The sequence below is a fragment of the Sitophilus oryzae genome, unplaced genomic scaffold (genome assembly GCF_002938485.1).
Source record: "Sitophilus oryzae breed Bouriz unplaced genomic scaffold, Soryzae_2.0 scaffold_1172_pilon_pilon, whole genome shotgun sequence".
Classification (NCBI taxonomy): Eukaryota; Metazoa; Arthropoda; class Insecta; order Coleoptera; family Curculionidae; genus Sitophilus; species Sitophilus oryzae.
Window position 1 is genome coordinate 94,451 of NW_022145807.1, and position 144,179 is coordinate 238,629.

General features: G+C 33.4%; 1 protein-coding gene and 1 long non-coding RNA gene across 4 annotated transcripts; both read left to right on the top strand.

The window, feature by feature from the left end:
* The first annotated feature begins 14,461 nt into the window (after positions 1 to 14,461).
* On the top strand, positions 14,462 to 14,859 carry LOC115889105. The gene is made up of 3 exons (XR_004051368.1): positions 14,462 to 14,549; positions 14,601 to 14,708; positions 14,761 to 14,859. It is a non-coding gene; the product is annotated as an uncharacterized LOC115889105 (long non-coding RNA).
* A 23,253-nt stretch (positions 14,860 to 38,112) lies between these two features.
* Positions 38,113 to 96,239, top strand: LOC115889110 (fatty acyl-CoA reductase 1-like). 3 transcript variants are annotated; one of them, XM_030909059.1, is made up of 9 exons: positions 38,113 to 38,182; positions 39,751 to 39,911; positions 43,742 to 43,826; positions 43,892 to 44,103; positions 46,506 to 46,719; positions 52,357 to 52,549; positions 53,818 to 54,060; positions 63,382 to 63,570; positions 72,715 to 72,910. In XM_030909059.1, exons 1-9 carry the CDS (start codon positions 38,146 to 38,148, stop codon positions 72,848 to 72,850), a joined length of 1,470 nt encoding a protein of 489 aa, XP_030764919.1. In that variant the 5' UTR covers positions 38,113 to 38,145; the 3' UTR covers positions 72,851 to 72,910. The 3 variants fall into 3 exon arrangements, with proteins under 3 accessions (XP_030764919.1, XP_030764911.1, XP_030764903.1); XM_030909051.1 differs by lacking the exons at positions 39,751 to 39,911; positions 43,742 to 43,826; positions 43,892 to 44,103; ... (3 more) ...; positions 63,382 to 63,570; positions 72,715 to 72,910 and adding exons at positions 81,192 to 81,352; positions 82,728 to 82,812; positions 83,281 to 83,492; ... (3 more) ...; positions 93,502 to 93,759; positions 96,058 to 96,239 and having other exon boundaries at positions 38,131 to 38,182; XM_030909043.1 differs by lacking the exons at positions 38,113 to 38,182; positions 39,751 to 39,911; positions 43,742 to 43,826; ... (4 more) ...; positions 63,382 to 63,570; positions 72,715 to 72,910 and adding exons at positions 79,688 to 79,892; positions 81,192 to 81,352; positions 82,728 to 82,812; ... (4 more) ...; positions 93,502 to 93,759; positions 96,058 to 96,239.
* Positions 96,240 to 144,179: the final 47,940 nt, after the last annotated feature.

Genomic DNA, 144,179 nt, shown 5'->3' on the forward strand with positions numbered 1-144,179 from the left:
TTTCTAAACAAACTAAACTATCCAAATTAATTTGCATGTGTTTGATAAGATTTTTCTTTAAATTTCGTTAACATGAATGATAAGGGTAGTTTATTTCAACCCCTTCCACTCATTTTAAAAAAGTAAAAAAATTACCTGAAAGTTTGTTTTCATAACAGTAATGCTTCCATAAAATTTCATTAGTCTATCTCTTTTCGTTTTCAAGATAAAAAATAAAAACATTATTTTTCCGCCATCTTTGTACCGCGATAACTCCCTAATGGTTGACTTTTGACCCAACGTTTATAAAGCAAACTACCCTTTATTTTGAACAAGGAATCACCCCCTGAAGTTTTTCGCATTTGTTTTGAAACACCCTGTATAATTTATATGGTTTTGTAACAAATTGCTCGCTATTTTATGGCAAATGCTGAAGCTCTGCAAACCTTAATCAAGCCTTCATGAAGAACACGACAGGACAAGGCTAAGCCTTAGGCAGATTTCTGAAATATAATATATATTTTCTTCGGCCACACACCCGCTTTACCTGACCCTGAGAGTGACCCGAACAGTACAGCGTAATATACTCTTAATTTACCTTTTTAAAACGCAAATACTAGTTCTTTTTTGATAAATTGCCAAGAAAGAAAACACAAATTCAATTTAATCATCTTAATTTTCTTATCAACCTTCCCTCCCATCCATTTTTTATTAAAAGTTACCTAGCCAAGTTCCACCTTAATCTCCCACTGCTAATAAAGAACAACTTTTCCTCCAGCGGCAGATTCCTCCTTCTAACCGGAAATAACGGTTACTTTTGCCTTGGAGCCCCGCGAGCGAATTCCATTTTGATATTGGCTTTATGCGGCGACTTTAAAGGCGATTAAGAAATTCATTTGCAAAGTGATTAATTTCAAGTGGAACGTGGAGCGGCCGCGAGAAAAGAGCCAGATGTTTGACTTTGCTCCGGAGCCGCCAAATTGAGATATACTTGGAAATTATTCTTGTTCTATTCTATGTTAGTCAGAGGCTAAAGGCTAATTGAAGTAAGCGGGTCTTACTCGATAATAAGGGCTGGCAAAGGTTAGTCTTGGGTGGAGATTTCCGTATGTAAGAAGAGTACAATGCGTTTATAATGTACTGAACAAAGAGAGGACAGTAACCACGTTGCCAAACGTATGAAATAAACCGAGAAACTGTGCACATCGCTAAAAGACGTGGAAGAGGATATAGCAGATTTGTCGCAGTTGACCGGTCGACCCAATCAGTACCTCTGTCAGTACTTAAAGTTCTAGGAAAAGGTGTACGTCATGCGTTCAGCTTGACGATTTAATTACGTCTCGTGATACTTCATTTGTTCATTTATTAACGAATCGTTGTAATTTTCCCTATAGCTTGAATTTTTTTAAGTGCAAGCTAGAAACACTTGCATTTTTGGTAAAAATAAGTGGAATTGAATGGGTGTTCGATAGTGGTCGCGCTATTAGAACTCTGAATTCAAAAATCGATATCCCCAAATTTATTAGAAATAATAGATTGTAGTTTTTTCAAGAACTTTGTTAATATTTCTGATGTATTTCCTTTGTAGACAGTATGTGAAAATCTTTATCAATAAAAAATTACACTACATGAAAATTGTTATGCTCTAAAAGTAAACGGATGGATTGTTTACAATTTTTTAATAGAAAAACAACCTTATCGAATAAAGTGGTTCTTGAGTTATGGCCTGTTATGTGTTAAAAAGTTGAGTTTTTAAATTATCGCGATTACTGACGTTTTCTCGTTATAAAAAAAATGACACCTTAACTATATCCTTATAATTCCATTTCAAATGCTCAGATACATGTCTAATGATTTTATCTAGTTATCTCTTGAAAAAAAAAGTCTTTTAAAAATAAGCGGTTTGCGGTCGTGATTTTACTTTACTTGATAGGGAAAGGCGTATCGGCAACGCCGCAACAGCACACCGTCGCGCGTCGCGTCTGTTGGTCGCATTTTTCTCACTCCGACTTAATAAGATCCCTATGCGATTTACTTCCACACATGTAAATGCCGACCCAAAAGTAACCGTTGCCAGCACGGTATAATCGGAAATAATTAGAAACAACCACTAGCCATAGCCTTTATAGACTTTGAGAAAGCTTTCGACTTGATATATCCTAAGGCAATAATAGAAGCCCTAGCGAAACAAGGTATTGACAAGCCTTATATAGAATCTTTTGCCAATACAGGGTGCTACAAATTCGAGGTTAAAAATTTCAAGGATTGCTGAGTTTTTTCGAAAAACCGGATTCTTTTGAAAATCAATTTTATTTTTTCCTGTCGTTACTTTTTAGAAAATCAAAAAACTAATTGCATATTCTCATAGCCACTTTATTAGGGCTATCTGATAGTATTTTTAGATTTTCAAATTAGCTGATAATTTGTGAGATACAGAGGCCAACTTAATTTTTTTAAATACGGACCTGTATTTTTTATTTCTGTTTTTGAAAGAACTCGGTCTCCTGAGTACAATGATATGCCACACTTGATACTTTTTTTGTTTTGGACGTTTGAACACAATTTATTTAAACTAATTTCAAGTCCGGCTCTGTTTTTTTAATATTTAATCTATTCATCGTTACAATATTGATAAGCCTTCATGGGGGGTAAAACATTGAGTACGGAAAATCAAATGCAATAAAAAATAATATAAAATAAATAATATAAACATAATATAATATAAACAATTAAATCATTTCCCCGGAAGATGGATTGGAAATGGTAGAGCGGTAGAGCAGTATAATGACCATCGAGGTTTCTGGACCTGTCGCCAAGGGGCGGGGGGTGTTGCATTACTTCAAGTCATTTGTAAAAGTGAAATCATTATTTTTCAACATATACAATAAAGAGTACAAAATTCATTTGGAAGTATAAGGAGAAGATATATTCAAAGAGCTATAAATAAAATTGAACGAATAATAAATACGTGCAATAGGCAGGATGGTAACCCTTTCAAACATGTAGAGCATTACAAACTAGTTTGTAGAAGTTGATTTGTTTATATTAACAACGATTAATATTATGCATATTATTAGATATCGTACAGAGATTTCAAATTCATAATAAAAAAGTTGAAAATAATATCTTTAAATTGCTGACCTCGTTATTATTTATTTGAATCTTTCAATTGGCTCGATTTTCCTTATTCATTGTTAATTAGCGTTGATCAATATTGTTGCGATGAATATAATCAGATTAAATAATTTAAAAAAACGAGACTCGGGCTTAAAATTATTTTATATAATAATTAAATAGTTTTGTTGTTGTTAAGGCACCAAAAACAAAAAAAAGTATAAAGTGTGGCATATCATTGTACTTAGGAGTCCGAGTTCTTTTAAAAACTGAAATAAAAAATGCAGGTCCGTAATTAAAAAAATTAAGTTGGCCTCTGTATCTCACAAATAATCAGCTAATTTGAAAATCTAAAAATACTATCAAATAGCCCTAATAAAGTGGCTATGAGAATGTGCAATTAGTTTTTTGATTTTATAAAAAGTAACGACAGGAAAAAATAAAATTAATATATATAATATAAATAAAAATAATAATAATAGCTCCCATATATAGCGTTCAACGCCTTGGGAGTAGCAAGGTACAGCTTGCCATACTAGAGCCGTTCGGTATGCAAAGAAGGATGTGGCTAGCACTACGCTTCAACCGCCTATTATTACCTCAGGATTTTGAATCCCAAGTACTCATTTAAGGCTGAGTCGACCTAGGTACCCAAACTATTTTTATTTTAATAAAAAATAGTCGGCTGATACAATGCCGGGTGTGGGATTCGAACCCACTACCTTGAGATTGGTAGACGAGAGCCTGTACCTCTAGACCACCGGGCACCTAAAAAATAAAATTGATTTTCAAAAAATCCGTTTTATCCAAAAAACTTCCAAAAAATTTTTAACTTTTTTGATGGCATCTTGGTAAACATTTCAAAGCGCAACTTTGCCCCAATTTAACCATCTTCGTATCTATTACGGTTTCCGAGATACCAATGCTCGTACCTCGAATTTATAGCAACCTGTATATACAAAGAAGCCAAAGCAAGAATAATGATATATAAAACAACCCCAGAGTTTCCAACTGACAGAGGAGCACGACAAGGAGACGCGATATCCCCAAAGCTGTTACGTCAACTGGACTGGACCAACAAAGGATTAAAAATAGATGAAAAATAACTTAACCATCTAATATTCTCTGATAACATAATCCTAATAGCCAATAGTCCTGAAGAACTACAAAGACAAATTTACGAACTAGATACAGCCAACAATAAAGTAGGGCTAAAAAAATAAAATAATGTACAGGGTGGGTCAAATTCGACGCTTTTAAATGGAAACAACCTTTCCTATAGGAGATAGACAAAAACTAATATCGGTGTCTGGAGCTCAGTTTATGTCAAAAACATGATGGTGAAAACCGCATATCGATATCTGTTACCGTTTCGGAGTTACGGGGTGTTTTTCAAAAATATGCGTTTTTAACAAATCGCTGTAACTTTTTTGCTATGGAAAATTTTCTATTTTTATGAAGACATTTCCAAATCATCTTTTTACGCAGAATTTAATGGTTTAAGTATAATTTTTTTAAAATTAATAATTTAAGAATTATCAACAGAAAATTTGATTTTTTATATGGGACACCCTGTATATTTTTAGTTTATTGAAAAGAATTTAAAATTACCTTTCCAAAAATATAACACACTTGATATTTTGCTCGATTCCTCTTCGAGATATAGAGTATATAAAAATTCGCCCACTTTAAATAAGTAAGCTTTGAACGGCACCGGCTGTAATGCAAAAAAATTCTAGCTGTGAGCATCAATTAAAACGAAAATAATATTTGCTATGAGAGATGCAGAATTTTATTACAATTTAAAATATATTTAACCAACATCAACACATTTAAACTATATTTAATAACAATAAAAATAAATAGCAAACCAAGACATGAGATTTTGCTACAGGTGTTCGACATATCGACCGTCTTGTGTTATGGACAGACGTGGCAGTTTTTGAACATTTCTCGCGGATTTCATTAACTCAGTGAGGGTGAAATATACCCTCTCATTACTGCTAAGTATTTCTAACTCTTGTCTAGATTATACCGAAGAATAAGGAACCTTTATTCTTCCTCAAATATATCCATAGGATTAGATCCATGGCCACTAAGTCAGGCGGCCTCGACGGCCAACGGCTGGGATCTTGGTTAGCTATTCAATTATTCTTGAAATTGGCTGCAAAAATTTGCTGATAACTTCAGCGTTCAGAGGCTGCGCGTCATCTTGCTGGAAAATATGTTTTCGAGTTCCATTAAGGGCATATCATCAATAAGGGGTCCAAAGCCTACTAGTTAAAAACGGCGAATTTTTAAAAATTCTGTATTTCGAAGGGGATTATAACAAAATACCAAGTGTGCTATATTTTTGGAAAGGTAATTTTAAATTCTTTTCAGTTAATTAAAAATATAGAGGGTGTCCCAAATAAAAAATCAATTTTTCCGTTGATAACTCTTAAATTATTAATTTTAAAAAAATTATACTTAAACTATTAAATTCTACGTAAAAAGGTGCTTTGGAAATGTTTTCATAGAAATACAAAATTTTAAATAGTAAAAAAGTTACAGTGATTTGTTAAAAATGCACATTTTTGAAACACACCCCGTAACTCCGAAACGGTAACAGATATTGATGTGCGGTTTTCACCATCATATTTTTAATGAAAATTGAGCTCCAGGCACCGATATTAGTTTTCGTCTATCTCCTATAGAAAAGGGTGTTTCCATTTAAAAGCGTCGAATTTGACCCACCCTGTACATCGAACTGATGGTGGACAAAAAAAACATTCTAATAAATAACACAAACCTAGAAAAAGTAGAAGAATACATATATTTGGGACAACTAATAACAGAGCTCAGGGATCTCTCTCTACTACCAGAAATCAACCGAAGAATTAAGTTAGCATGGAGTACTTACGGAAGACACTCAGTTTTAAGCTTGATTTTCATGCATCCGTTGTCCGACGATACGTTAATATGATATTAATTTCATTGGTTGTATTCAAAGGCTTCGATTGGTTAACCGTTTCTAACCAACCGAAGTCTTTAAATTCAACCAAAAAAATTAATATCGTATCATCGTATCGTCGGACAACGGATGCATGAAAATCAAGCTTTATTCAAATCTAGAATGCCACTTTATCTAAAGAAGAAAACATTCGACAAATGTGTACTACCTATGCATGCGAAACCTGAACTCACAAAACAGACAATATAGGGAAACTGCAGGTCGCACAACGCTCAATAGAGCGAAATATGCTGGGAATAACCAAGAAAGACCGTAAAAGAATAGAGTGGATATACGACGTCATCCGCAGAATCGAATCCCTCAAGTTGCAATGAGCAGGACACCTGGCAAGAAGGACGGACAACAGATGAACCACAAAAAATACAGCATGATACCCACGAGGAATTAAGAGACCTAGAGGAAGACCAATCCTGAGATGGGACCCTGATATTAGGAAATTATCAGGGATGATGATGAAACGTGTCCTTTTACTAAGTGATGATGAGCCATTGTTAAAGAGCTAAAGGTTCAATCTAGAAGTTATTAGACTTTGTGAAAAGGATACAAATAGAAAATGTAATCTAGAGATCAGAGAAATACAATAGATCAATAGGCCAAAACCACCTCATAAAAATTAATTTAATCTAACTTTAGTTAAAAAGATAATATCTCATGTTTACCTGCAGCTTCGAAATAGCAGCTGATTCAGATTAGGCAGCAAGATTTAAATAATTACCATTTCTCTAAGCCGGGTTGCTGGTGAGGTTATATCGCCGAGAGAGAAACCTTGAAACGATGTTGACAGCGCCTCCACAGAGCAGTGAAACGATAACAGGGTTGTCGACTAGAGAACGTTAGAACTACGCCAAGCGTGTCCAATAAATTATCAGGCCTGAACGATACGGAATCCGGTGACAATACGCCAGATATCATATATCATTTATAAAAGACATGTCTTCTTCAGATGCCTATCCATTCACTGGATGTTAGCGACCACATGTTCAAACCTGTCTCTATCTCTTGCGGTGTTTATGAGCTCTCCTATAGTCTTCAGACCGGTCCACTGTCTGATGTTTCTCGCCCATGACAGCTGTTTTCTACCTATTCCCCTCTTGCCTTCTATTTTTCCTTCAAGTATGAGCTGCAGAATGTTGTATTTTTCATCTCGAACTATGTGTCCTAAGTAGGAGGTTTTCCGTTTTTTAATTATATTTAATAGTTCTCTCTCCTTCTGCATCATATTCAGTACTTCTTCATCAGTTATCCTATCGGTCCACGATATTTTCAAGAGACGCCTGTATGTCCACATCTCAAAGGCTTCTAATTTATTTATAGTATTAGTTTTCATGGTCCACGCTTCCACCCCATAGAGCAGGACGGACCATACGTAGCACTTTGCATATCGTAGCCGTAGCTGCAGTTGGATGTCTCTGCAGTTCAGTACTATTCTTTTTCTAATTTCTCGCTCAGGGTTCCAGTCCGCATGCAGCCAACAGCCAAGATACTGATATTTTTCCACCCGTTCAAAAAAAAAAGTACTAAAAAGACATATAACGAACTAAAAACGTTACAAGAAGACCAAACCTGAGATGGGACCATGATATTAGGAAATTGACAGGGATGATGATGAAACGTGTCCTTTTACTAAGTGATGATGAGTCATTGTTAAAGAGGTAAAGGTTCAATCTAGAAGTTATTAGACTTTGTGAAAAGGACACAAATAGAAAATGTAATCTAGAGACCAGAGAACTATAATAGATCAATAGGCCAAAACCACCTCATAAAAATTAATTTAATCTAACTTTAGTTACAACATTTTTTACAATTTAATTGACTATTCTATCTTTACTGACTGGCTCATTGTTATCATATATGCGCCTGTACTATTTGCCAATTAAGATATTCGGAAAAACGATTCCTCTCGAGCGCTAACGGGGCAGGATTTCCAGAGATATAAATTTTAATTTTCTTTTTCTTAAAGCCAATTATGACGTGACGCTATCCTGCTATCTGGTTAGACTTTTAAATATATAATTAGACGGGACATCTGATGGCGATGGCTGGCTGGCTGGCTCTCTGTGCGAAAAAAAGTATTAAACTTTTAAATTATTCGAGTTTTACTTTGTGCTTAAAATGAAAAGTCCCAGGGATTTTGTCGATTTTATTTTTCGACAGCTAGCGTTAGGAGAAGAAGTGTAAATGGGGAGTACTTAAAATTTTATTAATTCTTTGAGCAGGCGTTTTTGAAAGTTGCCGAGCAAAAAAACGAATTTTCTATACGTCTGTTCTCTCAATTTATTTATATTTTATTGTACAGTATGTCCCCGGATTGTCTTTATAAGAAGAAAAACTTTTTATCATTGGCATTTTGAGAAAAATGTATTCTTCATAAAAATTTTGGATTGTTCTAAAATGGTTAATCCCGTTTATAATTTTCCACATTTCCATACCGTTTTAAAGAAAATTAAAAAAAAAAACATGAAAATATGGTTGAGTTTTTTTAAGTCCTAAAAATCAAAACGCGTTTCTATGGTAATATAATTTCTTTTTCATTCTTTAATAGATTACTAGCTTTTTCGTTCGCGTTACACCTCGAATCGTTCATGCCTTGATTTAAATAATTGTTTACCTATAGCTACCCAAGTAGCATCTATCTGACTTCGAACTAAATCTGACCTGAAGCGACGTCAGACTTTGTGTAAATTTAGGTCGGGTGCTCGTGATACGACCTGTGACGTCGCTTTCCTATTAAAAGCGACGTCTTTGGATCCGAGTCGGTAAATCCAACGATGTCGACGTACAAAATAACAACGTACCATTTTTATTAATTTCCCAACGTCATTCCCACGTTGGCTTGCACGACGTACATATTTGAACTAGCCCGACGTCTACCCGTTGTCCGAATAGGATACGTCTCACTGATAATCCCTAAACTAACGTCCAATTATATTTTGTTGTATTTTATGTTCATATTTATAACCTAATTTACGTGTCTCTATTTATGTCAGTAAATACAACCCATGAAGTAGCATTTGCGACCTAATGAACATCATGAACATAACCTAATAAAACGTTTTTGTAAACAAACTTAAATTTTTTATTATGCCTAAAAAACACTAAAAAGGCATTTAGACATTCATCTACATTTTACAGAAAAAGGTCGAGGCTTTTGCAAAATAATAATAGTAGTAGTGATGTCTTGCCACCACCCGTAAATGCTTTTTATCCGGAAGAGATGCTGCATTACACTGGTGCATCTTAATTTCACTTTTTAGCTTAGGATTCCAGCAGACCCCATCCTCCTCCGACATGTAAGGTTAGGCTTAAAAAAGTGGCTGCCCATTTTTTTTAACGAGAAAACAAAAACTAAAATATAGTTGCACAAATCCACAAATCACTGATACGCAAAACGCAAAGTGAGGTTACGTGGCGTACGTTGGAATTATATACGTCATAATACGATTGCCGGTCGTCCGGTTTGATGATTTCGGTCGTGTGAGACGACTAATGTTGGAGACCCGGTCGGAATTGGTATATTGGTTGTTCATATTAAGTCGGACACAGAAATCCGCCATTCTTAACACGTATCCGATTGTCAGCCATTTTAAAATCGTTTTTTGTTTTTAAAATCTATATTCACATTTCGATTTCTAGTAGAATAATATTGATAAGGTTGAGTTTGGGGGGAACCACAGTACAGTTTTATGATTAAACCAGCTAGAAAATTAAAAATATTTTGCGAGTTACTTTTTATAGATATTTTTATTTCATAAATCTACCTAATTTTGAAGGCGCTCGTTGTTTTCCGGAGTATTTTAATCAGATATATCAAGAAAGTGACTTCCGTTGACAAAACTGATGTCTGGATTAATGATTCAGAATTATTATAATATGAAATTAAATAAGCACTTATAGTTATATTCGAGGAGTGATTATGAATCCATTTGTAATTAGGTAGTTTGGTTAGGTTTTTATGTATTCTTGGTAGCGAATATGAAACCAAACGTAACGTAAGTGCTTAGCGATGAATTTTAAGTAACTAAAATCCAACGTAATATGACGTTGGTAATTGGTAGAATTACATTCCCTATTAGGTCAGATACCGACATCGAGGCGACCCGAATCTGTATTCCCCATTTAGGTGCAAATAAGGGTCGTCAAGCGGTCGAACCGACGTTAGTACCCGACGTCGGGTTTATTGAAAGCGACGTATACCCGACGTTAGATAACGTCCAAATGCTACCTGGGTAGAGCTAGTGAGCCTTACAAAAATCCACTATTTAAACTATGATTTTAACAGTTTTCGAGCTATTCGTATTTCGAATGAAAGTTTGCAATTGTCGATTTTCTGGGTATTATACAGGGCGAGTCTTGAATAAAGCAAATATTTTCAGGGCTGGTAGATCTCCATAAAAAAACATATTTTCTTTTTACCATTTGTCAAATAACTCCAAAGTAATCGAGTTATTTTGCTTTAAAACTTTCCAAAAAAATATTTTCTGCATAAAGTTTGAGAACCACTGGATCTTTTTGGGTTTTTCTGTCTGATAAATCTTATCTACTACCTATGTTGCCATATTATCAAGAAATTATGGATTTTAACTAAAAACTAAAAAAAAATCTAAGAAATCTTCCAAAAAATTCCAATTTTTCAAAAAAAAAAATTGGAGAAAAAATCATGTTGCTGGGGTGATTTACTATTTAAGACTCGCCCTGTATATCCTTTAAAAAAAATCGATTTTGTTATTTTTGATTTAATACACATTTTTTACTTAAAATTTCGAAAAAATCTGGATGTTTTAGAACTCAAACCAAAGTCGAATTTTTCCAAAATCTGAAAAAAAATCTCTCGAAAATAATAAATAGTGAAATGACTATTTACCCTCTATGGATAGAACCCTTATGGTCCCATATAAACTGTATTACTAAAATAAATAGCTTTGACATATAAAGTTTTCAATTGAATATTTGAGGTTTTCAATTGTCACTTTTCTTGATATACTCCCATGATTTATTTTTATTTTTCAAGAGCATTTATATTCTCTTTATACTTTATTTTTTATTCCTAGAGGGATGGTTTTAAAAAAAAAATATTTCGTTCATATTATTGATGTCACTAATTAAACCCTTGTATAAAATTTTATACTTCTAGATTTTATAGTAATGCATATTCATACAGCAAACATTCATTCCCTATTCAATTCCTTACCCCCGGTGTTTTCAGGTACGGATAGCGTGTTATAATCTGCCAGATATATTTTATTTGACGGATAGCAGAAAAACGCGTATCTTCACCTATATATAGATAACAGTATCTATTAGATAAATTAAACTTATCTCCCAGATATCCTATGTGGCGCCCGAACTGCCAAATAGTGCTTTATTTGTCGGATAAAAATTTGACGCATGAGCAAAGGCATGAGGAGATATTGATTTTATTTGATATTTGACAAAATTGCTTAACATAACCAAGACATTGTTGTCATTTAAACGAACATTTGTGCTAATATTTATGTATCTAAAGCTGACGGTATTAACTGACTCCTAAAATATCCAAAAACTTAATATATAATTTAACTGACACACCACTGACAATGACAAATAATTTATTTCTGGAGTTATTGTGCGTAGGTACTTTTTAGGTATGTTTTAGTATTTAGTCGTTTTACACAAAGAAATAGCAATTAAGCAATATAAAATACTTCATAACAAATCTAGACCTTTCATTTAAAAAAAGAATTATCAAGATTATCAAGACAAAAAAACCCTTTGAGCTTTTGTATAAAAAACTACTGAGTAAAAAATATACATTTCCGTATTTTTTATGTAAAAAACTAACGGCCCTTTTTACATAAAAAACGTCGTAAATGTATATTTATTTACTCAGTAGTTTTATACAAGTATAGACGAAAAGTTATTACTCTTCAAACCAGTTGAAAAATATGTAGGTGGCGCCCTCTGCAAGTAGGAGACATATTGACATCAAAATCAAATCTCATGTTAAAAAAATCCCAGACCCCAATTTTCATCTAAATATTGACGTTATATACTTCATAAATTATTTGGAAAAAAATCATAATAAAAATGAAACTTCTACACCCTGTATCTCCGAAACTAAGCATTTTAGGACATACATTTATACGAACTTTTTTTCTTATTTTTATCTGCAGAATATGCGGCCGAAGTTACCGGAATACAGTTCGGACCATCCTGTATATCATTGACCAAAAATTGGACATATCTAAATAGCTAATTGATAGAAATGATAAATGTGGAAACTTAATGTATATTACTTATTTACTAAAATACTTGTTCAATTTTGATTTTGATATTTTAATCAAACTATTATGACAAATTATCAAAAACAAAGAAAAGTTAATTAATTAAAAAACTTCTAAACTCTTCAAAAATTCAGAAATATCTCGGTGTAAAAATTCCCGCAAAACGTAATCGTGTTTAATATGGAAATTTAAAAACTTTGGAATTACAAACGACCCGACAATTCTCATTGCTTTTCAAAGGTAGCAGTGTGACCGGCTTGTAAATGAACTCAGTTATTAGGACGTTTTTACAAAACCACTTTGAAGTTATCAGACAGGTTAATTTTCGATATTTTATGAATTTTCTGTGATATCTAAAAAGGTGGTTAACCAAAATTGCATAGACAAAAAAGCGACTAACTGAAATAAAAATACAGGGTGATCCACTTAAAATAGTGAAAAAAATACACACAACATTCAATTTTGACCCACCCTGAATATACATATCAAACAAGATTGCAAATATTGGTAAGCTGAATTTTAAAGAAGATTATACAGTACAGTACGTCTGTCCGTTCTGTAGCTACGGGGTATCAGTGAGAGAGGAAACGATATTCCCTCAATGTTTTTCGTAAAAAATTAGACTACGCGTCCCAGCAATAAAAATTCGACAAATTTGCAAGTAGCCAATAAAATGAGTGGGCGGAGCGATTTGCGGTGACGTACTCGTCAAGTCGACGTATAAAATATATTGTTGTTAATTTAAATGTTTTTTGTCCGCATTCCTTTCGTAGACACAGATCCAGCAGACGTACTGTACCTCCTGCTAAAAAAATATATATATTTTTTAATTTTGAGAGGGTTCCAAGTACAGGGTGTCCCACTAAGAATAGCTCTCGGCTGTATCTCGGAAAGTATTAGCCGTAGGGCATACGGAAAAAAATATTTGTAGCTAAAGGGGCTATGAGAAATTGCTGGAAATTATTTTCAAGTTTGTAAAACGGTCGCTAGAGGGCGCAACTGCTATGGAAAATAAGAAAATAGAATTTTTACAGAATTTTGCCTAGATAATGGGTACTACAAATAATAGCTTCATAATCTTCAGTAAATTTTGGATTTTTTTTGTTAGAACCATTTTCCTCTATCTGCTAAAATAAAGTGGTGGGGGAAGGTTAGATCTATCTTTATTTAAATGTTAATAACTCCGGACTGGATGATCAGAATCCAACAAACGAGAGCTCGTTTAAAAGAGCGTTTCTTACTCTATATTATACCATAAAAATAATAATAAGGTTTTGTACGAAGACGCTAGGGGACGCTTTCTTACAATTTAACAAACAGCGCGTTTTTTCAAAAAAAATTACCAATTATTCTAGTATTTCGTCGATTTTAAAATAAACTAACTATTTCTATCTTATTTTTTGTTAGAATGAGCATAATCAAGAGGACTACTAATACCGTGTTGTAAAAATAATGTAATTAAGGTACAAAATAATGTAATTAAGGTATTTTGGTATTTATTATTTATTTAGCTAATACCTTCTGTTTGAAAGAAGATATCAAGATGCGGTTTTCGCTGACTTTTTAAGCTTTTACTACTATTTACTATCAGCTAAAATTACGTATACTATCGTATTTTTTTTTTTTTTTGAAAAAAACGCGCTATGTTTGTTAAATTGTAAGAAAGCGTCCCCTAGCGTCTACGTTCAAAACCTTATTATTATTTTTATGGTATAATATAGAGTAAGAAACGCTCTTTTAAACGAGCCCTCGTTTGTTGGATTCTGATCATCCAGTCCAGAGTTATTATCATTTAAATAAATATAGATCTAACCTTACCCCAGCACTTTATTTTAGCAGATAGAGGAAAATGGTTCTAACCAAAAAAAATCTAAAATTTACTAAAGATTATGAAGCTATTATTTATAGTACCCATTATCTAGGCAAAATTCTGTAAAAATTCTATTTTCTTATTTTCCTAAAGTCCCTAGATATATAAAGTACCGCAATTACCGCCATATTGGCGCCAAAACTAGCGGCAAATTTAAAAAGGAGGCCAACATTTCGCTGTTTCGACTTTTTAAGCAGCTGGTCGGTCCGGCGCCAATATGGCCGACCAACATTGACAGGCAAGCCGTAAAATAAAATATGTATTAATTGTAATAGAATTACGTTTATTATCTACAGTTTACCTTCATTTTAACGTAATATCAGGTGGTATATTAATATTCAATTTCATAAATTTAATTTTTTAGGCCTATATATGTTAAGAGGTTATAAACGAATGGTTTCCGTACAAGTGTTTTTCATTTGTATTAGCATTTATTTTATGTTACCTTTTAGCGCAAAGTACGCCAACAGAAGTAAGTTAATAGGTAAGAAGAAATAAAGTTAGAATAACATTTAGCATTTTAGTACTTAATTCAGTCGAAACAACTGGAAAAACTTTGTTTGTTGATGAGAACGGGCTACCTATACCATAAGTAAACTTTCCCTATTATACCAGTTATGCTGTAGTTAATTTTGACAAATAAGCATGATTTAACAAAAGTCTTTGGAACAATGAATCTAGGAATAAGCTACAAACTTAAATTTGAAGGCCGGCTTTTATACGAGAAAATTTTGAACCATGGTTGAAACAAATAAATGTATTAATTAAATTGATATGATACATACCTGCTATTTTTGAAATATATTAATATATTGATAGAAAGATTGTTTCAATTAGTATTACTTCAGGTAGTTTCGGCATTTTAGGTATGTAATTGTGCACTTAATTTAAAAATAACTTAGAAAGAAGCTTGAAACGCATAGGGGCTCTTTATGTGTGCTGTATAATTAAGGTTTGTATGTTATGGAGTCATTTTTATACAACAAATTTATTATTAATTGAATAAGCAAGTTAAAGGAATATTATTTCATAAAAAAATCACTCACTGCACAAGAATTTCGGCAAAAATATTGATAAAAAGATCGAAAATACTTTTGGTAGGTCTCCGGCCCAGCTGACAGTTCGCAACTGGCAAAATTATTGTTATTTTTTAGTGTGCTGCGACCGAACTTAGAACACACATATGTCATTGATGATTTTTACTTATGTAACAAAAAATTTAATAAAAAATAATGTTTTATCATGAAGATATGGTTTTATTTGGTAAATAAAAATTTTTTCATTGGTAATAAAAGTGTTTATGGTATTTTTTGGATTATTTGACTCAAATAACGTTATTTTTATAAATCTATAATAATATATAAAATCCTTAAGTGACTGACTAATCAAGTATACTGATTAATCACGATCCTGCTGAAACCACTCAACGTAAGAAGCTCAATTTTGGCACACAGGTTGATTCTAGGGTGTAGAGGTTCGATAAGAAGGGATTTTTCGAAATTCCAGTTCCAAGAGGGTGAAACCACCCCTCAAATATTACAATATTTTTTATTTTAAAAACGGTCAAGTTTCCGAAAAAACGCTTGAACACGTATATTTTATTTTGTTTTTTTACATATTTTCAGATTTTTTAAAAAATGTATACAGGGTGTTTCAAAAAATCCGGTCATTGATTAATTACGATCCTGCTTAAAGCACTTGACGTAAAAAGCTGATTTTTGGAAAACAGATTGACTTTAGGGTGTAGAGGTTCGATAAGAAGGGATTTTTCGAAACTCGAATTCTAAGGGGGTGAAACTATCCCTCATATATTAAAATATTTTTTATTTAAAAACCGGTGAGTTTTTCGGAAAAACTCTTAAACACGTATATTTTATTTTGTTGTTTTACATATTTTAAGATTTTTTATAAATTTATACAGGGTGTTTCATAAAATATGACCATTGAATAATCACGATTCTGCTTAAACTGCTTGACGTTTAAAGCTGATTTTTTGGCAAACGGATTGACTGTGGGATCTAGAGGTTCGATAAGGAGGGGTTTCTAGAATCTCAAATTCTAAGAGGGTGAAAACTCCCCTCAAATATTACAATATTTGTTATTTTAAAAACGGTTAGTCTTTCGGGAAAACGCTTGGACAAGCATAATTATTTATTTGTTTTTTTTACATATTTTAAAATTTTTTAAAAAATCATACAGGGTGTTCTAAAAAGTTGGGTACTAATTTCTTAACCACGATTCTGCTTAAACTGTTTGACGTAAAGAGCTTATTTTTGGCAAACGGATTTTTCGAAAGTCAAATTCCAACGAGATGAAACTACCCCTCAAATATTACCAACTTATATAATAATATCGCCATATTGTTTTTTCTCATGCTGACATAAATGTGAGAAAATTTTATCCAGTTTGTATGTTAAGGGAAATTCTTGCTTTGCTTTATCATCACCATCACAAATAATTAATTTGACGCGTACGAAGTCGCGGGTACACGCTAGTATTATAGAAAATCATGGAGATATTATAACAAAAGATAACAAAATATGTTTATTGGAGTTACAGAGTGGCGCCTCTCATATGCCGCGGAGGCTCCAAGGAGAACGACAGTTTGTAGTGAAATGAAATTCTGTAAGCATATGTAGGTTAATTCAGAGCACTGTTTAAAAATATAGAGAGGTTTACAGGGGGTCCCCAAAAAAAGTTACATATCAAAGTTGTGTTTTTTGTAATGGAACACCCTATATATTAATCGATTTTCGGATTCTGGGAGAAAAATAAAGGTGAGCTTTAGAAACAAAGTATATGACTAAAATGTAAGGATTTTGACATATTTAACATTTTCTAGAAATAAGGAACAATTTTTAAATTACAGTAAAAGCTACCTAAACTGGAATTTACCCGGTATAGCCTAATATGTAGTTAAATTAACTATTGTACTTTAAATCAAATTAAAACTTGATCCAAAAAGTTATACAGGGTGAGACAAAATTAATATTGAACATTGGTCACCTTTAAAAACTTGTTACTCTCTTATTTTACATGGAACACCCAGTATATTATTCCGATATTCAATGAAGAATTCATGTTTCCTTAAAAGTACTATTAAGGTTGCGTACCCCTCAAACAAAGATTTTCATAGATATTTTCATATACATGAATTGATCTGAGTAGATCTTTATTATTTGTTAAAATCTAGGTGGCTGTGATATGTCTGACGTTACTTCAACATATTTGTCTAACTAGTCCAACTTTAATAACTAGTTATCATTTTGTGTCAGTTAAAACACAAAAAAATTCTCAGAAATTTGCCGAAAATGAAAACTTATCCTACATCAGAGAGAATTAATAGAATACTTAAATGCTCCTGATTTTATCTATTAGTCTGATTTTTTTTATGAGGATTTGTTAAAGACAGTGTTTACAAAACTCGGCCAACTAGTATCGACAACATGGGAGAAATTATTGTAGCTGCTTTTCGAGGTAGAACTCCACATAATTCATCATTTTATGCAGTTAACAGGAAGGAAGCATTTTGAGCATTGGTTTTCATCTAGCTAATTTTTGTCGCATAATTATAGGTTTATATCTAGTTTTAATTCTGTAATAATTAAAATATGTTTTGGTTGTATCTTTTTACTACCCTTGAATATTTTACTCTACAATCTTTAATTTTTGTTAAATTAACAAAAGGTACATCACACAGCCACCTAGATTTTTTCAAATAATAAAGATTTACTGACGCAGAATTATAAAAAATCAAATATCTCCGAAAATCTTTGTCGAGGGGTAGGCATGCAACCTTAATAATATTTTAAAGATATATAAATTCCCCATTGAACACCGGAAAAATATACTGGGTGTTCCATTTGAAATAAAGGAGTAACTTGCTTTTAAAAGTGACTAATATTCCATATTAATTTTGTCTCACCCTCTATAACTTTTCGGGTCAAATTTCAATTTGGTTTACCATACAATGGTTACTGTAATTAAATATCAGGCTATACAAGGTTAACTAAAATTTAGGTAGCTGTTATCGAAATTTAAAATTTACTCTTCATTTTCACAAAACGTGAAATATGTCAAAATCCTTAGATTTTAGGTATATGCTTCTTTATTAAAACTCACCTTTATTTTTTTCCTAGAATCCGAAAATCAATTAATATATAGGGTGTTAAAAAAGTTACATATCAAAAACAGAACTTTAATATGTAACTTTTTTGGGACACCCTGTATGATTCTATATATTTTTATAAAATGCTTTCAGTTAACCTACATAAGCAGCCAAAATTTCGTTTCGGTATAAACTACCGTTCTCCTTGGAGATTCCGCGGCGTATGAGAGGCGCCACACTGTATATTTGATTACTTTAGCTGTATTTAATATAATTCATGATAACATGTGTTCATATTTTTTAATGGAAAAATAGAGGTATTTTTAATTGTAGCTGTTTATGGATTCTATGTTTTGTCAAATGATCCCTTTGCCATATTGCACTATCACAAGCACTATCCTGTTATATTCGAAAACGAAACATTACTGCTGCAGATATCCCATTAGCACATTACAGTCCATAATAGCAAATATTCAGTTTCAAAACAATACTTTAAGAATATCTACACATGTTCTGTTCATTTGGACTATAACAGCAAGCTTTTATAATGATTTTTGTTTGTAGGATTTAATATTTTGTTATAATTACATGTTATGTACCGGTTTGGTTTGGTTTGGTTTTTACAAAAATCCTTATAGTACTTACAGGTTTGAGAAAAAGATTCTAATGAGTAAATCGGCCAAAATAAATCGGTGGAAACTATGTGGATACGCTAGGAGCCGCATCTGTTATGGCCAATTAGAAAACGGATTTTATCAAATATATGTAAGTTAAAAGGTATTTTTATAAGTGTTGTTGTGATCAACAAAAATCTGTAATTTTTGGGGTACAACGTCGCACGTCTCATAAAATAAAGTGATGAGGGAAGGTTAAACTTGCTTTAAATAAAATAAGAATAACTCGGGCTTGAGTTAACGGAATTAAACTAACTAGAGCTCTCTCTTTTAAAAGAGATTTTCTTCCATAATTTGCAGTATAAACTTTGTTTCCACAGATTTTACGGTTGCACCTAGAGGGCGCTGTTTGACACTATAACAAATTTTAGGCGTTTGTATAAAAAAATTATAGAGCAGGCTATATTTGTTTTGCATAGTTAAAGAGAGCACAGCGTAAACCAAATTTTTTAGAGAAACCAAGAAAAATTAAGTGAAAAAATTATGTTAGACTGCTGCCTATGCCTATAATAGCCTAAAGATTATAGTAATTATTTAATGTTAAAACAACTATCATATCACTCCTAACAAAGGAGTAATTTCAACTTAAGTAATAATTTCAACAATTTCCAATACTACAGAGGGAATATGTGAAGGTGTAGCCTCCTTATATTTGTGACTTGGAAATAAATTAAATAATAATGGATTTTGAAGACCAAGGTAAGGTACTTTTTAAGAGAATTTTATTAACTTAAATATTTTTTTATGAAGCGAGTAGTTACCACAAACATAGTAGAGCGTTTTTTTGAAAAAAAATAAACTTTGAAATTATGTATCTTTAGAACTGTGCTTCTGTATTTTATAATTTTTAAAATGTATTTACCAAGTTTAATTTATCTTTATCTTACCCCAAGAGACCCCGAAGTAGATGATATATAAATTAGAATTTTAAATTGACCAGTAGTCTGATTTTTATTCCATGGATAACTTCTTAAATTATTATACTAATATTTTTGGAGTAACTCTGGAGTGGTAAAAGTGTAACTATAGAGACTCACATTTTCCTCCCGTACCCTATTCCTTTTATTTTTAGGAACAATAAGCCGCAGGTCAATATGTGAGAAGTTTTTGAAAATGGGTTTTAATAATAGGTCAGAAGCGGATATTATTGATGAAATTATTTCATTTTTGTGCGATAATAATATTCCTAACATATTATGGAAAAAAAAGCAAATTGAAAATTTTGTTTATAGGAAAGTTTGTTTGTCAGAAAAGTGGAGAAAATGTAATTATACTTGGAGCAGTTTTATTTCCAACAATTGTCTCTGGCTGAATAAAAATTTACTTCAAATGGAAGAGAATCAATCTTTTGATGACCCTGGCCCTACAAGAAGAATTTTTTTTCAGAACTGTCCAAGTGTCAAAAAAAGAAAGACACCAAAGTTATATATTGCCATGGAATTAATTTATAATACCTTACAGAAAAAAACATGTTTTTTTTATTTACATAATGCTCTAAATATTTCATTATTGCTTTTAATTAATGATAAAGATATCTTACACCTCTGAAGTTCTGGCATATGCTACAGTTTCTAATTTAAAGAAGAAATATAGAAATGAGACGGCAAAAGCAGTCCAACTAGGATTTGAATTTCCAGAGAAAGTAGTCGCCACTTTTCATCAGGAAATGTTATCTGAAACATTTACCCCTGAAGAAGCTGTGGCTTTCTTTCTTAGTAATGGGGAGCAGACGAAAGAGCACAGTATCAGAACATACGCTTATCGGCTCAGTGGAAAGGTAAATATATTTTTCCGGATATTCTTATTACTATTAAAATAAAATTTTTGAATTTTAGTGGCAAATATATATCCTTCCTATCATGAGGTTTTAAAGGCTAAGAAATAATTAATGTTTGAATAAAATTCATAGACAATCCTCCTTTTTTAAAATTTTTATACTAAACAAACATAGTCTGATATATATTTTGTTTATTCATTGGACTATCTTTGTAATGTTAATAAATTCGCCATTAAACCTAATAAGTCTAGAATTTATAATAAAATTCAAAATATCCTATGCGCCACTTTTTGGCAATCTGAACGACTGTGCGCCGCAGTTGCATTTGCCGTCATTTATGTCCAGCAAACACCATTTGATCAAATTAGATTTTACTGGGACCACCCCAGTTCTGATAAGGTTGAGCATTCTCCAGGTTTTCCAGTCGCTAGAAACACCATTTGGTGGGTCCTCTGTAAGTGGGTAGTGGGAGGGAGGTTCATCCAGGGGGTGGCTTAGGAAACGGCATCTGGATTTAAATCTACCTGGGCCGCACTCTTTGTCAAAAATTGAATGACGAACATCAAAGGTTTGTTTTAGCTTCTCAGTATGTTCATAAGCTTTTCTGAGTAAATCGGGGCTTGTAAAACCTGCAGCCTTGTAAAGATTTTCTAAGGGGGTGGGTTTCATACAACCTATCACTATCCTGCATGTTCCATTCAGGCTAACCCCTTTTTTGCCTGGGTAGATCTACACCATACTGAGCAGACATATTCAGCAGTTGAGAAACATAGAGCTTGAGCAGAAATTCTGACCACGATAGGTTTGGCTCCCCATTTACTACTGGTCAGCTTCCTTATTAGGGAATTTCGTGCTTCTACTTTTTTGGGTGTTTTTTCGCAGTAATATTTGTAAGTCAATGTTCTGTCCAGCCCGACGCACTATAGTTTCTAGAAGCTAATTTTTTGGCCAAAATACATATTTTAGACTCACTGTATATGGACTTTTTTTTTAAATGGAATGCAAGCAGATATACAAATGAAGAAGACCACATGCATATATTTTTGTTTAGTTTTCATTTTTAATCCTTATCAGCATTTATATTTAGACGTTCTAGTGAAGAATTTGTGCCTATTCAGTTGTTGTTTATTTTTGGAAGAGTTTTGGTTAATATTAAGTGATATATTTCAGTGGGATATAAAAACAGTTTACTGTTATTTTTATACTTATATATATATATATATATATATATATATATATATATATATATATATATATATATATATATATATATATATATATATACTAATAATTGCACATAAGAATCAGCGTTCATTATTTTTTAATTAATTAAAAATAATGAGTTTAAGACAGGACATAAATAAAAAGTTAAAAGTTCAGTTTAACTTATAAAAAATTCTCCATATTTCTCCATGCTAGATGTTATTGTAAAATTTGAAACAATCCTTTCTGAACATATCAAAGAAAAAATTGGCTACTACTAGCTGCAACTTTTTTTTTAAAAGATTTTTTTTTCAGCTATGTATCGATTGAAAAAAATTGATCTTTTGGAAAAATGGCTACAAGCGGCCGATAAAATTGAGAAAAACGAATACGTTTCAAATTTTGTAAGACAGAAATTTCAGAATAATGAACAAGAACTATCGGACACCACGAAAAAAAGATAAATCGCCTTTGTATAAATTTTGAAAGAAGATGGCAGGCGGCTTCGCGGCTTAAAGATTTGTTTTTAAAACAAAATGATGACGGTTAAAGGAGCATTTTATCCTTGAGTTAAATGAATCCCTTCCATCCACATCATCTGCCGGCCGCCCACGATTACCTTGTTCGGAGCAATCTTCCATAACCCAGAGAAGAACGCCCTCAAAAGTTTCCGAGGAACATAAGCAGGATTGGGCTTTACTTGTGCAGGCTGCAAAATACTTTACTTGTGCAGGCTGCTTTGTAAATTTAGTTATCCTGCCGATGTACTTAACCTACTTCGTGTAAATGACTTTATCAAAAAGAAGTTAAATGAAGAACAATTTGAAGAGAAACATGGAAAAGAAGAGGAATACGAGGAGGAAGAGCAAGAAGAAGAAGAAATGCAAAAAGAAGAAGAGCAAGAAGATTGTTTCTTTGGACAGCAGTAATTCGATGATTGATCAACTTTCTTTTTTGGAACTAGATACAGAAGATGCTTCATAGGTAAAAGTTAATCACACGTTGAATGAGAAGATTAAAAATAACTTCATTTTATTAGTCTTTTATTATTTTATTAAAAACACAAATTTACAGTCAGTATTTTCCATTAAAAGTTGTTTAATTTTGGCCAAAAAAGTAGATTTTAGAAACCATAGTGCGACGCCAAGATAGGTAGGCATATCTGTGTGTTCTAGTGGTGTCCCGTCCCATGTGATATTAAGTTTGCGACTCGCCTGTCTCGAATTCAGGTGGAATGCACCCACTTTAGTTTTGGTGGGGTTGGATTTTAAATAATTATTTTTATAGTAAGTTGACATTATTTTTAGGGCGGTTTCTAGTTTCTCCTCGATATCTTCAAACCCTTTGCCTTTAACTGTTATTGCTAGGTCATCTATATATGGAAAGGTTCTAGTGTTATCTTGTATAGGTTGGTAATTTGTGTAAAACAGTGGAACAGACCAGATTTGCTCGGGTATTAGTCCTTGGTTTACGGTCTACCAACAAAAAATACAGCCCATAAATTTAGCTTTAAAGAGATATTTAAATACATTTTTTTATGATTAAAATATATCCAACCAAAATTTTATTCCAATAAAGTCTGCAAATATTAAATACTCAATCCGCATGTGATCCGAATATGAATATTTTTGTCGATATTGAAATCCGCCTTGTAATTAATCCGCTTCTTTTTTTGCCCGTCCAAATGTGCGGCTACGTCAAACCGGGATGAAAATCCCACCTATCAAAATTGACGGTTATCTGTTTTGTTTTAAAACGCGCAAATCGAATAAACGTGTTTTCTTTTTGAGGTTTTGGCTCGTTCGTACAATGGAATGTTGATTTTGATTTGAATGATCGAGTATAGCTGGGCGCGAATGTTCCCCGCAATTGACAGCGCATTAGCCGTTACCGAAAATAGCTTTTTATATACGTACACAAGGGATACATACGTATAAATAAAAATAATATAATATAGCTATTTATGTAACAAGTTGCGAAATGAATGTGTTTTAAGTACGGGACGCAAAATTGTCCAACGAAGCGAAAGCCGATTTGAACAATGCGTTCTGTCAGGTTCAAACATCGCCCGTATTTCCTACAAAGTTTTGTGAAAAAAATGAATGATACTGACGATTCTGGATATTCAACAAGCTATTGAAACTGCGCTATCCACGTTAGTGCCCGAGAAGTCGAAAAACGTATACGAGACCACCTACAACAACTTTGAAACCTGTGCCAAAGAAAAACATGTTGAGAATTTCACAGAAAACGTATTGCTAGCCTTTTTAAAAACTGTTCAAGAAGATCCACCGCTTGATTATCCTCTTAGAGAAGAAGATTCTGCAGGCCAACATCTTGATTGGGTCACGTGGAAGTCCCTAAACCGCATCAGAACAGGAGTAGCGCCTGTTAAAACCAACAAAGCGAAATGGGGACTTATCACGGATGAAGACACAAAATGTGAATGCGGCGAAATCCAAAATATGGAGCATCTGCTGTCATGCATAAGATGCCCTCATACATGTACCCTTGAAAATTTATGGAACGCCGATGAAAATGCTTTAGACGTCGCCCGGTACTGGGCTAAAGAATTTTAAATTATAATTGTACATTATGTACCTATATGGTCCGGATACGAAAAAGAAAAGAAAAAGAAGCTAGCCTATTTCCTCAAGTTATCCACTATCTTAAAGCCGTCAACTCTGTGGAGTAAATATTCGATGCTCCGCACCATGATTTTCCTGAACAGAAACGTAGATATTAGCAAATTCACAAACCTTATTGAATTTTTAATAAAAAATCGGTAAAAAAACTTTTAAGTTAAACGGTTTTATCTTATGTGCACTGAAAACTAGAAAATAATAATAACAATTAGGTATTTTGAACTTCTAGTTCAGGAATATTTTAATACTAGGCAGAATCGCTTTTAGGCATATTAGACTAAAATAAAAACGTGGGGCCCATTAACTATTGCTGTAATACTTTCTTCTATACTAAGTGTGGATTGCATCCACTTACTATAATGGTAACTGGAGATTTTGACAATCAATAACCAGCCGTGGCGGCTTCACCAGCGAACGCCGAGTTCATGATCTACCAAAGTATAAAGATATGCTTTGCAATAGGTAGGATTTCAGAGGTACCCCGTGTTTTTATTTTAGTCTAATATGCCTAAAAGCTATTCTGCCTAGTACTAAAATATTTCTGAACTAGAAGTTCAAAATACCTAATTGTTATTATTATTTTCTAGTTTTCAGTGCACATAAGATAAAACCGTTTAACTTAAAAGTTTTTTTATCGATTTTTTATTTTCTAGTTTTTAGTATTTAACGGAAATGCCTACCGAATATTCCTCATTCTATTTAATTTATTTAGTGCATCATTATTACATGGTTTTTTACCTGATAATTTATTACAATCTAATTCCTCAATACATAGCCCTTCCAGAGACTTGACTCGACTTAGAGCCACGTATGCTTGCCCTTCCTCAAACAATTTGAGCCCGAATACACTACTGCATGGTCGACTGTGCTGCCCTGCATTTTATGGACGGTGGATGCCCATGACAAAATTAAGGGCAACATCCTTCTTTCAGCCGTATCATAATTGAATTTTGCTGGAAACTGTATGGCTTTCGGGTGTATAACGTGTATGCCGTCTCTGCCAAAGTCAATCCAAACTGATGGTACATCTGTTTCGTACATTTGGATTCGACGGAACTGAGGCCAAACAATTTCTGTATTGTGGCCTATAGCACCATTTACCAATCCTTTTGTAACGTCAATGTTGGACCGCAACATTACTTTTGCTCCTACAAATATTTCAAGTACTGATGGTAAGCCTCCAGTCTTATTTTTATCTGTTGGTATTATATTTGCTAAATTTAAATTATCTGTATTTCGTGTGGCGTCAGTTAGTTGGTCCTGTGCTTTAATGGTATAAATTCGAGATCCCTTATTCCGGAACAGATTTAAAACAGCAGCGTTGTGATTGTTTACTTGCTGATTAGTGGGGTATACCCTTAACGCTTTGTCTGTTGCAAACTCATCACTTGGGTTTTGAAGTTCCCACGAGTAATGAACATTTTAACGGTCGACCCCCCCAGAGGTCCAGTAGAGGGGCAAGGCTATAATATACAACAAGAGGTGCCCAATCTTGATGGGAAAACGCTTGCGACATTATATTTTTAGCCACCCTAATGCCATACAGTCCTCAGCACGTTTTAACCTATTACCTTAACTTGGGTGGTAAAGCTACCGCTAACTACGTAGGTACATCTAATCACCTACTTTTTTTTTATCTGTCCTTCTAACATCACACAATCTTGGACACAACTGTTCTGGACACGACTACTCATGCCCTCACCTAATACGCCATTTTGTAACGACGTCCATCTTGGATTTTAAATTTTGTCATAATCACAGTATTCTACTAGTGTAGCCCTTTCATTTGATACCCATATTGAGGGGGTTGTGGAAAAATATGAAATCCGCCATTTTGTACCGGCGGCCATCTTAGATTTACAATGTGATTGATATTACTATATTGTATTGTCATCGGAACTAAAGGTGTGTACCAAATTTCAGGTCAATCTGACAACAGGAAGGTACTTAAATTTCAATTTATAATTTTGACCGAAACAAATAAATAAATACCGTACGGATCGAGCTAAATAAAACCGTTTAAAAAGAAAAGCTTCCGGATATCAGGCAAATAATTCAAAAGTATTTACAAATCTGGAAATAGAACGCTTTATGAAAGAAGCCGATAACAAAGAATTCTTGTTAGCTAAAGTTGTCTTAATCGTTGGAGTATTTGGAGCATGTAGGAGGGAAGAAATCACGTTTTTAACCGTAGATGCCATTAAAGATTGTCAGTCATTTATTAGTGTGAAGATTCCGAATACAAAAACTCATTTTCCAAGAGTGGTTACGATTACTGACAGACCAACAGATGGTATCGATTTCTTACATGTATTTCAGCGATCACATCAGCAATTTTTCTTGACGTATCGAAAAAATCGTGCTGTACCCTGCCAGTTGAAATCAATACAATTGGAGGTATGCCAAAAAAGATAGCGGAATTTCTTGGGACTCTCCAACGCCATTGAAAACACTAGTCATTGTTTCCAGCGGCGCAGCTCTGCAACAATGCTGGCAGGTTCAGGAGCGGACATAACAGTTTTAAAGCGACATGGAAGTTGGCGATCAAGGTCGGCTGAAGGTTACATTGAAAATTCAATTGAACAGAAAGCCGAAATAGCAAAAAGAATCATGGGAGAGAAAGATACACCAAATAAGAAATTAAAAGCAGTTCACTGTGTTCAATTAGAAGCAGCAGCTACCAGCATTGCCATTACAAGAAATTTACCTATTTCGACTTCTACAACTTGCATTTCTCTTAGAGACGAAAAGTTGGATGCCTCTTGTATTCACTTTAATAATTTAAATAATTGTACCTTTAAGATTTATAACAAATAAATATTTTCATTGCTTCTAACGTTTTATTTTTTACTTTTAGGACTAGTGCCTAAACAAGTGTCACTTTTAGATACTAGTGCCTAAAAGAATTTTTGTGGAAGCGTTTTGTTTTATTTTTATCTGTAGAATCACACACCAACGTTAGATACTCTATTTTTTGACATAGTGATAATAACGATAATAATAATCATCTAGATAATAACGTATTGCAGTAGAGTAATGTCAAATAAAATAATATTAGGAACATCCTAAAAAGTAACAGCGGCCGACTAGATTTTTTCCTAAAAAAATTACAGCAGCCCACTAGATTCTTTATCAGAAAATGTTTTTTGTCATGACATGTAATGCTTTACATTTTATTTTTTAATTTCAAATCGGTGAGTTTTATAAAAAAAATACAAGAGATAAAAAAGTTTCTAAACAAACTAAGCTATCCAAATTAATTTTTTTGCATGTATTTGATAAGATTTTTCTTTAAATTTCGTTAACAAGAATGATAGGGGTAGTTTATTTCAACCCCTTCCACTCATTTTAAAAAAGTGAAAAAATTACCACAAAGTGTGTTTTCATAACAGTAATGCTTCCATAAAATTTTATTAGTCTATCTCTTTTCGTTTTCAAGATAAAAAATAAAAACATTATTTTTCCGCCATCTTTGTACAGCAATATCTCCCTAATGGTTGACTTTTGACCCAACGTTTATGAAGCAAACTACCCTTTATTTTGAACAAGGAATCACCCCCTGAAGTTTTTCGCATATGTTTTGAAACACCCTGTATATGATGTATAGACTTCTCTTAGATCAAAATAAATTTTAGTTGAGTCAATGGTATTCGCTATTGGTTTAAGAAAAGTGTCTCTTTAATCAAGAAATGTCCCTTTTCAATCAAGAATTTTTGCATGATTCAAAGAGACTATTGTTCTTGTAGCAAGAACTTCTTTGCATATTAATTTTGGGTCAAGAGTGAAATACTTTGGACAGATAGATTCTTCTATTCTCTAAAGTAATTTTTTAAAGCTTATGAAAAGATAGTTAATGCTTTGGGTAAAGAAACGTCGGTCTTGGCCCTATTGAAAAGCGCCAATCTTTTGGGTCAAAGTCATATTCATTTCGACTGAGAGATCCTTTTTTTTCAGTGTTGTCATTCCCCAGCCGTCTTTGACGCCGTTTATTTTTCGATAGTATGGTACTAGTATCCTAGTATGGCAGATGGCAGCCGGGACCCCATTCAACTACAAAAGTAGATAGCTGCGGTACTAGGGAGGCAAGCGGAGAACAACACGCCGTAACACACGTCGCGTCGCCGTCGGCGTCGGTGATATCTGGGACCGACGAATCGACCATCACACGTGTCATACAGTGTTATAGCGTCGGATGGCGTAGCTTGTTGTCTAGTGTGTACGCAATACATGTAATTAAATGGAAAAACATACGCACAGATCTTCATGGCGTGGGGTAGCATGGCATCGCGTAGCGTAGCGTGTTGGCTAATGGGGTCCGGGCATAAATAGGTGATTAATTTGACTGAGACATCTTAAATGCAAATTAGAAAAACAACCCCGGCTTAATCAAACTCATTGATTTCTCTTCAATTCCGATTCAGCCCAGTCTGTTTCCTCGCTGACTCTCATCCCCATCCCCAAGTTCAAGTTGTGGACTTCTCGGGAAAACTCTTCTGCAAGTCAAATTTTCATTAGCGCGCCACTTGGCAAAGTGAAAAACTTTCCTTTTGATTTTGCCGATAAGGACGACGATGACTGAGGATTTCCAGCAAAAGAAACGAGGTCGTTTCCATTAGGTTATATTCAAATCGAGAAGAAGGAATAATTTAAGGGGGTGTCATGTTAGAGGATGATTTGGATAATCTACAATTTTAAATTCGACAAGGCGAGGAGGAACTTTCCGATCGGAATTAAAGTTTAAAAGTGTCTTGAATGAAAACGCTTTGCTCAAATTTTCCTTTAAATATTTTAATGGTATATTTTAGGTTTGGACCTAGAAACGTGGATACAAGTTTAAAAATAACCAAGCACAAAATATCCGTTGGAAATAAATGTTTTACGCCATTTTCTTAGCAGTGTCATTTTTCAGTATGTCTTTGCAAATTAGTAGATAGATTCTACAGGCAGCATATTCTGCAGATAAAAATAAGTGAAAAAGTTTGTATAAATGTATGTCCTAAAATGCTTACTTTCGGAGATACAAGGTGTACAAGTTTCATTTTTATTTTTATTTTTTCCAAATAATTTCTAAAGTAACGTCAATAGATGATAACGATTTAGATGAAAATAAGTGTCTGGGAGTTTTTTGACATGATAAATTTGATTTTGATGTCAATACGACTCCTACTTGAAGTGGGCGCCACCTACATATTTATTAACTGGTTTAAAGAGTAATAACTTTTTGTCCGTACCTGTATAAAACTACTGAGTAAAAAAAATATACATTTACGGCGTTTTTTACGTAAAAAAGATCTCTTGGTAAAAATCGCTACGAGTAGCTATACCTGTAAAGAGAAATTAAAACAACTTTCGGTGCACGTCATCAATGACACCATGCGTCGTCTTATGGAGTTTGCTGGTGGTCGTATTATGATGTGCAACCAAAGTTATTTTAATTTCCCTATAGCTACGAGATACACCTGTCATCATTGACATAAATTAAACGTGTTGACTGTTTATGTTACTGTTATGAGACTGTTCAGTGTTCAGTTATGAGACTGAAATCATAAATTTGAAATATTTTTGTGCCAAAAGTTTAACGGGCCCGTATTCTGTAACTTTGAAAACGCTAAGCGCTTTTATACGCTCATCGTATATAACGTTAATTCTCGGTAACCGCGCACTTAATTAACGATTTCGGTATTCTCGTCTGACGCGCTTAGCGTCTTTACTGATTGCGTTGAGCGCTTTGTAAACGGTTGCCTTAAAGGATCGTTTTGCTTGTCGAACTGTCAGTGAAAATCGTAAAAATTGTGATTTTCTACGTTATCTTGCTCTTTAGTGAAAATTACTACTTCTTCTATAAATTTCTCAATAAATAATTGATAATTTACAACTTGGCAGCTATAAATATTGTTCAAAACATCGAAAATGCTGAGAAGCGTCTTCAACACTTCCCTCGTATAATAAGAATAATGACATCCATAGAAAAATAGCTTAACATAACTCAACAATAGGTTATGAAATTCACGTAACATTGACATTTTTCATTGTTACATCCGTCAGTTTTCAACTTTTGACTATTAGCTATATGTGCTCAACGCGTATCCAGAACACGATTCGCATGGCAACGAGAATACCAAAATCGACTGCCTTGCGTTTCGCTGATCGAATACTTGCGCTCACCGCTTTGAAAGCGTAACGTTTTTATGTCAAAGTTACAGAATTCGGGCCCAGGAACTGTTTTATCATTATTTATTACTCTTTGTTTAGACGGGTTCCACGTTCATATGAACATTATTTGTATTTTTTTTTACTGGAATGAATAAACTATTATCTATCTATCTATCTATTCAAGGAAAAAATTATGATTAATTTAAAAAAAAATAAAAAGTTTCCAAATTTATCATTTCAGTAGAGGTCGAATAGATAATTATCTATTCGACATTTTTTATTTTTTGTCAATCTGTCAATCACATGTATTGACTATTTCTATTCTAAATATCTATATAAGCTTGTAGTGATTTTTATCAAGAGATATTTTTTACGTAAACAATCAGGGAAATGTATATTTTTTCATCCAGTACCTAGTTTTATACAGGTACGGACGAAAAATTATTTCTCTTAAAATCAGTTAAAACACACGGTACCTATAAATATGTCATATAGGTACCGTGTATAGGTAGGATACAAAATCAAACTTCTCACGTGATAAAACTCCCAGACACCAATTTTCATTTAAATATTGACGTTACTTCAGAAATGATTTGGATAAAATCGAAAAAAAATGAAACTTCTACACCCTGTATTTCCGAAACTGAGCATTTTAAGACATACATTTATACGAACTTTTTTACTTATTTTTATCTGCAGAATAAATATGTTGGCGAAGTTTCCGGAATACAGTTCGGACCATCCTGTATATTAGATTCTTTGCGCGGATATGGCATCAAAACTACTTGACTTGACAAAGGAGGTTCGAACTGCAGGTCTTAAGATCAACATTAAAAAAACTAAATCGATGAGAGCTTGTACCAACAACGCCGCTCCCTTTTTCATTGGAACAACACCTATAGAGGAGGTAAATCATTTTATTTACTTAGGTAGTATAATCTCAACCAACGGAAGCACAGAGTGTTGTCTATATCAGAAATAGAATAACAAGGCCAGAATAACATTTGGAAAGATCAACAATATTTGGAGGCCTAGACAGTACTCTCAACTTACTAAGCTTAAGATTTTCAACTCTAATGTCAAGTCAGTATTGCTTTATGGTGCAGGGACCTGGAAAATTACATCGCCATTAATTAACAAACTCCAAGTTCTTATAAACCGCTGTCTGCGAAAAATTAAAGGAATATTCTGGCCAAATACTATCAGAAACGAGGATTTATAGAGCTTGACCAACCAGAGGCAGGTGTATAACGAGATCAAACTTATAGTACGAGAGCTAGCAACGTCGGAAAAACAAGTATTTTAAGACGTCTGGCTCTTTGATACATCTTTTACTATGCTCTCTAGAAAAGCATGCGGCCCGTCTGGCTGCCGGTAAACGTTGCGTTCCCTACTGCGCATTGAAAGAAGATCCTATATTTTTATTAGTCCTTTAAATTCGTGTATTAAATATAAATCGAACATGTCTCCATAGCGCAGTGCGTAGAGTTTCCGACCACGAACCGAAGATTCAGAGTTCAAATCCGGGTCAGGTCAAAGACTTTTTTATTTTTAATTTCGTTTATATTCTGATAAAGTATTAAATATTTGTTTTTTTTTTTAATTACCAGAATTATAGTAATTACCAGAACTCTACGCACTGCGCTCTGGAGACATGTTCGATTTATATTCAATACTAGAATTTATAGGACTAAATTAATAAAAAATATAGGATACTCTTCCGATGCGCAGTAGTAAAGCAAACGGGTATCGGCAGCCAGACGGGCCGCATGCTGTTCCAGAGAGCATAATAAAAGATATGTCAAAGAGCCAGACGTCTTAAAATACTTTCTCGAAAACGTTGCTAGCTCTTAGACTATTAGGAAATGGAGGTAAAAGTAAAGTTAAGATTTGAAGTTAACGTCTCCTTTTTGCTGCCAGGGCTAATCTGGACGAGGCCTACTTTGTTTACGCGGAATCCGAACCGCGGTCCTCGGCCATATCATGGTCAATGGCCTACCGACTTGGCAAATGTCTAAATCGACTCTTACTCACGAGATATCCGATCTCATCCGGCCTCGAACCGGCGTGAATGAGCAGTGTTTGTCAATAGATTTTACACTTTTGCCTTTTTTTGGACAACAGCACGATACAAAGTTTCGAACCGATCACCCGTCCATCCACTAGTATCGCCATACGTCGCTTAACTTCGGGGTTCTAATGGGAACCGGTGTTTCGACGTAGCTGGGCCCTCGCCCTAGGAATTGGAGGTGGAATACAAAGACCACAAATGGTAGTTGCCGTTTGGAGACATCGACTCTAAACTAAAAATGTTGTCAAAAAAATCTAAATAAAAAATAAAATATCTACACTCTGTATCTCCGAAACGAAGCATTTTAGGACATAAATTTATACCAACTTTTTTACTTATTTTTATCTGCATCATACAATTAGGACTACCCTATATATCTGGTACTAATCCACAAAATTGAGCAAGACAAACCTTTTGAGAACATTTACCTCACATGTCTCTCAAAAGTGGGTCTTGTCATGCACGCCCGAAGGGATCCAATCATTTATACCTGAGACAAGCAAAGGGCAGTCCAGAGCAGCTTTTCCGGATCTTATTTACACACACACATCGGAAAATGTTTTATCGCTTTTAGACCTTTATAACTTTTCCCATAAAAAATCCGACAAGCGCTGAAAAAAACCTGGGCAGCGCTATATTTGTTCTTGGACCGAAAAGTTTTGTCGCTGTCCTTTTTAATGCGGAACAGCGGAAACAATCGGGCTTTTTCGGTGCTAAATAACGGAAACTTTTAGATGCTGACAAAGTAAACAAAAGGTTTGTTCCAACCCGCTGCACAACCGTCACTTAACGATCACGCTCGTGCTCAGTAATTCAAATGTGTTCCTACCGAGATTTGACGATTATCGGACGATCCTATTTGCGTACCACCTACCTTGGGATCGTTTAGTTACGATTTCAGAACGGTAATTTCGGTACATGGTCCAAATTGAAAACTGTTTGGGTTGACTTGCGCATTAAAGCATATTGGCAGGGATTATAGATAACAGCTGATTCTGGTCCGGCGTCCGGCTTATGCTTCTGTCTTTGTTATTTTTTTCCGAATTCGAATACGTGTGCGTTATACTTTTGCTTGTGAGTTTGTGTGAAGTAAATCGTTCGGAAATTTTAATTAATTTTTTATATATCAAATAACGTTCAAAGATTCTACCACTGCAATGAAATAACAGGAAGCAGGATCATAAAAGAGAGGATAGGTAAGTGAGTTAGTGAGTATACAGTTGAAACAACACTTACCAACAATTACTGGATTCTGATTCTCCATTTCAAGAATAATAATTATTATTATTGCAAATTGCAAACATAAATAATAGGGTTATGTTATGAAATTCTAAACAAAAACAAAAAAACGATCGATACACGCAAGCTTGACACTTTTGACAGTCCCGAAAACAATCCACAAAGCGTTCCAAGGTTGATACTTTTTGCACCGTCAAGTCCGTTCCGTCCGATCCGTCCGATCCGTCCGATCCGTCCGTTCTGTCCGTTCCGTCCGTTCCGTTCGTTCCGTCCGATCCGTCCGTTCTGTCCGATCCGTCCGTTTTGACCTTTCCGTCTCTTCCGTCCGATCGGTCCGTTCTGTCCGTTCCGTCCGATCCGGTCTGTCCGATCCGGTCCATCCGATCCGGTCCGTCCGATCCGGTCCGTCCGATCCGTCCGTTCCGATCCGATTCGCCCGTTCTGTCCGTTCCGTCCGTTCTGTCCGATCCGTCCGATCTGTCCGTTCCGATCCGACCGGTCCGATCCGACCGGTCCGATCCGACATATTTGTTTATTTCAAATTCAAATTCAAATAGTTTATTTACCCTTTTTTTAATATCACAAATTAAACGAGCAAAAATTTAGATAATAGGGACTGTGTCGCGATTATAAAAAAACGGAAAAAAAAACGGAAAACATTAAATGTTTTTGTGTCGCACAGCCCCGTAGATATTCAAAAATTTATAAATACATAAATTACATAAAAATTGATGGAAAAAATATGAAATAAAATACAAAAAATGCAATCAAATATAAGAAAAAAAAGAGAAGAAAGGGGATGCAATCAACGGGCATGACCAGGGGGAAGGCTAGGGCACGAGGGAAAAGCAAAATTAAATTAAAAAACAGGTTATTACTAGTATAAAATTAAAATTGATAGGCGACGAAAGCAGGCAGGCAGGCTATTTTTTTTCTGTTTATATATTTGATAAGATGCCATCAAAAAAAAATTAAGGATAGCTGAGTTTTTTGGAAAAAACGGACTTTTTTGAAAATCAATTTAATTTTTTCCTGCCATTGCTTTTTGGAAAATCAAAAAACTAATTGCACATTCTCATAGCTACTTTATTAGGGCTATCTGATAGTATTTTTAGATTTTCAAATTAGCTGATAATTTGTGAGATACAGAAGCCAACTTTTTTTTTTAAATACGGACTTGTATTTTTATTACATGTTTTGAAAGAACTTGGTCTCCTCAGTACAATGATATGCCACACTTGATACTTTTATTTTGTTTTGGGCACCTTAACAACAACAAAACTATTTAAATTTTATTTAAATTAATTTCAAGTCCGAATTTCAAGTCTGGTTTTTTAAATTATTTAATCTGATTATATTCATCACAACAATATTGATCAGCGCTAATTAAACATGAATAAAAAAATCGAGCCAATTGGAAGATTCAAATAAATAATATCCAGGTCAGCAATTTAAAGATATTATTTTTAACTTTTTTTATTGTGAATTTGAAATCTCAGTGTACCATCTAATAATATACTTAATATTAATCGTAGTTATTATAAATAAATCAATTTCTTCAACCTAGTTTCTAATGATCTACGTGTTCGAAAGGGTTACCACCCTCCCTAATGCACAAATTTATTTTGCGTTCAATTTTATTTATAGCTTTTTGAACTTTCTTCTTATCGAATGCATTTTGCACTCTTTATTGTAAATGTTGAGATGTTGTAAATGTATTGATTTCACTTTTGCAAATGACGTCAAGTAATATCCCCCCACCCGCCCCTTTGTCACAGGTCCATGAGCCACGCTGGCCATTATACAGCTCTACCATTTCCAATCCATCTTCCGGGGAAATGATTTTCATTGTTTATATTATATTTATATTATTTTTTATTATTTTATTGCATGTGATTTTCCGTATTCGATGTTTTACCCCACGGGATTGTTAAGTTTGAAAGCTTATCAATATAGTAACGATGAATAGATCAAATTTTTAAAAAAACAGTGTCGGACTTGAAATTAGTTTAAATAAATTGTGTGGAAATCTCCGAAACAAAAAAAGTCTTAAGTGTTACATATCATTGAACTCAGGAGTTCTTTCGATGCCTGAAATAAAAAATGCAGGTCCGTATTTAAAAAAAAAAAAGTTGGCCTCTGTATCTCAAAAATTATCCGCTAATTTGAAAATCTAAAAATACTATCAGATAGCCCTAATAAAGTAGCTATGAGAATGTGTAATTAGTTTTTTGATTTTCTAAAAAGTAACGACAGGAAAAAATAAAAATAATTTTCAAAAAAATCCGTTTTTTCCCAAAAACTCAGCAATCCTTGAAATTTTTAAAACTTTTTTGATGGCATCTTTGTTAACTTCCAAAGGTGCAACTTTGCCCCAATTTAACCATCTTCGTATCTATTACGGTTTCCGAGATACCAATTGTATTTTTTTTACTAAGAGTGTACCACTGCGTACTCCACTGCGGCCGCGAGGGCCTATTTTGCTCAGAGATACCAATGCTCGTACCTCGAATTTGTAGCATCCTGTAGTTTATGTAAAAAACTGATAGTAGTTATGTGCATATATAAAATATCAACGTCAAAAAATTCTCTGGAACAAATTAAATACGTTTTTATTCTCTTTTAGTTTCAAAACTTTTCTATCGAGTTTACGCTCCCAAAGCACAATGCACTATGTAAAATACCAAAACATCTTTTTCCATATTTTTATTTTTCCTTGTTTTTCTCCGCTATAAAAGTTCTCAAACTCCGACCATTTATAACTATCCTGTCAATAACAAGGTTTTAAATATCGGCATTAGTGCAACGCTTAAAATGATTGTTTTTTTATACCGGGTGCGTCTCAAAAGTGGCTCATCCCTATAACTTTTTTATTTTTTCAGATAAAAAAACGAGATTTGGTATGTTTATATATGACATAAATTAGGATTGATTGACGTATTCAATTTTTTTTGGTCACTTCCTGTTTCACCGGAAATGACTACAACTTTTGACTTTTAAATGGCACCCTCGGTATTTTTTTACTATATTCGATAGAACATGACATTCTGAATAGAATGACATATAACATGTCTACTTTTGACAGTCTCGCTTAATATAAAATTGAATTTAAAATGGCAATCTAGAGTGCGCTGGCTATGTTAAAAACGATAATTTTTAATCAAGGAGCCCTGGAAAAATAGATTTAATCGTCTAATGTTTTTTGGTTTCGTGATGCCTAAAAAGATGCCTAAATCGAATTTTTAATAATTATATCTCAGTTATTTCAAATGGAACGAGGGTGACTCATTAGCATATTTAGAAAAAGCATTTTTTTACGAAAAATCTGATTCCACACACTTGGTATTTCGAGTCAAATTTTCGTTATGAACCGCATGTTTGGTTTTGACAAATTCAAATTAACCATATGCGAAAATGTCAAAAATTGACATATGATATGTCATTTTATTCAGACTGTCATTTTCTATCCAATAAAGTAAAAAAATACCGAGGTTGCCATTTAAAAATCAAAAGTTGTAGTCATTTCCGGTGAAACAGGAAGTGACCGAAAACAATTGAATGCGTCAATCAATCCTAATTTATGTCATATACTAACATATCAAATCTCGTTTTTTTAACTGAAAAAATAAAAAAGTTATAGAGGTGAGCCACTTTGGAGACGCACCCGGTATAGCAAGGTCCCGTCTATAGACGTGGCTAAAACTGTATGTGTGTGATTACCTTAAATATCAAAATTCGTGTCTCTGTGTGTGTGCTACTAAAAAAATGGTAGGTAACCAAAAAAATATAAGGAATATATTAGAATTTTAATAATGATATTCAAAAATCGATGTAAAAATGCATTTCTGTTAATTAATATTAATATTACTTCAAGCTACATACATATATTTCAGTAAGAATGGGGCATAAAGGTCACATGCTGTAGACGAAATTATAAATATAATTTTTTAGTGTTTTTTTTGGTACTTATATTTAAAAGACCCAAATGAATTAAATTTAATTGTTAATATATTGAACTGTCTTATAGCTTATAGTTAAGATGGAAAGCAGCAAGAGTGTACGAGAATTTTACAAAGGTTGGTTTAAAGTATTTTTAATGAAATTTCAATTAATTTTTAATCTTTTAACATCTTTTAATCTAACATGATTTTAACTTGCTCTAAACTAAGATACGATATTCAAAAGCAAAAGAATATGACCAGCTGGTCGAGAATAATAAGCTGTAGACATACAAGGTAGTTAAAGTTGTTAAATACTATTTATAGAGGGTGTTTCAAAAAACATGTGCCATCTTTCGTGGGGAGAAAAAAAAAGATTTATTTTTCATATCAACATAGGTCCGATTCTGCTTTGTTTCGTAGCTACAGGGTGTTAAGATCTTAATCATTTATCGATTTATTATAATTTTCTTCCATGTACTTTTAGCGATTCCAATGAAATTTTGAGAGTAAAAGTTACTATAAGTGCTACATATTTTAATGCTAAAAAAGTGTCGATAAATTCATCAGGGACGTGCACATAGGTTATCACTGGAATATATTTAAAAAAAACATGTGCGCCACTGACTTTTTCTCTTTTGATATCAAAATTGTGTGGGCCGTTTAATGCCAATTAAAATATGTCTCTTGATATGTTATCGAACTCGGCCTCCTTGATAAGATAAATGCAATTTTATTAATCACAATTAATAAAATTAAAATTAAAATAAAATTAATAAATTATATATTTTGCCTAATTTATTATTAAATATTATTACTATTAGTACAACCTACAGCAATTTCAAGTAAAAATAATGGTAATTAAGATAATTACAAAAAACCTAATTTTAAAAAGTTTTAACATCTTAAACGTGACTCTAAAACTATGCATTTCCATACCCAGTTTATAGGAACTTTTTTTCATATTTTTCGATGAGGAATCAATGAGTACTTATTTAAAACTTTCGCAAGTGAATGATATTACTTAAAGGTTGCTATTAGACTTGGATCAAGGCAAATTAATATAATTGCGTTTATCTCATCAAGGAAGCCGAATCGACAAAATATCAAAAAATAACTTTAAATCGGCATTAAACTGCTTACACTATTTCGCTAACAAAAAGAAAGTCAGTGGCGTACATGTTTTTTTTACGAAAATATTCCAGTGAAAACCCATCTGCACGTCCCTGGTGAATATGTCGACACTTTTTATCTTTAAAATATGTCGCATTTATAGTAAATTTTGCCTTCAAAATTTTATTCGAAACGCTAAAAGTACTTGGAAGAAAATTATAATAATTCAAAAAAATATTAAAACTTTAACACCCTGTAGCTACGAAACAAAGCAGAATCGGTCCTATGTTGATATGAAAAATAAATCTTATTTTTACGTAAGGAATCTCCCCACCAGAGATGGCACATGTTTTTTGAAACACCCTATAGTAATTAACCATTTGTTAGTATTATATTATTTCGTCGGTCTAGTGACCCCAAAAGAGATTTTTTGCTGGATCTGGGTAAAATAAAGCTCAGATTCATTGTTTAATAACTAGCCCACGTTTCGGCAAATATATTGTCTTCCTCAGATTAGTATAAGGTTAATCAGTATTATGTTCTGGTTTCTAATAAGTGTTCTGGAATAATAGGAAAGTAAATTTGTTTTTTAGGCAAGACTATCTTCATAACGGGTGCTACGGGATTCTTTGGGAAAGCTCTCATCGAAAAATTGTTGCGCAGTTGCCCAGATATTCATCGTATTCATGGGTTAGTAAGGACCAAAAAAGGAAAAACTTTAAAGGAGAGGAGCGAGAACATGTTTTCTAACCCGGTAAAGTTTATTTTATTAAGTCTAACATAATCTACCCAACAAGAGGATTCAGCCATTTTAATTTGCTAGTAAATTCTACAGGGTTGTTCACCAAATTCAACCAAATTCTAGTTTCTCAAATAAGCAAAAATATTATAGTTCTTTTTTTTTAAATGGAACACCCTGTATATAATTCTAAGAATTCCATAACTATATTAATTTTCGAAATGTTAAAAAGTTTATATTAAATAATGACTAGCTATAAACGGCAATAACTTGTTTAATTTAAATGGAACACCCTATATATTTTATGAGTATCAGATGCACATTTTAATTGTCTATCAAAATGTGTTATACCGTTTTTTACCTATCCCTTCAGAAAATGCTTTTTCTTATAATTTAGACCTCATTTATCACTATACCTACGGAATATTGACATTTTCGATTTTTTAAAGCAACATAATATGTACAAAATGTGCAGGTGTAACAATAATAATATTGCAAGCCCATTTGTTTACAAAAAGAAAACTATTTAAATATTTCTAAAGGAGTATACCAATTGAATATACCACCATTATTTCAGCCCAAAAATTAGTTAATTACATACTTAATTTATTTTTTAATTAATAAATTATTCTAAATAAATGTGGATTTGACTCAGAAATCAATATAATAATAAGTTATGAAAAGGAACGTCTCTGTTATAAATAAGCATTTGTCAAAAAATTAAATAAAATTTATAAGGTGTTACTTTTTATCACATTGTCTAATACACATACAAAATTCAGTTCTTTAGTATTTGGAGCAATTATTATTAATCAACGTAAACAGTCAATTAACGTGGTCTGAATACTGGGATCATATTAATTGGTCCTCTCTAACAAAAAATATTTAAACAGTTTTTTTTTATTTTTTAATGAAATAAGCGAACTATATCGACAATATTAGTTTCTGTACTCTTTGAAAATTTGTTATATCTTTAAAAATAATCTAAAATGTCAATATTCCATGGGTATAGTGATAAATAAGGTCTAAATAATTATAAGAAAAATAATTTTCTACGAAAACTTGAAGGGATAGGTAAAGAATCGTATAATACAATTTGATAGACAATTAAGTTGTGCATCTGATTCTCTTAAAATATACAAGATGGTCCTTTTAAATTAAACAAGATATTGCCGTTTAAAGCTAGTAATTATTTAATATAAATTTTTGGACACTCTGTATAAGATTACAATTTTTATTATTGCAATACAATATCAGATCAATAAATAATCTTCAGTAAATATTTAGTATTAAAATGTGCAATTTCACAAAATTGAAAATATTTCAAAAGCGGTAAGGTTTAAGTGTGATAAACCTTAATCAAATTTACATTTATTTTAGAGGTAGAATCTAAAAATAGAATAATATACAGGGTGTTCCATTTAAAAAAATACAACTATAATATTTTTTACTTATGTGGGACACTCTGTATCATGTAAAATTATTTTTAAATTGTAGCTCTAATAGGCCTTCAACAAACCCAAAACTTACAATTTGTAAAAATCTCATCATTTAGCTACAATATTCCGTGTCGTATGTGGTGAACAACCCTGTATTTTCTGTCATTTTTTGGATGTTGTGATCTGTTAAAATTTTTCCTAGTGCGTGGGACAAACTAATACAATGGCTGAAAGACTGTTTATAATTTTGTTTTAATATTTTAATATTTATGGGCGTTATAACCTATCATACTTATATGGTAGGTGCCTTATTACTGTAACAGTACCATAGATATCGTGGACTGTAAGAAACCTCTTACAGCATATAGTGGCGGATCCACGAGGGAGGCTTCTGGGCTCAAGCCCCCCGCCCCCTTGGGTTCGATCAAGTAATACGATATTATTAATTTATTCTGTCACAAACGAACTCTGGATTATCTACAGGGTGTCCCACTAAGAATAGCTCTCGGCTGTATCTCGGAAAGTATTAGCCGGAGCGGCTGCGGAAAAAAATATAACTAAAGAGGCTATAGGAAACTGCTGAAAATTATTTTCAAGTTTGTAGAACGACCGCTAGGGGGCGCAACTGCAACAAGAAATAAGAAAATGGAGTTTTTACACAATTTTGCCTAGATAAGGTGTACCATAAGTAACAGCTTCATAATCTTCAGTAAATTTTGAATATTTTTTGTTAAAGCCATTTTCCTCTATCTACCAAAATAAAGTGGTGGGGGAAGGTTAGATCTGTTTTTATTTGAATATTAATAACTCTGGACTGGATGATCGGAATCCAACAAGCGAGGGCTCGTTTAAAAGAGCGTTTCTTACTATATATTGTAGCATATAAACAATAATAATAAGCTTTTGAATGTAGACGCTAGGAGGCGTTGCCTTACAATATAACGAACATTGCGCGTTTTTTCAAAAAAGTTAAACGCAGTAGTATATGTAATTTTAGCTGATAGTAAAGAGTAATAAAAGCTTAAAAAGTCAGCGAAAACCGCATCTTGATATCTTCTTTCAAACCGAAGATATTAGCAAAATTATAATATATACCAAAAAATAAGTCCTTAATTACCTTATTTTTACAACACGGTATCAGTAGCCCTCTTGATTATGCCCATTCTTACCTAAAAATAAGATAGAAACAGTTAGTTTATTTTAAAGTTTATTTTAAAATCGACGATATACCAGAATATCATAATATCAGATGTATTAATATCTAATAATTAAGATATTAATAATAGTGAACAAGAAACGATGATTCAGTGAAGTCATGGTAGGCTTTGGAAAAAAGTTGCTTTTGACGTAATAGTATAAACGTCAAATTGTTATTAGATCAACATTTTGATAGTCTTAGCAGCGTTTTATATCTTTTGGCTGCTTTTTCAAAATGCCAACAACTTCAACTACTTCAAATAATAAAGGCATTTTGAAAAAGCATTTAAAACTTTTACTACTCTTTTTAATCCTTTTAGGATCAGGATATCAGGAAAATAACTCTTTTACTTACTTTTTAATCTTTTACTACTCTTTACTATCCGCTAAAATAACACATAGTATCGTATTTAATTTTTTTGAAAAAAAACGCGCTGTTTGTTAAATTGTAAGAAAACGCCCCCTAGCCTCTACGTTCGTAAACTTATTATTATTATTTTTATGGTACAATATAGAGTAAGAAACGCTCTTTTAAACAAGCCCTCCCTTGTTGGATTCTGATCATCCAGTCCGGAGTTATTAACATTTAAATAAAGATAGATCTAACCTTCCCCCACCACTTTATTTTAACAGATAGGGGAAAGTGGTTCTTACAAAAAAAAATCCAAAATTTACAGAAAATTTTGAAGCTATTATTTATAGTACCTATTATCTAGGCAAAATTCTGTAAAAAATCTATTTTCTTATTTTCCATAGCAGTTGCGCCACATAGCGGCCGTTTTACAAACTTGAAAATAATTTCCAGCAATTTCTCATAGCCTCTTTAGTTATAAATATTTTTCTCCGTAAGCCCTACGGCTAATACTTTTCGAGATACAGCCGAGAGCTATTCTTAGTAGGACACCCGGTACTTTGACTAAAGTTTTGAGTCTAGCCCCCCTTTTCCAGAATCCTGGATCCGCTCCTGATACCATAGATACTTTTTTAGCACTTTCGATTTAATTTATTTTATATAAAGGACCTTAATAATTTTTTATACACATTTAAATATATTTCTTTTGCTTTGGTAGTTAAAATTATATGCTTCTTTTGTAAATTTTCTTTTTGAAGTGAAACTTATTTACAAGCGATGGAAGTAAAAATTCAAGGCCGTGACACATTACGGCCTTGACGCACCATCTGAACTTTTGCTTTACTTAATGGTTCCAGATATTTGATGTGTTGAGAGATACCAAACCTGAGTCATTCAATAAAGTCACATTCATTAATGGCGATGCCTATGAAGAAAATCTAGGTGATTTAAATCTATACAAATTTACTATGAATATATTATTTGTTGTTACTGATTTTGACTTACAGGCTTATCCAGCAGTGATATGAAAATGTTAATTGAAAATATAAACATCATATTTCATGCTGCTGCATCGGTTAGATTTGATGATTATTTGAGAGATGCAATACAAGTAAATTTAAGAAGTTCGCGAGATTTGGCAGTGATGGCACTAAACATGGATAAATTGGATGTGTTTGTCCATGTCTCAACAGCTTATTCTAGTGTAACTGAAAGAAAAGTAAGGTTATACTTATAGTCACAAACTTTGAATAAAAAGATTAAAAAAGGAGTATAGTGTTATCCATGCATTCGTTCAGTGATAGAATATAGGTATGGCAATGGTTCAGATTTGTTTAAAATAGCCCCTAGACGAGCACTAGCTGGGACGAATTTATTTTTAGGTTAAATTTATAATACTACTAAATAATTCGAATTATTAATTCGATTGTGAAAATATGAATTATTACTAATTATTCGATGGTGAAAATAATTCGATTATTCCCATCACTAGCTGAGTTTGACGTAAACCGCGGTTGCGCGGTTCAGCTTCCGAGTATTTTGTCCTTAGAGAAGGAAAGAGAGACTCTCTTTCCTTGTCTAGAGTACTGTGAGTTTTAGTGTCGTCAATTTTGAATTATGTCTTTATTTTCGAGAAAATTTAGACCAAATATAAGGAATATTTTGATGATGTTTGACCATCAGAATCTTAAAGATAAAGAAGTTGTCTAAAAATGTGCTACAATACGGATATAGTATAATCCTTTATCTTTAATTTCCTTCTTCATTTGTGTAAAAATGCTTAGCCAGTTTTACATAAAACGCTAAATGCCGAACTCTTATTTTGCTACTTTTTCGGACTAATGAAATGGACTCTTAAAGCTCCGCGCGCACTGCATCGGATCGGGCCGGCGAGAAACGGCGAAGGCGATGACTCGACTATCGTAGATAGGTAGAGGTAGGAATCTGGCCTCTACAGGCCGAAATGTTTTAGTGGACGCCGGCGCCGTCTATATGTACGATGGTCGCAGTCGCTTTTGCTGGTCGGTCCGATCCGATGCAGTGCGCGCGGAGCCTAAGTCGGCAATTTTAAAGTGCCTTGCGGTCGATGTAAGATTTTTAATGCTCCTTGCTCCTTCCTTAATCTTTTTATTCAAAGGTCACAAATTATCTATATAAAACACAAGATATTAAGCTCGTAAAAGCTGTGGATTATACTGAACAGTAATATAAATATATACAGGGTGGCCCATCGAAAACGTTCCGCAAGGCATAACGGCCAGGGTATCTTTTTTTCAAAAAATCCAAAAACACGTCAATTTTGTTTGTGAGGGGGATAACTTTTGCCCCAAAAATTATTGCAAAATCTTCAACCCTCTAAGCGGGGGTGTCATCGCCCAACTTTTTTCAAATGGGAAGGGGGGTCAAGTGGCGTCGCAATGAAAAGGGCTTTCTATTCTCTATATTTCCCCGCTTCGTTTTTAAAAATCATTCATTTTGAAAATATGCAGGATTGAAATTTGAAAAGTACTTTTCGCAAAAAAACGCATAAATTGAATTAATTAAAAAAAACTTACCTTATTAATGAAGCATATGCTGAAAATGTTGCCCGTCAACCTCCATACATAGGCGGGTGGAGTGCTATACACTTTACTTTTTATGTGTCCCCATAGAAAAAAGTCTAAAGGAGACAAGTCGGGTGACCGGGGAGGCTACTCAATTGCACCCCTTCGTCCTATCCACCGACCGGGAAAGTTATTGATTAAATAATTACGCACATTTTGAGAGTAATGTGGAGGTGCACTGTCTTGTTGAAATATTAGTTTCGCTTCAATGTATTAGGATTGTTCTCTATGATGTCAGTTAGGGCTGGGTCGATGGTATTTTCCAGTAAATCCAAGTACATATCACCTGTTAGATTTCCAGGAAGAAAAAAAGGACCCACAATAGAATTTCTAAAAATACCAGCCCACACGTTCAATTTCTGAGGGTTTTGTGTGTGCACCTCCTGAAAAACCCTGGGATTGTCCTCAGCCCAGTACCGACAGTTGTGCCGATTAACTACACCGTTCAAAAAGAAAGTACACTCTACCTAACCCGATCGTTCAACCTTGTGGCAAGTGAAAAAAATGCGTAAACATCTAGAAATAATAAGAAAAAACAGCAAATTGGTCGAAGGAATTTATCCTTATCATTTACTCTGATAAATGTTTAAACTTTTCAAATTTCAATCCTTCATATTTTCTCAATGACTCGACTGATTTTCAAAAACGAAGCGGGAAAGTATAGAGAATAGAAAGCCCTTTCCATTGCGGTACCACTTGACCCCCCTTCCCATTTGAAAAAAATTGGGGGATTACACCCCCGCTTAGAGGGTTGAAGATTTTGCAATCATTTTTGGGGCAAAAATTGTCCCCCTCACAAACAAAATTGACGTGTTTTTGAATTTTCTGAAAAAAAATTACCCTGGCCGTTACGCCTTGCGGAACGTTTTCGATGGGCCACCCTGTATGTTAAACTGTACTGTCAGTTAGCCTAATTGTAAATTATCCTTCAAGGCTACAAATACAAAATAAGTATAGATAATTCATGTTAGAAAATAGTATACACTAAAAATTATTTACTGAGATATACTTCTTTTAGATAGTTCCAGAAGATCTGCTTCCAGTAAAAGATGACTGGAAAGAAATGATCTGCCTTGCCGAAAAAAGCGATAGAAACATATTAAACTATTTAAGTCACAAAATTGTTGGGAACTATCCTAATACTTATACTTACACCAAACACTTGGCAGAGCATTGTATCAACGATTTGTTGGGAGCTAAAGTTCCTACAGTTATTGTGAAACCTACTATAGGTATGATCACAAAACATCCCCCTTTAGACCTTCGTCTGTCATGTTAAGAAACGAAAATAAATAATAAAGCGCCTCTCGTGTTTGTTCGCACTCAAAAAATTTCAATTAATGCCTGTATATATTTTTAATATATTTTTTAAATTTACATTTTTTTAATTTTAAAGTAATATATTACATTTAAATGGAATATATTACATAACAATTATGTCAATAACAGGATTACAAGCTTGTTTTCTATATATATATATATATATATATATATATATATATATATATATATATATATATATATATATATATATATATATATATATATATATATATATATATATATATATATATATATATATATATATATATATATATATATATATATATATATATATATATATATATATATATATATATATATATATATATAAACAGGATTTGGTTTAAGTATTTAATACTCATTTCCAACTACAGCCTATTGCTGCCTTCCCGTTACCCTACGCCACACATCTCGATTTAGAGCGTCATCAGCTTCTAGGTTACGAGTTTCCATTGCTTCCGTAACCGTTCCATTCCAGGATTTTCTAGGTCTACCTCTCTTTCTTCTGCCCTGGAGAGCTCATTGAAAAACTCTTTTTGGCCACCTGTTCTCCGGCATACGCAGAACATGTCCAAACCATTTTAAGCTGGATATTTCGATTCGATCCAGTACTGTCTCCTCCGATGCATTCATGATCCGCCTGACCTCGATGTTCGTCTTTTTTTCCATCCTAGATATACCTGCACTTCTTCTAAGGTAGTCCATTTCAACAACTTGGATTTTGCGCTTCGCGTCTGCACTCAGAGTCCACAGCTCTGAACCATAGCAAAGAACTGACTCACACCAATGTTCTTCCAAGTCTCTTTTTAGTTGTTGCAGATAAGTTTCGGTCCCACCAGAGGCTGTTAAGACATCCAATAACTTGTTTGCTTTCTCTGAATTCGGGTTTGTATTTCTTCTTTGCCCAAACCCTCGTTGTTGATAGTAGCACCCAGGTATTTAAATTTGTCTACTTGTTGAATCTGGACGTTATCATTAATGAAGACTTCAAAACAAGCGTTGGAATTGACAGCTAAGTATTCGGTCTTCTTTAGACTAACCTGAAGTCCCCATTGTTTTCTAACATTTTTTAAATAAAACGAATTATAAAATATCAATATATGTATATTTGTCGTAGGTATGAAAAAAGTAAAATATAAAATGGACAAACGCTTACTTACATTGCAATAAAACTTCCACTTACAGTTTTGCAATCCAAACGCAATATTTCTATTTCACAAATAAAAATATCCGACAACACTATAATCAAAGAATATACCTAGCTAGAAAAAGAATGGACTCTGCCATACTGAAAAATGGTCCTACAGAAGTGGCGCCATCTATTGAGTAGGGCTTGTTTTAAATGGATCGAAGCGCGGGCTTTTTAAATGAGCGTATTTATTGAATTTTACTGTAAAATAATTAAATTTGATTATTAAATTTTATTTTTTACACAAATTCAACAATAATACTAATGACAAGTATCATTGTATTGTGTAAAAAATAAGATTTAACAGTATAATTTATACAATTATTAAATAAAATTAAAGCCAAACATGTGAAATATTATTTATTATTTAAAGTTTTTATTTATAAGTCAAATATTTAAACATCATTTATTATAATAAAACAAGACCAACGTAATACGCCCAAAGTTTTGTAAATGGAGTAAATATAAATAGGTACTTAAATGATGGCAAAAATAAAAGACTTCCATTATATTTTTAGGGCCACAAACAAAAGGAATTGTCTAATTAAAACACATATAACAAATTATAGTTTGAAAAACGTTTTGATAATCATTTGATAATATTATGATTGGCGCTATGACAACGACAATATTTTTTGAGAATTTGACAATAGTATGACAATGGCCGTTGGAAACTATGGAAACTACAAAAAAATTCTGATTTAACGACATCTGACAATAACTAGTAGCAACTTCTTAACCTAACAATTAATTGCACTACCACCTAGCGCCTGAGGCTGGAACTATTTTATTTGAAATTTCCATGGAAACGGTGGAGCCGCTTTTGCTATTTTACTTTCCCGCCCCTGACTATAATCACTGAAACTTCCACGGCTGACAACGAAAACTGAAAAATATAACGGCACTTTTTGTTTTGGACTTGCATATCAACATTAAGCTGTACTATTATGTGTTTGTTGTTGAAATAATATAAAATATCTAATTATAACTTGTAAATTTTAATATTTTAACATGATTTTAACTGCTTTTCACAATAACTAACTTTTTGTTATCAAGATGACATTTTAGACGGCAACTGATGACATATGTCATAATATTTGAATCTTAAATATGTATGTAATATAATTTAAATTACTATAATGCAACTTTATGCTAAGAAAACATTTATACATTCACAAAATACAACAAAGTCTAATAATATATTTTGAAAACAATGAATATTGAATTAAAATTGAAAAAGTTAAGCGCGACCCCTTGTGTCAAAATTTGATGATTAAATTTTTGCAATTTTGACACCATTTGATGACCGGTAGTGCCGCTAGTGTTTGTTCGGGCGGTTGGGCTTTTACTCCTGCTTATGGCCATTAAAGAAAAAGTTCTAAAGGGGGATGTTTTGTGGGTATGATGGTCTTATTTATGACATTTTAATAAAAGTTCAGTCTCAATTGGCATAGTAAGGTTTAATTAATAATAATAATAACTGATTGTTTTAATATATTTTTTAAAAGTGTATTCCCCTATTCATAAATATACGTAAAAATTAGGTTTTGATTAAAAATATGATGAGTATAATAATCCTGGAGTCAGATCTTAGATTATTACATTTTAGCCATATGCTTCTCTAATGAAACTCACCTTTATTTATTTTCAAAAATCCAAAAACCACTTAATATAGAGGGTGTTCCATTACAAAAAACACAACGTTGATGTGTAACTTTTGAAATACCCTGTAGAACTTTAAAAAATGCTCTAAATTAACCTAGATATGCTCCCCCTGTCGCACAAAACATCCCCCTTTAGAACTTCGTCTATTATGTTAAGAAATGAAAGTAAATAATAAAGCGCCTCTCGTGTTTGTTCGCACACTAAAATTTTCAATTAATGCCTGTATATATTTTTTAAATTTACTTTTTTTTAATTGTTAAGTAATATATTACATTTATATAGAATATATTACATAACAATTATGTCAATTACAGGATTACAAACTTGTTTTCTAACATTTTTTAAATAAAACGAATTATAAAATTTCAATATATGTATATTTGTCGTAGGTATGAAAAAAGTAAAATATAAAATGGACGAACGGGCAATTACATTGCAATAATTACAATTACTTACATTGCAATAAAACTTCCACTTTTAGTTTTGCAATCCAAACGCAATTATTTCTATTTCACAGATAAAAATATCCGACAACGCTAAAATCACTGAAACTTCCGCGTATGACAACGAAAACTGAAAAATATAACGGCACTTTTTGTTTTGGACCTGCATATCAACATTACGCGGTACCATTATGTTTTTATTTTTGAAATAATACAAAATATATAATAATAACTTGTAAATTTTGATATTTTAACATGATTTTAACTATTTCTGACAATAACCATAGATAAATGAAACAAGTTTAGATTGGAAAGTGCCCATAAGGACAATGTAAACACTATTTGGCGCTATTCTTGCAACGGTCGGTTCGGCTTTTTCCGGAATTATATCGCTAAATATTGTTTATTCAAATTTATTATTATTTTCGTTTAATTTTATAAATAAAATACAGTGTGTTGCATACAAGAAACTTTATTAGCAGTGTATGCTCAGATTAACAACTTTCTTTTAAGAAATAAACTTTATCCAGTTCATCAATCAGGATTTCGTGAAATGCATAGTACAACTACAGCCATGTTGAACTTGACAGATAACATTTTCAGGGCTCTTGATAGGGGTATGGCTGTTCTGTCCGTTTCTTTGGATTACTCCAAGGCGTTCGACGTATTGGACCATGATCTCTGTGGTACTAAGTTACATTATTTGGGTTTTGACAGGCTGTCTCGACTTTCCTTGGAGAGGTATCTTGCTGATGAACACTGAAGTAAGTTAAATGAATTGGTTTGTCTCATCCGCCAGCAGAATAATATCAAGGTGTCCAGGGCTCCATTTCTAGGACCACTTCACTATTTCTGATATATACCTTCGACATTTTTGATAGTGTCTCTAATTCCCACGTACAATCATACGCCGATGACACGCAGCTTCTCCATTATTTTGATCCAGTAAATTCTGATACGGCTTCTCTTCTATTGAACCTAGATTTGAGTCTATTTTAAAATATTCTACAAGACACAATTGAAAATAAGTATAATAAAACTGAAGTTCTTTGTTTTTGTTCAGAGAAAAGAGCAACTTACAATGGCAAACATAACACTAAGATTAGCTAATGAAAATCTACGCTACTCAGCTTCCGCTAGGAACTTGGGACTATATATTGACACGCATCTTAGGTTTAAAGAACATATAAAGAAACTTTTGCAAACAACTTACACGAGAGTCAAAATATTATATTCCAATAGATACATTTTAAACTTTAAGATGCGAAAAAACTGTGTGAATCCCTGGTACTGTCTGTTTTCAACTATGCTAATATTGTTTTTTATCCATGTTTGGATCTGGTTTCTAAAAACAGATTACAGGTAATATTAATACAAAACGTTTGCTGTCCCTTCATTTTGGTCTGAGGAAATTTTGATCATATCTACTCAGTATTAATGAATTAAAATTGGCTTAAGATTTCAAACACTGTCAGGCTGCATTTTGTCATGTTTCTGTTTAAAGTGCTGAGTACATCCACCACTATATATCTGAGTGAAAAACTTATTCCTCGTAATGTCATGCATAATTGTAATGGGGCTACAATTAATGACCATGCCTCAACCTGATCCATATTTTTTCAAAGTTTTACCTATATGGCCGTCACTAGTTACAATTCCCTTGATAATGATTTTTTTTAAACAGTAATAATTTTTTTTTTTTTTTTAAAAAATATAAAATGTTTCTTTTATCTTCATAGGAATGATAATGGTTTTGTATTTTTGTTTATTTTTAAATTATTTATTATGCCATGTGTATAAGAATTAGCTATGTATATTTTTTAATTTGTTAGTTTATAGAACATATTTTTTGTCTTTGTCTTTTAAACGTATTTTTGACAATATAACTGGCTATGGGTGAAGTTCGTGTAAGAATAACTTTGTTAAATTTCGCCACCCTTGTTGCATGATGTGTAATAATATATGTAATGTTACACATCTTTTTTTCTTCAATAAAGACGATTATTATTATTATTATTATTATTATTAAATTTTCGCAATTTTTACACCATTTGATGACCGGTGGCGCCTCTAGTGTTTGTTCGGGCGGTTGGTCTTTTACTGCCAATATGGCCATTGATGGCCATTAAAGAAAAAGTTCTAAAGGGGGATGTTTCTTTCGTTCCTTAAGCTTCGCATGGGAGGCACTGTTAGAATGTGCTCTTAAGATTCGATTGTTAACTATAAAACAGTATTTTTTATATTTTTAGTGTGTAGTACGATTAGCGAGCCGATGCCAGGCTGGACAGATAATTTTAATGGTCCAATAGGTATGTCTTTCGGATTTAGTTCTGGCGTACTTAGAGTACTACTAGCCGATATTGACGCAGCCCCTGATTATGTGCCAGTAGATACAGTAGTTAAAGCATTAATATTATCTGCTTGGAAAACTGCACAAGCTAAGTATGACATTTGCACCAATTATCGGGCGACAAGGAAATCTTTGCTTGAACGTAATAGAATCAACTTGAAACTATGGTGTATTCCGTTGCTTACCTTGGTTATGGTTTTATGTTCCGTTTCAATCGGTTTCCTGAAAGTTGTCTTATTACGGAACACGGTTTCTGAAAAATTTGGTTATAACTGTCACAAAACTAACTGTTTTGTTTGTCAATCAATGTCATTTATGTGATAGAAATCAAGCAAATATTGGAAGTTCGAGTGAAATTCTCATTTAATTTCTAAAATTTGTAATAATATTTTGTATTTACATCCAAAAGCAATGGAGGTAGGCAGTGAAGGTAAATAAATTTCATTAACTAAATAGAATGAATTTTTAGGACCATTTAAACTTATCATGCAGCCATTAATTGTTTCTTAAAGTCAGGAACATTTAAAGAAAACATGAAAAACAAGCCAACAAGTAATCATGAATGTTTTGTACGCTATAAGAATATAAATATTAATTAGATTTGTTTATTTATTATTGATCTGTTTTAATATTGGACCTACAAATCTTCAATTGAGCTGTCTAACAAGTTTAACAGTTTACTAATAAAGAACTTTTCAATATTAAACTCCATTGAAAAGAAGAAGCAAACGTAAAAGCAAAGAATAGGTACATTAAAAATGCATAAAAGATAAATTTTATAATAGAGGTAATGATATTTAGAAAACGTCAACATTTGACGTTTCCAGTATTTTACCAAACCGTTCCGTATCAAACCGATGTTTTTCAGGAACCGCTCTTTATCGTAATTTACCGGTCTGGTTCGCCTGGTTTTGCAACGGAATACAGCCCTAGGTTCAAAATATAGGTCAGTAAAACATCAGAAAATGTACCGATAAAAAATAAGCGAATTACACTAGTCTAAACGAAAAAAGTTAAATGCCGACCTGCATACAGGGTGGTCTGAACTGTTATTCCGGGAACTTTGGCAGCATATTCTCCAGATAAAAATAAGTAAAAAAATTCGTATAAATGTATGTCCTACCAAAAAAATGCAAGACCAAGCAAGTCTTGGTTTTGCATTTGTTCATCACTACTTTCTATCAAATGCAAAATTTTAGAATAATTTTCATTATTGAAATTCAGATGAGAAACCGATTATATCATGATCCTGTTAAAATCTGAGAAATAAATGGTTCCCCTAAAGGTTCACCTTGTCTACCATTATTTTCTGTTCCGAACATCTGGTAAATACTGTTTAAACATTTGTAGTAATTTCTAGGCCATCGGCAGCTGTTGAAGTGATACAACCGAGCGCCTTCGGATTTTTGAAATATTCTACGAAATTATTTCAGGAAATCGGTGTACGAGTAGTGCACAAATATCCCCTAGACGTGCAAATTTGGTACCCACATACAACCATTACACAAAGTTGGTTGTATTATTATATCAACGCAGTTTTGTTTCATTTCATACCGGCAATATGTATCGATTTGCTTCTAAGAATCTTTCGACGCAAACCAATGTGAGTATTATTTAATCATAACCAGGAAGAAATAAGAAGATGCGCAAACTTATGGGCGATTTCATGGCACAAAACCTGTCCGTGATGTAGCTAGCGTTACCGTCAGCACATTTACAATGCCTCCAATGTGACCCCAATTGCTCATCTCTACCAGTTAGCAGGCAACGGCCTAGCTACGTTGAAACACCGGTTCCCATTAGAACACCGAAGTTAAGCGACGTAAGGCAATACTGGTAGACGGACGGGTGACCGGTTCGAAACTCTATATCATGCTGTTGTCCAAGGGAAAAATGTAAAATCTATTGATACACACTGCTCATTCACGCCGGTTCGAGGCCGGATGAGATCGGATATCTCTTGAGTATAGGGATTCCCACGAGACCAAGGAGACGAGACTTTCATAAAGTCTTGTCTCGTCTCGCCGATAAAATAAGAAGTCTCGTGTCGAGTCTCGTCTCGGAGCCTCCAGTCTCGTCTCGTCTCGAGTCTCGTGAAAGAATCGAAATTTCGTCATGCATAATCCTTGTTCCAATCCAGTACAGGATATGTATTTATAGTTTATACAAAACAACCTTGGGATCACGTGACATTTGTAAAGAAACCGTAACATTTTTGTAATTTTTCTTGTTTATTTTTTATTAATTAGTCCATATTTATTAAGCTACAACTAGCATTTAAACATTCAGGGTGGGGATTTGTGTAAAAAAAGATCGATCTCAAATCACGTGTTCCCAAATTTGCTTTGTATGAGCTATAGTTGCTATAATATAAAAGTAAGATGAAAAAATTACAAATGTTGAAAAATAAATCATATATTTCATAGTAATACGTAAACACAAAAAACCAAAAACTTAACATTAATTTTGAAAACAAGTAAAAACAATAATATAGGTACTAACAACCTTCTCGGTCGCAAATGTTTTTGTTTTTCGCCCAGTCATTTAGGCATAACAAACATCGTGCAGATTCATTATTAAGGCGATTTCTGTGTTTTCTAATGGTTGGCGCAGCACGAGAGAATAACTTTCAGCCGGGACTGAGGTAGCTGTTATACTCAAGAATCTCGTGCCATCAAACTTAAAATGGGAAGTTCAGAACTATGAGTTCTCCACCATTGTAATATATCTGTGTCTTTATTACACCGGGGAATTGAATAGTATTTTTGAAGCTCCTGCGTCCATTCGCCTTCGGCAGGGGTAGGTTTTACTGCGTACAAGGCATCAAAATCAATTAAAAAGTCCGACTTTTCAGGTCCAGGATTTTCTCGTCCTTGTTGCGCCACCGCTGTTTCTGTCGAACGTTATCCCTCTAATTGATGAAAATAGACTTTACAAATATCTTGAAATTTCTGAATCGAATTATCTTTTAATTCTTGGACTCATTTTGTCATATCATACGTTTCTAACTTATGATGTGGATCGAGAATTAAAACTGCAGCATAAATCCAGTTCGTTTTACGATAATGCTTTATTATTTTGTCTCTCGCAGCCTGAAAACCAACAATAAGCTGCTCTTCAACAGGGGTTCGATTTGTTTTTCTGTCCCATTCAAATATTTTGCACTCGAGATTATCTATTAGTAGAAAACAAGACTCTCGTGGGAATCACTACGTGAGTAAGAGTTAATTTAGACACTTCCTAAGTCGGTAGGCCACCCACCATGATATGGCCGAGGACCGCGGTTCGAATTCCGCGTAAACAAACTAGGCCCCGTCCAGATTAGCCCTGGCAGCAAAAAGGAAACGTTAACTTTACTTTACTTCTACCAGTTAGGAAATGCACTGCATCAAAGTGCACTCCAATCCCCCATCCGGCAGGACGAAAAAGGTGCCGAATAACTATCTTGTTTACTTTCCTCATCCTCATCTAGAAGCAAATATATTTTTCTCCCAGTGTGATTTAAAATAACGTTCTTTTTACGTAAAATTTGAGGGAAGTAACAGTGTTTTAAGATTACTAACTACACTCAGATGCAAACGCAACGGAGAAATTTTTGGTCAAATTTAAAGTATTATATTTTTGTTATTTTTAACTCCATTTTCATGAATTTTTTAGCAAGCTGTATATAATTATATCAACTTTAATTTGTAAACTCAGTTTTTTATAAACTTTAGTATTTGGCATATTATGCAGGGTTAAACGAGGATTTGTTTTTTTACGTTAACTTTAAAACACCCTGTGCAATAATTTCCCTGAGCATTTTATTTTTTGGATTATGTCAAAACATGCCTTGGTTAATTTTTAAGAGCGAAATGAACTTGCCAATAACAATACGCAATTTTTTCAATTATCATTTTTTTTTGAAGTGATTTTTCAATATGGCAAGTAGTGGAGTGCCCAGAGACTTTTAGACCTCCGAATTTAATTACTGTCAATGTATTAATGTGAAACATTCTATATTGTGTTTTATAGATAAAATACTAAAATGTTTACCCATTTTTTTTCGTTGCTTTTAATTTTTTATTTTAGTAATTTTAGTAAATTCTTAATTAGTTCCTTCTTAATATTTTGATTTTTTTAATTCTTTTTCTAAGTAAATTTATTGAAATAAATAAATCTAATGCATATTATGCACCTATTTTGCTTATATTCTAATCATTGAAATTTTGATTGAAATCGAATTATACAGGGTGGCGCGTCGTATGCGTCGCGGTTTTTGCAAGGAGAACAAAAGTTTGTATTGAAGTGAATATTTCTGAGCTTATGTAAGTCAATTTAAAGTATTTTCTAAAATTATGTAGAGTTCTACAGGGTGTCCCCAAAAAAAGTTACACATTAAAGATATGTTTTTTGTAATGGTTGTAAAAAAATAAAGGTTTGTTTTATTAGAAAAGAATATGACTAAAATGTTTAGTTTTTGAAATACATTCACCGGCACGAAAAATGGGCACCTTAAAACTTTGATGTGTTTTAGAGGTTAATATATTTTGTTTTAATGGGCCGATTTTGATGATTTTTTAAGCAGTGTGTTGCCAAATTATTTGACTTCTTAGTATCTTTTTCTATATTAAAAATGCAACTCTCCATCTGTTAATTATACGAGGGAAAACAAAATGTTGATATTTTTTATGAAAGTTTGAAACACCCTGTGAAATATGTTAAAACAGCAAGAAATTTAAAAATTATTTTATCATCTATCTAGATACATCCTTTCTCGATGGTTTGTTTTTGGTTTATCTCATTAGCTTTATTTTTGTTGGAAATATTCGGTTTTAAAGAAAGCACTAACATTTTTCGTAATTTTTACATTAAGACCATGCCTTTGCTTTTGGGCCTAGTCAACACATCTAAATAGTAAGTTCTGGTCCCGAAGCAGGCCTTCTTGACATAAAATTTGCTTCGTTTAATCTTCTTCTTGTAGTCCATTAGTTAATATGTACGGTTCCTAAGTGCAATTCATATCAATTTGAAAAGCTGGCAAACAGCGGTTTCTTAGCGATAAACTTACAATAAGTCGATCGTCTCGATTAGAAGTTCTCATACGAAGGTTCCTGGACGTCTATATTGACGTCCTCATGGACGTGGTCATAATTCAAAGACCATTTAATATACTCTATGGTATTAAGGTATTTTTAGAACCAGAATTTTATAGCAAATTCACTAAACTCAAATAAATAAATGATATATATTTGACTCATCCTGTATATCTATAAAAATATTTTTGAAATGTGAACTACCATTAAACATATATTTCGTAAAAGGTTTGGAGTGAAAATCTCAAATAGGAATCCTGATACAAAGCTTTTCCGGAAAACGGAGCCATCTTGCATGTATGCATTTGTATATGTGTGTTTATTTAAATACTAAAGTGAAAGCAACGAATTTAAAAATAAATAGGTAAAAGGAAGTGAAAGGAATTAAATAGATAAACTTTGTAATATATCTTATTAACAATACAATGCAAAAAGTTTTATAAAAATTCGTTCACAGTAAGTGAATTCCGAGGTTTGTATCTCATAAGGGCTTAAAGCACTCCACTAAAGGCGGCTTTGGTGTTTATTGTGAAGTATATACTACTATGAACTGGCCCATCATGTTCGACGTTTGGAAATGCTTGGCAAGAAGTTTAGAGGTCGCGAAGCGGTACCAGCTTCATTAAGTGAACTTCGCTTGGTTTAAAGAATGGGAAAGCATAACGCAATATGATACAGCCTCAATGACAGTATGAACGGACGTATACAAGCACATGTAGTAGCCAAGGGAGACAATACAGGGTGGAGCACCTCATTCGCCTCGGTTGATTATACGAAAACGGAAAGATGTAGAAACAAAAATTTTTATGGGTATATGTAGAGAGACACATGAACGGACAAGTTAGTTTACGCATAAAGTTACTCATCATTTTAATTTACAATTGATACAAAAACTTTTGGCAAATCTATCGAGCCAGGGCTCCGTTTCAGTTTTTCTGTATTTTTTGTGTTTTACTGCCATTACTCGCTGACGAGTATTTGACACGCATCAGAAAATGGTCACACAAGGCGTTTTTTTTCATGATCCTTTCTGTGACTGAAAAGCCCGATACGTGATGTTATCTGCCTACCGCACTCCGGACATTCAAAAATCTCATTGCTTTGTTGCCTCTTTACTTTTTGGTTGTCGCTGTTAACTTTTTGGTTGTCGCTACTAACTAACGAGTATACAATTCTCCTCCATTGAGTTCTATTTTGCGCTGCTTCTTCCCACTCATTCTGCATGTTAATCCCCTTTAAGTTTAATCATGATTTTAGAAAACCCTGTCTGTGACCCTGTCTTTTAATTTCCAGAATGCTCTTGAGGCGCTGCTAATCCGGTGCTCAATTTCAGAGTCGATATTGGCCTTTTCCGAAATCAAACTGCCGAGGTAATTGAATTCGGCTACATATTCCTAATACATTAGGCTGAACATTTTTTAGTAAAGTTTATTTCTCTGGCTTCAAAGTAAGCACAGCAATTAACTCTAAAAAGTAATCTACAGGGTGTTGACAAACCTTTTTATTATAACATGCATATTTAAATATCTTTAAATATCTCAAAAACCAAAGCATTTAAACATATTAAACCCCTATAATAAATGTCTTATTTTATGCCCTAGAATCCAAAAATGTAATAAAATACAGGGTATTCCATAAGAAAAAATATAACTTTTGCATGGATCTTAGTTCTGATATACCCTGTACATTTAAAAATAATTTTATGGCAATGTGCATAATTTAAAATTATTTTTAAATGTACAGGGTATATCAGAACTAAGATCCATGCAAAAGTTATATTTTTTCTTATGGAATACCCTGTATTTTATTACATTTTTGGATTTTAGGGCATAAAATAAGACATTTATTATAGGGGTTTAATATGTTCAAATGCTTTGGTTTTTGAGATATTTAAAGATATTTAAATATGCATGTTATAATAAAAAGGTTTGTCAACACCCTGTAGATTACTTTTTAGAGTTAATTGTTGTGCTTACTTTGAAGCCAGAGAAATAAACTTTACTAAAAAATGTCCAGCCTAATGTATTAGGAATATGTAGCCGAATTCAATTACCTCGGCAGTTTGATTTCGGAAAAGGCCAATATCGACTCTGAAATTGAGCACCGGATTAGCAGCGCCTCAAGAGCATTCTGGAAATTATTTTCATTCTGGATATTATTCTGGCTGGTCACGTATGCAGAATGCGCACGTCATGCAGAAAACCGCATACCAAAATCGCTGCTTTACGGTGAGCTTGTAGACGGTAAGAGGAGGCCGGGTGGACAACTCAAAAGGTTCAAGGATATTTTCCACGAAAACTTAAAGGGAATTAACAAGCAGAATGTGTGGGAAGAGGCAGCTCACAATAGAACGGAATGGAGAAGAATTGTAATTTCAGTTAAGAGCGACAACCAAAAAGTAAAGAGGCAACAAAGCAATGAGATTTTTGAATGTCCGGAGTGCGGTAGGCAGATAACATCACGTATCGGGCTTTTCAGTCACAGAAAGGATCATGAAAGAAAACGCCTTGTGTGACCATTTTCTGATGCGTGTCAAATACTCGTCAGCGAGTAATGGCAGTAAAACACAAAAAATGCAGAAAAACTGAAACGGAGCCCTGGCTCGATAGATTTGCCAAAAGTTTTTGTATCAATTGTAAATTAAAATTATGAGTAACTTTATGCGTAAACTAACATGTCCGTTCATGTGTCAGTTTTTGCAGTAGCCTGATCGGACATGCGCCATAATGACTTTCTAACGGAGATTATTGAGCTTTATGAAAAATATACCCATGCTTGTGGAAAAAAAAACCGCAACACCAGCCATAAAAAAGAGGCATGTTACAATATTTTGTTGATATAAATACAAACAATATCATACAACTGCGAATGTAAAAACAGCCAAAGCAAAAATTAACAGCCTGCGTTCAGCTTATAATAAAGAAGTCAAAAAAAGTCGCATGTTGGTATCTTTTTTTATATAATAAAATTGAGGTCACCAAAGAATATTATAATGTTAAGGGTATTAAAATATCCTTTAAGGTCGCTAAATGCAGCAATTCTCTATAAGCATCCTCATTTATTCATAAATAATTTGACCAATCACAAGGTTCAAAGTTAATTTCCTTCATTAAATTTACATGAGACAGTGATATTTTTTTAAGCCAGTCTTTGTTTCATTTACTTCTTTTCTTTCTTGGTTTCTTCAGTGCTAAGGCCAAAGCTAACGTAATTAGCCATTCTTCATCCATGGCGACTGCACTGTGCACAACGACACATAAAAACTCAACTGATTGTCTAAATAGATCATTATTTTTGAACTGAACTGACAATTTAACTTAGACTGAAACTGATCGGAAAACTGAACTGGCCGTCTAAACGTACCTATATTTAAGTTAACGTCTTCTTTTTGCTGCTAATGCCGATCTGGACATTACAGTTGAGGGTTGGAACCTTTGGTGTTACACAGCAAAATAAAAACACTAAATCACCACAATACACCAAAACACTTTTACTTTTACACTGGACGCGCGTTTTTTTTAAAAGTAAAAGTGTTTTGGTGTATTGTGGTGATTTAGTGTTTTTATTTTGCCGATCTGGACACCTGGACAGAACCCACTTTGTTTAGGCGGAATACGAACCGCTGTCCTCCGCCATATTGTTCTTGGCCTACAGACTTGGCTAGTGTATAAATCATAGGTATAAATCGACTCTTACTCACAAGATACCCTATCTCATCCGGCCTTGAACCGATCGGCCTGAGTGAGCAGTGTGTGTCATTAAATTTTACACTCTTGCCGTGAAACAATAGAACGACTCGAACGAACGTTTCCAGGCGGTCACCCGTCTATCCACTCGAATCATCTAATGTCGCTTAACTTCGTTGATATATCGGGCACCGGTGTAAGGGCGTAACTGGGCCATGGCCCTTGACGATTTAAACGACGCACGGTGGGGTATTAGCATGAAAAAGGTGATCGAAATTCGAAAAAGCAAATGTGTTTAAGATTTCCCAAAAAAGATAAATGATAAGTTAAATCATGTCTGCCATGAATGGCGTTGCTATGGGTGTGTTTAGTTGCATTCATTTGTTTCAACGAAACGTCAAAGTTGTTACTTCTCACAGATAAAGAGGTAAATGGCAAATTTTATGTTTAAAATTATAAATTGTTGTTGTTCTTGTGCTCTTTTTACGTTTATATTATTGTTTTGATTGAAAATGGCTCAGCAAGCTGCAGGTATGTATTCTACAAAAACGTATTATTTATTTTGATATTCTCTATACTAACGATTTTTTTTGCAACTAACAGTTAGGCGTTCAGAAAATTTGATTAAATTTGTGACATTTTTATTATTACTTTGAGATTTAGTTGCGCATTTCGAAGAATTCGGCATATTGTGTATATACGTTTTACTTAGTAAACATTAGGCTTTCATACAGTAAAATAAAATACTGCGACTTTTTGCGACTTTGCTGATAAAATGAGAAAAACATTCTTGGTTTCCTCTAATATGCCAATCAGTGATATACTAATGCGAGGTGTAAACCGCCATGGCATTGTTGTGTACAAAGCGATCGCATTAGTGCCATTAGCAGTATAGCACAATTTGGCATTAGTAGCGACTTTAGTGGTATGGGCATTGCTCGCGGATCAGTCGTAGCATTAGTAGTATTATAGTTGCGATATTAATACTGGCATTAGTGGCATTGACCGTGGAAACACTGGAACAGTGATTTTTCTTTCTATTTTTAGAATCGACGAATTGTCCTTTATTTTGTTCATGTTATTTCCTCTTTAATTGAAAATAGCAATAATTTATATAAGGTCTACATAAAAAAATTTCGATCAACTATCTGTGTCAAATACCCCACTGTGCGACGGTTTAAATTCCAATTTTTGAACAAACAGTCTTTTACTTTGACAATTACGAAAACTGATAATAGACACTAGCTTCACTTGGAGCAACAAGGACGTCATGGCACTTCATAGGATTATATCAAATGACTTAATCACCATTAAATCTTGGTACGATTCCAACCTTCTGAGTCTCAACATTTCTAAAACTAAAGCTTTGTCGTATAAAAACTCGCTGCAGCCTTTTGTACTTAACAACACCACCATTGACGTCGTAAAATCTGTAAAATTCTTAGGGCTTGTTGTGGACAATTCTCTAAAATGGGACATACATATCGATGCTTTGTCGAAAATATTGAGTTCTGTCTGTTTTGCATTAAGATCTGTTTCTAAGAAGCTTAACTTGTCAGTGGCTAGAACTGTTTATTGTCCACTTTTTGAGTCGCACTTCAGGTATGCCCTTCCACTCTGGGGTACGTGTTGTGCGACTCAATTTGACCTCATTTTCAAACTCCAGAAGATAGCTGTTCCAGAAGATTCACTGGGACTAAACAACAGAACTCATTTGCAGGACTTTTTTAAAAAATTAAAAATATTAACCCTTCTTTCCTTATTTATATTTGAATCCGTTTGCCTAATACGTAAGCATGTATCAGCTTCTCTAGAAAGGCCATCTCACACTTATCCACTCAGGAACGCGGAGCAAGATCTTTATCTACCTACCCCACGCTCAGAGTTAGTTAAAAGTTCATTATTATACAACTCGAAAAAAATGCACAATCATCTGCCATTTGAAATCAAATCCAAAAGCATTTTGAAAATCTTATTTACTAGACGAGACTTTCTACGCCGTAAATGACTTATATGTTGAGAATCGAATTTGATCTTGTAAACACTGGTCTAATATTTGCTATTACTATATTTACTAACTTACTAACTAAACTTACTGACTAAAAATAGGTATACTTAATTTCTAATAAACAAAATTCTAAACCACAAAAATCTCCCTTTCAGTCTATTCAAACTTCATAGAAAAATATTCGTGGCTAACTTGGCTGTAAGCTATTTCACTACTAACGAATGGAATTTAACTGATAAGGAAGTTGCATATCAGTATCTGAAAGCGATTCTCTTTGCCAGTAAATGGATGTTATTGGGTCAAAGTAGAGGTATCAAACCATCTGCAGTTAAAATAAACAGAGGGTAAGTTATATGAAATATATGACAAAAATACAATTATTAGTGGAGTGCTTTAAGCCCTTATATGATAAAAACCTCGGAATTCATTTACTGTGAATGAATTTTTATAAAACTTTTTGAATTTCTTGCTGTTTTAACACATTCCACAGGGTGTTTCAAACTTTCACCAAAATATCAACATATTTTGTTTTCCCTCGTATAAACAGATGGGGAGTTTCATTTTTAATTTAGAAAAAGAAACTAAAAAGTAAAAGATTTGGGCTACACACTGCTTAAAAAATCATCAAAATCGGACCATTAAAACAAAATATATTAACCTTTAAAATACATCAAAGTTTTAAGGTGCTCATTTTTCGTGCCTGTGAATGTATTTCAAAAACTATACATTTTAGTCATGTTCTTTTCTAATAAAACAAACCTTTATTTTTTTACAACCATTACAAAAACATAACTTTGATGTGTAATTTTTTTTTTTGGAGACACCCTGTAGAACTCTACATAATTTTAGAAAATGCATTAAATTGACTTACATAAGCTCACAAAATTTCACTTCAATATAAACTTTTGTTCTCCTTGCAAAAACCGCGTCGTATATGACGCGCCACCCTGTATAAGCAGTATAGCAGAATAGGTATAGCTTATGCATTAGATTTATTTATTTCAATAAATTTACTTAGAAAAAGAATTAGAAAAATCAAAACATTAAGAAGGAAATAATTAAGAATTTACTAAAATAAAAAATTAAAAGCAACGAAAAAAAATGGGTAAACATTTTAGTATTTTGTCTACAGGGTGAGTTTCCTACGATATTCTCTATGGGCATCTCAGAAACTACTGGAGATAGAGAGTCGGTTAAATGGGGAAAGAATTGCAGTTTTGTGGGGTCATAAATATGCGCCTTTCAGATTTATGAAAAAGTTCATGGCTTACTAGATATTTTGAAAAAAACAAATTTCGGCTATTTTAAAAATTGTCCCTAATTCCATTATAAGCTATTTTAGACAAAAAGTTTTCAGATAAAAGTTGTAGATAATCACATCCTTAATGAGATCGTGTCCTCTGTTTTTTTCTAAAGCCTGTCATTTTTGACATATCACACAAACATATGTTTTTTTAAATGGAAACCATAGTTGGCCATGACTTCATAAAAAGCGGCATTTTTTAAGCTTTTTAGCGATATAAGCTATAATATGTTTTCTTCGAAAAATTACTGAGTTATAGCCAATTCTTATCATTTTTAAACAATTTCACTTAGTTAGCCATGGAAACAAGTTCAATCGCCGTTACTCTCAGAAATGTGAAGTTGTCACATTCAAACTTTGTAAATTAAAATAAACAAAAATTGTAAATATGAATTTCTCAAATGAAGAAAAGCGTGTAGATACTCGCGCCTCAATAGAATGTTTCCAAAATGACTTTCATTATGCCTTATAAAGTCATGGCCAACTATGGTTTCCATTTTAAAAAAACATAACTTTTTCAAAAATCTGAAAGGCGCATTTTATGACCACACAAAACTGCAATTCTTTCCCCATTTAACCGACTCTCTATCTCCAGTAGTTTCCAAGATACCCATAGAGAACATCGTAGGAAACTCATCCTGTATATTGTATTTGTAGATTTTGAAAATGCTTTTGATAGTATTGAGCACTGGGCAGTAAAAACTTCCTTAATAGGATAAACTACAGATACGCACACTTAATAGCCAACATATACCGGGTGCGTCTCAAAAGTGACTCACCCCTATAAGTTTTTTATTTTTTCCGATAAAAATCTATCTCCAGTAGTTTCCCATAGAGAACATCGTAGGAAACTCACCCTGTATAAAACACAATACAGAAGGTTTCACATTATATAAATGCAATTCACAGAAATACATTCACAGTAATTGAATTCCGAGGTAAAAGTCTCTGGGCACTCCACTATACAGGGTTGTTCACCACATACGACACGGAGTATTGTAGCTAAACGATGAGATTTTTACAAATTGTAAGTTTTGGGTTCGATGAAGGACTATTAGAGGTACAATTTAAAAATAATTTTATAAGATACAGAGTGTCCCAAATAAGTAAAAAATATCAAAGTTGTAATTTTTTTAAATAGAACACCCTGTATATTATTACATTTTTAGTTTCCACGATTAAAATAAAGGTAAATTTGATTAAGGTTTATGATACTTAAACCTTACCGTTTTTGAAATATTTTCAATTTTGTGAAATTGCAGTAAAAATTTTAAGGCTTCATTTCTTCAAAGGTATCAAAGTTTTTAATGCTAAATAATTACTGAAGTTTATTTATTGATCAGTTATTGTGTTGCAATAATAAAAATAATACTACCTTATACAGAGTGTCTAAAAATTTATTTTAAATAATTATTAGCTTCAAATGGCAATAACTTGTTTAATTTAAATGGAACGCCCTGTATATTTTACGAGAATCAGATGCACAATTTAATTGTCTATCAAATAATATTATACCATTTTTTACCTATCTCTTTAAGTTTCCGTAGAAAATGCATTTTCTTGTAATTTAGAACTTATTTATCAATATACCCATGGACTATTGACATTTTAGATTATTTTTAAAGATGTACCAAATTTTTAAAGAGTACAGATACTAATATTGTCGATATAATTCGTTTATTTCATTAAAAAATAAAAAAACTGTTTAAATATTTGTTAAAGAGGACCAATTAATATGATTCCAGTATTCAAACTACATTAACTGACTGTTTGCGTTGGTTAATAATAATTGCTCCAAATACTAAAAAACTGAATTTTGTATGGGCATTAGAGAGTGTGATAAAAAGTAACACCTTAAAAATGATATTTCATTTTTTAATAAATGCTTATTTATAACAACAAAGACTTTAATTTGATATAGTTATTAACGTAATAAGGCCGATAAACAACAAATAACGGCCGGGCTGAAGTTTGTGATCCGAGGCGATAGCCGAGGATCATAAGCAGCCAAGGCCGTTATTTGTTATCGGCCGTGTTGCGTTCTAGATTTTTCGTCATACTGCAGATTTTTTAGAGCAATAAACACTACTATTTAATAACAAATTTTATTGAACAATAACACAAGTAAGGATAAAAAATACATAATGTCTTATACTAAAATTCATTTTTCATGATAATGAACATGGAAATTAAAAGTGCACTTGTTGTTCTTAGAAATCTGTAATCCTTCCCAGGGATTTACAGATTTTATAGAAGAAGATGATGCTACTGAAGAATGGCAAATATTTGTATCCACTAAAGACACATTATTTTTGGAGCTATCATGAAAAAGTTGATTTGTTATTTTCATTCTTTTGGAAACTGATTTTTCTATGTAAGTTTCTGCCACTGTTGAAGACTCCCATCCTCCTAGCTCCTTTAGCGATAGTAAATCACCACCATTTTCGGCGAGCATGGTTGCTGATGATCTACGAAATGAATGCCCTGTATAACGTTCTGGATTCTCCAAGTTCAAAAATTTTGCAATTTTCTGCGGTACGCTCCCGATGGTATGTATACCGACGATTTGCTTAACACACTTGCCTTTCTTGTAACCAATGAAAAATTTTGGATTGTCAAAGTTACGAGGACGCAGGTTGATGTATTTTTTGTATAAACCATAGGCATCAAACGGAAGGCCCGTTTTTGGAATAGAAATTTCCTATCTTTCTTATTTTAGTATTTCTTAATGAGACAAGAATATTTTTCTCGAATCTTCGAAATCATCAACTGTGGTGACCAAAGCTCGCTGCGCCTACAAGCTCAAAGAATACCAAGCACCAATACAATTTTTCGAGTAACCAGGTGTAATCATCGGCATCCAGTAGAAAATTATTTATGTCATTCTCCGACAGAACTTTGGCTTTTTTGGTGAATAACCTTCGTTTTGCGCCTCAGAAACATGAACAGTTTACCAAATCTATGAACAAATATAATTTAGATGAGTATGATTAAATATCGAAGAATATAATGGCTTTTTACCTTGATATGTCGATGTTTTCATATACTCTCAACGCAAGCTTCAGCATGGATATCTTTGTCCACAGTGATGTAGGAGAATACATTTCAGACATTCTTTTAGCATAAGCCAGCAATACCGCTTCATTTACGCTGTTTATACTTCTATCCTGCCGCCACTTCAAAAAATTGTCATATTCCTGCTGATATCTCTCTCTGGTTATAGTCGGAAGTATAATTTTGAGTAGCCGCAGCCGCTTCCTCCTGTATTTCCAACGGAATTTCTCGCGACATCTCGCTATGGTCTATTTTCCCAATTTTTGAAAAGTCCAACTGACAATAAATAGTCATTGTTGCAGGTGACAGACGTTACGATTACCTTAGAAACTTAACGGCCGCCGGCCGTTATGATAACGTCCGGCGGACGTTATATGCATCTTTTCCATTCTGATTTTGCTTATGTTATAATAATATAACAATATAGTATGACGAAAACTTATTATTATATTGATTTCTGACTCAAAAATCCACATTTATTTATAATAATTTATTAACGAACACAATTAAGTATGGCATTAATTAGTATATGGGCGGAAATAATGGTGTTATATTTAATTAATGGTATACTCTTTTATAAAGATTTAAATAGTTTTCTTTTTGCATACAAATGGGCTAGTAATATTATCGTTTTGCTAAAAACGATATTACTAGTCTGTACATTTTGTACATTTGTTGCTTTAAAAACAATCTAAATATCAACTCTAGCTAAAATAGCTAAAATGTCAATATTCCATGGATATATTGATAAATGAGGTCTAAATTATAAGAAAATGCATTTTCTACGAAAACTTGAAGGGATAGGTAAAAAATGGTATAATACAATTTGATAGACAATTTAATTGTGCATCTGATTCTCCTAAAATATACAGGGCATTCCATTTAAATTAAAGAAGTTATTGCCGTTTGAAGCTAATAATTATTTAAAATAAATTTTTAGACACTCTGTATAAGGTAGTATTATTTTTATTATTGCAACACAGTAACTGATCAATAAATAAACTTCATTAAATATTAGTATTAAAAACATTGATACCCTTGGAGAAATGAAGCTTTAAAATTTTTACTGAAATTTTACAAAATTGAAAATATTTCAAAAACGGTAAGGTTTAAGTATAATAAACCTTAATCAAATTTACCTTTATTTTAATCGTAGAAACTAAAAATGTAATAATATACAGGGTGTTCCATTTAAAAAAATACAACTTTGATATTTTTTATTTATTTGGGACACTCTGTATCTTGTAAAAATATTTTTAAATTGTAGCTCTAATAGTCCTTCAACGAACCCCAAACTTACAATTTGTTTGTAAAAATCTCATCGTTTAGCTACAATACTCCGTGTCGTATGTGGTGAACAACCCTGTATATTATTCTAACTATTCAAGATCTATACCTATTATTTGATTTTTTTTATGTACTCCTTACTACTTTTACCCTCTTTTGTATATTTATGGTTAATTTTTTCTTCGTATTTGGTCTATTTTTAATAATACAATTCAATTGGAATTATAACTTAAGCTTTAATAGTTTTCCAACATTTCGTTCATATTTTGATCTTTTTCAATGAATTACATTGGACGTAGATATACAGGGTGACCCAATATTCCGTGGACATAGAACTACTACGTATTTCTGGAATCAAAATAAGTTCATTGAACACAATTTACCTCTATACAAAAGTGCTTCGTTTGTCCGCTAGAGAGCATCAAATTTAAAAAAAAATAAACACATTTTTTCAGATATTTTAAAACCGTTATTCCGATTTGAATGAGATTGTGGGTGTCTATGTTTTGCTAAGTGCTCTAACATTTGGCTTTCGCAAAAATCAAAAAAAAGTACGAGAATGGTGGAAATTGCCCCCACCACTACATAAGTTTTAGTATAATTATTTTCCCACTCAACCGACGACCGATTTTTTTTCTCTTAAAATGCTACCTAGTATTTACTAGATTTTTTGTCTCCTGTAAAAAAACGCCACCGTGCATACTTTTTGAGGAAAAAAATCCAAAAAATATTTTTTTTTCACGCCAAGTTCTGGATATTATTATGCTCTAATAATCTAGTTAGCGAAAATATGGAATTGTATGTTAGTATTATAAATTATATTTGACAATAAGCTTCATAAAGGGCTTAAAAATAATAATTTTTAAATTAATTATTAACGTTCGGGTTTAATTTTGATTCAAGCCCTCTAACGGACAAACGAAGCACTTTTCTATAGAGGTAAATTATGTGCAATTAACTTATTTTGACCCAAAAAATACGTAGTTGTTCTATGTCCACGAAATATTGAAACTCCCCGTATATTTTGTAGGTCTGCTTTGGAAAAATAAATTTTCTAGAAATTTTTTTCACAAAAACTATACTATGTAGCGTTTATTTTACAAACGACAAAAAATGTAGTAAATACTAGAGAGACCATTTTACGAAAAGAAAGTTTGTCATAGGTAGTAATATTTATCTTAAAATTTATATAGGGGTGTCTTTCCGTACATTATCTTGATTTTCGTGAAAGCCAAATATTAAAGCACTTAGCAAAACATAGACATCCAAAATCTCATTCAAATCGGACTTAAAATGGTTCTTATCTTATAAAATTCGTTCTTTCGAACTTATCGGTTCTTAAAATATCTGAAAAAATGTGTTTATATTTTCAAAGTTTGATGACAAAGTTTGACAAACAAAACACTTTTATACAGGGTCCGGCAATAGTGCGTCAGGCATCTGTAGCTCCTAGAATAAAAAACTTGAGAATTTTGTTTAAGTATAAACCTAAAGTATGTATGAGGATGTATTTCCGGAAAATATTTTAACTTCTATAAATGGAACACCCTGTATATTATTGCATTTTTGGCTTCCTTTCAGATCACTTTACATAATCCTAAGATATGAGTAAATCTATTTTGATAGTTTCAGAGATATTAAAAAATAAATCAAAAATATATTTTTTTCAACACTTCTTAAAAAAAATATTAAAAATACAAGAACTGTTCTGAAATCAAAACTATATTAGATATTTACTTTAGATGGTCTGTCCTTACTTTGCTATTAATATGGTAATCGTAAATCATACAGGATGTTCAAATATTTTACGCCAAACTTTCAAAAATATAAAATAATTTTTGTTCGTTTTTTTAAATGGAACACCCTGTATATTCTTTTTTTATTTGACAGAGAATTAAAAAATGAACATTTTTTGTATTTAAAGTATTTCAAAAATTTTAATAGTTTTCCGGATACACGCAGTATTATTTCATATGGGGCTTCCAATGGTAAAATACGAGAGAAAAATCATTGGGTGGCTTTGATAAAAATTTACTGTAGAAAATGCCGTATGAAATACAAAACCGGGAATATCTGCGAAATTGTTAAAAATTTTGAAATACTCTAAATGCAAAAAATGTTCATTTTTTAATTCTCCATCTATTGAAAAAATAATATACAGGGTGTTCCATTTAAAAAAACAAAGAAAAATTATTTTATATTTTAGAAAGTTTGGCGTAAAATTTTGAACATCCTATATGATTTACGATTTCCATATTTATAGCAAAGTAAGTACAGACCATCTAAAGTAAATATCTAATATAGTTTTGATTTCAGGACAGTTCTTATATTATTAATAATTTTTTTAAGAAAGGCTAAAAAATATATAATTTTTATTTATTTTTTAATATCTCTGAAATTATCGAAATATATTTACTCATGTCTTAGGATTATGTAAAGTGATCTGAAAGGAATCCAAAAATGCAATGTGTTCCGTTTAAAAAAAATCATCCAGATCCACTCACACTTTTTTGAGCCACCCTATAGAAGTTAAAATATTTTCCGGAAATACATCCTCATACATACTTTAGGTTTATACTTAAACAAAATTCTCAAATTTTTTATTCTAGGAGCTACAGATGCCTGACGCACTATTGCCGGACCCTGTGTAGAGATAAATTGTGTCCAATGAACTTATTTTGGTTCCAAAAATACGTAGTAGTTCTATGTCCACGGAATATTGGGGCACCCTGTATTTCGTCATTTACACACATGGATATTTTTTTTCATCATTTACACACGTTCGGATATACAGGGTGCGACAAATTCGAGGTACGAGCATTGGTATCTCGGTAACCGTAATAGATACAAACATAGTTAAATTGGGGCAAAGTTGCCGCTTTGGAATGTTCACCAAAATGCCATCAAAAAAGTTTTAAAAATTTCAAACATTACTGAGTTTTTTGGAAAAAACGGATTTTTTGAAAATCAATTTTATTTTTTCCTGTCGTTAGTTTTTAGAAAATCAAAAAACTAATTGCACATTCTCATAGCCACTTTATTAGGGCTATCTGATAGTATTTTTAGATTTTCAAATTAGCTGATGGTTTGTGAGATAAAGAGGCCGACTTAATTTTTTTAAATACGGACCTGCATTTTTTATTTTAGATTTTGCAAGAACTCGGTCTCCTGAGTACAATGATATGCCACACTTTATACTTTTTTTTTGTTTCGGACATTTGAATTTTAAGTTGCTGAGCTGGCATATTATTTATTTGAATCTTTCAATTGGCTCGATTTTCCTTATTCAGTGTTAATTAGCACTGATCAATATTGTTGCAATGAATATAATCAGATTGAATATTTTAAGAAACCAGAGTCGGACTTGAAAATATTTTAAATAATAATTAAATAGTTTTGTTCTTGTTAAGGTACCCAAATTATGTTAAGGTACCCCTATATTTCAAAAACTGAAATAAAAAATGCTGGTCCGTATTTAAAAATATTAAGTCGGCCTCTGTATTTCACAAATTATCAGCTAATTTGAAAATCTAAAAATATGCTATGTGAATATGCAATTAGTTTTTTGATTTTCTAAAAAGTAACGACAGACGACTTTTGATAGCATCTTGGTGAACATCCCAAGGCGCAACTTTGCCCTAATTTAGCCATTTTCGTATCTATTACGGTTTCCGAGATACCAATGCTCGTACCTCGAATTTGTAGCACCCTGTATATGTCCGTATATGTTCGTAGTTCCTTGAAAAAGATCAAAATATGGTAGAAAGTAGGAAAACTATTAAAGATTAAGTTATAATTCTAATTGAATTTTATTATTTGATAATTATTATAATTCTTGTTACAGATTCTATTATTTAGACAAAATTTGTAAAGGAATCTTTTATATATGGTTAATTTGGGTTGTCTTCTTCAAATACCACGCACAAACAACTTTTTTGGATGCCATTTCAAACTACTGGAATAGATTAGGACAGCAATAATAACCAATTAGCAAGAATCACATTCTATATTGTAAAAATAAAAAAAATAAAAATAATTTTCAATTTTTTTATCTTCTCTATATCAACACAAATAATATGATTGCTAAAGGAGCTATTAAATATGGCCGATTTTATTGATAAAATACCCAGTGGCTTGTGGTATTTTATTAAGGTATATCAGAGATATTTTACCAGTGGCGCATCTTAAGGAGGGGCATTTAGAAGTTTATGACTATGTCGTAGGGTTCCCAACTTGAGCATCGGCGATTCCGGGACAATTATCTTTAAGCTTTTAAATAATTGAAAAAAACATTAAATATTAGAAAAAAAATATATTATGTGTGTAGTACACACTTTTTTAGTTACCAGGTCCCGGCCAAGACAAAACTTTCGCCGGGACAAACTTCCTGATTCCTGGTTAATCCCGGCCAAACCGGGACGGTTGGCAACCCTACTATGTCGACATAATAATCAACTGAACTATATTTTATACTAATGTTTTTATGATCTATAAAGAAAATATTATTACAGATTATACAGATTATAATCTTTGTTTTTTCTTTATTGTTTTTCGTGGTTCCAATTTTCGGAATCGGGCACTAGTTTGGTTACTAGTTTGCGCACATAGCACGCCCACTTATGGCCTCGAAAATTATGCACAGCGCCTGACCGGCACAGTTATTAGAGAGATATCGCAAAACCGAATAGCGTCATGCAGTATTTACGCGTACCTTATCATGGTTACGACATGCGCGAGTCAATTTTTAACGCAACGCCCGCTAATAACGTTACCGCCTGACGTAGTTTGCGGATCAATTACACCAAGCGCTATTTCTAAATAACGTTTAAAAATTGCTTAAATGGGCAACCGGGGCCGGCCAGCGAGATCTTTTATTTTAGGTTATGTTTGAATTGTTTTGAACTATTACTTTAGTTTTATTAGGTAATTTGATATTTAAGTAGCTGGAGGATTAGTTTTAATTAAATAAATATGACCCAAAATATGGATTCCACCTCTTCCAATATTAAAGAACCTATAAAGAGGCTTAGGTTTACAGCAGATAACGACTTAGCCCTTCTAAGAGAATTTGTTGCTTGTTGCTCTAAACCCACTGGCAGCCGTTGAACAATAAAGCACTAGAATAAGCACTTTAGCCCTTTAGTTTTAAAATACCTAGTAAACAAAACAATTTCAAAGTTTTAAATTCAAAGTTAGGTTAATTTTAAATAGCGGACGCGACGCGAACAGAATTCTATCCTATCCGATAGCTATAAATGAAGATAGTTAATACTACCTCACGTAAAGGAAATAACACCTGGCCTTATTAACGTCCATGCACGCTATTCGGTTTAGCGATATCTCTCTATTACGCTGTTTATTGTTATTTTACGCGAGTTTATTTTTGCGCACAGGAAATTTTACTCGTTTGCGCATCGTCATAATAAACAATTTTCGTACCACGAATTAGGGATAAGATTTTTATCTGTATACATATAGTATACTTAATCTGTGATATTATATTGTAATCTGTGATTTTATATATTCTGGCTTGAAAAAGTGTTGCCTTAGTAAATCTGTTTATAATACCTACCTAGGTAAAAAGAACATAAAAAATAATATAAAAAATTCTAAAGTCGATCAAATACTAAATATGCAACACTGAATAGAAATAAAAAATGTTTTAGATGTTCCCTATAAAATACCACACAATAACACCGCCATTGAATATTTCAATACTAGTCGATATTTTTAGGAAGGGCCACAAAACGAGCAGTAACACTAACAAATAGCAGGAAACAATCCGCAAGGCACCCGCGTCGAAACGAACTTTAGAAAAAACTGCACCAACCAGATTTGTTGAATTTCAATAGCGTTTTTGAATTGAATGCGATATTGTTTACTTTTTAATTATAAAATGGAAATATTTTCAGAGGCAGAATTAAAGAAATCATATTATATTAAATTAAAGTAGATCAAACAAAAACAACTACGTTAAAATACTTAGCATATCATCATCATCATTTACAGCTTATTCAACCATTTCTAATTATGGTGTAGCCTCCAACACATATGTAAATACTCTCTTTGTAGTTCTAACTCTAACTCACTGACGACCAGGTCGCAACGACCTGGCCGTCGGCTGGCCGGATGTATTACGTTTATAGCTGCGGCCAGATGAACGACCAGTTTCAACAGAGTTGTCAGATCTAACAATTTTTTACGTTTTACCAATTAGAAAATATTGTATCAGAAAGAATTAAGTTTCAGAAATGTTAAAATATCCGAGTTAACTAAAAAGCGAAGTTGCTATTCATCAGCTTATTAAATGTTCTAATATTAAATAATGCATTTAAAATATTCTTGGATTTTTTGTTAATAAATACTGGTGTGGTAAATGGAGTAAGTAAAATCTCAAACCCCGACTATACGATAACGTCGTTATTTCCATGTTGTTCAAATCCGCGATGCCTACTATTTCATCAGTCGTTTCATAACAGAATATTCTACATCCTACGTCTATGTAATTTAATATGTGTAGAGTGAGACATGTAACTCGTGAGATTTTCAGCATTATATCAATAAAGGACTAAAACAGTATTGTTTCTAAAGGTGCGTCCAGACTTGGGCATTTTAGCCCGAATGAACCGAGAGCGCGTGAACAAGCAGAACAAATAGGCCCAACAAAAAGCATTGTGTACGCGCGACCGACAAAAAGAGACATATTCTGTTTCTTTTTTCTACTGATATGAACTTCTACTGATGGCTCTTATCGACTTTGGAAGTAAACATATTAGGGTCATCGTAAAAAAGGTCGTCAGACACTGGCTCTAAATATAAGCATGTAGAAAGTTTAGCTTCCAGTTATTTCAATGTTTACAATTTAAATTCCTCTTTTTTATTGTTACTGAGAATCTACAACAATAAATACTTCTATTTTTATGAATGTTTAAGTTACTTTTATTCTTAATTTTTTTAAAAGTAATGTACCTAGTACCGTATGATCGAAAAAAAATGGCGTCCAGTTGGCTTGGAAATGACGATCGATGACATTTCCCATATAATTTTACATATATAATGACAGCGATTTTCATTTCAGAGCCATCGCTGACGCCGTTTTTATTCGATCATACGGTAGAAATATGGTCTAATGGACCCTGTCTGAAAAACGTTAAATTAAATATAATATTCAAAATACAGTTGTCCTCCTTGTACATGACTACAATACAAGTAAAAAAAATAATTTAATAAAAAAAAAGTGGTTGTAGAAAAACTTTAAATATGATTTTTTTTATTTTTTAACATCGAAACTCGAAGGTATAATAACAGGTATCATACCAACTATAAATATAGTATGTCATATAAAAATGTTTTGAATTTTTACTAGAATCGACCCTTGATAAAAAAAGGGACTAGATTTAAGTTTCCCTTTGATCCAGTCTGTATACTATTTCTTTGGATTTTCTGCACGTGTGCAAAAACTACACTAAAACACTATATCTTATAGAAAATAAAATATTGTGCGTTGAATTTGAGGAATTTCATCTGAAAAATTATTAATTTGGAAGAAAACCGGCAACAAGCGGCAGAAAATATTAATATTTTAGTGCAGTCTACTGGTCGCAACGACCAACGGACGGCCAGGACGTTAGTGTGCGCTATATCATTTGACTTAATGGTTTTACAGGTAGCAGCGGCCTGGCCGGTGCGACCTGGTCATCAGTGTGTTCGAGCCCTAAGTAAAATTAGAAATATTAATAAAAATGTATTTAGAACTTGATAAGTCCATTTTTTTTAATTATGTATCTACAATCTACAATAAATGTAATAAGCTGCTCCATTTGAAAATTCCAGAAAAATTATGATATACATATTTAGTATTATTGTCTCCTTTTGATCTAGTCGAAATAATTCTGATGAAATTAATTTAGAATACCGTTCTTTATTTTCGATGTCCGAATTTTCAATATCAATCAACATTTACAGCGCTTTCAGATAGAGCGGAGCGTCCGCAACTTCGAGCAAGTACCATGGGTTTATATCGTCTGCTAATTCCATTTTTTACGTTAATAATTTTAATTTCCGTTACGATCACGCTAAAGCAAACACACGGATTCTTATTCGTATGTTTCTTTAGTACAGTACGTCGATCCAGGGTCGCACTAGGCCAAAGGGGCCCGGGTGGCAATGTAAGGAGGGGCCGGTGTCGATTTTTTTGCGTATTTTTTCGCCTTACGTTTTGGTCAATTTTTCCCTATTATATACAGGGTAAATCTTAAATAAGTGCAAATATTTTTAGGGGTAGTATATTTCGACCCAAGAAACACTATTATGGTTTTTTTGTGTGAATTTTTTTTTAATTTTTAGTTTAAAAACATACTTTGTTTGTAAAATGGCAACATAGGTAGTAGATTAAATTTACAAGAAAGAAAATCCAATGATTCTCAAAATTATAGCAAAAAATTGGAAATTTTAAAAGTGAAATAATTCTTGTTATGGATTTATTTGAAAAACCGGTAAAGAGAAAATATTATGTTTCTTTATCGAGATTTACCAGCTTTGAAAATATTTGCACTTATTTAAGACTCACCCTGTATAGAAATCAGGGAACTACCCTAATGCAAGGTAAAACAATGCAGTGCAAATGGCATAATGCAATGCAAAAGCTAATATTGTTAAGAATAAATAATGAACTAAAAAGGGGGCCCGCGAAGGCTGGGGCCCCCCTAATAGTTATATACAATATAATATGGCCAGTCCGACCCTGCGTCGATCCGTTCTGTAAATACAGGGTATCCGGTAAAGGGTAAAAGGAAAAACAAAATTCTCTATAATATCTGACAAACGAATCTAAAACAGCGGAAGGAATTCGGGCAAAAAAAGTCGATGTTGTCACGTTTAATTATAGAAAAGCAAAGTTGCTCGATATTACCTATAAATTGAATATATTTTAGTTCGTTTCAGCATACATAATTATATATATGCTAATATGTTGACGTAGTTCTTATTGTAATAATGTATATTTATCTAATTAAGAGTTTTCATTCATTCTGCCTATTATAAAAGGTAAAGTATTTTCTAAAGATAGTGTCCGCTTAGGGTAAGCTGGCAACGCTGACAAAATTCATCATGGCATCCCGGATTCAACCAGTCTGATTGGTCGAGATTCTCGCACGTCTTGCCGCCGTTACCCCCAACTTTATGCCCCTCTCTAGGAATAGTAGAAACAGTCACTACTATTGAAAAATCCAGTGGCGGGGTTATTGTATTGTGTTTTATATCTTTAACTTGATTTGTGTTTATTGTAATTAGTACACGCGTTTTAACAAATATTACTATATTTGGCAAATGATTAAACAAAATGTAGGTACATTTAAAGTAAAATAATATTATAAACTTTACTGGAAAATATTATAAAAATTCCTGATATATTTTTATGAAACACCGCACGCTCGTGGATATTTTATGAATGAAATCGGTCATGATTTTAGAAAATCGCGATCCCCTCACCGTTGCCCCGTTGTTTCAGATCCGTTTGTCAGACTGTATGTATAAGAGCAATTCATCGGCGTGCTGTAAATAGTTTAAATAACATTACTTAGTTGTACAAGAATTTGCATAATACCTAATAAGTTTTTTTTTAACGTTTTTCCACGTAAATGGTACATCATTTTTATAAAATTTAAAAAAAAGGAGAAAAGTAATAAAAATTTAATTTAATATCACGCACTGGTTTTTCAAGCTCGGTCTACTACCGTTGTTAAAAATTAGGATAAGCATGGAAGGATTCTACCATATCTTCTAAGAATTATAAGTTTAATTTTTAAATTATTTTCATATTCATTAAGTCCAAAATGCGGCTACTTCAGTTCTTTAAAAATGCATTAAAATTTTATTCGTTTTTGTACTTGTATATTTTGCTTCTAGACCGACGCCACGATATTCTAAATATATGGTTATGAATACCATATTTTTTAAATTTAATTCATTATTTCTAAATCTGTTTGGGTAATATTCAATTCCATTTTCAAAATTTCAAACAATAAAGGTTGCTATCTCCAGAAGTAAATTCTTATTTCTTATTTCTGCAAGACGAATATCTGCTATCTCCCTATTGTGTCTGAAAAAAATGATGTAACACGAAATATTGAGTTTTATTGTTCCCCAGCAAATAAAATTCTTATCTCTTTATTACGCATGAAAATACTTGCTACATGTGTACATATTTTTTGTACCGTTTTTTGGCTCTCCTGTAAAGTTAGAAATAATGGAGTTAGCAGTTTATCACATTTCACCGACGATATGAACAATTTCACATGGGCGCACACAAAACTCTACGGACGGTCCGCCGCATGTGAAAACGCTGTTAGGCAAATATTAATGTGTAATATTAATATTTGCCTATAATGTAATATTAGCGCTTCATGTGAAACAGTCTGAAACAGAATAAATAATCTACAAACGCTGAATAATAATAAAAAAGAACTTAAAAACATACGAATGTAAAGTATATCCAACTGGTATATTTATTTTAAAATATTTTTTTTGCTCCAACAAAAAAATCCATTATCAAATTTCAAATTCCAAATCGACATTTTTTTCAATACAATAAAATCAATAATATCAATTGTGAAAAACGATAAACAAAATTAACACTGAATGTGCAATTATTTTGGCAAAATTAACAAATTGAACCGTCAATGGGAATTATAATAAATTATAATAGAGAAAAATTTCCAAATTTTTGATTGTTGTGGTAAGAATGTTAGTGTTAAAAATAGTAGGTAAACAAAAATATATAAGGAATATATATTAGGTTGCTACTTAATATTAATTTTACTTCAAGTTACATATACATGTATTTCAGTAAGAATGGGGCATAAAGGTCACATGGTGTAGACGCAATTATAAATATTATTTTTTTAGTGTTTTTTGGGTACTTATATTTAAAAGACCCAAATGAGCTAAATTAAATTGTTAATATATTGAACTGTTTTGTAGTTAAGATGGAGAGCTGTAAGAGTGTACGAGAATATTACAAAGGTTAGTTTAAAGTGTTTTTAATGATATTTCAATTAATTTTTAATCATTTAATCTAACATGATTTTAACATATTGCTTTATAATACAAAGTGTTTCAAAAAACATGTGCCATCTCTCGTGGGGAGATTCCTCACGTAAAAATAAGATTAATTTTTCATGTCAACATAGGTCCAATTCTGCTTGGTTTCGTAGCTACGGGGTGTTAAAATTTTAATATTTCTTCGATTTATTATAATTTTCTTAAAAGTACTTTTAGCGTTGCGCGGGAAATTTTAAGGCTAAAAGTTAGTATAAATACGACATATTTTACAGCTAAAAAAGTATCGACATATTCACCAGGGACGTGCGTATGGGTTATCACTGGAATATTTTTCTAAAAAAGTCATGTACGCCAATGACTTTTTTCTCTTGTTAGCCAAATAGTGTTAAGCAGTTTAATGCCGATTAAAAGTTGTCTCTTGATATTTTGTCGATTTCGGTCAATTTTATTAATTTGCCTTTTAAAAACTTTAATATCATTAACTTGCGAAAGTTTTAAATAAGTACTCATTGATTCCTCATCAAAAAATTTGAAAAAAATAATATAACTAATAGCAATAATATTTAATAATAAATTAGGTAAAATATATAACTTATTAATTTCAATATTTATTTCAATTTCATTAATTGTGATTAATAAAACTGCGTTTATCTCATCAAGGAGGCAGAATTCGACAAAATATCAAGAGATAACTTTTAATTGGCATTAAACGGCCTACACAATTTTGGTATCAAAAGGAAAACGTCAGTGGCGCACATGTTCCAGTGATAACCCATATGCACGACCCTGATGAATTTATCGACACTTTTTTAGCATTAAAATATGTAGCACTTATAGTAACTTTTACCCTCAAAATTTCATTCGAAACGCTAAAAATACTTGGAAGAAAATTATAATAAATCGAAAAAATATTAAGACTTTAACACCCTGTAGCTAACAAACAAAGCAGAATCGGGCCTATGTCCATATGAAAAATAAATTTTATTTTTACGTGAGGAATCTCCCAACGAGAGATGGCACATGTTTTTTGAAACACACCCTGTATAATTAACCATTTGTTCGTATTATATTATTTCGTTGGTCTAGTGACCCCTAAATAGTTAAAGTTTTTTGCTGGATCTGGGTAAAATAAAGCTCAGATTTATTGTTTAGTAACTAGTCCATATGTTTCGGGAAATATATTATCTTCCTCAGGGTAAATTAGTATTAAATCTTGGTTTCTAATAAGTGTTCTGAAAAAGAAAGTAAATTTGTTTTTAGGCAAAACTATCTTCATAACGGGTGCTACAGGATTCTTTGGGAAAGCTCTCATCGAAAAATTGTTGCGCAGTTGCCCAGATATTCGTCATATTTATGGGTTAGTAAGAACAAAAAAAGGAAAAACTTTGAATGAAAGAATCGAGCACCTGTTTTCTAATCCGGTAAGCGGTATTTTATTAAGTCTAAATATTCAGTGGCTAAAATATACCAAAATATATACAGGATGAGCTTTAAATAAGTGCAAATATTTTCAAGGTTGCTTAGATCTGGATAAAATAATCTCGAACTAATCTAACTAATTTCCTCTTTATCGTTTTTCAAATAAGTCCAAAATTAGCAAGTTATTTTACTTTGAAAATTAAAAAAATATATTTTTGCGCTTAAATTTTGAGAACCATTGGATTTTATCTGGGTTTTCTTTCTTGTAAATTTAATCTACTACCTCATGGTGCCATATTATCAAGAAAATATCGTTGATTGAAAAAATTGGGAAGATACGCAACTTAATGAGCGAATTCATAACAAGGCTGATTTGATTTTCTCTTATATCTCAAGTGCTGTACGGTGGAGCCTCTGCTCATTTTGCGGCCAATGCATAAAATACTCATTTTCGCTGATTCGGCTAGCGCTAGCATATCAAAGACGTTGTAGAACGACAGTGTTGCCATATTAAAATGTGTAATATCTGTAATACGTTTTGACGATTACGTTGGACGAAAAATTTGCGTTTATGTATTGAAGATTTATTTGTGTTAAATACAGAATAAACAACAAAAACAAAAAAAAAATATTTTTTAGGTACTGAATATCTCGTATGATCGTTTGGTTGGCTTCGAAATGACGACTATTGACATTTACCATAATATTTTTACATAATATGATATAAGAGCAGCATCTTCATTTTCAAGCCAACTCTGACGCCGGTCTTTGTTTAATTATATAATATTATATTAAATTGGTTAATGTTAGAAAAAAAATGTCTCAATAATCAAATTGGCGAATGATATAAAATCCGTTTATTAACGTGCGCTATATATGATAACCAAAATCTGTATACCTATAGATTAATCCATAGTTCTGGCAACACTGTCTCCGACAGTCACCCACTCTGTCGACTGAGAGCAGAACTACGACACAGAACTCTTTATCCGCTGCGCTGTCAACGACTATCAGCGCGCACCTGCGCAGAGCTAAACTAAATCTCGGACATATATCGGTAACGCCAGCTATATCTCGGACATAATTTGTGCCACGAAATCCCCCAGAAGGTTGCGCATATTCTTATTTCTCCAATCAACGATAATATGCTTTTTAACTTAAAATTTTAAAATTTGTATTTTTTTCGGAAAATGCCAAATTTTAAAAAAAAATATTTCGCTAAAAAATCTCATAGACGTGTTTACTGGAGTCGAAATATAGCACCCCTAAAAATATTTGCACTTATTTAAGACTTTAGTTCTAGTTTAAGTCCTAGATTTAAATACAGTTTCGTTTTTGTAACATTCTCTAAACATAGCTTTTATTTAATTGTTCTAGATATTTGATTTGTTGAGAGATACCAAACCTGAGTCATTTAGTAAAGTCACATTTATTAACGGCGATGTCTGTGAAGAAAATTTAGGTAATTTGAATATTCTTTAATAATCTATACAAATTTACGAGGTATCAGTATATTATTTCGTCAAAAAAGATTTCTGGGCATTTCGCCATTTGCACTGTAAGCAGTGGAGGGTGCACGTGGGAGCTTCGGGCGCTTAGCTCCCCTTAGGTTCAGTCATGTAATACGATATAATTAATTTATTATGTCAGAAACGACTCCGGAGTATGTATTTTGAGAAAAATTTTATGTCTAGCGAAAAACATCCTTTTTTAAAATAATCTTTATATTCTTTAATTTGCACATTAATTAAATGGTCTAGATAAAAATAAAATAAAAACGAAAAAAAATGTTAAATATTTTTTGTCCGTTTGACAATTTTTCTTTTATTAGCAAAATACCGATTGCAAGAAGACATTTTTGGAGAAATGAATCGGCCATTATTAGTTATTATATTTTTTAACTATATTTTATATTTATTAACTATTATAGGTTTGTCCAATAGTGATATGAAAATGTTAATCGAAAATGTAAACATCATATTTCATACTGCTGCCTCTGTTAGATTTGATGATTTTTTGGGAGATGCAATACAAATAAATTTAAGAAGTTCGCGAGATTTGGCACTGATGGCACTAAAAATGGAAAAATTGGAGGTTTTTGTTCATGTATCTACAGCTTATGCTAGTGTAACTAAAAGAAAAGTAAGTGTATACCTTTAGTCACAAATTATCTAAAAACAGAGACATGTATTAAGCTCGTAAAAACTGTGGATTATATTGTGCTAAACACTGAATAGCCGATATGTATCTATTGGTGCGTTTAGACTTGAACACGCACTGATCCTTCGCGAATGCTCATGTGTAAACGGCTGTGCGCACGCTCACTCTGAATCTGTCTGTGCGCGAGCAGCCGCAAACGTGAGCCGTCTAGTGTCTGTTTTTGGTGAGTGCACAAAGGGACTTTATGTATGCGCAAACGCTCAGTTTGCACCGGCAATTTGTTTTGTCTGCGTACGTGCGTTCCTTCACCAACACAACTCTGCTGTTCGCGCATAAATGGATCACTTCATTCGTCGAAGAATAAGTTTTTAATTTAAACGGAGTCGAGAACGCGAACGAATGCCGTTCGCGTACGCTCAGCTCGTGCGTGCTCAAGCTAAACGCACCTTAATAATAAAATATGTTAAACTGTACTGCTAGTTAACTAAATTAGCTTACAATGCTACTAATACAAAATGTAAATATGTAAGTCAACTTATTTACTGAGATATACTTCTTGTAGATAATTCCAGAAGAGCTGCTTCCAGTTCATGATGACTGGAAAGAAATGATCTGCCTGGCTGAAAAAAGCGATACAAATATATTAAACTATTTGAGTCATAAAATTGTTGGGAAATATCCTAATACTTATACTTACACCAAACACTTGGCAGAGCATTGTATCAACGATTTGTTGGGAGCCAAAGTTCCTACAGTTATTGTGAAACCTACTGTAGGTATGTTCATTTATATCTTTACTAGCGTGTACCAGCGACTTCGTTCACGTCGAATTAATCATTTTGTAATGGTGACGCATGCAAAGCAAGAATTTCCATTAACATACAAACTGGATAAAATTTTCTCACATTTATGTCAGCATGAGAAAAAACAATATGGCGATATTATTATATAACTTGGTAATATTTGAGGGGTAGTTTCATCTCGTTGGAATTTGACTTTCAAAAAATCCGTTTGCCAAAAATAAGCTTTTTACGTCAAGCAGTTTAAGCAGAATCGTGGTTAAGAAATTACCCAACTTTTTGGAACACCCTGTATGATTTTCTAAAAAATTTTAAAATATGTTAAAAAACCAAATAAATTATGCTTGTCCAAGCGTTTTCCCGAAAGACTAACCGTTTTTTAAATAACAAATATTGTAACATTTGGGAGGCGTTTTCACCCTCTTGGAATTTGAGATTCGAGAAACCCCTTCTTATTGAACCTCTACACCCCACAGTCAATACGTTTGCCAAAAATAAGCTTTAAACGTCAAGCAGTTTAAGCAGAATCGTGATTAATCAATGGTCATATTTTATGAAACATCCTGTATAAATTTATAAAAAATCTTAAAATATGTAAAACGACAAAATAAAATATACGTGTTTAAGAGTTTTCCCGAGAAACTCACCGGTTTTTAAATAAAAAATATTTTAATATTTGAGGGATAGTTTCACCCCCTTACAATTCGAGTTTCGAAAAATCCCTTCTTATCGAACCTCTACACCCTGAAGTCAATCTGTTTTCCAAAAATCAGCTTTTTACGTCATGCGCTTTAAGCAGGATTGTGATTAATCAATGACCAGATTTTTTGAAACACCCTGTATACATTTTTAAAAAATCTTAAAATATGTAATAAAACAAAATAAAATATACGTGTTTAAGCGTTTTTTCGGAAACTTGACCGTTTTTTAAATAAAAAATATTGTAATATTTGAGGGGTGGTTTCACCCTCTTGGAACTGGAATTTCGAAAAATCCCTTCTTATCGAACTTCTACACCCTAGAATCAACCTGTATGCCAAAATTGAGCTTCTTACGTTGAGTGGTTTGAGCAGGATCGTGATTAATCAGTGAGTCAGTCACTTAAGGATTTTATATATTAGTATAGATTATACATTGTATGAGAAGGGGAAATTAATCACCGCGACCTTATAGATTTATTGTGTCCCCCTATTGTGTGTCCCACCTATTGTGTCCCCTTTTGATCAGTTATAACCCATCATACAGTCTCAGGACTTTGACAAAAGCCAGTATCTGAGACACAAAGGTTTGGTTATCTCCGTTATCAATCGTACTAAGGTTTATGGCACGAATGATTGTCGTCTTGACGCACTCAGTGATTAGGTGTTCTGGTCTTTCCCAATTTTTCCCACAGAATCTGCATTCGCAGTTGTTTCTCGGCTTCAGTCTACTGAGGTGTTCATTGAAGAGACAGTGTCCTGTTAAAAACCCTGTAACAATCCGAGGATTGTTCTTACTTAATTCGAGAAAAATCTTTGATTATTCTCGGTCGTAAGTCCTGAGAATATTTTTGGAGTGTCTTAGATCATTGAAGGATTCCAATTCCAGGTTATGCATGAAGTCTTCTAGGTTCTTGAGTTCCGGTTTAAGTTGGTTTCCACTTGGAAAGCAGAACAGTTCTGGTCTAGTTAGTGGAATGTTCACTAAATCGTTTGCTTTTTCATTACCTCCTATCCCTTTTAGCACCCAGAGTAGGAGAACTTTATTTTCTTTACCCAGTTTGTTCAGCTTCTCTAGGCATTCTTTAACCAGTTTCGAATTATTGATTGTTACTGAGTTGATAACTTTTAAGGCTGCTTGACTATCGGATTAGATGGCTCTTTCTTGTTTCCGATAGTTCATATCTATAGAGATTTCTGCCTGAAATGTTATGGGGTTAGGTCAAGAACGGTAAACTAATAGGATTGCTCATCCTCATAAGACGTACGTTCGCCTCTTCCCGCGCTTCAACTGACAGTTGTGACGTCATTGTAGTCCTTGTCATGATAGTGTGTATTTTTAGTTGCCTATGGTAAACTTATAAAAATAACAGCTGAGAAATTTTGAGTTAATTATTTTGTCAATTTTAAGTGTGAAAAAGGTGTTTTTAAAGTTTTTAGAGCTATAGAGTGTATAAATACATTCAATTCGTGTTGTGAATTGTGACAAAGTGCTTACTAAGTGCCTACGATATTGTTTATTAATTATTTTAGAGCAAAAAATGGAAGTACTCTAAAAAGAATGCTTGCAAAAGGTGATGCTGGAAACTGCTGTTCATAGAAATGCATTATTCGAGTATTTAATATGATTTATACGGTTAATTTTCTATACTGCATACATATAAAGTGTTTAAATAAATAAACTAAATAATGAACGTTTTGCATTCGGCAACCAATAATGCACGTGTATGTATTATTGGTTGCCGAATAAGGACTAATAACCATGACAAGGACTACAATGACGTCACAAAGCGAGTCGTTTTCGCCAGGGGGGTGACAGTGAAATAGGAAAATTGGAAACAGTCATTAGTGTCATTCCTGTCATTCTCCTCACGACAAGTATGGCCGCCTAGAAAAGGACAGAATTGTTTTTGTCTAACTATTGTCTAACTTCACAGTTTAGAATTGACAGATTTCAGTTTTAGAGACAACTTCAGATTTGTTCTAGAACAAATATTCGACGCCATTTTAATTCATTCCGTTTAGTTTCGTTTTGGAAGTTCAATTTAGTATTTCCGCTGAAATTTATAAATATAAAGGTAATAAAGTATATAAAATATATATTACATGAAGCATCCTGGAGAAAATAACGTTTCTGCAGTAGTAGGTATGTCCCATGTATATGAATAATAGGTAGTAAATAAACACTGTTTTTACATTTTTTAGATGCAAGAAAATGGTGTTATAATCTCTTTGATCGGCGATTTTTTTAAAAATGGAAACAATTTACAGCAAGGTAAGATCATTTTTAACTATAGCCAACATTAGTTATCTCCAGTATGTGCGATTTATTGTCAATAATGCAATAAATCGGACTGATAATCTGATTATATCTCTTTTTGCTTCATTTTAACTTATAAGCCAGGTCTCTTTGGAAATAATGGACGCTTTTTTTAAACAGCATATTTATATTTTATACCTATTGATATTTTTACATTGTTAATTTTAGTATAAAAAAATTGTTTTTCTGTTTTCAGGTTTTTGTATAAGGCTCCTGTTTTCATGTTCCTGTGTCCGTTTTCTGTCCTTGAAGTCTGCGAATACGTGCGTTTATTTACAAATTACTGTAAGTCATGCTTATACCTTAACTAATTTATGTTAAAAATGCATATAATTAACTAACTGGTATTGAAACAATACAATCCTCTATATTTTTATATTTATTTAGTCACGTTGTTCCATATTTCAAATAAATATATGCGAATAAATTATTTTTTGGTTTTATTTATGAAAAGAAAAAATACAAAATACATTTGAACTGAAAGAGGGCCCGCCATTGAATAACCGGAAACGGAAATGAAAATTAAGCCATCATGTCCTTATCATGTCAACCTGTCAATTGGAAAATTAGTTCTCCAGACGACAACGAAGGCTTTCGGTGGCGTATCGTGTTTCCACGATTTAACACAGACACAAAATAGAAATCAACCAGAACGCCGACTCTGCCGAATTTGATGACGTTTCACGAATCGCGACGCCATATTGGCAGCGGGTAAGGGTACGAACATAGTGGAGGCAGGTTTCTGCTTTCCGGCAACCAGCGCCGTCTCTGGGGACCTATTCTTGACCACTCGCATCTTCAAATATCGCTCGCATCTCGCATCTCCTAAAAAGCCATATAACAATACACAGATGCGTAACTTTGCGTATATGCATCACGTGTATTGTATATGGCTATTTCGGAGATGCGAGAAGGATTCGGAAGTAGATAATTAAGAGGAAATTTACCTGATTAACTAACCTAACCTAACCAAACCATATTCAAACGCCGCGCCCGCCTCGCCGGGGCCGCACATAGATGTATTGGTCTATAAACCTGGCCAAAAGTGATATTTTTTTATTTTCATTTTTTATCTTAACTGAATACAAATCTATAAATACTAAATGTAAGCACGTTTATTAGTTATTAGCTTTTTTAAGTCGTAAGTTGACTATCAAATAAATAATATATTTCAGTTAAAAGTATGAATTATCTTGAGTGTATTCTGAATATTTCTAAGATTATAAAAATAGTGGAATTGTTTGTAGTGCTTTTTTTGCAAATTGTTCATAATAACTGTCATGATGGATACAGAGCCAGCTTTGTTTGTTGGCTCTGTTCTGTTTTATGCCATATTTTTATTTTGAAACGTTTCCTTCTATTCTATTTTTTTATAATGTTTTATATTTAAAAAATCAGTGGCATTTTTATAAGGTGTAAGACTATTCGGCAATATTCCGCATGGAAATTAGTATCCGTTCAATGCTTAAAGTCTCCAGCATTGGAATATGCACAAAAATCTTGCCAATATTTGCCACTGCCAAAAAAAACATTGATTTAAATAGATTCTTAAAGGAAATAGTCTTTACCCTATTAACACCCATCCTCGCTCAAATATCGTCTATAATATACAAATTACTTTCTTGTTCTAGCATCCTCATCCAATTGCTTGGTTTTGCACAGAATGGCCCTATTTGATCGGTGGAAAGGGTTTCAGAGTAGAGGAAAAAATATTGTGTAGGAAAAACAAAATGGGGTTCCATATTAGCAACCTCTCCTCTAATTAATAATTAATATTACTAGCAAAAAAGCAAAAAAATCATAAAACATAATTTTGGCCAACTTTTAGTTCTTAATACCCCCTGTGCGCCGTCGGCGCGTGCAAAAGCAGAAATAAATAAATTTTCGTTCCGGTAAAAGCGAGAACGCCGATGAACGCTGGTTGACGGTGCCTGCCTGCTTTCACTGTGAACTAGCCGATTTGATAACACGCTTTAATTTTTCAAGGTTATAAGCGCGAGGCGGCGCGGCGCGGCGCTACTATGTAACCATATACAGGGTGTCCCAGAAATAAGTGCAAGTATTTTAACTTAACTGGTAGTATAGTTCAACCCCAGAAACACGCCTATGAGGTTTTTTTCTAAATATTTTTTTTTGAAAATTCGGAATTTTTTGAAAATATTTTTGGAATTTTTTTGCAATTTTTTTTAGTTTTTATTTAAAAAAATAATTTCTTGATAATATGGCAACATAGGTAGTAGATTAAATTTATAAGAAAGAAAATCCAGAAAAGATCCAGTGGTTCTCAAACAAATCTCGAAGTATTGGAAAGAATATGTAAGGACCAAGAACTATTGACTACAATAAAACGACGAAAAGCAGCATATTTTGGTCATATTTTTCGAAATAACAAATATAGTTTCCTACAGCTGATCGTTGAGGGAAAGATTGAAGGACGACGAGGCATCGGGCGTAAACGGTTTTCCTGCATGCGGAATTTGCGCCAGTGCCATGGTTTAATATAGGAGAGGCAAGTGCAATTATCCGTTTGGCTCAAGACAGGGAGGAATTCCAATTGATGGTCGCCAACCTCCGATGAGGAGAAGGCACATGAAGAAGGTTCTCAAAATTTGAGCAAAAAATCATTTTTTTTGGAAATTTTCAAAGTAAAATAACTCCGTTATTTTGGACTTATTTGAAAAACGATAAAGAGAAAATGTGTTTCTTTTATCGAGATCTACCACCCTTTAAAATACTTGCACTTATTTCTGGGATACCCTGTTTATAACAATACACGTGATGCGTATACGCAAAGTTGCGAACGATGTCAAGAATAGGTGCCCAGATTGGCGCTGACTACCAGTAAGCGGCAAACCTGCTTGCACTGTGTTCGCACACTAACTCTCAGGGCCGGATTAAAACGCTTTCGCAGGCTGTTGTCAGGGTTATATTGAATAAGTATTTTTATTATCTGATAGGTATGTGATTACAGACTGAGCGTAATACGTTATTTCGAAAGGTAAAGTTTGTATTGTATAGATACCACCACATGTAATTTTTATGCAGCGGTTTTTTTTTGCAATTAGTAGGTAGGCAGATAATATATGCGTAGTCAAAAATTTGGAAATGGGTAGAGATCGTGAATTTTAAAAATAAACTAAACCAATTAATTAAAGGTCAACTTTCTACTCGAACCCTTGAGCTGCGTTTTACTGGTTGGCAAAAATCCGTGGTCATCCCTACACCTTTCTTAGAAGTTTTTATGGTCTGGGAAATTACGCGAATTGCGTTGCTATAGATACGTTCTAAAGTGTAACAGTTTACAATCCTAAATTTATTTGTTAGAGGCACGTTCTGCGTTTTGAGTACACATTATCAAAATAAAAATGTTTTTTTTAATGCTGGGAAAGTTTCTCTTGAACACAATGTTACCCAGATAAATCGGGCTCATTATAATAATAAAATTATGATTAGGTAGGTAGGTAATAAGTATTGTGTTAAGATGGGTTAATACAGTATTTAAAATAAAACTCTCTATGCATTTGTTTAATATCTATTTATTTCTCCTTATTAACAATTTATTTTTATTTGTTCCGCTTTTAAAATTCGTATTTATGTGATATATTCATATTATGCGATGGTCAGAATTCAACTAAACCCTGACCTGCCCTGATTAAACCGGTAACGCCGCTACATTGACAGGTGTTACCCGCTCGTAAAGGAATTTTTAGGTTAGCCATCGTTTCGCGCGCATTTTGGGTGTCAACCTTCTGGTTGATTTCTATTTTGTGACACAGAGTTGACACTTCTTTCTAGTTAATTATTTTATGGTTTTCGCATGCACCTGGCAGACATTTTTGGCTGAATGACCAGTCCTATTAGGTTAACTGTTCTTGGGGTTAGGTTAGGTTAGATGCCTGTTGATTCGGAGTATTTAAAAATGTCCATATTATGATTTGTAAATTTACTTATATTTTTTAGTGTTGTCTACACTTTTGTTAAAAAAATAAATGATCTCATTAGTTCCTCTAGACGGTCTACTATATTAATTCTCTCTGAATTAAAACTAACCGTTTTTTCGTCAACACACAAGGTTTTACTTGATACATTTTAACTGAATGGGCAAGACTGGCTGTAGGTAAAGCGTTATGTGTAGACGGGGCCTTAAAAGATCATATAGTTCATATCAAACAAACCTTTAGTCATGTGATTAGGCTTGACCGGCACAGCGTTGTCCACTTATACATATTTTCTTTTAATCAAAATATTTTAGGAAACAAAAATAAATTAATTATAATTATATAAACAGTTATTATTTACATCAACAAAACTCTCATTTTTAACAGCACTAAAGGGACATAAACGGTTATTACTACCGTTTTCCTGTTCAAAATATTCTAATAAAGTTACGATGAGTTTTTTTACGGTTATTAATATATCTTGTACACTTCGCACTAAAAGAGGTTTTAAAAAGAACAATGTTCGACTGCAAGGTCTGCTGGCAAACATTTTTAAGCTTAAAGTATAACAACACTATTTATTTAAACTAAAAACTCATAATATAAAACTGAAGTATTAAAACAAATGACAATGTCAGGAAATAAATAAACAAATGACTTGACATTTTTACAGCAGAACTGCCACCTGAAATCCCGGCGGGAAATTTAAATTCCACTTAGCACGGCGCCGAATATATCCATGGTTGGTGAAAATGAATTTAAAAATCGAGTCCTCGATTACGTAATTAAAAGTTTAATTGATATCAAATATAAATTGGTAGGCCGGTACTGAATAAGATATGCTCCTAAAATTCGATTGTTAATTGTTTAAATTAATAATTGTTTTTTTTTATATTTTTAGTGTCTAGTTCCATTACTGAACCCATGCGAGGCTGGACAGATAATTTTAATGGTCCAATAAGCATTGCCCTCGGATCTTGTTCTGGAGTGCTAAGGATATGCTTGGCTGATATGAACGCAGCTGTTGATTATGTGCCAGTAGATACAATAGTTAAAGCGTTAATACTATCTGCTTGGAAAACTGCACAAACGTAAGTATGACATTTCCACTAAGTAATCTATCGAGTGAAAGCAGAACTATGGTACAGTATTCTTTATCCGCTGCGCTGTAAACAACTATCAGAGCGCAGCGACGCAGAGCTAAACTAAATCTCGGACAGGTTGCGCAGTAAGTGTGTCACAGCAAGACTATGACCAAGACCAAGACTACTTATTAGGCTGCATGAGTAACACCAAGACCAAGAAGGTTTTGGTCATGGTCTTGGTGCATTTGCTCAATACTAATTTGTACCAATTTCTAGGCCATTGACAGCTACTGAAGTGATACAACCGAGCGCCTTCGGTTTCAAGAAATATTCTATGAAATTAATTGTGGATATTGGCAGCCAAGTATGGTACAAATATCCCCTAGACGTGCAAATTTGGTACCCGAATGTTAAGTTTACACAAAGTTTGATTTATTACTATATTAATGCAGTTTTATTTCATCTTATACCAGCAGTATGTATCGATTTGCTTCTGAGACTATTTCGATGCAAACCAATGTGAGTATAATTATACAGGGTGTTTTCAAAAACATGTGCCATTTTTCGTGGGGAGATTCCTCCTTTTGTGATGAGATAAACCATTAAGATAAACGTAATTTTATTAGTTTTCCTTGATCCAAGTCTAAAGCAACCTTTAAAAAATTTAATATCATTAACTTGCGAAAGTTCCTATAAACATGGGTATGGAAATGCATAGTTTTAGTTACAGAATGTTAAAACTTTTTAAAATTAGGTTTCTTGTAATTATCTAGGTTGGACTAATAGTAATAATAACTAATAGTAATAATACTTAATAATAAATTAGGTAAAAATATAAGTTATTATTTTTATTTTTATGTGAATTTTATTAATTGTGATTAATAAAATTGCGTTTATCTCATCAAGGAGACTAAATTCAAAAAAATATCAAGACGTGACTTTTAATTGGCATTAACGAAACTACACAATTTTTATAACAAAAGAAAAAATTCAGTAGCGCACATGTTTTTTTTTGAAAAATATTCCAGTGATAATCCATATGCAAGTCCTACATAACGTCTTAAAATACTTTCTCGAAAACGTTGCTAGGTCTTAGGCTATTATGATTCTAATCAACCGAAATTCTAAACCATAAAAATATTCGTTTCAGTTTATTCAAACTTCATAGAAAAATATGCGCGGCAAACTTGGCTATAAGCTATTTTCTTGAGAACGAATGGGACTTTTTGAATAGCAAAGCTCTAAGCTTAGTTGATGGTTTGGATGGGTCAGAAAAGGAAGATTTCAAATATGTATTTATAACTGATAATGAAGTTGAATATCTGAAATGGAATACCATATCCGCTAAATGGCTCCTATTGGGACAAAGTAAACATGTCAAACCATCTGCAGTTAAAATAAACAGAGGGTAAGTTAATTAAAATTAAAAATAATCTACAGACTTGTTCACCACATACGACACGGAGTATTGTAGCTAAACGGTTAGATGTTTGCAAATTGTAAGATTTGGGTTCGTTGAAGAACTATTAGAGCTAAAATTTAATTTTTTTACAAGGTACAGAGTGTCCCAAATAAATAAAAAATATCAAAGTTATATTTTTTTAAATGGAACACCCTGTATCCTTGTATATTACATTTTTAGTTTCTACGATTAAAATAAAGGTAAATTTGATTAAGGTTTACCGCATTTTAATCTTACCGTTTTTGAAATATTTAGGTTTTTGTCAAAATACAGTAATAATTTTAATACTTCATTTCTCTAGATGTATTTAAGTTTTTAAAACCAAATATTGTACCGAAGTATTTCTATTTACTTAATTTTGTGTTGCAATAATAAAAATTGTACTTTTTTATGTATTTTAAATAACTACCAGCTTTAAACGGCAATTAACGGCAATTCTTATAATTTAGACCTTATTTATATCCCATGGAATATTGACATTTTATATTATTTTTAAAGATCTAACAAATTTTTAAAGAGTACAGATACTAATATTTTCAATATGGTTCGTTTATTTCAGTAAAAAAATAAAAAGAAATTGTTTAAACATTTGTTAAAGAAGACCAATTAATATGATTCCAGTATTCAAACTACATTAATTGTCTGTTCGCGTTGATTAATAATAATTGCTCCAAATACTTAAAACTAAATTTTGTATGTGTATTAGACAGTGTGGTAAAAAGTAACACACAATTTTATTTCATTCTTTGACGAATGCTTATTTATAACAACGTTCATTTTCATAACTTATTATACAGGGTGTTCCAAAACAAATGCGAAAAATTTAAGGGGGTGATTCCTTGTTCAAAATAAAGGGTAGTTTGCTTCATAAACGTTGGGTCAAAAGTCAACCATTAGGGAGATATCGCGGTACAAAGATGGCGGAAAAATAATGTTTTTATTTTTTATCTTGAAAACGAAAAGAGATAGACTAATAAAATTTTATGGAAGCATTACTGTTATGAAAACACACTTTCTGGTAATTTTTTCACTTTTTTAAAAGGAGTGGAAGGGGTTGAAATAAACTACCCCTATCATTCTTGTTAACAAAATTTAAAGAAAAACCTTATCAAACACATGCAAAAAAATTAATTTGGATAGTTTAGTTTATTTAGAAACTTTTTTATCTCTTGTATTTTTTTGACCATTTTCAAACCAAACCAATTTGAAATTAAAAAATAAAATGTAAAGCATTACATGCCAGGACAAAAAACATTTTCTGATATAGAATCTAGAGGGCTGCTGTAATTTTTTTAGGAAAAAATCTAGTCGGCCGCTGTTACTTTTTAGGATGTTCCTAATATTATTTTATTTGACATTACTCTACTGCAATACGTTATTATCTAGATGATTATTATTATCGTTATTATCACTAGATTCTTAATCTAAAAATGTTTTTTGTCCTGACATGTAATGCCAAACCAAACCAAACCAAATTAATTTTTTTGCATGTGTTTGATAAGATTTTTCTTTAAATTTTGTTAACAAGAATCATAGGGGTAGTTTATTTCAACCCCTTCCACTCATTTTAAAAAGTGAAAAAAATTACCAGAAAGTGTGTTTTCATAACAATGCTTCCATAAAATTTCATTAGTCTATCTCTTTTCGTTTTCAAGATAAAAAATAAAAACATTATTTTTCCGCCATCTTTATACCGCGATATCTCCCTAATGGTTGACTTTTGACCCAACGTTTATAAAGCAAACTACCCTTTATTTTGAACAAGGAATCACCCCCTAAAGTTTTTCGCATTTGTTTTGAAACACCCTGTATATTGATTTCTGATTCAAATCCACATTTATTTAACACAATTAAGTATGTAATTAAATAATATTTGGACGGGAATAATAGTAGTATATTATTTAATTAATGGTATACTCTTTTATAACAACTTAAATAGTTTTCTTTTTGAAATCGTTTTTAGCACCTGTACATTTTGTTCATTAGTTGCTTTAAAAACTATCTAATATGTCAATATTCCATGGGTATATTTATTCTTTATGGATCTAAATTATAAAAAAATGCATTTTCTACGAAAACATGAAGGGATATCTAAAAAATGGTATAATACAATTAGACAATTAGATAAACAATTAAATTGTGCATCTGGTTCTCTTAAAATATACAAGCTTTTTCAAGATATATTATTCTAACTATTCAAGATCTATACCTATTATTATTTGATAATTATAATCCTTGTTACAGATTCTATTATTTAGACAAAATTTGTAAAGGAATCTTTTATATATGGTTAATTTGGCTTGTTTTCTTCAAATACCACATACAAACAACTTTTTTCGAAGCCACTTCAAACTACTGGAACAGATTAGGACAGCAATAATAACAAATCAACAAGAATCACATTCTGTATTGTTAAAATAATAGAAATAAAAGTAATGCTTTTATTTTTTTTTTCTTTATATACTCTATATCAGCCACTATAGGCCAGTGCAAATAATTTTGAATTTGCAAAAATTTTTAGAAAGCTGCGACCATTGAAAGTAGTTAGCCTTAGTAACCCTTATTAACATACTAAAAGTCCCCATTTGTCCGATGTGTGCGTCATCAAAAAAAATCGGCCGCCATCTTGAATGTTGGTACTTTTTGGGAAAAAATGTAAATAACTCGAAAACGGTGCGTTATAGCGAAAAACTTCAAGAGGTAAAAATTAAAGACAATAAAAAACTCTATCAGAATCAATAAAGAATAGTTTATTATCCTAACGCAGTGACGTACAATTTTTTTTTGAAAATTGAGCAATTTTTAAAAGGAATCACCGAAATGCAAATTACTATTTTTTTAAGCTTATTAACAAATAACATGGACATTTAGCATCAATTCAACTAAAATACAGTCCTTATGACATTTTCAAGAAATATTTATTGGTGGTTTAATAATATTTCAAAATTAACAAAAATTGTCAAAGCTATCCTTTACTAAATACATGTGTACTAATAATGTGCGAAAGCAGCCTCCACCTTGTTCCGGTCGGAGCTATTTGCACTTGAACCCAGGGTTGCCAGACGTCCCGATTTAGGCGGGACTGTCCCGATTTTAATCGATGTGTCCCGATATGTCCCGCGGCCCGAGACTGTCCCGATTTGTCCCGCATCTCGTTCTCTGCTTTCAAATTCCCAAAATCTTCCTTCGCCACTATAGTAGGAGACAGGCGACAATGGCATCATGCGTAAACTCTGTTATCGCCTCGTGTCCGCCTCACCGTTTCAAGTATCGACGGTTTAAATACATGACATATCGATGCATCAATGCCATTCCTACTGATTCTTCTTTCTCTCTTCTTTTTCTTTCACGGGATTTAGTCGCTTGTCGCTTACGTTTTGTCGCAAGGTCTTTTGTCTTTTAATTTTAAAAGACCTTGTTGTAGTGTACTTCTGTTCTGTGGTGTACTTGTACTTTGGTGTTTGGTGTACTTCACAGAAGGTAGAAGGTGTACTTGCTCCTTGCTCCGTGTCCGTGGTCCGTGCAGTGAGTGCTTTACCCGAGATCAAACGCGTTATGTTGAGTTAATTTGCTGCATATTACGTACATTTTAATATTATATATAATTATATAATTATAGGTTAATTCTTTTTTTTTGCAACAAAATGGATTCAGATTCCTCAGTGTCCTCTGATGAGATTGACTGGCTAGGGGTAAATTGTGGTGTTTTTGAAGATGAAGATGATGTGGTCAATGTCGTCAATGACGGAAATTCCCGAGAATTTGACAACGGTGTTAACGATGTTAAAAAAATCAAGAACTTTTCCCGGGAAAATACAGCGGCGGCTGCGTGTTCCATTTTGCAAAAAAAATAAAAGAAAAAGAGAGGTAGGTATATTAAACTATCTTCATATACAGAATAATCCGCCAAAAGATACGAGGTTTGTTAAATTAGAAAAAAGTTGCGCATTTTTGTGCTCAATAAAGTTACGTTTACAGAGTTGCCAAAATTTCATTTGTTTCCAATATACAGGGAAATATGTACAAAATGTGTAACATTTATTTTATTAAAAAAAAATAACTCAAAAACTATTAATAATTATAGAATCATATGTTTTGTGCACAAATTTTATATTTTTTTCTTTTTCTACAAAATATGCTACTTGGAAAATTCACCAAATGTATAGCTGTTCAGATATCGATACCAACTTATTTTATTTTTTTTTAATACAGACTTTTTAAAATATATTTTACAGACGTCTGGTAACAAAATGGCCATCATCGGGGTTTTCTTGAGTACGGACCTGAGAATAATCGGTAATGGTGGTTATCGTCAGCATTTATTATAATTTCTTAGCAATCATGTTAACTTTATATTATCCCCTTTGTTGATAAAAAAAAACAACTACCTACCTATACTATCTTATTTTTAATAAAATATAAATAATGTTAATATGTTTATTATATTTTTCGTTTAGTGCTTGTGTATTTTCATTTTAAAGCATTTTTTATACCACAATCCCTCAATAAATTATTATTTAAGATATTAAAATAAACATTTTTGGGCGTGGCACCCAAACATTTTCACCTCCGGCGGTCATTCAGTGCGTCCCGCTTTTTCTTCTTCTAAATATGGCAACCCTGCTTGAACCAAGGTCCTTTGGTTACCACTTTGTAAACAACTTGTTTTTAAAAATACAGTGACAGTTTGAAAAATTTTATTAGGCTATAGGTTGGAAGAAAAAAATAAAATGTAATAAACTACTTGCGAATGTCTTTTTGACATAAATATCATCTACGATCTTAACTTAAGATCTTAACACTTTTTCATTATGATAAATACAACATTATTATTTTAACTTCAGAGCAAAAATCGATTATATTTACGCGATTAAGGGATGGGGTTCCCATAAGGGACATTGCAGATACATTAGGGATAAACAAAAAACAGTGTTGTTGGCTAAATCCAAAAAAAAATCCATATAATTCAAATATTCTTATAGACCAGGAGTTCCGTCTGGGACTACTAATTCTTGTACTGCATTTTATAAGGTATAAGTCCTATAATAATGATTTTCAGCTGCGTTAGTTGTTGGAGGTAAGGTAGCTAAATCAAAATTTTTACTATAAGTACCTGACGAGATGTAAGGGCTTTATATTTAAAATACCTCAACTGATCTAAATCTTTTGCTAGCCTATGTCGACCATATAATGAAAATAAGAATGTATTTCCAGCTTCGACTAGCTCAGATTTTTGTGCTGCAGGATCTAAAATAAACGGATGTAATTTGTCGCACATGAGGATCTTTTTGCAACGTTTTGAAAGTCGCCAGTTTACATTACATTTTATTTTTTTTTTCCAACCTGTAGCCTAATTTTTCAAACTGTCACTGTATTTTTAAAAACAAGTTGTTTACAAAATGGTAACAATAAGATCTTGGTTTAAGTGCAAATAGCCCCGACCTTGACAAGGTGGAGACTTGCTTTCGCACATTATTAATACACATGTATTTAATAAAATAAATAAATAAAAAAAATAAATTTTTGTTAATTTTGAAATATTAACCCACCAATAAAAAATATTTCTTGAAAATGTCACAAGGATTGTATTTCAGTTGAATTGATGGTAAATATCCATGTTATTTGTTAATAAGCTTAAATAATTAGTAATTTGCATTTCGGTGATTCCTTTTAAAAATTGCTCGATTTTCAAAATTTTTTTGTACATCATTGCGTTAGGATAATATTTTTTTTTATTGATTCTAATAGAGTTTTTTATTCACTTTAATTTTTACCTCTTGAAGTTTTTCGCTATAATAAACCGTTTTCGAGTTATTTACATTTTTTCCCAAAAAGTACCAAAATTCAAGATGGCGGCCGATTTTTTTTTGATGACGCACACATCGGACAAATTAAACTTTTAGTATGTTAATAAGGGTTACTAAGGCTAACTATTTTCAATGGTCGCAGCTTTCTAAAAATTTTTGCAATTTCAACATGGTGAATGTCATAACTGCACTGGGGTACTAATAATATACAGGGTGCTACAAATTCGAGGTACGAACATTGGTATCTCGGAACCGTAATAGATACGAACATGGTTAAATTGGGGCAAAGTTGCGCTTTGGGATGTTCACCAAGATGCTATCATAAAAGTTTTAAAAATTTCAAGGATTGCTGAGTTTTCTGGAAAAAAAACGGATTTTTTTGAAAATCATTTTTTGGAGAGATGAATATAACAATGAACATAGGTATAGACATTTTTTTCACACTATCAGCTCTGCGAAATAGGAAAAGTAGTTTTTCAAAGGAACGATTTTCGAGAAAATTCCTGTTTTGTTATCTTTGAGCATAAACCCTGCAGGTCAACAAGCAATTGTCCTCACAAAATAAAATCACTAGTACCATATTCATTCCTTCCACCAGCAGATACTGTTTAATTTTTGTTGATAAAATAATAAATACTTACTTATTAACCTTATTGTAGGTAAATTAAATAAAAATAACCCGTTATAAATTTAAATAAAGTCCGTATGCACCCATAAATGAGTGGTGTTAGTTTCAAACTTAAACGCAACTGTAAAGGATTTATGTATATACAGGGTGAGTTTCCTACGATGTTCTCTATGGGTATCTCGCAAACTACTGGAGATAGAGAGTCAGTTAAATGGGGAAAGAATTGCAGTTTTGTGGGGTCATAAATATGCGCTTTTCAGATTTTCGGAAAAGTTCGTGGCTTACTAGATATTTCGAAAAAAACAAATTTTGGCTATTTTAAAAATTGTCCCTAATTCCATTATAATCTATTTTAGACAAAAAGTGTTCAGATAAAAGTTGTAGATAATCACATTCCTAATGAGTTTGTGTTCTCCGATTTTTCATAAAACCTGTCATTTTTGACATATGACACAAACATATGTTTTTTTAAATGGAAACCTTAGTTGGCCATGACTTCATAAAAAGCGCCGTTTTTTAAGCTTTTCAACGATATAAGCTATACTATGTTTCTTTCACAAAATTACTGAGTTATAACCAATTCTTATCTTTCTTGACTAATTTCACTTAGTTAGCCATGGAAACAAGTTTAATCGTCGTTGCTCTCAGAAATGTGAAATTGTCACATCCAATCTTTGTAAATTAACATAAACAAAAATTGTAAATAAGAGTTTTCAAATGAAGAACAGCGTGTAGAATTATTGGTTCAACTTTTCTTGGCCATACAGTTTCGAGGATACGTTGACCGGTGAACGTTACGTTTTTTAGAAAACGGTTTTCAAGACATGTTAGAGAAGTTCATATTAGATACTCGCGCATTAATACAGTGGTTCCAACATGACTTTCATTTTGACGCACCAACACCCCCACAATGAAAGAAATGTTATTTAAAAAATTATTTATATCATAATTATGTAGACTCAGGGAGGTGGACCAATTGCATGGGTCTCCTCGGTCACCTGACCTATCCATTTTAGATTTTTTTATGCGGTATGGTTAACAACAAGGTTTACAACAGAACTTATGAATTAAGAGAGACACTCGAAGAGGCGGAACAGGAGAAGTTTAATTAAGTCGACCGGTCGTTCTGTGACAATAGCTAGAAATTCAGTTTTAAAAAGATGCATTTATGTACTCAAAATAATTGCGGATTTTTTAAACATTTTCTAAAATAACTTAAAGTGTACATAGTAATATTATTTTTTTGAGTTTTAGTTTGTGTAATCTAAATTGTACAGAGCCGTTTAATAACATATTTTGTCTTTTTATAAGTTATAAATCACAACAAAATTTGAACACCATGGAAAAACCGTTCTCTAAAAAACGTAAGTAACTTTCACCGGTCAACGTATCCTGTATGTCCAAGAAAAGTTGAACCAATAATCCTACACGCTTTTCTTCATTTGAAAAATGTTTATTTACAATTTTTGTTTATTTTAATTTACAACGATTGGATGTGACACAATTTCACATTTCTGAGAGCAACGACGATTGAACTTGTTTCCATGGCTAACTAAGTGAAATTAGTCAAGAAAGATAAGAATTGGCTATAACTCAGTAATTTTGTGAATGAAACATATTATAGCTATTATTGCTGAAAAGCTTAAAAATGGCGCTTTTATGAAGTCATGGCCAACTATGGTTTCCATTTAAAAAACATATGTTTGTGTCATATGTCAAAATGACAGGTTTTATGAAAAATCGGAGAACACAAACTCATTAGGAATGTGATTATCTACAACTTTTATCTGAACACTATTTGTCTAAAATAGATTGTAATGGAATTAGGGACAATTTTAAAAATAGCCAAAATTTGTTTTTTTCGAAATATCTAGTAAGCCATGAACTTTTCCAAAAATCTGAAAGGCGCATATTTATGACCCCACAAAACTGCAATTCTTTCCCCATTTAACCGACTCTCTATCTCCAGTAGTTTCCGAGATGCCCATAGAGAACATCGTAGGAAACTCACCCTGTATTAAGTTGTTTTCAATAAATAAATAAATAAATTATAAATTCAATTTTGAAAATTGGTAAAAAGTATCACTAGAAAATTGCCATAACGACACGAGTCATCTTGATTACAATTTTATTGAGAAATCGCTTTTTATTCAAAATCTGAGCCATATAGGTATAAGAAACTCTGATATAGTTAGAAAGAGCATTTAAATCTGCTTCGACTTATTTAAAAAAATACATAGTGTTGCATTTGAAATAACGAACTTAGTTAGTTAGGCCAGCAATTTTTGATACCCCTGTATACATTTAAGAAAGCAATCTTTTTTATATTCTTTTATATTCTGTTCAAAAGTTATTATAAATGTTTTGGCGTTAAATATTGACAAAATTTTTATTATAAAATGCATATTTAAATATCTTCAAATATGTTCAGAAACCAAAGCTTTTTTACGTAGATAATTTAGTAAAGATTTTTAGTAGATAATTTAGTAAATTGTACAACACACAACACACTACACATATCAATTCCTTATTTTATGCCCAAGAATCCAAAAACGAAATAAAATACCGGGTGTGTTCCATAAGAAAAATATAACTTTGGTATAGATCTTCGTTCTGACACACCCTGTACATTTCAAAATAATTTTAAATTATGCACATTGCCTTCCCACATATATCCATAAACACACTGCTCATTCACGCTGGTTCAAGGCCGGATGAGATCGGATATCTGGTGAGTAAGAGTTGATTTATACACTTCCTAAGTCGGTAGGCCATTGACCATGATATGGCCGGGAACCGCGGTTCGGATTCCGCGTAAACAAAGTAGGCCCCGTCCAGATTAGCCCTGGCAGCAAAAAGGAGACGTTAACTGAAATCTTTACTTTACTTTTACTTTATATCCATAAAATATTTTGTTTCTACATCTGTCCGTTTCCGTATAATGAACCGAGACGAATGAGGTGCGCCACCCTGTATAAGGAAATTATTCAAATTCTCAATATGGAATACTTTAAAGTACCAAAACGTCAGAAATAATGGCGATTAGATCTTTTATACCCCATTGTTCCGATACTGTTTGATCTACGTTGAATATTATTGGAATCCACGCAAAATTTTTCGACTTCGGGGGATTTCTTTAAAGATATGAAAACAAGAGGGGTGGATTTAGCCTAAAAGATGAGAAAAGGCACCGACAAAGAGGCGATATCAGCAGGCCCGATCTTTCCAGTCTCTGGAGAGAAGAGTGGCGCTATAAAGTGAAGAAAAAAGGGTGGCGAAAAATTTGAGGGACGACTGTGTCGATTTCTTGTTCTTTGTCTGGACCTTGTTTGATGTTCTATACAGGGTCCTGCGCCTGTAGGTGCTATAAAACAGAACTTAGAAATTTTATTTAAATGCATCCCTAAAGTATGCACAGTTGCATGCAGTTAGTTCTAGGGTCTATTTCTCTACTTTAAAGTACCTACAGAAAATCATAATAGATTTGTCATATTCTGATATAATTTGTGACTTATGTTTGTTTGGCCAGAACCGGATTATTTTAGGCTGTTCCCAGATAATCTAGAAGTTCCTCCAGCATTAGATAATATTATTTTCTTGTGTTCGTTGTGTCCGAATATCTCCAGTATATCCGTACGAAATGCCGATTCAGCGATTCCTCGAAAATGGACCCTTTTCGCGAAGTAATAATACTGTGGCGTGTGACGAGAATAAAGATAAATCACTTGACGTGGAAGCAGGAAAAACATTTTTTTTTTTTTATTTTGCCCATAGGTTTTTTTTATATAAGGGTGTTCCAATATACTCTGGACATAAAACAACTACGTATTTACGGAATCAAAATAAGTTCATTGAACATATTTTACCTCTATACAAAAAAGTGCTTTGTTTCTTTGTTAGAGAGCATCAAACTCTAAAAAAATAAACACATTTTTAGATATTTTGAGAACCGTTAATATGATTTAAATTAGATTTAGGGCATTTATGTATTGCTAAGCGCTTTAACATTTGACATTCACAAAATTCAAGAAAAAGTACGGGAAGTACAATTTAGTACAAATATTTTTCAACTCCACGGACGATAGATTTTTTTCGTAAATGGGTCCAAACCAAGACAAAAAAACAAAAAAATGTATTAAATACCTAAATTTACTACATTTTTAGTCTCTTGTAAAAAAGCCACCGCGCATACTTTTCAAGAAAAAAATGTTTTTCCGAAGCTGACTTAAAAAAATGGAATCTCGTTAGTATCACAAATGATCTTTGACAATTAGCTTCATAAATTTTAAATTAACTAACGTTTGGGTTTATTTTTATTAAGTAACGGACAAACGAAGTGTCAGAGCCAGTATATATATTTAGGGAATAATTTCTGTTGCATTCTTTAGAACAAGGGTAATTTCAGTTTAAGATGCACATGTTTTTCTCGATCCTATTCAAAAGTGAAAGTTTATGGATTTACTGTTGGTGACGGTTGGTCTTGTGAACCCTTGTTTATTAATTTATGTGTAATACTTTTATAATGTCTTGGTTGAGAAGGAATCAAACACCTTAGTTCATGACAAAAGTATCTTTATTAATAATGTTAATTACAGGCATTGACCGATGACTGGGTCATAGATTCTGCTGTGTACTGTTTGACCAGCGGATCTGAAGCTACGGAAGGAATGCGAGAAAAAAAAAATCGATATTGCCACGTTTATCTATAAAATTGCAAAATTGCCAGACATGAACTATAAATTTAATATATTTTTATTATATATAATGTGTTTAGCATATATTCTGACGTATATTACTAAGGAATTTTAACGTAGTTCATATTGTTCGATATGTTTTATTTAATAACTTATTTCTTTCATTCTGTATAATCTGCTTGTTATGAAAGTTGAAGATTTTTCAACGATATCATTGGCAAACCGGCATCGCCGCGCATGGCCGCCTATTCATCGAACATGATTGGCGAGAGTACGTCACAGGATTTGTTACCACGCGGTTGCCATGGCTTTTACGCCTTTCCTATTCGCTTGCTTTATCCCCAACTTCACGGTCTCTTCTGAAAAGAGTAGGAATATTGAATACTATTGAAATATCCAGTGGCGGTGTCATTTTTTTTGATCATTATTACTTTATTTCATTATTTTATACCTGTTATCCTAAACTTTATTCCTATATTTTTCCCTATATTTGATAGTTAAGTTGTGTTTTATTGTTTTGTTATCTTGTTATAATGTTTTCGTTCGTGAGTTTTAATTATTAATATCAAGTTTGATCGTATATTTGTGTTTAAAATGAATAAATTTGTTAAGGGTAAGACACTACATAGTCAGACAAGAGAAATAATAGCTAATTTATATAGGTAAGTTAATAATAACGTGGATGAAATCTCATTTGGTTTATTTCCTTGTGTTCATAATAGGGTTTGCGATGAAGAAGCTACACAGAGTTCGCTTAAGTTGCCGCTTAAACGTAAACTTGAACGGATATTTCTTTATACCGGAGTTAGCGTATCGGCTATAAAAAAAAATTCACACAGAATATAAAAAAAGGCTGAAAACTAACCGCGATAAAATGATATCCAGCTTTGGAAAGAAACGACCACGTGAGACTGCTGTCGAAAAGCTCGACGACTTTTTCAAATTGGTCAGGAATTTGATAAATAGATTTTATCTCGAATTCAAACTCGTCCCCACAATTAGAAAGCTTTTGCAAAAATTGCAGGAAAAATCGAATTTTCCTTTTGCAGGAAAACGCTTAGGGGGTTATTAAAATCAAATGATTTTTTTCGGCGTAAATGTCAAAATAACAGATAAATATTAATGGAACGGCCCATTATATTGCAGAGAGAGATATAAATATATACGCGAAATTCGAGAATATAGCCAAGTATTATCTATTTGGATGAAACATATGGGTAGACAATGACCTAACCTTTAAAAACTGCTGGCGGAGCGATACCATATCTGGTGTAATAGGCAATATTGGTAAAATTATGTTTTGTTTGCGCTTCCAAAGTTAACTATTTTCAAGATTTTTTTTGCTGGAAATAGTTATATCTAAAATTATGTATTATAGAAAAAAATATAGTTAGTACAGATATATAAATAAATATACCTCAAGACTCAGTCTTGATCATCTGCTGATGGCAGACATGGTTAGCGAAACGTGGGTCCAGTGTAAAATTAAAGTGTTTTGGTGTATTGTACTGATTTAGTGTTTTATTTTGCTGTGTAACACCAAAGGTTCCAACCCCAGCTGTAATTATTTCTTCTATTATATTAACAACACAATAATAAAATGATTCAAAATATTTAAGGGAGCTTTAATAAAAAGCTTTAGTGTTTATCTGCTAACTCAACAGTAACGATTCAAACAGCATAAGTTTTTTGAAAAAAAATATTAATCTGAGTATTATATTTATGATACACATTATTTTCATATAACACCGTACGCCCATGCCTATTTTATGAATGAAATTGGGCGTGTTTTGTTTACAACTGCGTTCCCCTGCCGATACCCCGTAGCTACAGATCCGTTGGTCACACTATATGTATGCAATAGTTGCAATATATTTCCTATTGCCAAATATGTAACAAACCAACAATTTATTAGATACAGGGTGGTCTATACCATATATTAGAATATTATATATAGGGTGGTCTACCATCATATTACAATTACCGAAGACAAGGGTTCCTTCGAGGACTTAGTTCAAGTGGCTTTTGAAGTAGGTATTGAGTTAAAAACATGTGCCTTATTTTTTAGAAAACTGAATATTTGAGATTTTAGTCTTTAGTATGGTATAGATTTTAAAGGGAAGCGGAGTCGTACCGGGTTTGGTCTATTTTACGCTTTTCCATTCTCTTTTTAATTAATCATTTATTCGTGGATTTTGTTTATTATTAGTTGCAAGTGAGCTCAGTAGTTAATAAAGGTTGTATATATGGAAATAAATACGGCTTTTATTTCCAAGGAGACCGTGTTTTTGTTGTTAAGACGGGTAGTTTTAATGGCGCGACACGAAGCACTATTGCATAGAGGTCTTATTTTGATTCATAAAATACGTAGTTGTTCGACCACGGAATCTCCCTGTATATTTTGTAAGTCCTCTTTGGAAAACAAATGTCAATTTTTTTTCGTAAACTTTGCGATGTGCCGTTTTTTACAAGAGACAAAAAATGTAGTAATGCAGAAGGAACATTTTAAAAATAAGTAGAAAGTTTGTACGAATTCATGTTTTAAATTGCTTCGTTTCGGAGATACAGAGAGTGTACAAATTTCATTTATTTCGGTTTTTCCAAATAATTTCTGAACTAACGTCGAAAATTGATTTCAGGATGGTATTTGATATGAGAAATTCCATTTAAATGTCAGTATGATTCCTACTTGTAGCGGACGCCACATCCATATATACATATTTTTTAGCGATTTAAAGAGGTAATAACTTTTTGTCCGTACTTAGATTACATTTACTGAAGAAAAAATATTAATTTTCGCCATTTTACGGATAAAAAAGTATCTTGGTAAAAATCGCTACAAGCAACCACTCTCAAGATATTTGGAATCAAAATAATCAATACATCTCATAATTGACAAGAATTAAACATGTCAAGGTTCTTTGACTGAAATAATAAATTTGAGATGACAAGTACTGATTATTTTTACTCAAAATATGGGTTGCTCGTAGCAATTTGTACCAGGGGACATTTTTTACAGAAAAATACGGCAAAAATATGTTTCCTACCCCAGTAGTATAATACAAGTGCGGGTAAAAAGTTATTACTACATGTTAGTTTCGTCTCCTACAATTAGAAATCATATTGAAGTGGAAATGGAATTTCTCATGCTAAAATACATCTATATTTGATATCAATTAAACTTTTGGTTGCGTAATCGAGGGCGCGATTTTTAAATTATTTGTTGCCAACCGTGGACATATTCGGCGCCGGCGCCGGCGCCGGCGCCGTGCTGACTAACTGGAATTTAAATTTTGCGCTGAGGATTCAGGTGGTAGCTCTGCTGTAAAAAATGTCAAGCTGCATTTATTTATTTATTTCCTGACATTGTCATTCGCTTTGACACTTTAGTTTTGTGGTTTTATGGTATAACGAGTTTTTGGTTTCAATAAATAGTGTTGTGATACTTTAAGCATAAAAATGTTTACTAGCAGACCTAGCAGTCAAACATTGTTCTTTTTAGAACCTCTTTTAGTGCGAAGTCTACAAGATAACTTAATAGCCGTAAAAAACTCATTGCAGCTTTATTAGAATATTCTGAACGAGAAACGAGAAACCGGTAGTAATGGCCCTTTACGTCCCTTATGTGCTGTTAATAAGATGAGTTTTGTTGATGTAAATAATAACTGTTTATATATTTATAATTAATTTATGTTTGTTTTGTTCCTAAAATAGTTTGATTAAAAGAAAATATGTAAAAGTAGACAACGCTGTGCCGGTCAAGCTTAATCACGTGACTATAACTTTATTTGGTATAAACTGTATACGCCAATTTTCATCCAAATGTCGACGTCACTTAAAACCGAAATAAAAATGAAACTTCTACACCCTGTATCTCCGAAACAAAACATTTTAGGGCGTGAACTTATACGAACTCTTACTTATTTTTATCTGCAGAATATGTTGCCAAACTTTCCATATTAGAAGTTCGTTCACCCTGTATAATCAATATTTTCGATAAGCTTATCTACAAATTGCGTTAGAAAAGACAGGCAAGTCGTTCCTTCTAAAAAATATTGATGCAAATTTTGCAGATTTAAAATTGATAATAGTCTTTACTTGTTCCTTCTCCTGACAGATGAATTTCTTCGATTACAGACATTATCTGCAAGAAAAAGCTTCTATCGAAACCTCGCACCACTGACGTACTCAAATTCTCCATGACAAATACACGATTAAATGCGGCTTAAAACACGAAAGAGATGTCCCTGGAATCACCCTCTTTCTCAATATTTCCGATGTTCCACAGTTTTAAGGCACCCATACACTTCGATTATTTTGCTCGGTTTTGAAAGTTAAACACCGCGGCCTTATAAATTTAGTGTATCACTCTTTCTTGACTTAAAACTCATCATACAGTCTCAGCATGACATCTGTCTCCTTACTCATAGTCACGCAGATATTGGTTCAAAACTACTTGGCTTGACAAAGGAAGCTTGAATTGCAGGTCTTATGTATATCGATGAGAGCTTGTACCAACAACATCGCTATCTTTATCATTGAAACAACACCTATAGAGGAGGTAAATAATTTTAATTACTTAGGCTAAGAACATAGTGGAGCGACGAGGATAGCGGCGAGCAAACAGCGCGACATCGCGTCCGAAACAAACCTGTGAAGACAAGTACGTGCGAACATAGTAAAGCGATCTGCTTGAGTGGTTAGATCGAGCGACGAGATCGATTCAAATAATTTTGTTTTAGTCGCGCTGTAAAAATTAATAGATTTAGTATTTGTAAGAGAAATTTTATGGGATCAGAAAGAATAGTAATCACCATAACCGGTACATTTTAGATAAGTTATGAGATGAAGTGGCAACAAATTTTCGTAAAGGTTATAAAACTTGCCATACTTTCTCGGGTTTTTGAAAACTTCATCTAACCAAATGTTTGCGACATTACTGCCCAGAATTTTAGCCACTGTTAACATTTTAAATTATCAATAAGCAAATGAAAATAATAAATTTGCACAAGTACCTCGCTATTCCTCGCCGCTATTCTATGTTTTAGCACCTCGAGGCTTGCTCGACGCGGTATCGCGCTGCTTGCTCGCCACTATCCTCGTCGCTCCACTATGTTCTTAGCCTTAGTCTGCGATTATAGTGGAGCGGCGAGAATAGAGGATAGCGGAGAGGTGAGCGGCGCGGTTCGTCCTCTTTTAATCAAACTTATGTATTCATATTCATACACAAGTTCGTAGTCACCTGAGGTATAGAAAGACCGATGAAATAAATTACTCCAACATGGCTGAATTTTGGAGGAAACCATTTCTAAAATGCGATCAAAGCTTTCAATGGACATTCTTGTAAGTACTGTCTGAACTTTTCCTCATATAGTCTCAATTTAAAATTAAGACGACTAAACTCTCCGTTTACACCAGAACACCTTATCACTGAGTGCGCCGAGACGACGACCATTCGTGCCATGAACCTTGGCACGTCTGATGTCGAGGATGGAGAGCTGGCCTCTGTGGAGCCGTCTCAGATACTGGCTTTTCTTAAAGCCCTGAGACTGTATGATGAGTTATAACTCGTTATAACTCAAGAAAGGGGAACACACAATAGATCTATAAGGTCGCGGTGATTAACTCCCCTTCTAAACATTCTACATTCTACAACTCTCCGTTTTCTCTTCGATCTCCATTAGCGGGATGAACAGACCATCTCCTAATTCTTTGCTGGGAATAATTATGCAAGATACAAAATTTAGCAGCTGTATTTAGCAGCACAATTTTCAGACAGTGTTCTGTTAAAAACCCCATTACAATCCGCAGATTGTTCTTACTTAAATCAGAGAAAGTCTTTGACTTTCCTCCGTTGTAAGTTCTGAGAAATTTCTTCGAGCGTCTTAAACCGGTTGAGTTGGAGGACTCTCATTCCAGGTTACGGATGGAGTCTTCCAGGTTCTTGAGTTCCGCTTTAAGTTGGTTCCACTTGGGAAGCAGAACGGTTCTGGTCCAGTTAGTGGAGTGTTCGTTCTTATTCTAGCTAGATCGTTTATTGTTTCATTACCTTCTATCCCTCGGTGAGCTGACACCCAGAGTAGGAGGACTTTATTTTCTTTGTCTAATTTGTTCAACATTCTTTGACCAACTTGGAATTCATAGTTACATAGGTTAGTTAGTTGATCGCTTTTAATGCTGCTTGACTAATATAAGATGGCTATTTCTTGTTTTCGGTAGTTCCTATCTAAGATAAGTTGTACGCATCTTTCGACAGCGTAGATTTCTGCTTGAAAGATGCTGATGTGAGGCTAGGTGCACATTGGTTCGAGTATTTAGTTTCGGCCCAAGTACTCCCTATCTCTGTTCATGCTTTGATTTGGAAGCATAAGTATCACGTTATAGTATAGTATTGTATCTGCTGAGTAAACGTTTCTCAAAGTTCTACATTCTTGGTATGTCATCCACTGGAAGTTGGAGGACTGGATTTGTTTCTGTTGAGGGTGTTCCAAGGCCTGAGCTGACAATTCTTCCAGTACTGCCTCCGTCAATGACCATTCCGCGACCATCAATGCGACAATTCGCATTAGAACTGCGCAATTAAAAAAGCGCAGCTGGAAAGCAAGGGCAAGCAACCTCTACGCACTGTCTCGTTAGGTCCGGTTTATTTTATCTTCGTCGTAGACATGATAGATACCAGAACAAGAAAACATGTAAAAAGAAAACCCAAAAAAAGGATAAAAAAATGTTGGAAAAATTGGCTAGTTAAAAGAAAGACAACAATGTTCGCATATTAATAATTTATTATACGAACTTCACTCAGAAATTACCTTTCCTAAATTTTTCGAAAAAAAAACGGCGTCAAAAGTGGCTGGGAATAATAATGGGTGATAATTTTGGCAATGTAAATCTCTAGACGTCATTCACTAAAAATCTCAACATGAAACTTATCAAAAAAAATAACACTAATTATAGAAAGGACAGAACGTTTCCAGACCCACACATCTTTTTCCAAAATATATTTTTTTCTCAAATTTTAAGTTACACCATTTAAAAATTATGTTTACTCAATATAAAAATAAATTACAACATTCTTAAGACCAACTGGCAGTAAGCTCCATTAATGAATAAAGAAGAGTACGGACCAAGTAAATATCTAGGTCAAGCCCTAGATATTTACTTGGCCAAAACCTTTACTTTGCCATACCCCTCGCCAAAAATATCACCGATTGTAATTGCCTAGCCGCCTCTGACGTTTATTTTTTTTTTGATCGTATGGAATAAATAAATGCTGGCGCCGATTATGCCCATACACTATCGAGTAGGAATGAACAGACAAGAATGGTAAAAGAGAGATTTTGAACAAACAGACAAAACTGGACCAAACACATTCATACACTTAAATGAGCGGTCGTGCCCATTCTGTTAAAACCGGACAAAATTACCAATACGTGTATGGGGGCCTTTAGTAGAGTGGCTGAGGTGCCGACTTTCGACGAACATTATTCGGATTCACGCATAACTTTTCGTCGCCAGCCATGGGGGGATTCCCTTAAAGATATAACAGCGAGGGGACGACGGATTTTGCCTGGGAAAGGCTGAATAACAGTGACAAAGAAGTGTTATCAAGCGCCGTCGATCTTTCCAGTGTCTGGAGAATAGAGTGGGAGGTGGCAGTATGTTCCTGTAAATGAGAAGAAAAAAAAACATTTATGGGATTATTCATCGTGTTGAATAATACAAAAACACATTTTTGAATAAAATGATTTATTATTGGAAGTAGTTTCAGGGTATGGCAAAAAGTTTGCAGCAAATAGGAAACTTTTATTATTTTCTAAGCTAGCTACAGGTTACAGTTATTGTGTAACCCTTTCTTGAGTAAACTCATCATACAGTCTCTCGCCTTTGACAAAAGTGAATATCTGAGACGGTTTTACAGATGGTAGTTTTCCATCTCCGATATTAGTCGTAGAGGAAAGGGTGGTAATATGGAACCCTTGTTTGTTTATATTCGCTAACTCAAAAATTTACTATGAATTATTTTTCAAACATATCGCTCATGTATGCCTAATATATTTAGAATTATTATTTGTTTTTGGAATATAAATAATGCTTAAAGTTTTTTCATAATTAACTAATAATATAAAATAGTACAAATTATCTATCTGTAAAAAGTAGCTGATAATATGGAACCCCCTATAATAAACCAGATATATTTAAAATTTTAACGATATTTATTCACTATATTTAAAAAATGCAAAACTAACAAAAAATAATTCAAATAAATTAAACTTATTGACAAAAATCACAGACCCAGTCGGCTTTTTCACAACCAGGACACAGAACATGTGCCCATAACTGACACATAAGGCACTGGATCCATTTTTCTCCTTTCCTGTTTTCCAAAAATCGTTGTGAGCAGAACATGCACTTTTTTTTTCATATCACTTGAAGTAACTGTGCCATCGTGAACCGATTCATCTGAATCAGAGGATTCCGAAATCTTTCTTTTTCTTTGAATTCTCCTTGAACTAATTTTGAAGCTAAGCGCCGTTTTCTCAGATTGTTTTAAAGTTGATCGCTTACCGCTAGTCTTTACAATATCCGTGCTGAACCCGCGAGACTGAAGACTCGAAATGTTTTTTGTGCTATCTGGTTTCGACGACAGCGAATTCTCCAAATCTGTTTTATATGGAGAGCTTGTAATTACTGCAGCTGAAGTGGTCTTCTCTATTCGACATTTTTCTCTTTGGCTTTGGTACCGGCCCAATTACCACAGAGGAAACAAAGGAGTTACTCGAGGTTGTCCAGGGTTGCGCTGACCTGCAACCTGCTTCTGCCAGATCAGTTTCACTCATATTGAAAGGGCATAGATGTGTAGTTGTTGGCGGACTTGCTCTAGTATGATAGGATTGAGCTGTAGTACTTTCAGCCATCACGGCTTCATGCTCAACTGCTATAAAATCATTATCCGTAAAAATTCCTCTATTGTAAGGAAATAACCCAGTTTTAAAAAAAAAAACATTAATAGCAATACTTGCAGTTTGACACTTTAAATATGCCTTCCCAAAAAGTTCGGCAATATCATAAGGGCCCAAAGGACGTTCATTTTGACGCAACCATATACGAATCTCTTCACTATAGTGGGTTTTTAGAGCTCCCATGAAAGTCTTATCTAAGGGTTGCAGCTTGTGGGTGGAGTGCGGAGTAAGGGATACTATGATTATGTAGTTTGCGCTAGCTAGTTCTATTATTTCCATGTTTCTTGTATGACTATAATGTCCGTCCAGGATAAGTAGAAGAGGGTCATCTATTGTTGGTTTCAGGTTTTTTTTTTATGAAATGCCTAAACCAATCAGTGAATAAATTGCTTTGCACCCAACCAGTTGGATGACATTTTCCAATACTTCCGAGAGGGGCGCCTCTCATCAGAGTTTCAGTTATATTTTTCTTTGGGAAAATTAGCATAGGGGAACAAATATGCCGGAAGCACTCATAGCACAAATGGTAGTCAGCCGTATATTTTCTCTTTTCGTATTCCACCGCGAGGATATCAAAGAATTTAGCTACAGATTCTCTATTGAAACTATTCGCCCGACCATACGATGTTCCAGTTGGTGTTCGGATAGACAATCTTTGTTTATGACCATTTAAAAAATGATCCAACCAAACACGACCTGCTTCTTCTTTATTCCCAAATGGATACTTTATTCCGTTTCGTACAGCCAATTGATAGGCCATTACTTTAACGTCTCTGCGGATAAGCCCAAAATATTTGCTTTCCATCAGCAGCAGGTATTCGACTAGTTGTTGTTCAATTTCAGTAGAAAAAACGTGTTTTCTACCTAACTTTTTTCGACAACTTGTTCAGGTGAATATTCGGTGTCGGTATTGGAATAGTCCCACAGTTAAATAATGATCGTTTTTGAAAGGTGAACAAAACATAGATGACACGTTTCCTAAATCCTTATTTATGGGGGGGGTCCCATAGTACCAGCAGGGTTCCATATTACCACCTTTCTGCTCTACCAAAGTTTATAGCACGAATGGTTGTCGTTGGGATGCACTCAGTGTTGTGGTATTTCCCATTTCCTCACAAGAATCTAGAATTTTCCGTTGTTTCTTAACTTCAATCTACACGAGATCTACTGAGCTACTGAAATCTCGTAACAATCCAGGCACTTGAATTCCGTTTTAAGTTGATTTTCACTTGGGAAGCTGAACGCTTCTTGTCCAGTTAGTGAAGTGATCGCTCCTTTTCTAGCTAGGTCGTTTGCTTTTTATTACTTTCTATTCCTTGGTGAGCGGTCACCCACAGTGAGGAAGACTTTATTTTCTTTGCCTAATTGTTCAGTTTTTTTTAAATCATAGACAATGATTTAATACTTAGTAAAATTACCAGATAGATGCATACTATAATAGGTATATCTTGCTTCCGATGTTTTATAGGTTAAGTTTATAAAGGGGAGCGAACATCTCTATAAAAAAAAATGAATTTTACATGTACAGTTAATGACTTGACTATTAGCTAGAAAATAGGCAAAGTATACCTATAATAACAGTTCCCGTCACATACGGAATATTCTTATTGACATTTTCTTAATATTTACTATTTCATATGGTTATAAAACATTTAAAAATCGTAACATACTTGAATTCAGAGATCAGTTTAAGTTAAAAATTAAAAGCCATAATATTTCCAGTTGATGGCTTACTCTGGACTTTAAATAGCGCACATCCAGGGTAGAGAAAATTACGGGTATGTTTCCTAGAGTCCATAAAGAGGAGTTTCAAGAAACAGTCGTTACAGCTTTTCCCATTGCAGTTTATATGATTTAAGTTCTTTAACGTGGTTATAGCTCCTTTTAATGTCTGATGGATTTAGTGAATATCTGGAGCGTGGACGATTGAAATAAAATAGCACCTGTAATCTATAATATCATTTGACATATGTTAGGGTTAGAGTTAGGTTGCGGGGGGCTCACTCAGAGGCCTTGGGGCCCAGATACGATACCCTGTATTGTTGTACCAAATCTTCCCCTCGTTCTTTCTTTGCATTAAAGCACTTCCAGCTCTTTGCAAAGTTCCCGATATATCGCTGATGTTGGCTTCTGCGGCTTCTTCTAATCGTCAAAAACTTGCCACCTAAAAGTTTTAAAGCGTCTGGTATCCCAGTGCCAGTTGGTGGCGCAGCAGGTGCTCATGGTTTTTCTTCCTCTCCGCATTCTCTGCCGTAGTCGTCGTTGATATCTTGTATAGTAGCCTAGTAAATACGAAGTTTTTGTTAGACACTTAAAACGGACATCAGAAAGAAACTGTAGGTCGCACAACGCTCAAGGGAACTTTCAAATATGTTGGGAATAACCAAAAAGAGACTGTAAAAGAATATAGCGGATATGACAAAAGACCCATGTAATAGATGTCATCCACAGAGTCAAATCCCTCACATGGCAATGGGCAGAACACCTGGCAAGAAGAACGGACAATAGAGGACCACAAAAATTACAGCATGGTACCCACGAGGAATTAAGAGACCGAAAAAAAAAGACCGATCGATAGACCATGATATTAGGAAATATGTGAGGGAGCGCACCATAATCCGGTGTTTAACCATAGTAAATTTTTGTTATTTTTAATATAAAATTCAATTGAAATGATTAAAAAGTACTCCCTCAATACAAAAAGAAATGCAACGAAGTTACAATTAAGGAATAAATAATAAATCAAATTCAATACAAATTTCACTGGTTTGAAATGACGCGTAGAAAATTGTGACGTCATCTATCAGCATTTGACTGAATAATTGACAGAGGGCGCTCCAGCCTCTGAAGAATAATATTATGGCGTCTCTAGTTCTCTGCTACCGTATTTACGCCATATATCTTAAAATCACGTTAGATTTTTCTATTTTTATTAAGATCGTTAAAAAATACGTTTTTATGTGGGATTATTCTTTATTACCCCAATATTGAATTTACTTTTATATTTTTCACTACTAGAAATTAAAACTTAATTTTTTATAATTAACAGGTTACTGCCATTTTTATCGAAGCATTAAACACTACCAAAGTTGTTCGGATGTTCAAAGCGTTCGAGGTTAGATTTGTATTTTGTTGATTTTGCGTTTGGCGTTAAATACTTTGAGTTTTCAATTTTGTTTTATTGTACCCTCTTTATTATTTTTGTAATGAAGGGTATTAAAGTTTGTTTTGTGAAGGGCTGTCTAAATAACTCTGAAGGCTCTTCAGAAAAAGTTTTTATAACTGTTCCTTTGGATGAAAGCCGTGGAGGAGGCTGGTTTGAAGCGGCAAGACAACAATATGTCAGCAAAAGTACGAGATTTTGCTGTGAAGATCATTTTAACGTAAGTTCCTTAAGTTTTATTTTACAATTAATTTTATATCTATATACTTTAAAATACATTTAGAAAAAATGGTTTTATTTACCTTTGTACCTGGTGGCAAACCGTGACACTTTTGGTAGGTGTCAGAGATTGCAAAAGTGTAAATTTGAAATTCTTAATAGGTATTAATTATTTAAAAAAAATGGGATGACATTGAAGTAAAATAAAAAAATACGGGTGTCATAAAATTGTATGAAGATTAATTAATTGCAATAAAAAAACTATGGTTATACTCCGGATTAGAAATGGTCGAATGAGCTGAAAATGATGATGATTATAGTAACCTACCTTGAGTTTGTCATGCTTGGTAGCGATACCACTAGTGCACTATACAGGGTGTTTCAAAAAACATGTGCCATCTCTCGTGGGGAGATTCCTCACGTATCACGCAAGGTAGAGGTAATACTAGACAATTGATAGACTTAAAGTTTCTCCTTCCTGTAATTACTTTTATAATTTAATAACTTAATTCAGCAACTCACCTATTTAATATTCTTGGCGAATAGTTGCGACCAGAAAATTTTAAGATATTCCCGATTATATGCTTATTTTAATTTCGGAATCTTAGACGAAGTTCTAGCTGGTGCTAATTTAAGTTTGCCAACTTTTTCGACGACCCACAGAGTAGTAGTATCCTAACGTTACGATGCAAAAGTTTAAAGTACCCTGCATAATTATGTTTGCTCTCTCTCGAGCACACACATACTGTGCTTTTCGTCAAAATCAGGGATGGGTTTACCAGAAACTAACAGTTTGTTATGTATCTTGTCGTTATTTTACATAGCATTGGAAATTGAATAGTAGTTATTTATTATACAGTGCTTTTATTTTAGCTATGAACATAGGCGTCATTTATTGTAATTTGTAAATCATTGACATTAAATAAAATTCAAAATAATATTTCATCGAAATTTACAATTTTTGGTACTTTTTTGAGCCAGAACTATTTTTAGGTAAACAAAAAAAATATTATTTGCTGTGTGAGTATTGGTTACATATTATTCACTAAAATGCAATGCATTGACTGTTCCGCTTTAAAAATAAACATATTTAGCAAAATAGCATTGTACTGTGTTAAGCGCTATGTTCACAGTTAAAATAAAAGCACGATATGTACTTATTTCTTAGTAATATATTTATACAAATATAAAAACCCTCAGCCTATCGCAGGTTTTGAGGTACTGTGCGTGGTGCGTGCACCCACAGTTTGGCATTGCAAAGCTAGCCCGGTCTCTTGGTTGGTTCGCTGTTCCCCTCACATTATCACTTGCCTTACTAATTGTCGTAAAGGTTTTTGGTTAACCACTAAAAGCCTTTAAGTCAAAGAAAATTCGTAATTTTAAGAATTCTCATACCAACAGTGCGTTGACTTTCGAGCACTCATACAATTCGCACCCATCGCGTGGTGATGAGTTGTTGTGTAGGTGGTGAGTGGGACGGTTGTTCCACCCGGAGATCTTTTGTCTCATTTCGTTGATTATGTATGCAACGGAATGTTGACCATATCTTTTATAGATGCTATGAATTTTGTTAATCGCCCCTTCCCAGTCCCTCTCGGACTGTTTCAAGGTGTATGCACTAATACTTTCCAGTGCATATCACCATAACAGGTACCCGTGTGCACTTGTTTTTGTCTCTTTTTTACCCACCCTTGGTTCCTTCAGAACCAACGGTGGTTTTACCTTTGGTTAAATGTTTTTTATCTCAAGAATAAGCAATTTGCGTGGATTGCACTGATAGTTTGGTGCATTGCCTTTTCTTGGATTGTCCAAGCCGCACATTGTCTTTACTTTTGTCATTCAATTAAGTCTCAATCATTGATGTTGTTTGTTCCCCCCTCTACAGAGTGTTTTTTGTAAGTTTTATACCTTATGTAATTTAGGAATGTTGCCAATACTACGAAAAGGATTGTTCAAAAATTTGCTACAAAAATTTTACAAATTAATTTTTATGACAGTTGTCTCACATTGATAAATAAGAAAATTATTGACAGATTGTTGTCGTCATTAGCTTTTTCACATGTAGCCTTTTCTGAGTGTTTGCAATGTACCTCTCTTTTTTCAAAATTTTAATACATCTTAATGTTTGTTCAATTGCTTGGAGAAAATTCTTTTTCGGATTGCGCTCAATGTTTTTCTAGTTGCAGACATTTGGTGACATCTTCTGAATTTTAAATTTAATTGTATATTACCACCTAATTGTTTTTCTCTCGTTGCACAGTAACGGTGTTTTCTAAATGTTTTTTTAAGTGTCGTGCCTTGATCACTCCACTTTTCTACATGACCACCCACACTATTATTTTATACATGAATATAATGATTGACATGCCACAGCCCTGTTCGACATCCATAGATCACTTTTATAAACGTTTGACAATTGACTGTTGACATGTGGATGTCGCGGTTGTCACCTATCAGCTAGTTTGCGCCTCCAAGTCTTGGATTGAGACACGCAATTTTAATTTTAATTGAACATCTCTTTAATTATTCCAATGTTCTAACTAATATCTGGCATGGCTTAACCGCCCTATAAGAGAGTCCTTTTGTGGTTGACTGGTCAGCGATGCTTCACGGTGGAGTTATCAACACAAACTATGTTTAATGTGGTTTTATGAGTTGGTCTTTTCTGTACCACGTTAAGTAAGTCTTATTCTTAACTTTTAGAACAGTAATTGTCTAACATGTATTTCCATTTTAGTGTCCTGCGGAAGGAATAAATAAATTCCGAAAGCTTGACAATTAACACAGTGTATTAATTCTTTGTCAAACCCTTCCGACTGCAATCCCACTAAATCCTAGATTTTCTTTCTCACTAGTCAGTCGAGACTACTTTCTGCCTATACAAATATACATATAACAATAAAATAGCAGGTTAGTCGTGACTAAGTTAAGAAAAAAACTCAAAATTTAAGTGAGGATGCAGTCAATAATCACCACATAGGCTAATAAAACTACTTTTTTCAAATTTGTCAAGCTTTCGAGAATTTTATTCCCATCATCAGGACAGTTTCTAAAATGTATAAATAAAAAAGGCATTGACATTTTAATATTGTATAACAGAAAAAACAACTTACGACTGAGTCAATTAGCAAAAAAACATCCTCTGCACAAAAAGGCCTTAAAAACTAGCATCGTATGACATTGGAATACAAGGACATTTTCTTTATAAAATATTAAAATACAAATCCAACGACATTACCTTTCTTTTAAACGCAAAACAACAAAGATTTTTTAAATTTACTAAACTAATTTCTACATTAAATTTTGAGTTTTTAAAACAATAAAAATAATAAATAATAATATATTTTTGTGACAAGTACTTACACAGCTCGGGATCTCTACTACCAGAAATCAACAGAAGAATTAAGTTAGCATGGAGTAATTATAGAAGAAACTCCATTATATTTAAATCTAGAATTCCACTCTATCTAAAGAAGAAAACATTCGACCAATGTGTACTACCAGTTATGGCTTATGCATGGACCTGGACACTGATGACCTGGACAATTAAAATGGACATCATAAGGAAACTGCAGATCGCACAAAGCTGAATGGAACGAAATATGCTAGGAATAACTAAGAGAGACCGTAAAAGAATAGAGCCAAACCAAACCACTAAAGACCCAGATGATAGATGTCATCCAAAGAGTCAAATCCCTCAAATAGCAATGGGCTGGACACCTGGCAAGAAGATCGGAAACAGATAAACCACAAAAAATGGCAGCATATATAGTACCCACGAGGAATAAAGAGACCTAAAAGAAGACCGAAACTGAGATAAGACCATGATATTAGGAAATTAGCAGGGATAACTTGGGCCCGCATAACCAACAATAGACAACAATGGATCCAACTACAAAGAGAGTATCTAAATATGTGAGGGAGGCTACAGCATAATTGGAAATGGTTGATTAAGCTGAAAATGATGATATAACAAAATTTAATATACAAATTTATATTAAGGTGTCTCGTTTTTATATATCTGTAGTATGACTGCCTTTCCGTTGCTGGATATCGTTGTCTATGTTCTATTCCGTAATATATCTTGGATTGAACTGACTAGTATAATAAATATATATTATATACTGTATGTTTTATAATTTATATCATTTTCAGATCTCCACAAGATAGAGGGTGACTTCGACTCGCCGTTTTTTAATGTAAACTTACGTGCATAGAAATCGGCCCACTGTGAACTTTTGGTTTTAACTGTGTCTTTTAGAATCTATTTATCATGTCAAGTAAAAAATAAGAGCTGTTTCAAAGACAATTTAACATGCTTTAATATGAGCATAAATTTATTCAGGGTACTTATCGTTTATATGCGTACCAACGGGTAAACAAATAAAAGGTATTTGTGTTGTGGTGACAATAAGAATAACAAACTTGCCAAATATTGCAATTACTACCTTTGTAATCGAAATTTTCACATTGTTCTTTTATTCTTCGATTAGTTGTGTTTCATTGTTTGATTAGTGTTTCAATTTAATGCATACATCACCGGAAAAAGCCGCCCAAGTAATCGCTTTAATCGAAAATGGACACGCGGAGCGGTTCGAAGAGTGTGTGAACGATATGAGGAGACTCGATCCTTTCGTAATCGACCTGGAAGAAAGAGATAGACAACGGATCGTGATGACCGCTTTATTGTGTCAACAATGTTAAGAAATCGGCGTCTTAATGCTATTCAGGTGCAACAACAGCTCCGTGAAACACGAGGAGTGACTATTTGTCAGTGGACAGTAAGACGAAGATTGAAGGAAAGTAACATGACCCCCAAAACACCAAACTGGTCCAAAACTTACACCAGCTCATCGTCACATCGCCTACGTTTTGGTAACTGGAACATCTGAATTGGACACTAGAACAATGGGAATCTGTTTTATTCCCTCAGATGAGACCAGGCTATGCCCTCTATGGTATAGCGACCTAAGAAGAAAAGTGTACCGGAGGTCAGGTGAGTGATTCGCAGAATGCTGCATTGAGGAGCGAATTGCTGTTTATGGAGGTGGTTCCTGCATGATCTGGGATGCAATTTCTACTGCGTGAACCGACCCAGTTTTCATCCGTTGGGGCGACCGTCGGCACGGGAGAGGAGGTTTAACTGGTGCTATGTATTGAGGAGATTTTAGCAGTTCATGTGGTACCTTACGTCGACTACATTGGAAACGAATTCACTTTTATGCATGACAATGCGAAGGTACACACATCAAGAATCGTACACGATTACATTTCAGAAGTCGAATTTCGGGTTATGGAATGGCCAGCATGCAGTCCAGACTTAAACCCGATAGAACATTTATGGGATGAGCTAAAACGAAGAATTCGTACTAGACGAAGAGCCCCAACTTCTATCCCAGAGCTCATTGTTGCAGTAGAGGAAGAGTGGCTTAACCGCAAAAAACAATATCAAATTTGATCGAATCTATGCCAAATCGTATGAGAGATGTTGTAAGAGTAAGAGGGCCATACATAATACCCATTATTGAAAATTTAGTTTAGTTAATTGTCCATAAATAAATAAATAATAACATACCTCTTAGTAATAAAAAACGATAATTTGTTTCATGCATTAATGTAATAATTTTAATTCAAAAAACCAAAATACAAATTAATATCTCTAAACTCTTTTCAAAGAATATGAAATTGTCTTTCAAACAGCATGTATTTTTTCTTAATCTGATAAATAGATTCTAAAAAATATATAGTTAACTTTAAAAGTTTGGGCCGATTTCTATGCACGCAAGTGTATAAGTTTGCATCTGTATGTGTGCTTACTCTAAACACATTGAGGAAGCGTAGCAATGGTACGTTGGCCTGGGTACCAAGGCACGAGGATCGCAAAAAGGGTAACGTTTAATAAAATGTCCAAACAAGTCTCACAAATGCCGTTCATAGACCCAGAACCCTTCTAGGGCGTTGCAAAAACAGCCATAAGTAAATTTTACCTATTTGAATATGGCAACACTGATGTCGCTTTCAATTCCACACCGTCTTCGATATGCTTTCGCTAGCCGAATTAGAGAAAATATGAGTATTTTATGCATTGGCTGCAGAACGAGTAGATGCTCCACCGTTCAGCACTTGAGACGTAAGGGGAAATCAAATCGGCCTTTTCACGAATTTGCCCATTAAGTTGCGTATCTTCACAATTCTTTCAATCGATACTACAATCAATGGGTACCTACACTAGCAACCTACAAGCAGAAATCTACGCTATCGAAAGATGCATAAAACTTATCTTAGAAACTATCGAAAACAAGAAATAACCATCTTATCTGAAAGTCAAGCAACGTTAAAAGCGATCAAGTCAGTATCAATCAATTCTAAGTTGGTCAAAGAGTGCACAGAGAAGCTGAATAAATTAGGCAAAGAAAACAAAGGCGTCCTACCCTGGGTGCCTACTCACCAAGGGATAGAAGGCAATGAAAAAGCAAAAGATCTAGCTAGAAAAAGAGCTCCACTAACTTGACCAGAACTGTTCTGCTTCCCAAGTGGTAACGAACTAAAAGCGCGGAACTCAAGAACTTGGAAGACTCCATCCGCAACCTGGAATGGGAATCTTGCAGTGGTCCAAGACACTCGAAGGAGTTTCTGAGTGCTTACGACCAAGAAAAATCAAAGATCTTTCTGGATTTAAGTAAGAACAATCGTCGGATTGTCACGGGGTTTTTAACTGGACACTGTCTCCTCAATGAACAGCTCAGTAGATTGAAACTATGAAGAAACGGCGAATGTAGATTCTGTGGGGAAAATGGGGAAACACCAGAAGATCTCATCACTGAGAGCGCCGAGACGACAACCATTCGGTCCGATATTGGAGATGGAGAACTACCATCTGTAAAACCGTCCCAAATACTAAGCCCTGGGACTGTATGATGAGTTATAACTCAAGAAAGAGAGACACAATAGATCTGTAAGGTCGCAATGATTAACCCCTCTCCCACTCATTTTAATTCTAATTCTAATCAACAATACTACCTAATAAACATAGCTCATAGACATAACAATACGAATAATATTAAGAAGTATAAATAAAACAAATAATTAGTGGTACTTATATGACAAATTTGCTACAAATTTTAAAACACCTCCCATTACTCCATATAGAGCAATTTGGTTAAAAAGTCCCCAGTCGACCAACGAAGCCAAGCAGGGACATTCTTTATGCCCTGACCGGCAAACCCTGAGCCCCGCATTAAAACAACACATATTTAAACCCGCAGACAATTACGGGCGGTCTGCAACAGCAGTCGTTTACGTCATTATCTGGGGCAGCGCTATAATCCGCGGCTATATATAAAACGGGCATTATATGATATTCCTTAGTGTGATGAGTTTTCTTTAATCTTGCCGAGTACTAAATTTCGCCACTTGTTTTCTCCGCGAAAATTAAATTTTGGCCTCAACACACGAAAATTTCCGTTTATATTTTAGAACAGGGATGGGACGATTTATAATTTTACTACGTGTAATTTAGTACTTCTCATTGTATTTATTTATTTTTTTAGTGTATTTAAAATGACTTAGACCCAATTCTATTACTCCTTCTTAAAAAATTCTACAGGGTTGTTCACCACATACACACGGAGTATTGTAGCTAAACGATTAGATTTTTACAAATTTTAAGTTTTGGGTTCGTTGAAGGACTATTAGAGCTACAATTTAAAAATATTTTTACATTCTACGAGTGTACCAAATAAGTAAAAAATATTAGAGTTGTATTTTTTTAAATATAACACCCTGTATATTATTCTATTTTTAGATCCTACTGTTGATATAAAGGTAAATTTGATTAAGGTTTCACACTTAAACCACGGCATATAAATCACACGGCAGGCTAACTCTGCTCAGATTCCATTGTTTTAAATTTCTATAAAATTTGACCTTGACAGCGCCATTATCGTTTCCTACTCAGGACCGGATTAAAACGTATCAAAAAATTTCTCAGAAAGTAAACTATTGTTAGACAGGGTCGTATTAAAAAAATACTGTAATTGACTGAAACTGAATTTTATTTACACAATACTTTTGTCCAAACAAATGATTCGTTAACCGCGCATACTTCTCGAAAAGTAAAAATGAAAAAATTAATTAAATATTTCACTGTAGAGAATAGATAATTAAAATTAAAAAACATGAAACTAACAAAAACGTGCCAGGAGTTACAAACAAGAATTAAAGAAATACCAATAAAATATTTATTGAACAATATAAAGAGGCTACGTACAAATTATGCCCATCAATGGGCGTAGCAAATTTTATTAATATTCAAATTTCACAAATTAACAAATCCACAATTTTTTTTGAGAAACTTCTATTTTTTTTTCATGGCAGGAAACAAAGTAGGTACCGCATTGTAATTTATACGGTTACAAAGTGAATTGGTAAACATTTTAAATTCAAAATGAACAGAAGACAACTTCTTTGTGGGCTTTTTTTTTATTTTTTAATGAAATAATAGTTCGTTTATTTCATTAAAAAATAAAAAACTTCGACAATATTAGCATCTGTACTCTTTAAAAATTTGTTACATCTTTAAAAATAATCTAAACCGTCAATATTCCATGGGTATATGAGGTCTAAATTATAATAAAATGCATTTTCTACGAAAACTTGAAGAGATAGGAAAAAAAATATAATTCAATTTGATAGACAATTAAATTGTGCATATTATTCTCATAAAATATACAGAGTGTTCCATTTAAATTAAACAATTTATTGCCCTGTATAGCTAGTATTAGTATTAGTATTAGAATTTAAAATAAATCTTTAGACACTCTGTATAAGATAGTATAATATTTTTTATTACTGCAACAATAGAAATACGTCAGTATATTTGGTTTCAAAAACTTAATTACAAAAAAATTATTACTGCATTTTGACAAAAACCTAAATATTTCAAAAACGGTAAAATTAAAATGCGGTAAACCTTAATCAAATTTGCCTTTATTTTAATCGTAGAAACTAAAAATGTAATAATATACAGGGTATTCCATTTGAAGAAATACAACTTTGATATTTTTTATTTATTAGGGACACTCTGTATCTTGTAAAAATATTTTAAAATTGTAGCTGTAATAGTCCTTCAACGAACCCAAAACTTACAATTTGCAAAAATCTAATCGTTTAGCTATAATACTCCGTGACGTATGTGGTTAACAATCCTGTATATGGGTATTTCGTCACTGCAAGAAAATCTACAACATAAAATAGTTATTTTTTGTAAACACTGCTGGCGTTAATCCAACGGAGACTAATTGTCAGCAGTGGTATAAATGAACAAATTTGCCTAACGAACAAAAAATATGCTTAACTTTTCGGAAAGTGTATCTCTTTCCGTCGTCGGAAGCAAAAAATACCGTATGATCGAAAAAAAACGGCTTCCAGTTGGCTTGGAAATGACGATCAATGACATTTCCCATATAATTTTACATATAAAATGACAGCGATCTTCATTTCATAGCCATCGTTGACGCCGTTTTTATTCGATCATACGGTACAAAGAATAAAGAAGGGCATGCAGAATCAGTGGGAAGAAGCAGCGCTCACAATACAACACAAAGGAGAAGAATAGTAAAATCAATTAACATTAAACATTAAAAGCCACAATCAAAAAGTAAAGAGGCAAACAAATAATGTACGATTTTTGAATGTCCGCGAAGAATGGAATGCCGGCAAAGAGCAGTCCACAGAAAATCTACACCTTCAGCGAGGTAATGGCCTTACGTCACCTGTACGCACGGCAGTAGTAGTCATAAAATAATTAAACAGAAAAGAGTGTCAACTCTGTGATTAAATCGTGGAAACACGTTACGCCACCGAAAGCCTTAGTTGTCGTCTGGAGAACTTATTTTCCAATTGACAGGTCGACATGATAAGGACATGAAGGCTTAATTTTCATTTCCGATTCCGGTTATTCAATGGCAAGCCCTCTTTCAGTTTAAAAGTATTCTAAATAAAAATGTACAAAAAAATATTTTTCTTTCATAATAAAACAAAAAATAAATTTATTACACTAATTTATGAAATTGGACAACGTCACAATAACAAAAATATAAAAATTTTAAAACAAAATTGAAAACCAATTATTATGCATTAATTAATTATATGCACTTTTAACGTAAATTTACGTTAAGGATAACTGCATGACTTACAGTACATTGTAAATAAACACAAGCATTCGCAAACTTCAAGGGACAGAAAACGGACACAGGAAAATGAAAAGCGGGAGCCTTCTACAAAAACCTGAAAACAAGAAAAACAATTTTTTTATACTAAAATTAACAATGTAAAAATATTCAATTAGGTATAAAATATAAATTACTGTTTTAAAAAAGCGTCCATTTATTCCCAAACTAACCTGGCTCCTAGTCAATCAAAAGCATGCAAAGAGACTTTAGTCGGATAACATAATAAGATTATCAGTCCGATTTATAGCATTATTGACAATAAATCGCACATACTGGAGCTAACTAATGTTGGCTATAGTTAAAATTGATCTTACCTTGCTGTAAATTGTCTCCATTTTCAAAAAAATCGCCGATCAAAGAGAATACTACTAACCACCAATTTGTTTGCCATCTAATAATAATGTAAAAAACAAGTGGTTTATTACACCTACCTATTTTTTATAAACATGGGACATACCTACTACTCGCAGAAACACGTTCCATTTTTCTCCAGGCATTCTTCATGCTGACATTATATTTTCATACTATCTTTTACCTTTATATTTATAAATTTCAGCCGAAAATATTAAATTGAACCTTCAAAACGAAACTAAACGGAATGAATTTAAATGGCGTCGAATATTCTTCGAATTTGTTCTAGAAAATTTAGAAGTTGTCTCTGAAAACTTAGAAATTAGTCAATCTAACACTGCTGAAGTTTAGACAACTAGTTTGTATACAAAAAACCAAACACAAAGTTGCGCTTTGGGGGTTCCTTGTGCTTAGCGGCACAATACTTGTCCCGTGAGGAGAATGACACTGGAATGTACACTTACCTCTCGCTCTCTCACTCTATTCCTAATTTCACGTCACCCCCCTGATTAGTTAAGTAAGTATTAAGAATAATTTTAATTCATATAAAAATTTATTAAAATATTTCTAAAAGAAAATTCTCATAAAAAAACATGTTATCTTTTTTTATAACTTCTAATACTGCAAAACTATACAGGTATGATTTCCATCTAGCTCTTCGCCTTTTCCTTCGTTTTCCTTACTTCCTTCGCTCTTCTCCTCTACCTGAGCTCGTTTATTTCTTGCCTAAAGCCCTAAGTACAAACCGAGGACCGTAGGCGGCGGGGAAAACAAATTGCCAACGAGAAAATTGACTCGATAATGGGCCGCCGATCGCGGTTTGCTTAGTCGGAGATGGCGCTGTATGCGTGCGACATTCAATTTCCCTAATGACTCGCTCCGCACTATCTCTTTGCCAAAACGTCATTAGCGACATTCTGGAAAGATATCTGAGAGAAACGACATTGAGGAGAGGTCAAAATAAAAACGGATCACGATTGTCTTTTTTACTCACTGTCTATTTCATCCAAGAAAACAATTTAGAGGGAATGTTCAAATAAGTATTTAATTGAAAGAATGATACATACAAATTGAACATAACTTTCAAATTGAAGTTTGAAAGTAAGATATAGTTCTTTTTTATAGATTTTTTTATGTGGTGTTTTGTTTAACATACATCCTGGTTTGTTTTGTATTAACACGCAGACCGTTTTTTTTTAAACAAAATAACTCGATTAGATTTTTTCAGTTTTAGGAATGTATTCCTAAAACAAAAACAAACTGTATTCCGGAAACTTCGGCAACATATTCTGCAGATAACAATAAGTAAAAAAGTTCGTAGAAATGCATATCCTAAAATGCTTAGTTTCGGAGATACAGGGTGTAGAAGTTTCATTTTTAATAAATATATTGTTTCCCCATTTTTTCCACAATAATTTTGTAATAAGCGTCGGATTTGATTGACAAACATTGTGATTAGGTTTTGACTATTTGACTCAAATTTTTCGACATGAGAAATCTGACTTTTATGTCAATACAAGTGACTCCTACTTGTAGACGTCGCCACCTACATCATTTTTTTAAGGTTTGAAGAGTAATAACTTTTCGCTCCGTACCTGTATAAAACAACTTGAGGTAAAAAATACATTTAGGACTTTTGGCTATTACACGTAAACCAAGTCTACTTGATAAAAATCGCCATGACTGTTTCTCGAGATATTTCCAATCGAAATTAAAAATTATTCGCTGACTCACTCTCTCTCTCTCTAATCATATCTCATTTTTAACAGTACATACCTATTTATAAAAAAAAAAAAAAAAAAAAAAAAATATGTATAACTTTTTTAATTTTTTTTTTTTTTTTTTTTTTTTTTTTTTTTTTTTTTGAAAAGTTATTACTCTTACAAAACAGTTAAAATAAACACATGATCGGACTGCGCGCCCCCTACCAAATGGAAGTCATATTCGACATTCAAAATCAATCCAAAATCTCTAGTCTCCGAAAGTACAGCCATTTAAGGTACTATACGGCATTATACAGAACTATTTGTTTACTTATTTTTATCTGCAGAAATATGTTTAAGAAAAGTGTCTCTTTAATCAAGAAATGTCGCTTTTCAATCAAGAATTTTTGCATGAATCAAAGAGACTATTGTTCTTGTAGCAAGAACTTTTTTGCATATTAATTTTGGGTCAAGAGTGAAATACTTTGGACAGATAGATTCTTCTATTCTCTAATGTAATTTTTTAAAGCTTATGAAAAGATTATTAATGCTTTGGGCAAAGAAACGTCGTTCTCGGCCTTATTGAAAAGCGCCAATCTTTTGGGTCAAAGTCATATTCATTTCGACTGAGAGATCCTTTTTTTCAGTGTAGGGTTGCTAAAAATGTTGTTATTGTTTGCAATAAAAACGGCCTCTTTGAATTTACGCTTTTTCCAATGAGGTTTCCTATGGACAACCCGAGCTTCTGACCACTTTAGATTATGCTGTTTTGACCAATAACCTCGAAATAAATTTTGAGCAAACATAGTCCGCAATACCTGACTTCATTGTTTCACCTTTTTGTACATGTTTCTTGTGCTCGCTGATTCGCACATTTAGAGGACGTAGTCTCTTCAATATACGACTTACCGCATTCACAAGGAACCTGGTAGATACAATCTTTCTCTTGTTTCGATGACTCAGGTCTTGTTTTTGTTAAGACACTTCTTAGAGTCGATCCGGATTTGAAGACTTTGAAGATTTGAGTTTTAATTTTATCCTTTTTAGCTATTCGTCTGATCTTTTCTGGCATTCCTTTAACGTATGTAATAGTCCAGAGAGAGTTTTACAATTTGATATGATTTTGTCTACGGATTTCTCAGAGTAACCATTCTGAAGCCAATACGTTTTAATATTATTTAATCCAACATTAATTGAAGCTTGGTCACTGCATATGGTGGTTGCTCGATGATATAAAGTTTTAATTATTCCTTTCTCAAAATAAATAAAGACAATAGAAGTCTGAAATTCTTTTATTTTCAATACCGAATCATTGTCTACCACATTCAAAAAAATAACACTACTAACTGTCTGTCCAACGACAAAATTTCAAAAAAAAATTGACATTGATGTGAGGGGTGTGTCATTTTAATTTGAAAGTAGTTTATTTTATTTTATAAAGAAATAAGGTGGTACAACTGAAGAGCAGGAAATTAAATTAATATACAAGTTGGTCCGAACTGTTATTACGGAAACTTCGGCAGCATATTCTGCAGATAAAAATAAGTAAAAAAGTTCGTATAAATGTATGTCCTAAAATGCTTACTTTCGGAGATAGAGATTTTGATTGATTTTGATGTCAATATGACTTCCATTGGTAGGGGGCGCCACCTACATGTGTTTGTTTTAACTGTTTTGAAGAGTAATAACTTTTCATCCGTGCCTGTATAAAACTACTGAGTTTAAAAATATACATTTCCGTGACTTTTTAAAAAATCTGATAACTATTTAGTCAACATGTTTAATTTACGTGAATAATTGACCGTTTGCGTTGATTAATAATCGTGGAAACTTTTTTAGACACTCTGTATGAGGTAGTATTATTTTTATTATTGCAACACAATAACTGATCAATAAATAAACTTACTTACTTAATCATAAACTAAATATTAAAAACTTTGTTACTCTTGGAGAAATGAAGCCTTAAAATTTTTACTGCAAGTTCACAAAATTCAAAATATTTCAAAAACGGTAAAGTTTAAGTGTGATAAACCTTAATCAAATTTTTATATCAACCGTACCTTTATATCAACCGTAGGATCTAAAAATAGGATAATATACAGGGTGTTATATTTAAAAAAATACAACTCTAATATTTTTTACTTATTTGGTACACTCGTAGAATGTAAAAATATTTTTAAATTGTAGCTCTAATAGTCCTTCAACGAACCCAAAACTTAGAATTTGTAAAAATCTAATCGTTTAGCTACAATACTCCGTGTGTACGTGGTGAACAACCCTGTAGATTTTTTTTAAGAAAGGTAAATAGAATTGGGTCTAAGTCATTTTAAACACACTAAAAAAATAAATAAATACAATAAGAAGTACTAAATTACACGTAGTAAAATTATAAATCGTCCCATCCCTGTTCTAAAATATAAACGGAAATTTTCGTGTGTTGAGGCAAAATTTAATTTTCGCGGAGAAAACAGTGGCGAAATTTAGTACTCGGCAAGATTAAAGAAAAACTCATCACACTAAGGAATATCATAATGCCCGTTTTATATATAGCCGCGGATTATAGCGCTGCCCCCGGAATGACGTAAACGACTGTTACGACCGCCCCGTAATTGTCTGCGGTTTAAATATGTGTTGTTTATAATGCGGGGCTCGGGTTTGCCGGTCGGGGCATAAAGAATGTCCTCCGCTTATTTCGTTGGTCGACTGGGGACTTTTTAACCAAATTGCTCTATGGAGTAATGGGAGGTGTTTTAAAATTTGTAGCGAATTTGTCATATAAGTACCACTAATTATTTGTTTTATTTATACTTCTTAATATTATTCGTATTGTTATGTCTATGAGCTATGTTTATTAGGTAGTATTGTTGATTAGAATTAGAATTAAAATGAGTGGGAGAGGGGTTAATCACTGCGACCTTACAGATCTATTGTGTCTCTCTTTCTTGAGTTATAACTCATCATACAGTCCCAGGGCTTTGACTAAAGCCAGTATCTGGGACGGTTTTACAGAGGGTAGTTCTCCATCTCCAATATCAGTCTGAATGGTTGTCGTCTCGGCGCTCTCAGTGATGAGATGTTCTGGTGTTTCTCCATTTTCCCCACAGAATCTACATTCGCCGTTTCTTCTTAGTTTCAATCCACTGAGGTGTTCATTGAGGACACAGTGTCCTGTTCAAAAACCTCGTGACAATCCGACGACTGTTCTTATTTAAATCCAGGAAGATCTTTGATTTTTCTTGGTCGTAAGCCCTCAGAAACTTCTTCTTGTGTTTTAGACCACTGCAAAATTTCCATTCCAGGTTGCGGATGGAGTCTTCCAAGTTCTTGAGTTCCGCGCTTTTAGTTCGTTACCACTTCGGAAGCAGAACGGTTCTGGTCAAGTTAGTGTAGTGTTCGCTCCTTTTCTAGCTAGATCATTTGCTTTTTCATTGCCTTCTATCCCTTGGTGAGTAGGCACCCAGGGTAGGACGCCTTTGTTTTCTTTGCCTAATTTATTCAGCTTCTCTGTGCACTCTTTGACCAACTTAGAATTGATTGATATTGACTTGATTGCTTTTAACGTTGCTTGACTTTCAGATAAGATGGTTATTTCTTGTTTTCGATAGTTCCTATCTAAGATAAGTTGTACGCATCTTTCGATAGCGTAGATTTCTGATTGTAGGATGCTAGTGTAGTACTACCCATTGATTGTAGTATCGATTGAAAGAATTGTGAAGATACGCAACTTAATGGGCGAATTCGTGAAAATGCTGATTTGATTTCCCCTTACGTCTCAAAAGTGCTGAACGATGGAGCATCTACTCGTTCTGCGGCCAATGTATAAAATACTCATATTTTCTCTAATTCGGCTGGCGAAAGCATTTCGAAGACGGTGTGGAACTGAAAGCGACATCAGTGTTGCCATATTAAAATAGGTAAAATTTACTTATGGCTGTTTTTGCGACGCCCTAGAAGGGTTCTGGGCCTATGAATGGCATTTGTGAGACTTGTTTGGACATTTTATTAAACGTTACCCTTTTTGCGATCCTCGTGCCTTGGTACCCATGCCAACGTACGATTGCTACGCTTCCTCAATGTGTTTAGAGTAAGCACACATACAGATGCAAAAAAAATTATACACTTGCGTGCATAGAAATCGGCCCAACTATATATTTTTTAGAATCTATTTGTCAGATTAAGAAAAAATACATGCTGTTTGAAAGACAATTTCATATTCTTTGAAAAGAGTTTAGAGATATTAATTTGTATTTTGATTTTTTTGAATTAAAATTATTACATTAATGCATGAAACAAATTATCGTTTTTTATTACGAGGTATGTTATTATTTATTTATTTATGGACAATTAACTAAACTAAATTTTCAATAATGGGTATGAGCCCCTCTTGCTCTAACAACATCTCTCATACGATAGCATAGATTCGATCAAATTTGAATGTGTGTGAACATAGTGTGAACATAGCGCTTAACACAGTGCAATGCTATTTTGCTAAATATGTTCATTTTTAAAGCGGAACAGTCAATGCATTGCATTTTAGTGAATAATATGCAACCAATACTCACACAGCAAATAATATTTTTTGTTTTAAAATATTTTTTTTGTTTACCTAAAAATAGTTCTAGCTCAAAAAGTACCAAAAATTGTAAATTTTGATGAAAAATTATTTTGAATTTTATTTAATGTCAATGATATACAAATTACAATAAATGACGCCTATGTTCATAGCTAAAATAAAAGCACTGTATAATAAATAACTATTATTCAATTTCCAATGCTATGTAAAATAACGACAAGATACATAACAGACTGTTAGTTCCTGATAAACCCATCCCTGCTTTTGAAGAAAAGCACAGTATGTGTGTGCTCGAGAGAGAGCAAACATAATTATGCAAGGTACTTTAAACTTTTGCATCGTAACGTTAGGATACTACTACTCTGTGGGTCGTCGAAAAAGTTGGCAAACTTAAATTAGCACCAGCTAGAACTTCGTCTAAGATTCCGAAATTAAAATAAGCATATAGTCGGGAATATCTTAAAATTTTCTGGTCGCAACTATTCGCCAAGAATATTAAATAGGTGAGTTGCTGAATTAAGTTATTAAATTATAAAAGTAATTACAGGAAGGAGAAACTTTAAGTCTATCAATTGTCTAGTATTACCTCTACCTTGAGCGATACGTGAGGAATCTCCCCACGAGAGATGGCACATGTTTTTTGAAACACCCTGTTTAGTACACTAGTGGTATCGCTACCAAACATGACAAACTCAAGGTAGGCTACTATAATCATCATCACCATTTTCTGCTCATTCGACCATTTCTAATCCGGAGTATAACCATAGACACACGTATTTTTTATTTTACTTCAATTTCATCCCATTTTTTTTAAATAATCAATACCTATTAAGAATTTCCAATTTACACTTTTGCAATCTCTGACACCTACCAAAAGTGTCACGGTTTGCCACCAGGTACAAAGGTAAATAAAACCATTTTTCTAAATGTATTTTAAAGTATATAGATATAAAATTAATTGTAAAATGAAACTTAAGGAACTTACGTTAAAATGATCTTCACAGCAAAATCTCGTACTTTTGCTGACATATTGTTGTCTTGCCGCTTCAAACCAGCCTCCTCCACGGCTTTCATCCAAAGGATCAGTTATAAAAACTTTTTCTGGAGAGCATTCAGAGTTATTTAGGCAGCCCTTCAGAAAACAAACTTTAACGCCCTTTATTAGAAAAATAATAAAGAGGGTAACAAAATTGAAAACTCAAAGTATTTAACGCCAAACGCAAAATCCACAAAATACAAATCTAACCTCGGATCCTCGAACGCCTGGAACATCCAAACAACTTTGGTAGTGTTTAGTGCTTCAATAAAAATGGCAGTAACCTGTTAATTATAAAAAATTACGTTTTAATTTCTAGTAGTAAAAAATATAAAAGTAAATTTAATATTGGGGTAATAAAAAATAATCCCACATAAAAACGTATTTTTTAACTATCTTAATAAAAATAGATAAATTTAACGTGATTTTAAGATATACGATGTAAATACGGTAGCAGAGAACTAGACACGCCATAATATTATTCTTCAGAGGCTCGCGCCCTCTGTCAACTATTCAGTCAAATGCTGATAGGTGACGTCACAATTTTCTACGCGTCATTTCAAACCAGTGAAATTTGTATTGAATTTGATTTATTATTTATTCCTTAATTGTAACTTCGTTGCATTTCTTTTTGTATTGAGGGAGTACTTTTTAATCATTTCAATTGAATTTTATATTAAAAATAACCAAAATTTTCTATGGTTAAACACCGGATTATGGTGCGCTCCCTCACATATTTCCTAATATCATGGTCTATCGATCGGTCTTTTATTTTTTTTCGGTCTCTTAATTCCTCGTGGGTACCATGCTGTAATTTTTGTGGTCCTCTGTTGTCCGTTCTTCTTGCCAGGTGTTCTGCCCAATGCCATGTGAGGGATTTGACTCTGTGGATGACATCTATTACATGGGTCTTTTTTCATATCCGCTCTATTCTTTTACAGTCTCTTTTTGGTTATTCCCAACATATTTGAAAGTTCCCTTGAGCGTTGTGCGACCTACAGTTTCTTTATGATGTCCGTTTTAAGTGTCTAACAAAAACTTCGTATTTACTAGGCTACTATACAAGATATCAACGACGACTACTGCAGAGAATGCGGAGAGGAAGAAGAAACCATAGAGCACCTGCTGTGCCACTGTCCGGCACTGGGATACCGACGCTTTAAAACTTTAGGGCAAGGTTTTTGGAGGGACTAGAAGAAGCAGCAGAAGCCAACATCAGCGATATCGGGAACTTTGCAAAGAGCTGGAAGTGCTTTAATGCAAAGAAAGAATGAGAGGGAAGGTTTGGTACAACAATACAGGGGTATCGCAATGGGCCCAAGGCCTCTGAGTGAGCCCCCGCAACCTAACCTAACCTAACATGTCAAATGATATTATAGATTACAGGTACATTTTATTTCAATCGTCCACCAGATATTCACTAAATCCATCAGACATTAAAAGGAGCTATAACTACGTTAAAGAACTTAAATCATATAAACTGCAATAAAAGCTGTAACGACTGTTTCTTGAAACTCTTTATGGACTCTAGGAATATACCGTAATTTTCTCTACCCTGGATGTGCGCTATTTAAAGTCAGAGTAAGCCATCAACTGGAAATATTATGGCTTTTAATTTTTAACTTAAACTGATCTCTGAATTCAAGTATGCGATTTTTAAATGTTTTATAACCATATGAAATAGTAACATTAAGAGTAAAATGTCAATAAATATTCCGTATGTGACGGGAACTGTTATAGGTATACTTTTGCCTATTTTCTAGCTAATAGTGTCATTAACTGTACATGTAAAATTCATTATTTTTTTATAGAGATGTTCCTTCTTTATAAAACTAACCTAAGAAACATCGAAGCAAGATATACTATTATAGTATGCATCTATCTGGTAATTTTACTAAGTATTAAATCATTGTCTATGAAATTTAAAAAAAACTGAACAATTAGGCAAAGAAAATAAAGTCTTCCTCACTGTGGGTGACCGCTCACCAAGGAATAGAAAGTAATAAAAAAGCAAACGACCTAGCTAGAAAAGGAGCGATCACTTCACTAACTGGACAAGAAGCGTTCAGCTTCCCAAGTGAAAATCAACTTAAAACGGAATTCAAGTGCCTGGATTGTTACGAGATTTCAGTAGCTCAGTAGATCTCAGTAGATTGAAGTTAAGAAACAACGGAAAATTCAGATTCTGTGAGGAAAATGGGGAAATACCACAACACTGAGTGCATCCTAACGACAACCATTCGTGCTATAAACTTTGGTAGAGGAAAGGGTGGTAATATGGAACCCTGCTGGTACTATGGGACCCCCCCCCCATAAATAAGGATTTAGAAACGTCATCTATGATTTGTTCACCAAAACGTGATCATTATTTAACTGTGGACTATTCCAATACCGACACCGAATATTCACCCGAACAAGTTGTCGAAAAAAAGTTAGGTAGAAAACACGTTTTTTCTACTGAAATTGAACAACAACTAGTCGAATACCTGCTGCTGATGGAAAGCAAATATTTTGGGCTTATCCGCAGAGACGTTAAAGTAATGGCCTATCAATTGGCTGTACGAAACGGAATAAAGTATCCATTTGGGAATAAAGAAGAAGCAGGTCGTGCTTGGCTGGATCATTTTTTAAATGGTCATAAACAAAGATTGTCTATTCGAACACCAACTGGAACATCGTATGCTCGGGCGAACAGTTTCAATAGAGAATCTGTAGTTAAATTCATTGATATCCTCGAGATGGAATACGAAAAGAGAAAATATACGGCTGACTGATGATTGTCTATAGTTCAGACCAAAATACCTAAGGTAGTTGGGTTAAAAGGGAAACGGCAGATCGGTGTGCTGACGGCTGCTGAGAGGGGATCACTAGTGACTACCCTTTGTGCTATGAGTGCTTCCGGCACTTTTGTTCCCCTATGCTAATTTTCCCAAAGAAAAATATAACTGAAACTCTGATGAGAGGCGCACCTCTCGGAAGTATTGGAAAATGTCATCCATCTGGTTGGGTGTAAATTCATTTCATAAAATACACGAAACTAACAATAGATGGCCCTCTTCTACTTATCCTGGACGGACATTATAGTCATACAAGAAACATGGAAATAATAGAACTAGCTAGAGCAAACTACATAACCATAGTATCCCGTCTTCCGCACTCCACCCACAAGCTGCAACCCTTAGATAAGACTTTCATGGGAGCTCTAAAAACCCACTATAGTGAAGAGATTCGCATATGGTTGCGTCAAAATGAACGTCCTTTGGGTCCTTATAATATTGCCGAACTTTTTGGGAAGGCATATTTAAAGTGTCAAACTGCAAGTATTGCTATTAATGTTTTTTTTAAAACTGGGTTATTTCCTTGCAATAGAGGAATTTTTACTTATAATGATTTTATAGCAGTTGAGCATGAAGCCGTGATGGCTGAAAGTACTACAGCTCAATCCTATCATACTAGAGCAAGTCCGCCAACAACTACACATCTATGCCCTTTCAATATGAGTGAAACTGATCTGGCAAAAGCAGGTTGCAGCTTAGCGCAACCCTCGACAATCTCGAGTATTATTTATTCGTGTCAGAAGCATCATCAAGATTACATTTCATATACATATAATATCACATACAACAACAATAACAACAATAATTACATATAATAATAATAATAATAATAAGTAAAATTGCAAACATAAAAGTCATACATGAAACCACAGTACATTAAAACATAGATATAAAACAAACATAGCATGTATAAACATCATTTGAGACGGGAAACTAAATATGTTTTGCCCAGGAAGCGGGCGACGTCAATTGCGTCTTCGACTTTGCTGCCATAAGGTCCTCTATAGTGCACTTGGCGGGGCACAGTGGGCAAGTATACATATGTTGGGTGGTTTGTAGTGCTCCACATTCGCAGAGGTTGAGTCCACATGGTAGCCCACTTGGCAATAGTGTCTCTCGATCTCGCTGTGCCCGTACGCAGTCTGTTAAGAGCTCTCCAAGTTTCCCAGTTTTCGTCGCTTCCTGGTGCCAATTGTTCCTTCGGCTCCATCCAATGTTGATTTGAGGTCTTCTCCCAAAGGATCACATTGGTTCTAGGTTCCTCTGTCGATCGCAAGAAGCTTTGCCTTGATTTCAATCGCTGATGACCGGGTTGGATGCCGTAGAGTAGGTGGCGTTCAGTTGCTGCTGCTTTGGATCGTTCTTTGAGTGCAGCTGCCTCTCTACGGATGGCAGGAGGGGCGATGCCAGCTAGATGGTGGATCTTGTCCAGGGGTGTTGGCTTTGAGCATCCGGTGATGATTCTGCTTGTCTCATTGAGGGCGACATCAACTTGTTTTGCGTGCGCTGATCTATACCAAACCGGGCATGCATACTCGCCGGTAGAGTGACATAGAGCGAGTGCTGACGTTTTTAGAACCTTAGGTTGGGCTCCCCCAGTTAGAACTTCTGTCAGCTTGCGGATTATATTATTTCTTCCGCCCATTTTAAGTTTTGTATTGAGGCAGTGTCGCTTGAATGTTAATGCCCTATCCAGTGTTACGCCCAGGTATTTCGGGTTAGGGCAGTGCTCCAATGGTACATAAACCTCGAGTAACTCCTTTGTTTCCTCTGTGGTTATTGGGCCGGTACCAAAGCCAAAGAGAAAAATGTCGAATAGAGGACGAAAGGCTACTTCAGCTGCAGTAATTACAAGCTCTCCATATAAAACAGATTTGGAGAATTCGCTGTCGTCGAAACCAGATAGCACAAAAAACATTTCGTGTCTTCAGTCTCGCGGGTTCAGCACGGATATTGTAAAGACTAGCGGTAAGCGATCAACTTTAAAACAATCTGAGAAAACGGCGCTTGGCTTCAAAATTAGTTCAAGGAGAATTCAAAGAAAAAGAAAGATTTCGGAATCCTCTGATTCAGACGAATCGGTTCACGATGGCACAGTTACTTCAAGTGATATGAAAAAAAAGCTCAGATGCTGAGTGCATGTTCTGCTCACAATGATTTTTGGAAGACAGGAAAGGAGAAAAATGGATCCAGTGTCTTATGTGTTAGTTATGGGCACATGTTCTGTGTCCTGGTTGTGAAAAAGCCGACTGGGTCTGTGATTTTTGTCAATAAGTTTAGTTTATTTGAATTATTTTTTGTTAGTTTTGCATTTTTTGAATATGGTGAATAAATATCGCTAAAATTTTAAATATATCTGGTTTATTATAGGGGGTTCCATATTATCAGCTACTTTTTACAGTTAGATAATTTGTACTATTTTATATTATTAGTTAATTATGAAAAAACTTTAAGCATTATTTATATTCCAAAAACAAATAATAATTCTAAATATATTAAGCATACATGAGCGATATGTTTGAAAAATAATTGATGGTAAATTTTTGAGTTATCGAATATAAACAAACAAGGGTTCCATATTACCACCCGACTCTACGACTAATATCGGAGATGGAAAACTACCATCTGTAAAACCGTCTCAGATATTCACTTTTGTCAAAGGCGAGAGACTGTATGATGAGTTTACTCAAGAAAGGGGTACACAATAACTGTAACCTGTAGCTAGCTTAGAAAATAATAAAAGTTTCCTAATTGCTTGCAAACTTTTTGCCATACCCTGAAACTACTTCCATTAATAAATCATTTTATTCAAAAAATTGTTTTTGTATTATTCAACACGATGAATAATCCCATAAATGTTTTTTTTCTTCTCATTTACAGGAACATACTGCCACCTCCCACTCTATTCCCAGACACTGAAAGATCGACGGGCTTGATAACACTTCTTTGTCACTGTTATTCCGCCTTTCCCAGGCAAAATCCGTCGTCCCCTCGCTGTTATATCTTTAAGGGAATCCCCCCATGGCTGGCGACGAAAAGTTATGCGTGAATCCGAATAATGTTCGTCGAAAGTCGGCACCTCAGCCACTCTACTAAAGGCCCCCATACATGTATTGGTAATTTTGTCCGGTTTTAACAGAATGGGCACGACCGCTCATTTAAGTGTATGAATGTGTTTCGTCCAGTTTTGCCTGTTTGTTCAAAATCTCTCTTTTACCATTCTTGTCTGTTCATTCCTACTCGATAGTGTATGGGCATAATCGGCGCCAGCATTTATTTATTCCATAGGATCAAAAAAAAAATAAACGTCAGAGGCGGCTAGGCAATTACAATCGATGATATTTTTGGCGAGGTCAAGCCCTAGATATTTACTTGGTCCGTACTCTTCTTTATTCATTAATGGAGCTTACTGCCAGTTGGTCTTAAGAATGTTGTAATTTATTTTTATATTGCGTAAACATGATTTTTAAATGGTGTAATTTAAAATTTGAGAAAAAAATATATTTTGGAAAAAGATGTGTGGGTCTGGAAACGTTCTGTCCTTTCTATAATTAGTGTTATTTTTTTTGATAAGTTTCATGTTGAGATTTTTAGTGAATGACGTCAGAGATTTACCTTGCCAAAATTATCACCCATTGTTATTCCTAGCTACTTTTGACGCCGTTTTTTTTCGATCATACAGTATATATATATTTTTTTTTTCGATGCTTGCGTTTGACAAAAATGACTACTAACACTAAACACTTTACCATTGAATTTATTGAGTTATATAGTTTTCCATGCCTATGAAAACATGCTATTATACAGGGAAAAGAAAAAGGAGATCTATAATAAATTTATAGCAAAATGCCAGATATCAACTCTCGAACAAATAAAGAAAGTCTAAAGAAGAAAATTGACACTTAGAAGGTGTTTCCACCAAAAATTTAGGAAAGGTAATTTCTGAGTGAAGTTCGTATAATAAATTATTAATATGCGAACATTGTTGTCTTTTAAGTAGCCAATTTTTCCAACATTTTTTTATCCTTTTTTTGGGTTTTATTTTTACATGTTTTTTTTTCTGGTATCTATCATGTCTACGACGAAGATAAAATAAACCGGACCTAACGAGACAGTGTGTAGAGGTGCTTGCCCTTGCTTTCCAGCTGCGCTTTTTTAATTGCGCAGTTCTAATGCGAATTGTCGCATTGATGGTCGCGGAATGGTCATTGACGGAGGCAGTACTGGAAGAATTGTCAGCTCAGGCCTTGGAACACCCTCAACAGAAACAAATCCAGTACTCCAACTTCCAGTGGATGACATACCAAGAATGTACAACTTTGAGAAACGTTTACTCAGCAGATACAATACTATACTATAACGTGATACTTATGCTTCCAAATCAAAGCATGAACAGAGATAGGAGTACTTGGGTCGAAAACTAAATACTCCGAACCAATGTGCACTTACCACATCAGCATCTTTCAAGCAGAAATCTACGCTGTCGAAAGATGCGTACAACTTATCTTAGATAGGAACTACCGAAAACAAGAAATAGCCATCTTATATTAGTCAAGCAGCATTAAAAGCGATCAACTAACTAACCTATGTAACTATGAATTCCAAGTTGGTCAAAGAATGTTGAACAAATTAGACAAAGAAAATAAAGTCCTCCTACTCTGGGTGTCAGCTCACCGAGGGATAGAAGGTAATGAAACAATAAACGATCTAGCTAGAATAAGAACGAACACTCCACTAACTGGACCAGAACCGTTCTGCTTCCCAAGTGGAACCAACTTAAAGCGGAACTCAAGAACCTGGAAGACTCCATCCGTAACCTGGAATGAGAGTCCTCCAACGCAACCTGTTTAAGACGCTCGAAGAAATTTCTCAGAACTTACAACGGAGGAAAGTCAAAGACTTTCTCTGATTTAAGTAAGAACAATCTGCGGATTGTAATGGGTTTTTTAACAGAACACTGTCTGAAAATTGTGCTGCTAAATACAGGTGCTAAATTTTGTATCTTGCATAATTATTCCCAGCAAAGAAGAATTAGGAGATGGTCTGTTCATCCCGCTAATAGAGATCGAAGAGAAAACGGAGAGTTTAGTCGTCTTTATTTTAAATTGAGACTATATGAGGAAAAGTTCAGACAGTACTTACAAGAATGTCCATTGAAAGCTTTGATCGCATTTTAGAAATGTTTTCCTCCAAAATTAAGCCATGTTGGAGTAATTTATTTCCTCGGTCTTTCTATAGCTCAGGTGACTACGAACTTATACGAATGTTGACGATCCCTCCTGACCGCGATCCTCGACGCTATTAAAAACAAATATTTTTGTTTCTCTTAGCACCGCTATGTACACCGCCTTCCTCTACTCTCGCCTCGCCGCTTTCACTTCATACGCACCTGCATATGAATACATAGGTTTGATTAAAAGAGGACGAACTGCACCGCTCACCTCTCCACTATCTGTTCTCGCCGCCCACTATAATCGCAGACTAAGGCTAAGAACATAGTGGAGCGACGAGGATAGTGGTTAGCAAGCAGCGCGATACCGCGTCGAGCAAGCCTCGAGGTGCTAAAACATAGAATAGCGGCGAGGAATAGCGAGGTACTTGTGCAAATTTATTATTTTCATTTGCTTATTGATAATTTAAAATGTTAACAGTGGCTAAAATTCTGGGCAGTAATGTCGCAAACATTTGGTTAGATGAAGTTTTCAAAAGCCCGAGAAAGTATGGCAAGTTTTATAACCTTTACGAAAATTTGTTGCCACTTCATCTCATAACTTATCTAAAATGTACCGGTTATGGTGATTACTATTCTTTCTGATCCCATAAAATTTCTCTTACAAATACGAAATCTATTAATTTTTGAGAATCTATCATTTTCTACAGCGCGACTATACAAAATTATTTGAATCGATCTCGTCGCTCGATCTAACCACTTAAGCAGATCGCTTTACTATGTTCGCACGTACTTGTCTTCACAGGTTTGTTTCGGACGCGATGTCGCGCTGTTTGCTCGCCGCTATCCTCGTCGCTCCACTATGTTCTTATCCTAAGTAATTAAAATTATTTACCTCCTCTATAGGTGTTGTTTCAATGATAAAGATAGCGATGTTGTTGGTACAAGCTCTCATCGATATACATAAGACCTGCAATTCAAGCTTCCTTTGTC

Coding starts and splice junctions, on each gene's coding strand:
- LOC115889110 (XM_030909051.1), top strand. CDS start 38,146: ATGGAAAGCAGCAAGAGTGTACGAGAATTTTACAAAG. Junction 81,353..82,727: donor AGCACCTGTTTTCTAATCCG/GTAAGCGGTATT, acceptor TAATTGTTCTAG/ATATTTGATTTGTTGAGAGA. Junction 92,358..92,627: donor GCTTGGAAAACTGCACAAAC/GTAAGTATGACA, acceptor ACCAATTTCTAG/GCCATTGACAGCTACTGAAG.